At 40.4% G+C, this 129036-nt stretch overlaps 2 protein-coding genes, 2 long non-coding RNA genes, 1 other non-coding gene and 6 pseudogenes across 7 annotated transcripts in view; 7 read left to right on the forward strand and 4 right to left on the reverse strand.

Annotated features, from left to right (window-relative positions):
* The window catches only part of LOC118719781, a 12549-nt gene extending 1779 nt beyond the window's left edge, over positions 1 to 10770 (forward strand). The window contains exons 2-3 of the long non-coding RNA XR_004988271.2: positions 5722 to 5726; positions 10758 to 10770. This is a non-coding gene — a long non-coding RNA (uncharacterized LOC118719781). The remainder of the gene's footprint in view (positions 1 to 5721; positions 5727 to 10757) is intronic.
* A 4125-nt stretch (positions 10771 to 14895) lies between these two features.
* LOC118719768 lies at positions 14896 to 57882 on the reverse strand (annotated as a pseudogene).
* LOC118720001 lies at positions 20040 to 21020 on the reverse strand (annotated as a pseudogene).
* LOC123652439 lies at positions 38432 to 41595 on the forward strand (annotated as a pseudogene).
* A 382-nt stretch (positions 57883 to 58264) lies between the features above and the next one.
* Positions 58265 to 58371, forward strand: LOC118720300. The gene has a single exon (XR_004988395.1). It is a non-coding gene; the product is annotated as a U6 spliceosomal RNA (small nuclear RNA).
* A 3414-nt stretch (positions 58372 to 61785) lies between these two features.
* Positions 61786 to 63989, forward strand: LOC118720230 (DNA (cytosine-5)-methyltransferase 3A-like). Its single transcript, XM_045582445.1, is given in 2 exon segments — positions 61786 to 61861; positions 62582 to 63989. Coding segments are annotated over 2 exon segments (1107 nt in total). The 3' UTR covers positions 63613 to 63989.
* Positions 63990 to 65136: 1147 nt separating this feature from the next.
* On the reverse strand, positions 65137 to 66845 carry LOC118720231 (annotated as a pseudogene).
* A 51-nt stretch (positions 66846 to 66896) lies between these two features.
* Positions 66897 to 68048, forward strand: LOC118720005 (annotated as a pseudogene).
* Positions 68049 to 75798: 7750 nt separating this feature from the next.
* LOC118720232 lies at positions 75799 to 86033 on the forward strand (annotated as a pseudogene).
* Positions 86034 to 89038: 3005 nt separating this feature from the next.
* Positions 89039 to 89478, reverse strand: LOC118719763 (60S ribosomal protein L35-like). Its single transcript, XM_036439509.2, has one exon. It carries the CDS (start codon positions 89439 to 89441, stop codon positions 89118 to 89120), a length of 324 nt encoding a protein of 107 aa, XP_036295402.1. The 5' UTR covers positions 89442 to 89478; the 3' UTR covers positions 89039 to 89117.
* An 11494-nt stretch (positions 89479 to 100972) lies between these two features.
* On the forward strand, positions 100973 to 122820 carry LOC118719765. 3 transcript variants are annotated; one of them, XR_006741791.1, is made up of 7 exons: positions 100973 to 101087; positions 101414 to 103206; positions 103382 to 108791; positions 110210 to 110298; positions 116249 to 116457; positions 116924 to 117037; positions 117989 to 122820. It is a non-coding gene; the product is annotated as an uncharacterized LOC118719765 (long non-coding RNA). The 3 variants fall into 3 exon arrangements; XR_006741792.1 differs by having other exon boundaries at positions 101414 to 102107; positions 102194 to 108791; XR_006741790.1 differs by having other exon boundaries at positions 101414 to 108791.
* The last annotated feature ends 6216 nt before the right edge of the window (positions 122821 to 129036 follow it).

A 129036-nucleotide genomic window follows, 5' to 3' on the forward strand; every position in this document is an offset into this window, starting at 1 on the left:
GCCAGTAATGTCATAACTCCGCCCACCAGTTGGGAGGAGAGAGAACCTTATAGTAACCACCCTTCTTTAATCAGTGTCTCCACCACGAGGAATTCAGAAACTGTCCACAGGATACACTGAGGCCCTGGGGACTCTGGAGGGGGCCTGGCTCCTCACAGCCCCGAGACAAATGGCCACACTTCCCATCAGCCACGGCGGTGGCCTCCCGGAAGGGCCTGGCTGGAATGGCGGGAACTTCCTGCTGCTCTGGCTGTGGCTTCCGGGTGTGTGTGAGGTGGGGGGGGGGGGGGGGCGAGGAACTAGCCTTCAGGAGTAGGCCCCTCGGAGTCTCAGTTGCAAACCGAAACCCCGGGCACCCCGTCCCCCAGCTCCCTCCCCGCCGCACTACCCGCGGGCTGGGCTGCCCGCTCCAGCCCCAAAGCTTCCCCTTCTACTGTCTCCTCAGGCGCCCGCCCGCGGGGACTGGCTGGGCCGCAGGGACAGGCCTTTCGGAGGCTGCTCGCGGCTCGGAGAACTTGTAGCCGCTAGATGGCAGCAAGACTCCATCGATGCCCGTCTTCCTTCTTTCCCTCCGCCCTCCGCGCTCAGAAAAAAACCGGCCCTCAAAATCAAAATGCAAATTATCCGCCTGCTGAGGCAAGTCTGTTAGGAGTCAGCATAGCTCCCACTTATATGGAACTTTCTTGTGTTGTTCATCACAGGAAAATCAAGATGCCAAGTGTATGAGTGTTCAGAACTCAGAAAGCATAGGTAAGAAGTTAAATATCACCCCCACTTCACTACCCAGACAGAAATAACCCTAAGTATATTTATGTATGGCTTTGTATAACAGGTAGCATTTTTATGTAGTATTTTCACAAGCAACATTTGAAAGTTTCACGTTGCATGGCCATCTTGGGTCAGTGGTTGAGCATGGACTTAAGAAGCCGGAAGTCAGAGTTCCATTGCCAGTAAGGGCACAACCCAGGGTTTCTTGCTCAATCCCCAGTGGGAGGCCGGCAGGAGGCAGCCTATTAATAATTCTCTCCAATCATTGTGATATCTCTCTCTCTCTCTCTCTCTCTCTCTCTCTCTCTCTCTCTCTCTCATATAAATAGTAAGAAAGAGTTTCATCTTATTCTGCATTTAAAGAAGAAAGAGTTTCATCTTATTTTGCATTATCAAGATCATCCTGCACAGAATACATGGATGAAAGCAGGAGTCCTGTGGAGAGTCACCTCACAGTGTGATCTGACCCTAAATTCCTAACTGGGCAGGTCACTCTCCAGGCATATACTTTATGGAGTGAAAGGTTTATTTTTGCGTGATGCAAGCCCTGTCCATTGTTTCTGTGCCTCTCTAGGTTAACACACCTTGGAAGTAAGCCATAACCACCACCCTTAAGAGAGTATATCATCTTATTAACTACCTTGTAATGCAATTCCCGCCTTGCTTTCTCCCACTTCCATGTAGTCTTCCCTAAATTTCTTTCTTATTCTCAAATGCATCATGAAAGAAGCTGCAAAACTGTTATTCTTCAGAGTATTTGAATACTTGTTCCCAGGCATGTGTCCGCATTTTGGCTCATATAAACTCTTCATAAAATTTTTCATCGTGTTTGAACTAGACTTATTTAGAGTCCATATATTTCTCTAAATCCATTTATTACATCGACAGGATGTACCATATTCTTGACAAGAGTAGTATTTGAATTATTCTAAGAGTTATTCTAGCCAAGGTCTGTACCTGATTGGTTTTGATTTTTTCAAAGATTTCTTTATTCATTGAGGGTTAATTGACATAAACTATCTCATTTATTTCAGGTGTACAATGTCATGATTTGATATTAGCATACATTGTGAAATGATCACCACAATAAATCCAGTTAACTTTGTGGGGGAGAAAGGAACTTTCCTCTATACTCCGTGTTCAATAATCAAATAGACAGAAGAAAATAAATGCTTCAGTCCTGATTAAAATGACATAATTTACCAAATTGCTAAGTCACGTGTAGTTTAAGAGAAATGAGTTTCCTTTCATCTGAAAAACAAAAGATTTTTTTGAAAACTCAAACAAAATTTTTGTAAAAATTGTAACCATTTTTACCAATTCATTGCATCCTGTGCAATTAGACTTGTTCTGCTCGAATCCAGGTTTTGTCCTTTTTAGTTCTCTCTATCTTGCCTGATAATTGATGGTGATGGGATGAGTGATAATCTCAAGAAATCTGCATTGCTGTCCTTCAAAGCTCACATGATTTCCTCAGTGAAGTGGATGTCTAGATTACTAAAGATTGTGAAAGGTATACCCCAAGTGGAAAACAATTTCTTAGCCACGGTGAGGGCATCCACTTCATGACAGGGGAAAGCTTTAACTCATGCAGACAACACACATAGGAGGAGAACACATTGATAACTCAAGCTAGGCAGTGCTTGAATGATGTCCAGATTAAATGTACTATGGTGGATGAAGAAATGCAAAAGCAAAAAAATTTACAAAAGAAAGTGAGGGAACCTGGAAGTGACAACCTTGGCTTTCCCATAAGCCCAATTATTCATGTCATTTACAGCCATTGTTTACCCTGTTAAATGTCTCTGATTCAGAACAGACTGTTGCCATGTTGCATGTCCACCAGAATGGCAAAAGTCGGGAAGGCGGAGTCACTTTTACAAAACCAGGATGATTTTATCCTCGCATGCCACAACATGATAGACAGGTTCATTTGGTTTAGTGTGTCCCTCAATTTTGTTGAAAGGCTTCTGATGTTAAGACATCTCAGATTTCCAGCAATTTCACATAATTTCTGGAATACTTATATACAAATAGAAAATAAAGAAGGCTCAGTTTTTTTTCTTATTTGTAGATCATCCACTTAACCAGAGCGATAATAAAAGATTTCAAAGACAAATACAGTTTAGATAATTGGCAGAAACATTTAGTTTTTAGTATTGACAAGATCTGGTGGGGTTATTTTTGTTTTGTTTTGTTATATTGTTTTTACGTAATGGAGGATCTGATTAAAACAGCATGAAACAGAGTCTTTTTTTGATTGTTTGTTTGTTTGTGTAGGCAGAAAACCCTTGCTAATCATCAGCAGCAAACTAATCATTCTTTATAGCAGAGAGAGAGAAAAAATCTAATTGTGGGACAGTTTACTTTTGATATTTAAACGCTTTCACTCAAATGAATTGATTTTATTCTTCCTCAGTTTGACCACATATAGGATTCCCTTTTCAAAACTTCCTACCTTCCTTACTACAATCAGATTTCTGTCCTGTTTTATCTCCTTCCCATTCTGAAACGACCAGCCTCACTTAAGGACAAAATTAATTTCATTTCCCTCAAAAATACATCTCCATATCTCATACTACTTTGGTTGTTGTTGTTCTTAATCAAAACATATTCTACTTTTATTGTATGCACAGTTGTTTTTCCTATTACTTTTCATTTCTTGTCTTAATTACAGCTATTAAAGTTCTTTACGTTTAAAAGATTAAATTTCTAGTGAAAACAAAGAAAAAGCAGTAGTGAACTATCCTTCATACCGGTACTCATTCATTCTTCCTTTCTTTCAAATTTATTGGGCTGGCATTGGTTAATAACATTACACAAGTTTCCAGGGAACAATTCTATTACCACATCATCTCTATATTGGGTTGTGCACTCACCACCTCAAAATCTAGTCTCTCTCTGACACCATATACTTTTCCATTTTAATTCCCCTCCTCCCTTTCTCTCTGGTAACCACCCTTCTTTAGTCTGTGTCTCCACCACGAGGACTTAAGAAACTGTCTACGGGAGATACACTGAGGCCCTGGGGACTCTGGAGGGGGCCTGGCGCCTCACAGCCCCGAGACAAATGGCCACACTTCCCATCAGCCACGGCGGTGGCCTTCCGGAAGGGCCTGGCTGGAATGGCAGGAACTTCCTGCTGCTCTGCCTGTGGCTTCCGGGTGTGTGTGTGGGGGGGGGGGGAACTAGCCTTCAGGAGGAGGCCCCTCGGAGTCTCAGTTGCAAACCGAAACCCCGGGCACCCCGTCCCCCGACTCCCTCCGAGCCGCACTACCCGCGGGCTGGGCTGCCCGCTCCAGCCCCAAAGCTTCCCTTTCCACTGTCTCCTCAGGCGCCCGCCCGCGGGGACCGGCTGGGCCGCAGGGACAGGCCTCTCGGAGGCTGCTCGCGGCTCGGAGAACTTGTGGCCGCTGGATGGCAGCAACACTCCGTCCATGCCTGTCTTCCTTCTCTCCCTCCGCCCTCCGCGCTCAGAAAAAAAAGCGGCCCTCAGAATCAAAATGCAAATTATCCGCCTGCTGAGGCAAGTCTGTTAGGAACCGACATAGCTCCCACTCTTTTCCTTACATTTATTACGTCTTTGATTAGCAGCCTGGTCCTATACTTTTTGACAGACAACTTTTCCCCTCTCTATTGTTCGTTTGTTTGTTTTTCGAGAGACAGTGGGGCCAAGTCGGGGGGTGGGGGGGCCTTATTTTAATTTTCTTGTTTTGTTCATCAAACGAATGTCTAGCTGACTTATTTTTATTTTTTCCAAGACCATTTAGTCATTGAGGTATACTTGAAATAAACTCTCATTAATTTCAGGTGTACAACATCATGATTAAATAATTGCATACATTGCTAAATGACCACCACAATGACTCTAGTTAAGGGTGTGTGAGGACAAAGAAACTTTCCTCTACACTCAAGGTTCCAATCATCAAAATGACAAGAGACAGATCAGCAAGAGAACATAACCAAATTTAATACACACACGTGTGTGGGAACCCCGCGTACACGTAAGGTCATAGACCCCACATGCACAAGAGGTTCAGAGATGGATAGAGGGATCCAGGCACATAAGACGTTCCAAATTAGAGACGATGGGGTCATGCACCTTTGGGGTCTTGAAGGGGACATTGCAGTATGGTAATAAGAGTAGATGTTTAGTAAAGAAGAGATTGCCCTGCCATATAGGTGGGTCAAAAAGACATTGTGGCTGATGGTGTCTTCTTATGAGCCAGGCCCCTTATTCAAGCTCTTCTAGGTAGTGAAAGGAAGGAACAGAAGACCCTCTGGAGCCTGAGGCCAAAGTTTCCTTTAGCTCAAAATAATCCATATACCAGAGACATATCCTGGGTGACTTGTCTTGAGCCTCTACAGTTCCATCCTCTAAAATTTCACACTCCAGAAGCTGGACTGATAGACCATCCTATCATCAATTCGGTCTCAGTCCTGAGAAAAGTTCTTTAGTTCAGTTAAAGTTGTGTCTCATCTTGGGAGGCGGTGATACCCACCTCTGATGTAAACAATCAGGTATGTAGTGAGAGGCATCTCTATGGAACAAGAGAAAAACAAATGCTAATGATCAGAGCACAACTATAATCCCAGTTTCTGAGTTCTGAAAGTAGGCACTTGACAGTTTCTAGAAGTGCACCTTCACTTTGAGTGAAAGCATGCAGAGAGTCTGATAGATTCTCCTGGCCTGCCCCTTGAATGACTCTGGTGCTAGTGAGCTTTCTGCAAAGGGTGTGGTGATTGTCCATAGATGACTAATGTCTTACATCAACTTGCCACTCTTCATTTGAAAAGTTTATCTTCATTGTTGAAAGTATTACAGATGCCCTCTTTTTTCCCCTTTGAACACTTCTAGACCCCAACCCCCCCCCCCCAACCGCCTCTCCCCCTCCCCGATACCTCTATGCCCAGGAGGCCTTCATGACACTATTGGCTGTGTCCCTGTGTTAGCTCTGGTTTATATATGTATGCATACAAGTTCTTTGGGTAATCTTTTCCCACCCAACTTGTCCCACTTTAGCTTGCCTGGCCTTTGTGAAAAGGGCAGTTTCAGTTCTCAATGACTTCAAGACAAGGATGGAAAACTAAAAAAAACAAAAACTTAGTTTTTTCAGCCAGATATTTAAAAACAAAACAAAACAAAAATCTAGAAAACTTTGAAATCCAGTCGTGTGTATTGGTAGAAATCTTAAAACAACAAACATACAAACTCAAAAGACAATGAAGTGCATTAGAATTAAATATCTACAATGGTATATTATAGTTTGTACTGAAAGAATTTTTCTCTTGAAAATCACCCTCATTTTTCTCTCTATCAAAGATAACTAAATTAGGGCTAATTTACTAGGAAAATAGGTCTAATTTCAATAAACTTGGTGTAGTCATTTGTATAAAGCCAGCAATAATCGTGACTAACCACACAGGCTCTTTGAAATCAGGAAGTTTGTCACCAGGAATCTTCAGACTGCACCTGACAAGGCCTCCAGAGGCCTGAAAAGCAAAGGCAAAGACTGCCAGCCAACATTGTCCTCAATACCTATAGGTTTGGGTGGATTCCTCTCTGCCTGAGGGCCTGCAACTGCCAAGTATTGGCATTCTTTTCCCACATACATGGTAAAGTCGCTCATGTAAAGAGAGAAAGCCAGGTGAGTAAGCTACCTGGTCAATATTTGTGAGACTTGCTATTGGCTTCCACACATCACTCTTTAAGCCTTAAAGTCGGCTGGTTGTCATCTGAGTCTCTGCATGTCTCTGCATGACATTCCAGTCAAAGCCTTGCTTATAAAACCAGTTTCCAATTCTGTCCTGTTATAAGGAGACCTTATATCACATTCATATCAAACTTACACAAACAAACTTATTGCCATGGAGATAATAGTCACTGAGAGGTTCCAAGTTCTGGAGGAATCAGGTAGAGAGAAGAAAATAAATGTTTCAGTCCTGCTTACAATGTCATAATTTACCAAATTGCTAAGTCATGGGTAGTTTAAGAGAAACAAGTTTACTCTCATCTGAAAAAAAAAATTTAAAACCAGAAAGAAAAAGTCATAAAATTGTAACCATTTTGCCCTAGCTGGTTTGGCTCTGCCGATAGAGCACCGGCCTGTGGACTGAATGGGTCCAGGGTTCAATTTAGGTCAAGAGCACATGCCCAGGTTTCTGGCTCAATCCCCAGGGGGGAACATGCAGAAGGCAGCAAATCAATGATTCTCTCTCATCATTAATTCTCTCTCCCTCCTTATTCCTCTCTGAAATCAATTAAAAAATTTTTTTTTTAATGGCAGCCATTTTCCCCAGTTTATTCTGTCCTGTGCAATTAGACTTGTTCTGCTTGAGTCCAGGTGTTTTTTCCCCTTAGTTCTCTTGACCTTGCCTGATATTTGAAGGTGACTGGGTTGGCGATGATTCCAAGAAGTTTGCAGGACTGTCCATCAAGGCTCACATGACTTGCTTAGTTTGATATAAGTGTCTGGATCACTAGACATTGTGGAAGGTAAACTCCAAGTGGAAGACAATTTCTTTGCCACAGTGAGGGCATGAGACTCTTGTGCCACAATCTGATAACTACAGCTTCATTCATTTTAGTGTGTTCCTCAGTTTTGGTGATAGATTCCTAATGTCAATACATCTTAGGTTTCTAGCAGTTTTACATAATTTCTGGAACACTTATAACATATACAAATACAACATAAAGATTGCTCAATGTTATCTCTATTTTAAAATATTGTTTCATTGATTTTTAGAGAGAGAGGAAGGGAGAGAGAGATAAAGACATTGATCATCCAAAACCAGTTTGGCTCAGTGGATAGAGCGTCGGCCTGCGGACTAAAAGGTCCCAGGTTCGATTCCAGGCAAGGGCATGTACCTTGGTTGCGGGCACATCCCCACTGGGGGGTGTGCAGGAGGCAGCTGATCGATGATTCTCTCTCATCTATGTTTCTAACTATCTACCCCTCTCTTTCTCTCTGTAAAAAAAAATCAATAAAAAATTATTTAAAAAAAAATCAGAGCTGAGCCAGCAGAGAAAAAAATAACACTCAGCAATGTTTAAAAAAAAAAAAAAAAAAAAGACATTGATCAGAGGGAAACATAAATCAGTCAGCTACCTCCTGCATGTCCCCTATTGGAGATGAACCCACAACCCTGGCATACACCCTGATGTGGAAATCAACCAGTGACCTCTTGGTTCATGGAATAAGACTCAACCAGTAAGTTATACTGTCCTAGCTGTTATTTCTTGTTTGTCAATGCTTCCCACATAATTTCAACCACCAAAATGAGCTTAACAACTTTAACATTTATCTTACGTAGAGAGAGAAAACAAAACTTTTTAGGTGTTCCAGGAATCCCTCTGGAGTATCCCAAACTTAATCTGAGGTCAAGACTCTATTTATAATTTAAATTTTGGAGAGTCTGTCAAACTTACTAAACTGAACAGTGCATCATTATGAAGCAATACTTAATTGTGCACTTAACCAGAGTGACAATAAAAGCTTTCAAAGACAAATACAGAAGTTTACGTAATTGTTAGCAACTCTAATTTCTTGATATTGAGGAAATTCGGTGGGTTTATTGGTGTTTTTTCAGCAATGGAGGATCTGATTAAGACAACATGAAACACACAAACTTATTGTGATAAAACAGTCTTTTATTTCGAGGCAGAAACCTTCTCACAGCAGTAGTGGCAGACCAATTGCTCTTTACAGCAGAGGGAGAACTTAATCTAATTTTAAACTTTTTTCTTTATTGATTGAGGTATTATATATGTGTCCTTATCACCCCATTGCACCCCCCACCACCCTCACTCATGTCCTCACCCCTGTTGCCTATGTCCATTGGTACATAGTCTAATTTTGCCTCGGTTTACTTTTTATATTTAAACATCCTGCAGGCCCGGAGCGGATGGGCCCGGAGCAGCCGGGCCCAGAGCAGCCGGGTTGGGTGCAGCCAGGCCCGGAGCAGCAGCAGCCAGGCCGGGAGCTGTAGCAGCTAGACCGGGAGAGACAGTGGCCAGACCCGGAGCAGCTGGTTGTGGAACGGACCAGAGCAACAGAGGCCAGGCCTGGAGCAGCCAGGCCTGAAACAGCTCACTCCTTGCCTGCCTCCGCCCCAAGGCTGCCTCTCAGACATGGTTGGAAACTTTTGGGGGAACTTGAGAGTCTGCTGAATCAAGTGATGAAGGCTTAGATCTGGATGTGTTGAGTTAGTATAGCACTGGGGTGTTGATCTGTGAGTGCCTTGTGTGGGGTTTGGATGAGGTTGGTTGATCTATTTGGAAATGTCTTTTGTGTGAAGTGTATCCTTGGGCATGTGGAGGTATTATTGATTTGAGAAAATGCTAAGTAACTGATTTACTATCTGAAAGATTTAAAGTTCTGAAGGTTTAAGGTCTCTTGCCAAAAAGAGGTTTTAAAGCTAACACCTTAATTTTAATGGAGAAAGGGGAAGACAAGCCCTTCCTACCCAGAACAGGTAATCCAATTCCAACCAGCAGCTATCTTTAAACAATGTGTCCATTTACACTTGAATGGCTACGCCTTTTGATAGCCTAAGGGCAAGTTTACATGTAAACAAGTTTGCTTCTCAATTTCCAGGGCAAAAAAAAACAAGGTTTAAAATTATTAGATTTTAAAATTTGTTCTTAGAAGTGTAAAAGTTTATTAATTAAAAAACAACAACAACAACAAAAAAGGAGATTGAAAAACCTGATGAACAATAATAGCTGTTCATTGTAGTAGAGTCGGGGATATGGGAGGGGAGTGGACTGACTGTTCTGGGGAAAGGGATTGGTGGAGGGAGGAAGAGATTGAACATAAACTGTGCACCTATGGATGAGGACAATGAGGGGTGGGGAGGGGGTGGAGGGTGGGGTGAGAACCTGGTAGAGGGGGGAAGAAAAGAAGAACCTTCGTAATAATATGAACAATAAAGATTGATTTTTAAAAAATAATAAAAAAATAAACTAGAGGCCTGGTGCACAAAATCGTGTACTGAGGCAGAGGGGTCCCTCAGCAAGGCCCATGCCCTCTCACAGTCCACCCCTGATGGATCTCAATGGATCGATCCATGGATCACCCCAAAGAGATAGGCCCCACCCACCTAACTGGGGTTCCTGGATGGTTCACCCCACAGAGGGAGGCCCAACACACCAGCCTCAGTACCAGGCAGGGTAGCCTGGGCCTCCCTCTTTGGGGCAATTGATGATGCCCCCACAGAGGGAGACCCCGCCCATCTGCCACAGCCTTTGGTCCATGGCCTGGGTCTCTCTCTGCAGGGTAATCATGGGGCCATGGCTGGGTCCCTGACCAATCGCATTTCATCCACCTGGGCTGGCCTGGTGCCAGTGGGTGTCATAGCCTCCTCTAGAAGGTCCTCCAGAAGGACATCCGGAAGGACGTCCCTAAGGTCCTTCTGCTGTGCATTCTAATTAGCATATTATCCTTTTATTATTAGATTCTCTCCCTCCAATGAATTGCTTTTACTTTTCCTCAGCTTGACCACATATAAAATTTCCTTTCTCAAGATCTCCTTTTCACTCACCTTCTACAACCTTCCTGTCTACATTCAGATTTCTGTCCAATTTTTTCTCCTTCCCATTCTGAAACAACCAGCGTGGCTTTAGGACAAAATTAGTTTCCTTTCCCTCAAAAATCTGCAATTCTCATACCACATTTCTTGTTATTGTTGTTGTTCTTCTTCTTAGTTTCCTTTCCCTCAAAAATCTGCGATTCTAATACCACATTTGTTGTTGTTCTTTTTCTTCGCCAAAACATATTCTGCTTTTCTTGTATGCCCAGTTGTTTTTCCTATTGCTTTTCATTTCTGTGGCTTTAATTGCATATATTAAAGTTCTTCAACTTTAAGTCCTTAATTTCCAGTGAAAACAAAGAAATTAACTGTCTGTTACACCAGTACTCATTCATTCTTCCTTTCTTTCGAATTTATTGGGCTGGCATTGGTTAATAACATTACACAAGTTTCCAGAGAACAATTCTATTATCACATCATCTCTATATTGGGTTGTGCATCCACCACCCCAAAATCTAGTCTACCTCTGACATCATATATTTGACCCTTTTCATTCCCCTCCTCCCTTTCTCTCTGGTAACCATCCTTCTTTAGTCTGTGTCTCCACCACGAGGACTTAAGAAACTGTCCACAGGATACACTGAGGCCCTGGGGACTCTAAAGGGGACCTGGCGCCTCATAGCCCCGAGACAAATGGCCACACTTCCCATCAGCCACTGCGGTGGCCTTCCGGAAGGGCCTGGCTGGAATGGCGGGAACTTCCTGCTGCTCTGGCTGTGGCTTCCGGGTGTGAGGGTGTGTGTTGGGGGGGGGGGGGAGAAAGACTGGCCTTCGGGAGGAGGCCCCTCGGAGTCTCAGTTGCAAACCGAAACCCAAGGCACCCCGTCCCCCAACTCCCACCCCGCCGCACTACCCGCGGGCTGGGCTGCCAGCTCCAGACCCAAAGCTTCCCCTTCCCACTGTCCTCAGGCGCCCCCCCCCCCCGCGGGGACTGGCTGGGCCGCAGGGACAGGCCTCTCGGAGGCTGCTCGCGGCTCGGAGAACTTGTGGCCGCTGGATGGCAGCAACACTCCGTCCATGCCTGTCTTCCTTCTCTCCCTCCGCCCTCCGCCCTCAGAAAAAAAGCGGCCTTCAGAATCAAAATGCAAATTATCCGTCTGCTGAGGCAAGTCTGTTAGGAACCAGCATAGCTCCTACTCTTTTCCTTACATTTATTATGTCTTTGATTAGTAGCCTGGTCCTATACTTTTTGGCAGACAACTTTTCCCCTCTCTATAGTTCGTTTGTTTTTCGAGAGACAGTGGGGCCAAGTCGGGGGGTGGGGGGGCCTTATTTTAATTTTCTTGTTTTGTTCATCAAACGAATGTCTAGCTGACTTATTTTTATTTTTTCCAAGACCATTTAGTCATTGAGGTATACTTGAAATAAACTCTCATTAATTTCAGGTGTACAACATCATGATTAAATAATTGCATACATTGCTAAATGACCACCACAATGACTCTAGTTAAGGGTGTGTGAGGACAAAGAAACTTTCCTCTACACTCAAGGTTCCAATCATCAAAATGACAAGAGACAGATCAGCAAGAGAACATAACCAAATTTAATACACACACGGGTGTGGGAACCCCGCGTACACGTAAGGTCATAGACCCCACATGCACAAGAGGTTCAGAGATGGGTAGAGGGATCCAGGCACATAAGACGTCCCAAGTTAGGGATGATGGGGTCATGCACCTTTGGGGTCTTGAAGGGGACATTGCAGTATGGTAATAAGAGTAGATGTTTAGTAAAGAAGAGATTGCCCTGCCATATAGGTGGGTCAAAAAGACATTGTGGCTGATGGTGTCTTCTTATGAGCCAGGCCCCTTATTCAAGCTCTTCTAGGTAGTGAAAGGAAGGAACAGAAGACCCTCTGGAGCCTGAGGCCAAAATTTCCTTTAGCTCAAAACAATCCATATACCAGAAACACATCTTGGGTGACTTGTTTTGAGCCTCTACAGTTCCATCCTCTAAAACTTCACACTCCAGAAGCTGGACTGATAGACCATCCTATCATCAATTCGGTCTCAGTCCTGAGAAAAGTTCTTTAGTTCAGTTAAAGTTGTGTCTCATCTTGGGAGGCGGTGATACCCACCTCTGATGTAAACAATCAGGTATGTAGTGAGAGGCATCTCTATGGAACAAGAGAAAAACAAATGCTAATGATCAGAGCACAACTATAATCCCAGTTTCTGAGTTCTGAAAGTAGGCACTTGACAGTTTCTAGAAGTGCACCTTCACTTTGAGTGAAAGCATGCAGAGAGTCTGATAGATTCTCCTGGCCTGCCCCTTGAATGACTCTGGTGCTAGTGAGCTTTCTGCAAAGGGTGTGGTGATTGTCCATAGATGACTAATGTCTTACATCAACTTGCCACTCTTCATTTGAAAAGTTTATCTTCATTGTTGAAAGTATTACAGATGCCCTCTTTTTTCCCCTTTGAACACTTCTAGACCCCAACCCCCCCCCCCAACCGCCTCTCCCCCTCCCCCGATACCTCTATGCCCAGGAGGCCTTCATGACACTATTGGCTGTGTCCCTGTGTTAGCTCTGGTTTATATATGTATGCATACAAGTTCTTTGGGTAATCTTTTCCCACCCAACTTGTCCCACTTTAGCTTGCCTGGCCTTTGTGAAAAGGGCAGTTTCAGTTCTCAATGACTTCAAGACAAGGATGGAAAACTAAAAAAAACAAAAACTTAGTTTTTTCAGCCAGATATTTAAAAACAAAACAAAACAAAAATCTAGAAAACTTTGAAATCCAGTCGTGTGTATTGGTAGAAATCTTAAAACAACAAACATACAAACTCAAAGGACAATGAAGAGCATTAGAATTAAATACCTACAATGGTATGTTATAGTTTGTACTGAAAGAATTTTTCTCTTGAAAATCACCCTCATTTTTCTCTCTATCAAAGATAGCTAAATTAGGGCTAATTTACTAGGAAAATAGGTCTAATTTCAATAAACTTGGTGTAGTCATTTGTATAAAGCCAGCAATAATCGTGACTAACCACACAGGCTCTTTGAAATCAGGAAGTTTGTCACCAGGAATCTTCAGACTGCACCTGACAAGGCCTCCAGAGGCCTGAAAAGCAAAGGCAAAGACTGCCAGCCAACATTGTCCTCAATACCTATAGGTTTGGGTGGATTCCTCTCTGCCTGAGGGCCTGCAACTGCCAAGTATTGGCATTCTTTTCCCACATACATGGTAAAGTCGCTCATGTAAAGAGAGAAAGCCAGGTGAGTAAGCTACCTGGTCAATATTTGTGAGACTTGCTATTGGCTTCCACACATCACTCTTCAAGCCTTAAAGTCGGCTGGTTGTCATCTGAGTCTCTGCATGTCTCTGCATGACATTCCAGTCAAAGCCTTGCTTATAAAACCAGTTTCCAATTCTGTCCTGTTATAAGGAGACCTTATATCACATTCATATCAAACTTACACAAACAAACTTATTGCCATGGAGATAATAGTCACTGAGAGGTTCCAAATTCTGGAGGAATCAGGTAGAGAGAAGAAAATAAATGTTTCAGTCCTGCTTACAATGTCATAATTTACCAAATTGCTAAGTCATGGGTAGTTTAAGAGAAACAAGTTTACTCTCATCTGGAAAAAAATTTTTTTTTTAAACCAGAAAGAAAGAGTCATAAAATTGTAACCATTTTGCCCTAGCTGGTTTGGCTCTGCCGATAGAGCACCGGCCTGTGGACTGAAGGTCCAGGGATCAATTTAGGTCAAGAGCACATGCCCAGGTTGCTGGCTCAATCCCCAGGGGGGAGCATGTGGGAGGCAGCCAATCAATGATTCTCTTTCACCATTAATTTTCTCTCTCTCTCTCTTTCTCTCTCTCTCCCTCCTTTCAGTCTTCATTCCTCTCTGAAATCAATAAAAAAAGAATTTTTTTTAAATGGCAGTCATTTTTCCAGTTTATTCTGTCCTGTGCAATTAGACTTGTTCTGCTTGAGTCCAGGTGTTTTTCCCCTCAGTTCTCTTGACCTTGCCTGATATTGTGTCAATTGGTACCTAATCCAATTTTGCCTCAGTTTACTTTTTATATTTAAACTAGAGGCTTGGTGCACAAAATTGTGCACTGATGCCAAGGGGTTCCTTAGCACGGTCTGTGCCCTCTCACAGTCTGCCCCTGGATGGATCTCCATGGATCATCCATGGATCACCCCAAAGAGGGAGGCCCCGCCCATCCACCACAGCCGCTGGTCTGTGGTCTGGGCCACCATCTTGCGGTCAATGGTGGAGCATCTTCCTTGCCCCCTCCAACTGATGGAACACCCCGCCAGCCATTGGCCTGGGCCTCCCTCTGCAGGGCAATCATGGGGCGATGGCTGGGCCCCTGACCAATCGCATTGCACCCACCTCGGCTGGCCTGATGCCAGTGGGTGTCATAATGTGGTCCTCTGGAAGGTCGTCCAGAAGGACATCTGAAGGACGTTTAAGATCGTTCTGCTGTGCATTCTAATTAGCCTATTACTTTTTTTTTTTAGACTAGCTGTACCCCGCCACGGGTTACTCTTGTCTCAGTCTGGTTAAATGGAAAAGAAAGGAAAGAGAAAGCTCATGTTTCTAATATGTTTAATTTCACAATGCTTTTGGGTATACAATATTTTTTGTTGTTCCATTGTCTGTGCAGATATAGAGGTTTTCTGGTTTGCTGACTCTAGAACACACAACATATAATTGTACATGTGAGCAGCAATCCGTGTATAGATCTAAACCGCACAATTCTATCAGTTGGAATCATGGGAATGTGACGAATGAAGACATCTTCACCTTTGAAAGGTCCTGTCAAGGTTGTTGCTTCTAAGACATTACTCATTTTTTTTTACTGCAAGTTGCGTGCAATTGCAAAGCTTTGGCTGGTTGATATTTCGCAACATAATAATTGGCAATTTTAAATTGCAGTATGTGCGGTGGCATCCCTGGCAGGTCGAGTGAATTAAAAAATTCTGTTGCAAAAATTTTTTTTTTTTAAATTCTGTTGCATAATTAACAGCTTCATCTGCTTCCATAACAGTGTCGACGGACTTGTATGTGACTGCCTCGCTTTGAATGTTAGACTGAATAATATTGTTAAGTTCGAAAACATCTTTGTTCGTGGCCGCAAGAATAGCTCATTCACTCAGCCAATCGTGATCCTTATAATTGGTTTGAATATTGGGAAATACTTTTCAACCAATTCTTCTTTTGACATCACTAAATTGCAGAAGTTATGAGGCAATGAAATTCGTCCTGAGGTCAGATCAACCGGCACCTTTCCGTTCCCAATTTCCAGTAATTGATGTGAGAATATCTCAGCTGATCGAATCGTTTTGCAGCTGGACACGCATATTTGTAGTTAATTTTAACGTCTTTACGTGTCGCCACAAAGTAGAATATTTCAAGCAAGCATTTATTTTGTCCGCTGGTGTCAATCGAGGAATTACAGGTAATGTTTGCCTGAAATCTTCTGTAAGCAATATCAATGCGTTCTCGAATGGTCGGATGTTTCCACGGAAATCTTGCAATAATCGATCAAGAGCCTCGAGTGATTTTTTTGTGCACCATGGTGCATTCAGCCCAAACAATAAGTTTGCATTTCTGCAATACTTTTGCCTTGCTGGATGCTTTGGAAATGTTGCACGTGGGAGTGTCAATGAATTGCATGTTCAATGGCAATTTCAAAGCGGAATGCGCAGTTCTTCCATCTGGTAGCAATGTCGCAGCTATTCTGAAGGACACAAGAGCTAAGGCTATGTCATTTTGAGATTGAATTGCTGCCAGAATCATCTAATTAGGAACGTTTTATCAGTTCTTTCTGGTGCATCTAAGAAGAAGATTTCTCCAAACCCGTTATTGACAGTTTGCATTATTTGATCGTAAATGCCTTTTTGCTCAAGCGTTAGCTTAGGAATATTTGATTGCACATACAACAAAAGATCATCCGTGTTGTACTTTTGTTCACGACGCAATTCTACATCGAACAAAGCAGCAGCAGATCGATTCGGTGATGGCATTCCCAATTGATTGAGAACTTTGTTCGTGAAGCACAAATCTTCAATCATTATCAGCATTGAAATGGAATCATAAAATTGGGAATTTGGAAATCATAAATGGATTGTAAATCGGAAACATTGAAATGGAATCGTAAAATATTGAATATAGTGTGTGTTGCTTTTATGTCCAACAGATGGTGCTGTTTTCAAAAAAAGCATGTTTTTACTTGTCACAGGTGTGACATCTATATAATAGTAGGTATAAGGTATATAGAAACACGCGCATATTCGAATGTAATGTTGTGTCAAAATTTATTTATTTATTTATTTATTTATTTATTTTTTTTTTTTTCCCCCTGCAAAAAGCTTTATTGTTTCATTTGGTCCGATGCAGGGGACAGGGCTCCAGGATGGATAAGAGAATGGCTAGTAGTTTCGGGAATAGGCTCAGGCAAAAACCAGAGACACCAGGGAGATGCAGGGGGTTGGGGGGGCCGGGGGCCACCGAAAGGTTTCTGGGCACCAAAGGCTCCTAATCGTGTTTGAGGGTGAGTCTTTCAAAGAGATACTCGCCCAGCCCAGCCTGGGGGCTGGCTAGCCTGAGGATATTAGTTAAGTGGTTGCCCATCTTCTTGATCCGTCTCACCTCGTCATCCAGGAAGTGGTTCTCCAGGAAGTCGCAGACATGAGGGTCTGCGCGGGAAGAAGCCAGAGCATGCAGCTCCAAAAAGGCCTGGTTCAGGCTCTTCTCCAAGGCCAGGGTGGATTCCATGGCGTCCTGAGTTTTGGACCAGTCATCCTGGGCAGGTTTCTGCACGTCCTGGTAGAGAACGCGGCTGCCTCGCTGGTTTTGCAACTTTAATGCTCCATGCCCTCGTGCTTCTTCTCCACCAAGTCGAGGAAGAAGTGGCCCACACCCTCCAGAGCCTCATCGTCACGGTCGAAATAGTAGCCCAGACTGAGGTAGGAGGCCCGCAGGTGCAGGTTGACCAGGCGGTTGACTGAAGCCTCCACCTCGGTGGAATAATTCTGATGAATTTGGGGGCTCATGGTCCTTTAACAATGAGGTGTTAAGGTAGAAAAAAACCACACGAATAAAACTGGTGTGTCAGCTGGTCCCAGAGGTGGTGCTGAAGGTGGTGACTGGATGAGACGCAGGAGAGTGGCCAGAGGCTGGAAGAACAGGCGTCCCTGGGTCTGTTCTGTCCAAACACTGTTGAAGCAAGAGACAGATCCGAGACCTCCTAGTGTGCTGCTGCCTGTGTCAAAATTTCAAAGCAATCGGTGAAGAACTTTCGGAGATTTAAAATTTTGAACAAACGAACATTTACATTTTTATTTATATAGATTAGTGGGATTAGGTAGTTTAGGGTAATGGCTATGGGGAGAGAAGATGCTAGATAAAGTGGGAATGAGCCAGATGGGCAGGATGTGAGCAAGATAAGTGGAATGAACTGCTCTTCCCCCTGAACCTAAAAGGGGGAACTAAAAGCCAGGAGATGAGAGCATAAGGAGATTGGGCTGGTGTTTCTTTGAAAGAGCCAGTGGAAGACAAGTATAGGAAGCTTAAACTCCTAGAGCAGTGAGCTTCTGCAACAACCCTTTTTGGGACCACTCTCACATGCCTAGAGCTCTACTTTCACTACAATAAACTTCACTTGTCAACCTCTCTAGAAAATGAACCCAAGAGCTCACACTTGTGTCTCATTATATGGTTACTTTAGGTCTCTGAGTTTATAAGGCCTGCCATTCAGGCCTCCCTGACCTTGTGGGGTTTAGCATAAGGCTCCAATTTGCCCACAACACTATGTCAACATAAGCATTCAAACCTATGAAGAATTTTGTGAGTTTATTTGAGCCAAACTGTGGACCTTTGCTTGGAAGCAAAATATAAAGGAATTGAGATTATGATCAAGGAAGATGGCAGTTTTATACATTACAATTCATTGGAGACAGTTTAGGGACCTGGGGGGAGTAAAGCAAGAAAATCCCTGGGATTGGGTAAAAAGTATTATAAAATGATAGACATTTACATCTCTTATATAGGCGAGTACAGGATAGTTAACAGTCAACAATTAACAGGATAAAAATAACAATGAGAAGATCTGTAGTCTCTGCTCTGCTGCACTAATTGTGCCCTGAGGGGTCTGGAGAAACAGAAGTTACCTTGACATTCCAAAGGTATAAGGAAAAGACAATAGACAGGTTTAGTTCAGATAAATATAGACTTTTGTCCAGAAAGATTCTAGCCCAGGACATGACTACCTGCCATAAACTGCTTTTAGTTAAAAAGTTTTAATTTCAGATCATCCTTTGTGGTTATTTTAGGTCTATGAATTTGCAAAGCTTCCATGCAGGCCTTCCCTGAGCTTGGCAGGTTAACATGTGGCCCCTTTTCATTTACAACTATTTGCATGCTGTATACAAGTCATTTGTAGGGTAACATTTGTAGACTTAAAGCTTTACCACAACCACCCCTGGGAACGCTATTTCTTTCAAGAAAATCTGCACATTTGGCCCACATTGAACCAACTGCTGATCAACATGCATTACTTAGTGCCTGTTACCAGGGAGAGGAGGAGCCCTTGGTTCTTGTCTTCTTGAGGTAAAGATTTCAATCAAGAAAAAGTATAGGAAAGCAAACAAGAGTTTATTGACTGCAGCAAAAATATACGTAGGAGTGTGAAACAAGGAAGGCCTATAGAAGAAGCAATAGCAGAGCGTAGGCTGGGCTGCTTTGGAAGTTAGAGGATAGGGGATCTTGGAGACAGGTTTAGGGGGTGAGTTGAATGAGCTTCTACTGCTACTGCCCATTACTCCCCTCGGCAATTACAACAATCTTCAAATTTTCATGGGATCCCTTAGAGGTCAGGGAATACATGCTGGGGTTGGGAGTGGGGTGAAGAGAGAAGGAAAGGAATGGCATGGGCGTGCTCCTTGGAGGGAGAGCACACTGAGACCTTTAGTTTCAGGGGTTTTAAAGGTGGGGAGTTTTTGGTTGTTGTTGGATTTTATTTTTTTTGGAGGGGAGAGGGGAGGGGGTTGGGGACAGATTATTATAATATTATTCAGCTTTATGCAGATGTACCAAATGGAGATTTATTCTTTTTTTTTTTAAAGACATATTTATTCAGGTCATGATGAGACTATTACATTTAGCAATCAACAGCATGGGTGCAAAAAAAAAAAAAAAAAAAAAAAAAAAAAAAAAAAAAACTACATTAAAGCCCTTGGTTGAAATGCTTTACACTTTCCACAGAACAGAAACTAAAATAGCCAAGACTGGTTAGAGTGTCGGCTTGGGGACTGAAGGGTCTGAGGACTGAAAGGTCCCGGGTTCAATTCCGGTCAAGGGCATGTACCTTGGTTGTGGGCATATCCCCAGTAGGGGGTGTGCAAGAGGCAGCTGATTGATGACTCTCTCTCATCGATGTTTCTAACTCTCTCTCTCTCTCCCTTCCTCTCTGTACAAAATCAATAAAAATACTTAATAAAAAAAATTTAAAAAAAAAGAAACTAAAATAACCTGTCATACAATTAGTCACAAATACAGTCCTCAAGGTTTTTTTGGCCATTCACATGCGTATTGTCTAACACATGTCTTCTTTGTGGCAGCTAGGCCCTGCCACCACTGTGCTTGGCTGAGTTCACAAATCTGTTGTAACCTGTAGCTTCCCTGTCACTTGTCTGGCTCTCCTCCCCTGCTAAGCTTTGTTTCCTGGCAATAATTAAAACCTGCTGCCACTGCCATAGCTACTGCTGCTGCTGGAACCACCATAGCCACCTTGGTTTCGTGGTTTTGCAAAGTATTGCCCTCCACCATCATAAGGGCCAGAGCTTCTGCCTCCAAAGTTTCCTCCTTTCATAGGCCCAAAATTTGAAGATTGATTGTTGTAATTGCCAAAATCATTGTAGCTTCCACCACCTCCAAAATTGCTTCCATCATTACCAAATTCATTATAGTCATCCCCACTGTCACCATATGCACCTCCACCACAGCTGCCACCAAAGCCACCTCGACCACTGAAGTTTCCTCCGCGACCAAAGTTGTCATTTCCACCAAAACCATCTCCACCACCACCTCCGAAGTTTCCAGAACCACTCCGACCTCTTTTGCTGGACGAATCACTAGCTTATATAGGGCTTTCCTTATTTCACAGTAGTGGCCACTCACAGCACGGTATTTCTGAATGACAATCTTGTCCACAGAGTCATGGTCATCAAAGGTTACAAAAGCAAAGCCCCTCTTTTTGCCACTGCCTCGGTCAGTCATGACTTCAATCACTTCTATTTTCCCATACTGTTCAAAATAATCTCTGAGGTGATGGTCTTCAGTGTCTTCTTTAATACCACCGACAAAAATCTTTTTCAGTTAGGTGGGCAACAGGTCTTTAGAATCTTCTCTTGAGACAGCCCTCTTTGGTTCCACAACTCTCCCGTCCACCTTGTGTGGCCTTGCGTTCATGGTGCATCCACCTCCTCCACAGTGGCATAGGTGACAAACCCAAAGCCTCTGGAGCGCTTGGTGTTTGGATCTGTCATCACCACACAGTCCGTGGGCGTCCCCATTGCTCAAAATGGCTCCTCAGACTCTCATCTGTTGTTTCAAAGCTCAAACCTCCAATAAAGAGTTTCCACAGCTGCTCCGGCTCTTTGGGAGACTCAGACTTAGACATGATGAACAACAGGGGAAATTCCAATGATGCTTACTCCACGGCGTTCACCAGCAGAAAGCAAGATTTATTCTCTTAATGTGTCTGTCCTAGGGTGTGATTGGCAAATGATACTTAACTAGATTTGTTATCTACCTCCCAGAGTCCAGTGATTTAAGCTATTTATATCTGATTGCTGAGGAGAATTGCAAACCATTTACCCTTTAGTGTCTTTGGTGTAGAGAAGATAGGATTTGTTAGGCCTATAAGGCAATACAATCCTTATGGGCCATTTGTAAGCTTCCTTCCACAGAACAAGAGACCAGAAAAAAGCTTGCTGGACACCAGGACTTAGACCACACAAGGAGTGAAAACTGACCTGAAGGTATCTGGTTGCACATCTGCATTCCAAGGAGCACACCAGCTCAGCCCCCAAACCCACTGACAAGTTTCCTGCCAGTGACTGCTTATAAAGATGAAACTACAGCTGCTGGGGGCTGCCGTCAAAACCCAATATCCCCTTGGCTCCATGCTGTGCAGCCCTTCCCTTTGGATATTCCGTTCCCTACCCCCTTTCCTTAAATAGATTCAATTTTACTTCAATCACAGCCCGAGTTAGCTATTTAGCCTACCTGCGTGCACCGTCCACCATGCTCACCTTTCAAGATTTACTAGGTGACTGCAAACTGCTCTTTAACTATCTGTCTTAGTTTCCCTGTTCCACTTATCCTAGAATTTTCCTAGCTTCTCACTATTCTGTAACAGTGCCTACTGTGTTCCCAATCCTATACAAGAGAAACCTTCATTGAGAAAGAAAAATGTAAAGCATGGTCCCCTCCTTTTGATGACAACATGCTTTAAGTACAGGAGCAAGACTATAGTATTCTTATTTTCCTAATCAGAGGTTGGGATTTGCGGTCTGAGAAGAACATGTGCTCCTATGGAGACATTTGAACAACATTGAAATCTGTACCGTAATTTTTAAAAAATCAGGTTTTGATTATAATAGGAAATACAGACACATGAAGAAAGAGCATATACTACAGTCATGAGCTGCACAAAACTTCACTCTCAAGGATGGACTGCGTATCCAATCATGGTCCCATGAGATTATAATAATGGAGTTGAAAAATTCCTATCATCTAGTTATATCGTAGTGCAACACATTACACAAATACCATTGTGTTACAATTACGTACAGTAACATGTTGTACAGCTTTGTAGCCTAGGAGCTGTAAGAGAATGGAATGTGTCACCCCAAAATATCTGTTTGAAATAAGAATTATTTTAGGCTTGTTAATTTTAAGAAACAGCAGACTTGGGAGAAGCTCTAAAAATTAAGTAGAAGTTACCCTTTGTAAGAGATGTTTACATTTGTAAAAAAAATAGCTATCCATTTGTAAAGCCGTCTTCCTCCTTGCCTTAAGAAGAGCTTGATGACCTAATCTCCAGAAACTCTTATCAATGCAGAAGACAAGGGACTTAAATCTGCGTAACTACCCTGTTTCCCCGAAAATAAGACAGTCTTATATTAATTTTTGCTCCCAAAGATGCCCTAGGTCTTATTTTCAGGGGACGTCTTATTTTTCCATGAAGAAGAATACGGTACACATTTATTGTTAAATGAAAATAAAGGAAATTTATTGCCTGTATACAGTACGGCAGTACGGTAGTTGTCAACACAAAACAGACAACCTGTGAATCCTACAGTATCAATAATTTACTCATTTATTCAATGACGATCATGTCATCATCTTCTGGAACATCATCATAACAATCCAACTCCTGAATTTCCTGGTGAATTTCTTGTGATTCCATTTTTTTCAGAATCAGTGGACCAAATCTCTCATGCTTAGCAATAGCACTGTCTTTAAATGAATACTTCTTGTCAAGGTAACCTGTTCGCAGTGCATTTGCAATGCAACTGTCAGTAATTTTCTCCCATGAATTCTTCACCCAAGTCACAACTTCTTGCAGTTTAGGTTTCACAAAGTTTCCACGCTGATTTCTCTCCATTCTATTTTCAATGTAGTCATTAATTTTCATGTGCAAATTGTTTTTGAATGGCTTGTTTATTGCAATAACAAGAGTCTGGAGATTGGCCGTCATTCCTGCGGGAATCATTATCTAATCTATTTTTCTTTTGTGAAGAAATGTATTCATGTCTTTACCGCAGTGAGTGCTGTCTGCATCCCAGACTAGCAGACCTCTTTGGCTCCCTTGCATAACAAGCAGCAGCATTAAATCGACCCACTTCCTTATAACTGCTTGTGTGGCCCAGGCTTTTTCAGTTTCAAGAATAAAAATGCCCAAAACATGTTCAATCTTTTCCTTCTTGCCCTTAAAAATGATTAAAGGTGGGATTTTAGTGCCATCCAGATGAATGGCCAAAATACAGGAAACACGTGTACTTTTGTAAGCAGTGGAAGGAATGTACACTAAGGAGGCACCCCGCTGTTCAATTGTTGTTTGAGATGATTGGCCCATAAACACTGCAGTTCCATCCATAGCAATCATGTTGGAAAGATTGTATTTAGAGAAGTCAGCATCATCAATAAAGGACTTGAATGCAAGTGCTCGCTTAATAACTTGAGTATCTTCCAACCTAAACAATGTTGTAGATCTTCTTAAAGACAGTTCACTTCACTGAAGGAAATTATCCAGCCAGTGTTGTGATGCTTTGAAGTCTTAGGGGGCTATGCCAAACTGTGGTGCCATTGCAAGGGCAAATTCTTGAATCTGAGCCCTATTCACAACCAAAGCCTTTGCTCTCCTGTCAACAACCCATTCACAGATCAGGTCTTCCAGCTAGGAAAATAGTGGTTGCCGACCTGATCCACACTTGAGCTTTTTTGCATTTTCCTTGTCCACTTGTTCAATGAGGTTACCATACTCTGCTCGCCATTTTCAAACCAGTCGGATACTCAACATCTTCTCTTTGCAGAAAGCAGTAAGATTTTGGCCCCAAGAGTCTTCCACGATTCCTTTCTTGTACTCCACGGAGTAGCTTTTTCTTTTTGGGCTCATTTCTAGGGGTAAAAAAAAGGAATTGGGGTATCAAGGTGGGGGGAGGGGGATCACTTAAAATGACACAGGGGGGATCAGAGGGGGGAATCAAAATGGCACAGGAGAATCAGAGGGGGGATTACCATTTTAGTAACCCCTTTTGATCCTCCTGTGTCATTTTAAGTGATCCCCTTCCCCCCACCCCTGTGCCACTGAACACCTTCACCAGACATCCCCCCTATCTCTTTATCAGATATTTACCCCCTGGGTCCTGCCTCGGGACTGTCACTGGGCTTGCTGGGGCCTGGATCTGGGCTGGAGCAGGGTCTGCCACTGACTGAGAACCTTCAGTCATCATGAGGGTGGCCGCGAGCATCAGGTAGTGTCACCAGAGACAGACCAGCACTCACCACCTTCGCCTCATCCCGTCAGCTCTAATCCTCTTGTTCTACACGCATCTGCAAAAGTCTCCTCCTCTCTCCCTCCCGTCGCTCACTGCTCACTCCAACCTCCACTCTGCCTCCACACAGCAGTGACTTCAGGACTCAGCATAACGTCACTGGTTGCTAGATGCCAGTCGGGGCGGCCCTAGTGACCAGTTTATGGTAAATTAATTTTCATTCTGAGACAGAGCCTGGGGGGGGGGCTTATTTTCGGGAGGGATGCCTTATATTTCACTCAGAAGGAAACCTGTAAGTAGGTCTTATTTTCGGAGGATGTTTTATTTTCGGGGAAACACGATACCTTAACCTTGTTTACTATAATTTCCCATAACTGACTACTTGATACCCTTCCCCCCAACTTCTTTTTAGCTGGAAATAGTTTTTATGGTGATAGTATTTAATGTCATTTCTTAGTGTTACTCAGTTTTCTTGGGCCTCTCTCATTATACTGGAGATATACATGTTATTAAATATTTGTTCTCTAAATCTGTCCTTTAGTGCTAAGAGTCAAGAACAGAGAGAGAGAGGAAAAGTTATTTTCCTCCCTTAGTGTCTATGTGTGTAGTAGGCTATATACCATCTAGATTTGTGTAAATGCGCTCTATGATGTTCACAACAACAACATTGCCTAAAGATGCACTTCTCAGAATAGATCCATATTAAGAGGCACATATGCAACTGTTCATTAGTATCTAAGGAGTGGGACAGACAGAGTGCTACACCAGGTATAACTGAACAGAAAAAGAGTTTGTCTGCCAAACACCGAACTCTGAGAGCTGAAGCAGAGGAATTGGTCACTTTATGGCAGGACACCACACAAGCAGTACCGGGAAGCTGTCACTTAAAAGCCCAAACTCTCCAATGGCTTTAATGGCAAAAACCTTGAGTAATCATAAGCAAGGGAATCAGGGTCCTGGGCTGTGTCGATTGGGCACTTATTGTGTAAGCTTCTGCAACTTTATCAGATTTATTGAGTTCTTGGCAATATACATACTCTCAGGGTCTTTGTGACTGTGGCCATTCCTGCTTACAGAATTCTGCAAGACATCTTGGGATTGTGAGTCAGTGATGTTATCTTTTTTAAAAAAAATTTTTCATTGATTTTTTACAGAGAGGAAGAGGGAGAGAGAGTTTAGAGACATTGAGGAGATGAGAGGGAAACATCAATCAGCTGCCTCCTGCACACCCCCTACTGGGGATATGCCTGCAATCAAGGTACATGCCCTTGACCGGAATTGAACCTGGAACCCTTGAGTCTGCAGGCCTACGCTCTATCCACTGAGCCAAACTGGTTAGGGCTAGTAATGTTATCTTAAACCCAGGAACAAAGCTAGACATTTTGTGCTTTATAGGCTACATTCTTCTATTATCTTAAGCAAAGTATGCTTTATATACTTCCCTGAAACTTGCTTTACAGGCAATTTTCCAGGCCTCAGGACATGACTATATTTGAATACAATTATGAGTCTCCAGAGAGCTAATGTAATAATTTTAACTAAAAGCTAAATTCTATTATAGTATACCTATTCTGTTATGATTTGTCTCTTAGTAACAAATTAATTTATAGAAAAATTATTTTTTTGAAAAATACTTGAGATATTAAAAATATTAAAATGCACAGGGAATGACCACTCTGGGCAAGCCCTAGATGCACCATATAGATAAGACCATAGCTGAATGCTACCCTTTTTATTGTTGACTGTTAATTAGCCTGTACTCACCTATATAAGAGATGTAAATGTCTATCATTTAACTTTTTATTCAATCCCAGAGAATTCCCCCATTTTGCTTTTCTGCACCTCCCTAATTTGTCACCATTGAATTTCACATTGTGATGTATAAAATAAGGTAAAAACCTTCCATCTTCTGGAGCGTTATTTCAATCTATTGAGATATTGTATCCCAGCAATTGTCAGCTGTTTGACTTAAATAAACTCCACAAATTCCTCACAGGTTTCAATTTTTTATTTTATTTTATTGATAATGATGATGATGATGATGAGAGAGAGAGACTTGTACCATGTATTTATGCATTCAGTGGTTGCTTCTTGAATGTGCCCTGACCAGGAATTGAAACTATAACCTTGGTGTATGGGAGGATGTTCTAAACAACTGAGCTACCTGGCCAAGGACTGAATTGTTTTTATGTTGACCCTTCTATGAAACCGACAGCTATTTAGTCAGTGGCTTAAGATTCCAGGTTCTATAAAGAGAGAGCCAGGAGAATTTTCTACATAAAATAGTGAATTTATTCATGATAAGGTAAATAAAAGTGAAACTGGACAACCAATAGATCTGGGCTGCCTGTCACTATTGAGCCAATTAAGCAGAGACATGGTTGAATTATATATGAGCATTTGTTCCAATAATGCCAGCAGTATGGGAGGGCAGCAGGTCATCCACAAAAAATCTGCTCTGTCCTCCCTTTCCTCATAAGCCAGCTGCATATATGGAGTACAAAGACAAAGATTACATGGGGAAGTAAGCAAAATGAATAGGAATGGTGTAATGGTTACAGATTACAAGGGATGCAGGCTGGGGTTTTGCAAAGTGCTGGGGTTTTGCAAAGGGCTGAGAGTTTGCAAAAGGCTGGAGCCTTTGGTTTCCACAAGGTTGTTCATCTTTCCATGATAATGGAAAGCAGCTCCCAGATGAGATTGGGCTGCATTTCTAGGTGAGCTCCCAGGTCCCTTGTAAAACTCCCAGCCAGGTTAAAATGTACCTTCTTTTATCAGAACAAAATAATCATGATTAACAGAATATGATTACTATTTCTTATAATTATAGTGAATCCCCAATATTCTATTCCTGCCACTAACAAAAGTTTCACATGAAGAACTTGCGAAGATGTATAGGTTGGTTCTACTACAGTGTACACATTATAAAATAATATTGGTATATTATTTTATACTAAAATTTTAGAACTAGAAAAATCACTACTAAGCTTCTCATTTGACAGCAGAGAAACTGAAGCCCATGTTACCTGAGATCTCACAGTTAGTAAATGGAAAAATAAGTAGAATCCTGGCTTTAAAAAAAAAAATACACAGTCCAGCTGTTTTCTTTATTATACTGTTACCGATTGGGGTTCCCAGCTGGGGCCTTGGTACTTCTTGTTTTTTTTTTTTTTTTTTTTTTTTTAATATATTTTATTGATTTTCCACAGAGAGGAAAGGAGAGAGACAGAGAGCCAGAAACGTCGATGAGAGAGAAACATCGACCAGCTGCCTCCCGCACACCCCCCACCGGGGACGTGCCCGCAACCAATGTACATGCCCCTGACCGGAATCGAACCTGGGACCCCTCAGTCCGCAGACCGACGCTCTACCACTGAGCCAAACCAGTCCTGGCTGGTACTTCTTGTTGATGCAGAAAGGATTTTAAGGTAAATGAAAAATGAAAGTAAAGCCAAGAGGGATCTATTAAAGATACACTCCAAGTGAGGAGCAGGTCAGTCCAGGGAGATAATGGCCTCAAACTCCTGGGTTATATGTTTTAAATGAGGAATTTTCTTGGTGGAGACTTTCATTTGCATTCAGGGATGATTGAAAGAAAAAATGTTATATGACAATATTTCTTTTGCACATGCCCTTCCCCATAATGCATACAGAAAAACCTAAGGGATGGTGGTCAAAATCAAAATGCAAATTCTATTATAATTAGTCCAGGGCCCTAGTAAGGTTACGTTGAGGTCATGTCGTTTTCCTCTGAGCTTGCTCCAAGAACTAGTTGATTCCAAACTTGCCTTCTGGTCTGAAGGCAATGCTGGTCTGACCCCTGTCAGAACCCCATGTTAGGCCCAATCCCAGACACTTTTGCCTAAAAATCAACTGAATAAAAAATCTGATGATTGCCGAGGCCGGTTTGGCTCAGTGGTAGAGCGTCGGCCTGCGGACTGGAGGGTCCCAGGTTCGATTCCGGTCAAGGGCATGTACCTTGGTTGCAGGCACATCCCCGGTAGGGGGTGTGCAGGAGGCAGCTGGTCGATGTTTCTCTCTCATCAACGTTTCTAGCTTTCTATCTCTCTCCCTTTCTCTCTGTAAAAAAATCAATAAAAAAAAAATCTGATGAACAGAATAAACTGGTGAATATAATAGAATCAGGGGCATAGAAAGGGAGTGGACTGACAATTCTCGGTGGGTGGGTGGGTGGGTGGGGGGTAAAGGGGTGTGCGGGTGAGGGAAGAGACGGGACAAAAATCGTACACCTATGGATGAGGACAATGGGGGGTGTTAAGGGCAGAGGGTGGGGTGGTAACTGGGCAGAGGGGAGCTATAGGAAGGGGAAATAGGAACAATTGTAATAATTTTAACAATAAATATTTATTTAAAAGAAGATGACTAAAAGCCAAGGATGAGAGAGATAAAAGCCAAGCAAAAAGACAAGATTTTATTTTATTTTTTAACTGTATGAGAACTTTGTTGAGTAAACTACAGATGTAGAAAAAGTAATTCAAGAAGAAGTGGGCTTAGCAAACAAGTTCAAGATGTTAAGGAAGGGCCCTTGGAACTTGGGACTGAGGCAGCTAATGGAAAAGTGTCTAGGGAAGTGTAAAGGGAAGGACAACAGAAAGGCATGTGAGTGCTCTCTGGAGGGAGAGTGCCAAGATAAAGTTTTTATAACATATTATAGTTGATTACTCATTAAGCCCTTAAAGAGTACCAGATTGATGTAAGAGATATGAAAAATGGGGCTCAGGGTATACATAAGTTTTCCTTCAAATATAATTTTTTAATTTTATTATTATTTTAAAAATATATTTTGTTGATTTTTTACCAAGAGGAAGGGAGAGGGATGGAAAGTTAGCAACATTGATGAGAGAGAAACATTGATTAGCTGTCTTCTGCACACCTCCTACTGGGCATGTGCCTGCAACCAAGGTTCATGCCCTTGACCAGAATCGAACCTGGGACCTTTCAGTCCACAGGCCAATGCTCTATCCACTGAGCCATACGGGTTTCGGCCAAGTGTGATTTTTTAAAATTCAAGTTATTGGGATGACATTGGTTAATAAGATATTTCAAATGTCTATTTCTATGATACATGATCTTTATATTGCATTGTGTGCCCACCAGCCAAAGTCAAGTTATCTTCCATTACCATATATTTCACCCCCTTTATCCTTTAATACTTCCCCATCCCATTTCCCTCTGATAACCACAGTATTGCTGTCCATATTTAAAAGTTTCAGTTTTATATACCACATATGAATGTTATCTGATGGTTCTTAGTTTTTTTCTGACTGCTTTATTTTGCTTAGCATGATATTCTCAAGGTCCATTCATGTTGCAAATGGTAGTATTTTTAGGAGCAGAAGTAGAATATTGGGACTAGCTACAAATATAAGAAATATAAATCATGCTCTGTTAACTGTGACTGTTCTGTTCTGATTAGAAAAAGCATATTCTAACCTGGCTGAGAGTTGTATGTCTTGGTGATAGGGGAAACTTAGGATCAGATAGATAGAGAACCTGAATTAATATGAAAATAATTGTATTATTTTGAAATCCTAGAATATATATACTTCTGTGAACAGAGGATTAAGTTTCTTATATGGGAATAGAAGGTTAAATCATTCTTTTTTAAGTTTCATTTCTCAGGTTGGTGCACTTGCATACTCCCTTTGATCCCAAGCAAAGTGATTGAGGAGGTGATTCAACTGTTGACAATATACAATGTACCCAGCAAGCAAACAGAACCATTAAACATGGTCAGGCCAATCCCACCAAGAGTCAAGGCATCATCTAATCTCCAGATAACCAAGAACAATGGCTGAATTCTGAATTCTGAGGACCTCCAGGGCTCTGCTCCCAGCCTCACCCTGGACCATTGCCCTATATAATCCTGTCTCCAGCACCTTGCTATAAGACAGGTTTTGGAGACTTGTTAGATCCCTGTCTTCTTGGTTGGCTGGCCTTCTCGATAAATGCCTTATATGATTCAACCCTGTCTTCATTATTGGATATTGTGACAAGCAGCCTGAGCCCACCCTAGTGGTTTCCCAGTAACATTGGGACATGGTTGTTAACACTGAAATGGAGTCCATCCTCCTTTTCTAAGAACTGCCTACATTATGGAAAGATATACAACCTCCTGGCCAAACAATCTAATCCTGGAAACGCCCACCTTTTGCAAACCCCATCCCCTATTGCCTGTAATCTGGTCTTGGAGGTGCCCCATAGTACCTGCTCTCTGTGCCCCCAACCCCGGTCCGCATTGCCTATAACCTGTCACCATTATACCTTGCCTAATTTCTCATGTTTGTAATTCCTACTCTCCCACCTAATCTTTGCCTCCTACCCAATATAAGCAGCTGGCTTATGGGGAAGGGCGGAGCAGAATTTTATGGGTGATCTGTTGATCTCCCATTCTGCTGGCATTATTGGAATAAACACTCATATAGGATTCAACCCTGTCTCTGCTTAATTGGCTCAAGTAGTGACAGGCAGCACAGACCGCTTGGTTGTCTGGTTATACTATTTCATCTTTTCTTATGGCTAAGTAGTAATTCATTATGTATATGAACCACATCTTGAAGAAAAAAAAAAGATTCATTTATTTGTTTGGTTTTGTTTTGTTAATCCTCACCCAAGGATATTTTTCAATTGATATTTAGAGATAGTGGAAGGGAGGAGAGACAGAGAGCTGATTAGAGACACATTGGTTGTTTCTTACACGCACCCTGGCCAGGGCCAGGGATTGACCTTGCAACTGAAGTAGGTGCCCTTGACTGAAATTGAACCCCAGACCCTTCAGTCCTCAGGCTAACATTCTATTCACTGAGCCTAACCAGCTAGGTCATTCACATCTTCTTTAACCAATCCTCAGTGCAAGAACATTTGGTTGTTTCCATGTCGTGGCCACCTTGTATAATGCTGCAATGAACATAAGGAAATAAATGTTTTCATATATTTGAGGTAGATACCCAAAAGAAGGGTTTCTGGGTCATATTGCAACTCTATACTTATAATTTTTTGAGGAACCTGAAGATTGCTTTCCATAGTGGCTGTACCAGTTACAATCCCAGTTATGTAGGAGGGTTCCTTTCTTCAAAACCTCTCCAACACTTATTACTTCTCTTGTTGATAATAGCTATTCTTACAGGCGTGAGGTGGTATCTCATTGTAGTTTTTTTGTTTGTTTTTATCAATCCTCACCCAAATGTTTTTTCCATCAAATTTTTAGACAGAATGGGAGGGGGAGAGACAGGTAGAGAGAAACATCGATGAGACACATTGACTGGTGGATCAAGCCTGCAACTGAGGTACATGCACGTGACTGGTATTAAACCTTTAGTCAGAAGGCTGAAGCTCAAACCACTGAGCAAAATGGTTTGAGCTCATTATAGTTTTTATTTGCATTTCGAGAATAGTGAAGTTGAGCATCATTTAATATATTGGTTGGCTATTTGTATGTCTTCTTGGGAGAAGTGTCTGTTCAGGTCCTCTGCTCATGTTTTAATTGGATTTTTTGTTTGGTGTTGAGCTGTATGAGTTCTTTATATATTTTGGATATTAACCCCTGTCAAAGCTGTTCAACCATTTGGTTGGTTGCAATTTTTCCTTTGTTTGCAGTTTCTTTTGCTGTGAATAGCTTTTTAGTTTGATAGAGTCCCACTCATCTATTTTTGCCTTTACTTCCCTTGTCTTTAGGATCAATCTTCTCTAAGACCAGGTTCATAAGTTTGGTACCCATATTTTCTTCTACGTAATTTATTGTTTCAGGTCTTATATTTAGGTCTTTAATCTATTTTGAGTTAATTTTTCCATATGGGAACAATTTAATCTAGTTTCATTCTTTTACAAGTGGCTCTCCAATGCATTCAATACCACTTATTTTTAATTTTTGTTACTTACTCCCCAGGTGAGGATATTTTTTCATTGATTTTTTTTTTTTAAGGGAGTTTGAAAGGGAGGGAATGAGGGTGATAGAGAAACGTCAATGTGAGAGAGACATACATCAATTGGTTGTCTTGTGTAATAGTCACAACTGATGCCAAGGATCAAACATGCAACCCAGATATGTGCCTTCATCAGAAATCAAAACCATGACCCTATAGTGTGTTGACATTCTAACCACTGAGAAACACCAGTGAGGACATAGCACCATTTTTTGAAAAGGCTTTTTTCCCCTTTGGCTCCTATGTAAAAAATTATTTGACCATATTGCTGTGGGTTTATTAATGGGCTCTCAATTCTGTTCCATTGGTCTTTGGGTCTGTTTTGCTGCCAATGCCATGCTGGTTTTTTTGTTTGTTTGTTTTTAATTGATTATGGTATCACACAAATGTCCTCATCCCCCCATTCCAACCTCAAACCCCTCCCCATGTATGCCCCACGGCCCTGTTGTCCGTGACTACTGGTTAGGCTTATATGCATGTATACAAGTACTTTGGTTGCTCTTTCCCCCTTCTTCCCACCATCCCCTATCATCCCTTTGAGGTTTGACAGTCTGATCGATGCTTCCCTGTCTCTGGGTCTGTTTTTGTTCATCAGTTTATGTTGCTCATTATTTCCCCTAGACGTGTGAGATCATGTGCTACAAGATATACACTTGTAAGAACCGAGAATGAGACCAGCCATAATAGTTATGCTGAGAGGCAAAGGAATCAGTCTGTAGTGAGTTTCTTTCTGGGACAACAGTTGTTTTGAGCCCCAATTTCTATGTCAAACAATTCCTTATGTGTAGATGTCAGCAATGATATTTCAGTTCTAGATGATAGACAAATGGTGGAGATGCAGGTCCGACCGTCTCTGGTTTGGTCCTGGGCATCCTTCAGTGATGCACAGCTGCTGATTGCTAGTATGGCAAGGCGTCTTCAGTGTCTTCCTTCTCTGGACTGTTTCTTTGCTGTCTTCATGGATGGAGCAGTCCTTTCAATCCCTCTCTGTTGCAGGAATCCACATGGTCCTGGAGTTGTTTTCTGAAAATATACAAACATATTCTCGACCAAAAGGTAATAAAGGAATATTTTTTATAAATTTTACTTGGGATAGCTTTTCATTTTTTGCCCAAATGATTTTCCTCTGACTTGTTTGGACACCATCTGTGTTTTTCATGGGTGTCTTGCTGTTAATATTACAACTGAAAATTATCTAAAGTACAAAGTTTCTAGATGTAATTTACTTATAGAATCTTTTTCCTTACATGATATTCTACTATCACCCCCCCCCTTTTTATTTAAATATTAGGAGGCTTTTGGAAATTTTATAATGTAGTCTTGATAGTTTTTACATTTTAATTTTTTGCTCTAAAATATGACTGCTTTAGGTTCATTATGTTACACAATTTTACCATGAGATGAATTGCCAGTCAAAATTTTTGTTAATACTTTAGGAGCAGCTTTTTGTACATTAAAATCAATTTTTCTAGGATATTCACTTATTTCAATTAGCCAATTTAAATTACTCTGAAAACTTGACTACTATTCTACTGTCAAACTCAACACTCTACCAACATTCTAATTTTACCTTGTATATATTAGTGGTAAGGATTATTTGCCTTCTTGAGTAGGCCCTGAGCATTCCTGGAACTAGGCTAGATTTAGATATCAAAAACCCGCTTCCACTCACCCTGGGTACAAGACATCTCAAACAAGTCTTATTGCAGTGAGAGGACAGCTGCTGTTGGCCAATTCTCTGTTACCTGGGTCTCAATTTGACCTGTGCATGGGAAGCAAAGCAGCCATGGGGGCAGGAGACCTCCCTCAGAAGGGATGAAGGTTCAGGCCGCTGCATAGTTTTGGGGGGGCGGTTAAGGGCCTGTGCCCCACCTTTGTTGACCCCCAAGTTCTCTCCTGATGGCCCCTCTGCAACTGTACCTGTCTTAGATTGTTCCTTCCCTGGGAATCTTACCCGTCTCTGGCTAACCAGCCATCTTCTGGTGCCAAGCAGGGTGATGTGAGGTTCATTTCTGTGTGCCCCCATGGCCTCCACGCTCAGCATCTGCCTTGGGATCCCCTTGCCTTCTGGGGAGGCCGTGACACTGATCTCATTTCTTTCTTTCTTTCTTTTTTTTTTTTTTCTTTTTTTTTAACATATTTTATTGATTTTTCTTACAGAGAGGAAAGGAGAGAGATGGAGAGCTAGAAACATTGATGACAGAGAAACATCGACCAGCTGCCTCTTGCACACTCCCTACCGGGGATGTGCCCGCAACCAAAGTACATGCCCTTGACTGGAATCGAACCTGGGACCTTTCAGTCCGCAGACCGATGCTCTACCGCTAGGCCAAACTGGTTTCGACTGATCTCATTTCTTGGGGAACCCAGGTTTCTTCTCCAATGATGGCCCAGCTCACCCCACTGCGAAACATATCCATGGTACCAGCCACCATGATGCTTTAATCTGGGTATGAACTGAAAACTCAGGCAACAGCTGTGGGCAACTGGACTATGAGTGGAGGGTCCCTTTTGGCCAAAAGGGTCAGAGTGGCCAATGTAGCCTGTTCAGGTGCCTTTCCAGGGGGCCCTCTACACCTTGGAAGGGATGAAATTCTTTCATGTCATTTTTAAATTACTGCCAGGCCTTCAAAGAACTGGTTTGTAAGTTTGTTTGGGATAATTGTACATTATGCTGTTGTAATTCTAAAATATCAAGAGATGTGTTACCTTTGTCTCCAAGCATCAGAGATGATTTTTTTATTGATTCCCAAGGGTGAGATGTATTATTATATGTCATGGGGGTAACTCAAATCTGGAGAAAATTATGACAATGTAGAATAGTATCATGTAAGGATATTCTTTGCTCTAGGCCATGGCACTTCCACTTTAAATTGGTTGTGAATTTCTTTAGTTACATTTTCTGCACCACTCCCAGGAGCAAGTAATGATAATGCCTTCCTTTGGTGTCCACACAAGCCAGAAACCTTTCTTTAATTTTATACACAAAGGAGCAGTGGTTTGATTTTGCATTATAAAGAAGGGAAGCTGGGTGGTGACCCCTGTGTATACTTCTTTGCCCCACCCATGGTCCTCTGGATAACCAAGGTGTTTGGTATCATTGGTGACTACATTAGGCGGGGGTATCAGCCCATGTAAGGGTTCCCACCAATGAAGGTTTAGGGTCATTAAGTCCAAAATACTTCCCCATTAGCCCCAGGTAATATTACCATACAGCTGATGACTGCTAGCATGGCAGGAAAGATGTTCTCAGGTGTTCTTGGGGTTCCGGTTACCTCACCCTTCCTTTTTTAAAATTTATTATTATTATTATTATATTATTATTATTATTTTACATGTGTCCTTATACCCCTCTTACCCCCTACCCTCCATTCATTCCCCACCCCTCCCTGTTATATGTCCATTGATTAGGCTCATATGTATGCACTTGAATCCTGGTCACCCCTAACTGCCCTTCCCTGCAGGCCTGGTCTTGCTTGCTTTGTGGTGGCATCCATTTCTATTGGGATTTACTTATCTTCTATAATTGAAACTTTGTAGCCTTAAGCAGAGCCCTGGGCCAGCCAGGGTGTGTGGAAAACTTGGCTTCCTCCATTGCTGGGGAAATCCAAGCCTCTCTCCTGGTTGCTCAGTGTCTGTTGACATCTTGCATGGGGTTATTTTGCATACCCACTCCTGATTGGATGGTGGGCGTGGCTTGTGGGTGTAGTGGAGTGATGGTTAATTTGCATATTACTCTTTTGTTTGATAGGATACTCTCCCACCAAAGCAGATTAGGAACCCTTCATTATTTTTTTTTCTGTTTTTTTTTTTAATTAAGGTATTATATATGTACATTGCCCTCCCTCACCCCACTCCCATACATGCCCTCACCCCCCAGTGTTTTGCATCCATTGGTTATGCTTATATGCATGCATACAAGTCCTTTGGTTGATCTATTATCTCCCCCACCCCTTTTTGTCATTTTGTTGCCCAAATACTATCTCTATATGCTATAAATGGTAATTAATTATCCTAAACACCCCAATGTAAAAATGTAGGAGTCTCCCCATTTTACTCTTTACCCAATTTCAGAGATTTCTCTGATTTGCTTTCTCCCAAATCTACTACCACTTGATTTCAGTTAACCCTCCTTATGCCTACTGCATTGATAGTAATGTATAAACTACACTGAAGAACTGCCATTCTCTGGAGCATTTTCTCAATCTGTTGAGATTTGCTTCCTGTCAACAGTCATTAGTTTAGCTCAAATAAACTCATAAAAAATTCTCTACAGGACTGGACATTTCGTATGTGGATACTGCATGCAGTAATACATTGTGAACAATTTTTGTAATCCCATTTGCTTTTACTCTGTTCCCTTCAATAAATTCTTCTAATCAGGACTTTGCATATCTAACCTTTACATATGTAAAGGACTTCTCACACTTTCACAGCTTTCTCTCTTTTCTCATTAACTCTTAATAAAGAACGTATGGGCATATATCCATAATTAATGAATACAGACAATGGTGTTGTGAAGGCCTAGGTGGGCTGGGGCTGGGAGGAGGGAGGTTGGGGGTGGGGGGAGATTGGAGGACATCTGTAATACTGTAACAATAAAAATAATTTTAAAATCTGGGACTATTATCTCCACTTTAAAAGTAAGATAATCAGCCCTGAAAGGGAAAGTGATTTACCAAGGTCATGCACCAGAACCATGACATTCCTACTAATGTTGACCTCACCTTATAGTAACCTGATCTGAATTTCCAGACTCAATCATTGCCCCCTTTTCTATTCTGAAGCTCTGTTTTTGACAGGGCAGAAATGTCCTGATTTATCTTTACAATGGCTATTAGAATGTTTGAGGTGGAAGGAACCTTAGAGAGCCTTTAGTCCCACTATCTCACTCCATTAATAGGAAAAATAAAGCTTAGATTGGTGAAACAACTATCCCACAGTCAAAAAGTTAGACTAATTTTCAAACAGGCTTTGAACTGGCCAGTCATGTGCTTTGCTCTCCCTTACATTTCCATTTACCTAGCATCCTTACAATCAAATCCCTCAGACTTATTTTAATCTTTTTGGTCTCTAAAACTGACACAACAGAAATTCAGATTACATAGGGGTAAGGCTCATGTAAATGTTGGCTTGTCATTTTTTCTAGCCTGGGTCAATGTATAACAGAAACTAGAGAATCTGGAAGAAAAAAATAAAACTGGGAAATTTCTGTGCATTTTGCATAGTGTTTACACATTTGTAACATGATGTGTCAATTGGTACTTATTACTTTATTTTCTATTTTTATTTTTTAAAAAACAACAACAACAATTCGTTATTGTGGAAAGTATTACATACTAGTATGCCCCCCCCCATTGGTCCCCTCCAGCCCACCCTTACCTTATGCCCCAGGCCCTTACCACCCCATTGTCTATACCCATGGTCATGCATATATGCATACAAGGTCCTTGGTTGGTTACCTCCCACCTGTTAGAAATGCTCTTAACCAATGTCCCAGGGATAAAACAGATGCTCAAAAAATGTATCGACAAAGCACTTTACTTCTGCAGAAGGATGCAATACACCAGCAACTTGGCTGGCAAGCACAAAGAATGGGAAGTCCATTCTCCTTTTTATCCCTGAAGAGTTACTGCACCATACCCTGATTAGCTTAAGGGTGTGATTTCACAATCTGGCCCAAAAGTCTGACCTGAGGAGGGCAGGGCAACATGGGTGGGAGCTATTTCAAATGCCTGTAGGGAAGTGGTGTAAAATTATGTTTTATCTCCTACTGGTAGGTCTGTGGTTTTAACTACCTGTTAAACAACTGCCTTCCTGGAAATGGGAAGAGCTATATGCCTTTGTCTTTTCCAGGAAGGGAGGCCTGGGTAAATTTGAGTATAAAGTTAAGGGTTACATAAAAAAGGAAATGGAGCTAATATCTAAACTATAGCTTTGATAGAAAAGACTTCCTAATTCTTACAATTTTCCCCTTTTATGATACAATTCTGTTATTTTCTTCAAGTTAAATGAATTGTCTTTGACTTTCAAGTTCTCCAGTATCTATGAGAAGGAAATTGTTCTGCTGGTATGCCGCTGGGATTTGTCTGGTTAATGCAGTCTTAATTAACCTTTGGATAAGGCCTCTCATACATGGAATAATGCAACATCAAACTACTGTCATAACTCCTGTTAACATAAAACCATTGAAATCTGTGTTGTATTGTACCCCGAATCTCACAAAGGACACCTCAAGAAGTCAAATTGTGGAGTCTTTTATTAAAGGTCAGCGGCATACTAGGGACAAAAGTGCTCCAGATATTGAAGCCCCTAGAAGCTTGCCACATCTGGCTTATATTGGCAGTATATCACAAAGGTATGATTACGTCTTTGGATTTGGAATGAGGAACCTGGTTTGCACAAAGCAGTTATAGAAGCGAAATTGAGCAAGTTAGTTATCTATAGTTTTGGGTCTCCAGATCACTGAATCAATAGAAACACATTATCTGGGCCACCAAGGCAATTTAGAATAATTGTGCTGTCCAAATCCCGGGATCACTGAGTCAACCGATACTCATTATCTGTAGCTACTGAGATAATTTAGGGTAATTGAGCTGTCCTGGTTCCAAGAAGAATGTGCTTCAATAACCAGTGAGATCATAATCAAGGGATATTCAAACCACTATCACTGGAGTATTCCATCGACTGGGATAGCATACGTAAATTCAAAAAATCAAAATAACTTTTCTACAGTTTTAGCAAGCAAATAATTACAGAAGCCAAGCAGCAGGGTTAAAATATTAAAAAGCAATTCAAAAAATAATAAAAAGTTGCTACCATGCTTCATTCTCCACTGGTTTTATGTATATGAGTCAAATCATGGATTCATCTTCATTAGTTAGGACAGTGGTTCGCAAACCATGGCTAGCGTGCCACATGCGACTCTTTGGCCCCTTGAGTGTGGCTCTTCCACAAAATATCACGTGCAAGCATGCATATACAGTGTGAATGAAACTTCATGGCCCATGTTCAGAAGTCAGTTTTCTGCCTGGGTGAGTCTATTTTGAAGAAGTGGCGTTAGAAGAATCAGGAGTGTTGGTCTATGGGGCAAGGGGAGATGCAGTGCACGTGGGCCGTGGGACACGCAGCACAGGGAAGCCGAGCGAGATTCATGAATGAGTTGAGTGAGCCAGTCAGTCAGCAGTCTCATTGTGCAGTTGTTAGTGCTAGTTGCTTCCACAAATCATGCGTGGGTAATAAAAGTACCTACTCGAAGCATAAAGTTACCTGTATTTTTCCAACCAGCTGCAAAACCTAAAGGTATTTTTGTCATCAATTTAAGAATTGTAATTATTTTGTGTTGGTGGCTTTATTATTATAAAATGAAACTTTTTTTAGGTGCCCTGTTTGACATTGCTACGAAGAAGAAGCAAAGAAAAACGGAAGGCAAAAACCATGAATTTAAAGTTGAATGGACCGAAACTTTTGCATTTATTCAAAACTTAAATGGCCTTCCGACCTCTTATTTGTCAGGAAAAATTGGTGCATAACAAGAAATCAAATTTGGAGGGAGACTTTACAACTAAACATGGGTCATTTAGTACTAAATATCCTCGGTGATGCAAGGAAGAAAGCAGTTGAGGAACTTCAGAAGAGTCAAGAAAAATCAAGTTCTGTATTTAATTACTGGATGCAATCTTCCAACAATGTTAATATTGCAAGTTTTGTGGTTAGTCAAGAGATTGCTAAGAGATGAAAACCATGTACAGTGAATACATAAAAAGTTGTTTTATAAATGCATCTGAAGAGCTATTTTGGGATTTTAAGAACAAAGCAGATATTCTAAAAAAAATTAAAGAGTTACCATTGTCTACTAAAACAGTACAATTTATAACAGTCAAAATGTTTTCGAATATAACTGACCATCAAGTCAAAGATCTTAAATTGGTTTCAGCTTTATCAATAGCAGTTTATGAGTCTTGTGACATAAATGATACAGTGCAAGTTTCACTTTTTGTACGATTTATTTCATCTACAGGACCTAAAGAAGAACTTTTAGGATTATTGCCAAAGGTCAAACACGTGGAGAGGATATAGCAAATGCTGTGATTGAGTGCATTGAAAAACATCATATTCCACTCGATAAAATTGTTTCAATTTCAACAGACAAGGCGAATAGGATGACCGGCGTAAGAAACAGGTTTGTTGCTATTTTGAAAGAAAAAATTAATCACTAGATACTTACCATTGCATCATTCATCAAGAAGTGCTTTGTGCACAGATATTTCTAGAAGGAATTTGCAAAGTTATGGAATTGGTGATTAACATTATCAACTCCATTATAGCTAAAGCTCTTAATCATCGCCAATTTAAAGAATTTTTAGTTGAAATGGAGAGTATGCAGATCTTCTGCTGCATAACAAGGTACGCTGGTTATCAAGAGGAAACGTTTTGAAATGTTTCGCTTCCTTATTAACAGGAATTAAAGAATTTCTCCTTGAGAAGGGGTTCACTACCCAGAACTAATGAATTGTCAGTGGATCCAAAAATTTTATTTCATGGTAGATGTTATGTCTCATCTAAATTAGCTTAATTGTAAACTACAGGGGAAAGGAAACACCATTTTTCGATGTTAGAAGAAGTTATTTCATTCGAAAACAAATTATCTCTTTTTGCTCAAGATTTTGAAAGAGAAACTTTGATTCACATTCCAAGCCTGTTGAAACACCTTCAAGAAAATAATTCTGATATTGACATTTGCTATTTCAAAACAACACTTTTAAATATGAGGGAAGCTTTTCTCAACAGGTTTCAGGAATTCAGAAATAGCAAAGTGACATTAGCCTTTGTTAAAACTCTTAATGCTTCTGTAACAGAATTAAATTTTTCTTACTTTAATATTGACATTGGCAACTTTGAAATCCAATTGCTGTATATAAAAAACAAAGAATTGTGGAGTTCAAAATTTGAATGTCTTTGTGCTGATATAGAAATATTGGAGAAAAACAAATGTGAACTTAGTAAACAGCACAGTGGTCTGCTTTGAAAGACCTGGAGAAGGAAGATATGTTGATTTTAACACCTGGAATAGTATTCCTGACTCATAATCAACTGAAAAAAAAACTAGCCTTTGCTGTTCTTTCCTTATTCAGGTCTACATATTCATGCGAACAATCATTCTCAAGCATGAACCTTATCAAGAGTAAATTGAGAAGTCGTCTTATTGATGAGAACCTGGAATAGTGCTTAAAATTAAAAACAACAACATACATGCCTAAACCAGTTTGGCTCGGTGGACAGAGCGTCAGTCTGCAGACTTAAAGGTCCCGGGTTCGATTCCGGTCAAGAGCATAAACCTTGGTTGTGGGCACATCCCAAGTAGGGTGCATGCAAGAGGCAGCTGATTGATGACTCTCTCTCATCGATGTTTCTAACAATCTCTCTCTCTTCCTCTCTTAAAAAATCAATAAAAATATATTTAAAAAAATTAAAAACAACAACATACAGACATGACTTACCCAAACTTTCCAGGAGATTCAAGGCCATTATTCACATTAGTGTTTGTCAATCATTGTCATGATTTAATTTTAAGGATATTGTAAGGTAAATTGTAAGGAATTTAATTTTATCAATAAATTATATCATTATTAAGTATTATATCAAGTTTTATTCAACGTACCTACAGTTTAACTAAGACTTAAAACTTTAAGTAAAGTTTATTAAGTTAAATTTTAGGGAATGCTGTGGAGTGAAAGAAAATGTAGTGTCGAGAATTAAGAAAGGTATGTTGAGAGGGTTTGAACATAAAGAGAGGATGAAGGAAAGGAGATAGAGAAAACAAATATATAAATGAGTGTGGATGGAAGAGTTGGAAGGGGTCGACCTCAGCGAAAGTACCTCAATGAGATTGAGGACGTTTTTAGCAAAGGCCAGCTTAGGAGTACCTTAATTAAGTTAATAACAATGTACCTACCTATATAGTTTAAGTCTAAAAAATTTGGCTCTCAAAAGAAATTTCAATCATTGTACTGTTGATATTTGGCTCTGTTGACTAATTAGTTTGCCGACCACTGCTCCAGAGCATTATCTCAATCTGTTGAGGTTCTACTTCCTGGCATTTGTAGAAAGTTTCGAACAAATAAACTCACAAAAATTCTTTACAGGTTTGAATGTTTTTATGTTATCATGACCTTGGTTTTTTTTTTTTTTTTTTTTTTTTTCTTAGTAGAAAAGATTTTAAGGTCAATGAAAATAAAAGTAAAGTGAAATGGGTTTATGTAAGAAATATTCCAAATGACCACCAATACGATTGTCAGCTGATAGAAACTATGCAGGCCAGTCAGGAGTGGCAAGAAATATTCAAGAAATATTCAAAGTGATGAATGGCAAGAACCTACAACCAAGATTACTCTACCCAGCAAAACTATCATTCAGAATTGAAGGGCAGATAAAGAGCTTCACAGATAAGAAAAAGCTAAAGGAGTTCATCACCACCAAACCAGTATTATATGAAATGCTAAAGGACATTCTTTAAGAAGAGGAAGAAAAAGGTAAAGATAAAAATTATGAACAACAAAGTGACAACAAATACATATCTATCAACAAATGAAGAAAAAATCTGATGAACAAGCTGAAACCGGTTTTGCTCAGTGGATAGAGCGTCGGCCTACAGACTGAAAGGTCCCGGGTTCGATTCCGGTCAAGGGCATGTACCTTGGTTGCGGGCACATCCCCAGTCAGGGTTGGGCAAGAGGCAACTGGTCGATGTTCCTCTCTCATTGACGTTTCTAACTCTCTATCCTCTCAATTCCTCTCTGTGTAAAATCAATAAAAAATATATTTTAAAAAAATCTGACAAACAGAATAAACTGGTGAACATAATAGAATCAGGGGCATAGAAAGGGCATGAACTGGGGGAAGGGGTTATGGGAGATGTGGGAAGAGATTGGACAAAAATCTTTTTATGTTAATAGTATTATAGACATCTCCCATTTCATCCCCCTACCCCTCTTTCCTCTCTCCTCCCAGCCCCTCCCCACTCCCAGATCTTCACTACTCCATTGCCCATGTCCATTGGCTATATATATAAGTATTGTATATAAGTTCTTTAGTTTAGCTCTTCTTGTTCTCCACCCCCTTCCGCACATTGAGATATGTCAGTCTGTTCCACGACTTCCTGCTTCAGATCTTATTTTCTTGGTCAATTCATTTTGTTCATTTGATTATTTTTTATTTGTATACAAGGAATCTTTTACATACATACTTTTAAAATAAATAAAACAAACAAACAAAAAAAGGAGGAGCAGGCCAGATAAGAGGGAGAGAAAGAGAGAGAGCCAAAATGACTGGGCTACATACATTCCAGTTGAGAGACAAAGGCTGGGCTGCTTTAGCAGCGGGCTGGGGAGAAGGAGAGGAAGAATGGCCCCCATCTCTTGAGTTTAAAAGAGGGATTTTCTGGGTGGAGCCTTTCATTTGCATTCAGGGATGGTTGACAGAACTATATTTTTTTCTGGGCATCCCCTTAACCATAATGTATACAGGAAAACCTAAGGGGACCAGGAGAGACCTCAGGTGGAGGGGGTATTAAAACCAAAATGTAAATTTTATTATTATTAGTCCAGGCCTTTATAAGGTCACATTGGCATTGAAGTCATTTCATTTTCCTCTGAGACTGTACAAAGAACCGCCGAGAGTGAGAGCCAGCTGGCTAGGAACCTTCCTACTGGCAATCTGCTAGGCCACCCATAGAGAGTTGGTCTTAAGGCAATGTTGTTTAGGAACCCAGGGTAGGCCTGACACCTAATGTCTAACTTCCTACCTGATATATACATATATATATATATATATATATATATATATATATATATATTAATATATTTTATTGATTTTTTACAGAGAGGAAGGGAGAGAGATAGAGAGCTAGAAACGTCGATGAAGAGAAACATTGACCAGTCGCCTCCTGCACACCTCCCACCGGGTATGTGCCCGCAACCAATGTACATGCCCTTGACTGAAATCGAACCTGGGATCTTTCAGTCCGCAGACCGACGCTCTACCACTGAGCTAAACCAGTTTCAGCTATATATATTTAGATTTCAGAGAAGAAGAGAGAGGGAGAGATAGAAACATCAATGATGAGCTGCCTCATACACACCCCCTACTGGGATTCGAGTGGGCAACCCCAGCATGTGCCCTTGACCAGAATCAAACCCAGGACCCTTCAGTCCAAAGCCGACGTTCTACCCACTGAGCAAAACCAGCTAGGGCCCTAACTAATAGCTTGACAAAGTAGGGTTTATCCCAGAAAAGTAGTCCTGTTTCAGAATTTAAAAACCAATCTATGTAGTTCAATATATTGATTTTTAAAAGTAAAACCATATAATTAGCTCAATAAACACAAAAATTTAAAGCACATTCAAGACTTTAAACTTTCAAAAAGGTAAGAATAAAAAGAAACTCATTTAACCTAACAAAGAAAATCTACAAAACAAAAACCTGTAGCTACAATAATGCCTAAGAGCAAAACCTTAACACCACTTCTATTCAACATTATAGGTGTCTTAGGCAGTAAATGGAGGGGGGGGGGGGGAAGGGAAGTAAATGAGATTGGAAAGGAAGAAGTAAAATTGTTCTTACTTGCTGATGACAGTGAGAAGGAATATAGGGGACAACTTGGGGGTTGTGGGGGGTCTAGCAATCTGAATCTGTGCCAGTGACCGGTGTCCTAGTGCACATTCTTGTTAATTAAGTCACTGCCCCTTCTTTAGACAATAGTCTGTTTTCCTGGGTGCTCCCAGTTTGCAGGGGCCACGGGCAGGAAATTTGGCGGTTTGGCCATTGGGGGGGGGGGGGGGAAGTGTCGCCGGCACCACCCAGACCAGGCATTTAGATACACTCTAACTTGCCCATTCTAACAGACTCAGGAGGAGCTGTGAATGCCCACCACAAAAGCCTGAAGTAAGGAAACAAAGAATTTAGAAATATATATAGGGGGTGATCTCACTATTGGTTGTTGATACTTTGGATCTTCAAATCCCCTGAACTAGCAGTGCTGCTTTAAATAAAGGATTTTTCCTGAATCTCCGAGTACTCATGGTGTATTTTCCGGTCACCTGGTAAATTTTGTAACAATAGGATCCTATATGCAGAAAATCCTAAGTAATCCCTAACAAAACTACAACTAACAAAGAAGTTTACATGGATTAAAACCCCCAAATCATTTGTATTTCTACAACTACCAATAAGCTATCCAAAAATGAAATTCAGAATATTCTATTCTGAGTAGCATCAATAAGAATAAAACATGTAAATATAAATTTATCGAAAGAAGAGACAAATAAACAAAACGACACAGACTTAAAGTTTTACCGAAAAACCCAAGTTCAGCTGCTCACTGATCAAAAACCAATACTGAGAGACAAGTGCTTGGTAGGAAAAAAAAGTTGCTTCATTCAGAAGGCCAGCAGACTGGAAAGAAAGCAGACTAATATCCAAAGACAATCTCCATAGTTCCAGAGCAAGCAGAAGAGTTTTTAAAGGGAAAAAGGGTGGGGAAATAGCAGGAGCTTTGTGCTGGGCTGCATGCAGTCTGTATGCAGTTAATCATTTTCTTGATTACTAGGAGACTTCCTGGTCACAGCTTCTTTAAAGAAACACTTTCCTTCCATAAAAGAAGTTCTCATAAATTCTGTTTAACATCGAAGTTACCCCTCCTGTTTAACAAGAAGTTACCCCACCTTCTGAAGGAGATATAAGCAACTTAATGACTACATTTCTAAGAACAAAAGCTGAGCAGGAGGGTCTTTAGCATGTGAACAAAGGCCTAATTAAGAATTAAATTATTTAATTCTAGCTGCCAAAAATACTAGGGATGTTAAAATCACAAGGGTCTCATTACAAATGGTGCAGAGAACAAATTGATTGATGGTTGCCAGTTGGAAAGGGGCTTGGGGAACTGGGTGAAAGGTGAAGTAATTAATTAGTACAAATTGGTAGTTACAAAATAGTTACCTTTGTGGACAAAGAAGGGCCCATATACTAAAGCTGACAAGCTCAGGGGAGGCCAGCATGGCAGACTCTACAAACTCAGAGACCAAATGTTACCACATAGAATGGTCCGAACAAAAAAATTCCTAACTAAAAGTGGGTCATGATGGGTAGTCATGTCCTAAGCCTGCAACTTCCTTATCAATCTTTACAGTGAGACTGCCTATTGTGTTTTTGCAAATAAGAAAATATACCTTTGAAACATCAGAGTAATCTCTCTCCTTTTTCCTTCAGAGCATGCTCTCTGCACCAGAGCACAAGACCACCAGACTATGAGACCCCATCACTGTTATCTTGCTCCCCCATACCATCCCTGTGCTGTAAATATTAACTATCCTGTATCCAATAGTGTAAAAGAAGTATGTGTCTCTCCATTTCACTTTTTATCCAATTCCAGAGACTTCTCCACTTTGCTTTCTCTCACCCCATTAATCTATCGGGTCTAGTAATAATTAATGTCGTTTTTAAACATTCGTTTAAAATCTTGCTTGGCGTTGACTTGTATTGACATAACCTTCAAACACGTGGTATCTATAGAACGTGTGAAGTGCAATTAACAAGTTTTGCTTGAAAAAGTTTGTGTTTGGTTTGGTTTTTGTTGCAAAACTGGGGCTAAGAAGATGGCGGATGAAGAGCATATTCGGCACTGCATGCTTTTTTTTTTTTTTTTTTTTTTTTTACATATTTTATTGATTTTTCCCCCCTCCCTCCCACACATCCCCTCTTTCCCCAGAGCTTTATGTCCATTGGTTGTACTTATATGCATGTATATAAGTCCTTCCCCCAGAGAGACACCCCACAAAATTGCAGCCAACACTGCTAAGATCCCATGACACAAAATGTGGCCCACAGCCTAGCCCAGCTTTAGGTTCCGAGTAATGACATCATGTAATAACATCTGGCTTCCTCTCCCTAATGACTAACCTTCTTGCAGTTTTGTCAGCTCAGGAACACAGGTAGAAACATTTCACCCTGGAACAAAATGTCTGTGAAGCATTTTCTTGTGCCCCATCTCATTTGATCCTCACAGAAGTCCTGGAGTAGGCAGATAAGAGACTCAGTGGAATCCTATTTTCTTTTCATTAGCCAGAAAATGGAGATTTAAAAATCTTAGAAACTTGACCCAAATGAAAAGAAATAAGAAATGGTGGACCTTGAAAATGACTTCAGGTTTTCTCATTGCACAGAATATAGTCAAACACTGCAGTTAAATATTTTACAATTTGTTCTCCCTGTGTGATCTACAATAATAATCTGTTTCATGTTGGTATTTACTACTGTGTTATTATTACCTGAAAGAGAAGTTGGGGTGCTTCACTGGGTTGGAAAATGTTTAGCTAAATCAGAAAACAGGTCGAATTAAGAAGTTTATCCTGTATCTATAAAAGGTTAAGTTGAATCACACATGCGTGATACATGTAAAGCTCTTGCTATTGCAAATTGTACGCATAAGTTTCGATCTGTCATTGTCAATAGTGAATTTGGTTGACACTTCTATTATAGAGAAAGGGCAAATAGTGATATGAAAATATTTCTTCTAATAAATTTCCTTTCAATGTGCATGGATTCGTGCACCAGGCCACTAGTATAAAATAATCTTGAATGTCAGCTTTAATTGAAAAGTAAAAAATAAAAAAATAAAACTCACACAAACTACAAGATAAAAATTACAAAGCATTGCTTAGAAAAACTGAAGGAGATGCATGAAATATCCATGTTCATGGATTGGAAGATGCAATATTATTACATAAACAACTCTCACAAATCTGTTCTACAAAGTCAATGCAATCTTTATCAAAATCCCAGCAGGATTTTTCTTTTTAATAGAAAATGGCAAACTGATCCTAAATTTAAGGGATGCAGAATAACCTAAACAATTTTTAAAAACGATAAAACAGTAGGTGTTTCATTATCAAATTTTAAAACTTTCTTTAATGCTATAGCAATCAAGACAGTATCATCTGAGCATTGGTTTACTGGAATGAATGCCACAGAAAGTCATATAAAAACAGGTAGAAAGGTTAAATTAAAATTTATAATAAAATGCTGAAGGCCAAGTGTGGGCAACCATGAGAATGAGAAGCCCCTCTGAGTTTCAGAAATGGAGGTCAGGTTGCACTCACTCAAGGTAGCCTTTACCAACAGGTAACCAACCACCAGAAAGATCACAGAAAAAGATTCTCTCGGTGTTCTCTGGGGAAGGAGAATAGCAACTATGATTGAAATTTGTATAAAGGTAATCCTCCCAATGCTTACCAGAATTTAAAGTATAATCCCTTGCTCTTAACTATACATAACTTGAATGACTTGGATATTTCAGCCTTTAGGCCAAGAGATGGTCTAGGACCAGATTTAGAAGTAGATGTCACAGGAGAAGATACCCTAGGAAAGTGTGCCCTGAGACTGGTAGCCCAACCCATGGACATTGACTCTGCCACCACTATGCAAATAAATAAGGAAATGAATGCCTAGGTCAGTGGTCGGCAAACTCATTAGTCAGAGTCAAATATCAACAGTACAAAGATTGAAATTTCTTTTGAGAGCCAAGTTTTTTAATATATATTTTATTGATTTTCCAAAGAGAGGAAGGGAGAGGGATAGAGAGCTAGAAACGTCGATGAGAGAGAAGCATCGACCAGCTGCCTCCTGCACACCCCCTATCAGGGATATGCCCGCAACCAATGTACATGCCCTTGACCGGAATCGAACCTGGGACCTTTCAGTCCGCAGACCGACGCTCTATCCACTGAGCCAAACTGGTTTCGGCAAGAGAGCCACGTTTTTTAAACTTAAACTTCTTCTAATGCCACTTCTTCAAAATAGACTCTCCCAGGCTGTGGTATTTTGTGGAAGAGCCACACTCAAGGGGCCAAAGAGCTGTATGTGGCTCACAAGTAGCAGTTTGCTGACCACGGGCCTAGACAAAAGAAAGATGTGCTTTTATTAAAAAAAAATATCCACTTCAGTAAATACTATATTAGATATAGCATGTCTGAATTTTATCAAAAACCCATCACTATCCAGCCTTCCCGCTGTAATTTGACAGTCTGTTCAGTGCTTTACTGCTATGTATCTATCATTTTGTTCATCAGGTTATAATATCCTTTATTTTCCATAAATGAGTGAGATCATGCGGTATTTTTTTTTCATTTCCTGGCTTATTTCACTTAAGATAATGCTTAATATTTATCTTTCTCCAGCTAAATTATTTCACTTAGCACAATGCTCTCGAGGCCCATCATACTGTTGCAAATGGTAGGAGTTCCTTCTTTTTTACAACAAAATAGTATTCCATTGTGTAGATGTACCAGAGTTTTTTAACCCACTCATCTGCTAATGGGCACTTAGGCTGTTTCAAAATCTTAGCTATAGTGAATTGTGCTGCAATGAACATAGGGGTGTATATAACCTTTGTGATAGGTGTTTCTAGTTTCTTGGAATATATTCCTGGAAGTGGGTCAAATGGGAGTTCTATTGTTAGTTTTTTTTTAGGAAACTCCATACTGTTCTCTGCAGTGGCTGCACCAGTCTACACTCCCACCAGCCATGCACGAGGGTTCCTTTTTCTCCGAATCCTTGCCAGAACTTGTCATTTGTTGATTTGGTGATGATTACCATTCTGACAGGTGTGAGATGGTACTGCATTGTCATTTTGATTTGCATCTCTCAGACAATTAGTGACTCAGCATGTTTTCATACGTCTTTTGGCCTTTCTTCTGTCTTCTTTCGAAAAGATTCTATTTAGGTCCGTTGTCCATTTAAAAAAAATAATAATTTCTTTATTGATTAAGGTATCACATATTTGTCCTCAACCCCCCCATTCCAATTCCCCCCCACACTCATGCCCCTACCCCTCTATTGTCCTTGACCACTGGTTAGGCTCATATGTGTGCACATAAGTCCTTTGGTTGATCTCTCCCTTTTATCCCCACCTCCCTTTGAGGTCCAACAGTCTGACCCATGGCTCTTTATCTCTGGGTCTGTTCTTATTCATCAGTCTATATTGTTCACCATTGTCCCTAGATGAGTGAGATCATGTCCTACTGGAAATATAAGAATCAAAAATGAGACAAGCAATAATCCTTATGCTGAAAGGCATATGAATCAGTCTATAGTGAGCTTCTTTCTGGGCCACCAGTTCTTTTGAGACCCAATTTCAATGTCAAACAGTTCCTTATGTGTACATGTCAGCAATGATATTTCAGTTCTAGATGGTGGGCAAATGGTGGTAATGCAGGTCCAACCCTTTCTGGTTTGGTCCTGGGCAACATGCAGTGATACAAAGCTGCTGACTGCTATTATGGTAAGGTGTCATCAGCGAATTCCATCTCTGGACTGCTTCTCTTCTGTCTTCATGGTTGGAGTAGTCCTGCCAATTCTTCTCTGTTGCCAGAATCCACATGGCCTTGGAGTTGTTTTCGGAAAATATACAAACATATTCTCCACCAAAAGTTAATAAAGGAATTTTCTATAAATTTTACTTGGAATCCTTTTTCATTTTTTGCCCAAATGATTTTCCTCTGGCTTGTTTGGACACCGTGTGTGTTTTTCATGGGTGTCTTGCTGATAGCATTACAATTAATTTTCTAAAATGCAAATTTTCTAGATGTAATTTACTTTCAGGATATTTTTCCTTACATCATCTTCTTCTACTTTCTCCCTTTTTTGATTTAAATATTAGGAGGCTTTTGAAATTTTTATAATGTAGTCTTGATAGCTTTTAAATTTTAATTTTTTGCACTATAATATGACTGCTTTAGGTTCATTTCCTGTTGTGAGATTTTATCCTGAGATGAGCTACCAATAAAAATTTTAGTTAACACCTTAGGAACAGCTTTTTGCCAAGTGCAATTAATTTTTCTAGAATATTCGCTTATTTCAATTAGCCAATTTAAATTAGCCTGAAAACTTGTCTACTATTTTACTATCAAATTTATTACTCTAAAACAATCTTATTTTACTGTGTCTGTGGCCCATTTTTTTATTGGATCATTTAACTTCCTTTTATTGAGTTGTATAAGTTCACTGTAGATGTTAGAGATTAAACCTTTATCAGTGATAACATTTGTAAGTGTGTTCTCCCATTCAGTGGGCTTTCTTGTTGTTTTGTTGATGGTTTCTTTTGCTGTGCAAAGGCTTTTTATTTTGATGTAGTCCCATTTGTTTATTTTCTCTTTAGTTTCCATTACCCTAGGAGCGATATCAGTGAAGAAATTGCTTCGGCATATGTCTGAGATTTCTCTGCCTGTGGATTCCTCTAGTACTTTTATGGTTTCCCATCTTATGATTAAGTCCTTTATCCATTTTGAGTTTATTTTTGTGTATGGTGTAAGTTGGTGATCTACTTCCTTTTTTTTTTTTTTTTTTTTTTTTAATGTATCTGTCCAATATTCCCATCACCATTTATTAAAGAGACTGTCTTGGCTCCATTGTATGTTCATGCCTCCTTTGTCAAATATTAATTAAGCATAGTGGTTTGGTCAATATCTGGATTCTCTATTCTATTCCATTGGTCTAGAATACCAATACCTTGTGCTAGTACTAGGCTGTTTTGAGAACAGTAGCTTTGTAATACAGCTTGAAATCTGGTATTGAGATCCCACCTACTTTGTTGTTCTTTCTCAGGATTGCTGTGGCTATTCGGTTTTTTTTTTTTTTTTTTTTTTTTTTCCCAGATGAATTTTTGGAGAGTTCTTTCTAGGTCTCTAAAATACACTGTTATTAATGGGGAGTGTAATGAATCTATACATTGCTTTGGATAGTATGGATATTTAAATGATGTTGATTCTACCAATCCATGAACATGGTATGTTCTACCATCTGTTTGCATCTTCCTCTATCTCCTCTTTCAATGTCCTGTAGTTTTCTGCATATAGGTTTTTATTACCTCCTTAGTTAAGTTTATTCCTAGGTATCTTAATTTTTTTTTGGTGTGATGATAAATGGAATTGCTATTTTAGTCTCTCTTTCTCTAAGTTCACTATTGGTGTATAGAAATGCCATAGATTTCTTGGTGTTAATTTTGTATCCTGCTACATTGCCAAATCCATTTATTAATTCTACAATATCCATACAATACTATACAATATCATGTCATCTGCAAAAAAAGGACAGCTTTACTTCTTCTTTTCCAATTTGGATGCTTTTTATTTCTTCTTGTCTAATTCCAATGGCTAATACTTCCAGTACTATGTCAAACAGGAGTGGTGAGAGTGGGCATCCCTGTTTTGTTCCTGTTCTTAGGAAAAATGGTTTTAGTTTTTGCCCATTGAGTAAGATATTGGATGTACGTTTTTTTTATATATGGCTTTCATTATGTTGAGGTATGATCCTTCTATTCCCACCTTGCTGAGAGTTTTTATTTAAAAAAGGGTGTTGGATTTTGTCAAATGCTTTTTCTGCAGCAATTGATATGACTATGTGATTGTTATCTCTCAATTTGTTTATGTGATGTATCAGGTTTATTGATTTGGGCACATTGTACAATCTTTACATGCCGGGATAAATCCTACTTGGTCATGGTGTATGATCTTTCTGATGTACTGCTGAAAACTTAAAATTCTTCTAACGTCACTCCTTCAAAATAGACTCAATCAGGCCGTGGTACTTTGTGGAAGAGCCACACTCAACAGGCCAAGGAGCCTCATGTGGCTCATGAGCTGCAGTTTGCCGACCATGGACCTAAAGCATTTTAGTTGACTCATTTACTATATTAGAAAGTAACACAAAAATAGTTATTAATGAAAAAGTAATGTGATTGTTAATTTAATAATTAATGATTGGTCAATTGAAATAATTATAAAATTTAATATTCATTTTTTAGTATTACATATAACAGTTTTCTGAAAAATGACCATTTTCAAAATCAAATAATCTCAGTGATGAGTGACATTGTTTTACATATAATTTATATATTTTTTGCAAATCTCTTTAATGTCTGGTTTAATAACTGAGATCATATATCTGCTTCTGCATTCAAACCATTATGAAATGTTTCTTTGGTTTGAAATGTATGAATTCTTTTTTTTTTTTAAATATATATATTTTATTGATTTTACACAGAGAGGAATTGAGAGGGATAGAGAGTTAGAAACATCGATGAGAGAGAAACATCGACCAGCTGCCTCCTGCACACCCCCTACTGGGGATGTGCCCGCAACCAAACACATGCCCCTGACCGGAATCGAACCCGGGACCTTTCAGTCCGCAGGCCAATGCTCTATCCACTGAGCCAAACCGGTCTCGGCGAAATGTATAAATTCTTACCTAAAAGATATGCAACTGAAAAATAGAGAAGTATATTAATATTCCTTCAGATAATTATGGATTTTCTTCATTGATATTATACCAAAACTCGACAAGTGGTAATCTCTCAGAGATTAGTTGAAATGTAGGAATCTGAAAACATAAACCCTGTTTATTAAAATCCATTGGTATGTCTTGCACATTTAATGGATATTTGACTCATGCATGATTTTGGAATATGCTCTTTTGGAAAATATCAGTTCATTGAGTAAAGCAGATCTTCAAAATGTTGGCATATTTAAATAATATTTTAAAAATCACATTATTAAAATCTCTTTCCACGCCTTCAGAGAAGTCTTATGTATTAGGAAGCTATGAAGCTTGCACCGGTGGATACTTTACATAAGTTCTAAATTTTGTATGAAATTGCACATTTTAAATGGGCAACAAATACCATCAGTTGTTTTGTTTGACTGGAAAAGCTCACTTCACTCATTTAGAAAGAAATGTATGCCTAAAACCCAAATATGAAAAACTGTAGTTGGTCTATCTGTCATTTAAGGATATACACAGAAACAAATGAAGTGGCACTATTTCCCATGAACACCCATGGGAAGTCATGTCTGATCTTAACTTCTACAGAGACCCTGAAGAGATTGAAAAGAGCAGACTGCTGTTGAAAAGGCTTGTGACCAAAGAGGAATTTCAGGGTGAATGGACTGCTCCAGCTTCAGAGTTCACTGTTGCTCAGCCTGAGATCACCCACTGGTCTGAAGGCGCAGGTGTGTTCTGTGCCTTTTCAGCAGTTTCCTACTAAGGGCTGGAGCCCTCAATCTGCCACTGAAGACTGGTCTGCAGCCCCCACTACTCAGGCCACTGAATGGGTAGGGACAACCACTAAGTGGCCTTAAGCTGTTCTTCCACAAACTCTTAACAGAATGGAAATAAGGTTGACGAAAAAGAAACTGTCTCTAAAAGTGGAACAAAAGAAATGCATAGGAAAAAAAGTCACTGTTTAAAACAATGTATACATCTAGGGATGATAGAAGAGAGATGAAACCAGGGATGGGTGCACAGAGAACTTCAACTATAATGGTAATGTTTTATATTTGATGTTTGGTTGGTGTCTGTATATTCCGTAAGTATTTCATAACACATACAGAAAGCCGCCTCAGAGACAAAGAAAAGAAAGCTAATTTTACAATCATCACCTCCACTACCACAACCAAAAGCACAAGATCACACTAGATGGATTATTATTCAATTTACTTTTCTCACATAACAATCCATTATAGTAGGGGTGTCGAACTCAATCAGAGAAGGGGCCAAAATCTAAAATCCAGCCTAAATCGCGGGCCGAATGGTTTACTGAACAGTCATAAACTGTCATTGTGATGGAAACGCAGCGGAGTGCAGTGATGACAGCGCGGTGCGGGCCACATTGCAAGGCCTGGCGGGACGGATTTGGCCCGCGGGCCTTGTGTTTGACACATGTGCATTATAGCATTAGCCAGCTCAAAAGTATAAAGAGGTAAATGTTTTCACAGTAGTAAAATATGTCATAATAAAGATGTCCGACAATTTATTAAAACATTCTCCTACTGCAGCCACTGTGGAAAACAGTATGGAGTTTCCTCAAAAAATGAAAAATAGAACTTCCATTTGACCCAGTAATTCCACTTCTAGGAATATATCCCAAGAAAGTAGAAACACCAATCAGAAAGAATATATACATCCCTGTGTTCATAGCAGCACAATTTACAATAGCTAAGATTTGGCAACAGCCTAAGTGCCCATCAGCAGATGAGTGGATTAAAAAACTGCGGTATCTACACAATGGAATACTACCCTGCTGTAAAAAAGAAAGAACTCTTACCATTTGCAACAGCATAGATGGACCTGGAGAGCATTATGCTAAGCAAAATAAGCCAGCCAGAGAAAGATAAATATCACATGATTTCATTCATTTCTGGAATATAATGAACATAAAGTGATGAACAAAAATAGATCCAGAGACACAGAAGCATCAAACAGACCATTAAACCTAAGAGGGAAGGCATGGAAGATTGGAGGGGATAAAGAGCTCAACCAAAGAACTTGTATGCATCCATAAAAGCATAACCAATGGCCACAGACAGTAGGGGAGAGTGAGGGCATGTGCTGGGGGGTGGGAGCAGTTAAGGAGAGGTCAATGAGGGAAAAAGAAAATATATGTAATACTTTAAACTAGTGGTCGCCAACTTTTCATACCTCACACACCACCAGTGGTCTGAGGACAACCAGTTGGCGACCACTGCTTTAACAATAAAGAATTTAAATTTAAAAAAAGAAAAACATTCTCCTACTAATACATGGGTTGCTTCCAGTTACTTGTTCACAAAAATAAAGCTGCAAAGGCATCCTGTTCATATTCTAATATATAGAATATTATATTAGAATATGGCCCAGTGGCTGAGCAGCGACCTATGAACCAGGAGGTTACAGTTCAATTCCCAGTTGGGACACATGCCCGGGTTTCAGGCTCGATCATCAATGTGTGGCATGCAGGAGATAGCCTACAGATGATTCTCTCTTATCACTGATGTTTCTATCTTTCTCTCCCTCTCAATAATAAATAATTATCTATTATTATTTTTATAATTTTATAATAATAATTGACTGGTAATTCTATCCCCATAGGATAGATTCTATTTTTTCCTTTTCTTTTAAAATTCTTATTTATTGATTTGAGGAAGGGAGGCATAAGGAGAGACACATCCATATGCTGATACACTTATTTCTGCATTCATTGATTGCTTCTTGTATGTGTCCTGACTGGAGATCAAATCCAAAACCATGGCGTATCTTGGCATATCAAAGCAATATTCTAATCCACTGAATACCCAGCCAGAGCCGAGTAGGACAGATTATTAAAAGGCAGACTATTTGGTCCCGGTTTTTTATTTCCCTAAACATTGCCTGTTAGAGGCACCTCTCATTGACACAAGAGAGGGGTTCCTGGACAGCCCACTGAGTCAGTGGGAAAGGGCTGTCCCCAACCTCAAACCTTGTCTTCTCATATAAATGAATTTATATGAGACTTAATTGTGTTGTGTAAAGCCAATTTATCAAAGCAATTAAAGTATACTTCTTTATTAAAGAAGCAAACCATGCAAACCCATACATCTGGCTTACGAAGTGCAGACCAACTCTTTAACAGTGCCAGATTACTTTTTTCAAAAGGTTGTAGGCAAGTCATACTCTCTCCAGCAACAAAAGTGAGATATGGGCACTTCTTAACTGGAATTTATTTTAATCACATAAGCATTTAACATCAGATTAGATGTTATTTTTTACTGTCTTCTCCAGACAATAAACATGTTATATGTAACATAAATTTATTTTCACCAAGAAATCTGAACACAAGAAACTAAGTAATCAACAATCCACAAAATAATATAGCAATTCCCTGCCAAATATTACCTTTACACACACACACACACACACACACACACACACACACACACACCCCTACCTGAGATGCTTCCAGAACAAATGTTAAGTATTAATATGCTTAAAAGTCCTCATCTAGAGTATCTATAAAGGGCATTAGATAAAATTTAATCTAGCACATAATGTTACAAACTGATTAGTTTATCAAAACTATAACTGCACACAATAAAGAACACAAAGTAAGAAATAAGACGGGTAGGCTCAACAGGTTAGGTTATTCCTGAAAGCGCTCTGCGAAGATGGAATCTTTCATTTGGGGGCAGCAAGGTATCAACAAAAACCATCTAAACAAGGAAAGACGAGAGGAAAACATCCCAAAATCCATCCTAAGAGCCAGTGTCCGCAACCACCTAGCCTCGTTAGTGCTGGTATGGTGATTAAGGAGAGAGAAATTATTGTCTGATATTCTGAAGAAGGCTAGCAAGAAAAATGAGATATAGGCCGGCTCCTATCCCCTATTCAGATAGGCCACACGATCCGGAAGTGTGTAGCCTTACTAACGATTGCTTTTCTACCTATTTGAGGTTCGGCACTCACCACAACACAAAAACTGTCCAGTTTCAGCACTTTCCTTAGTAAATTTGTCCTTTGGCCGCCGTTCCACACCTGGTTCGGAGCGGACGCCGCCATTTTAGGTCTTAGAAAAGCCGTTAAGTGAAACAATCACAAAAGCCTGTGGTGGGCGTTACAGCTAAATACGCCCCGCCCGCAACCGCAGTGCACTACCAAAAAGGCTCCGCCGGCAACGCGACCTAGAAGCCCTGCTGCCCCTCCCCCAGTTTTCCTGGCTGCTTGCACTTCCTCTCGCAGCCTTTATCTCCATCGAAATTCTTTCGTACTTCCTTATTTTCTTTCGTTTCATTTCTTTTTTTCTTTTTCCAACCCCAATATATTTTTACCTTCTCCCTGACTCCTTTCTTCTTTCCACATTTCTAGATATCTCTTGTTCTCAACTTTCATTTACCTCCAAGGGTGCGACATTTTATAATAAATTTGTATTTCTGTTATTTTACCAAGGTATTTCAATGTTATAAGGTAAGCTGAGGACTGATTTTTCTCTGTTTTATAGATGATAAAAGTCTACTTCTGAAACTAAGGTCCAGAGAGATGAAGCAATTTCCCCAAAACACTGCAACAGCTAGCAATGGAGTAAACAAAAATCTAATATGCTCACTTTGACAGCACGTATACTAAAATTGGAATAATACAGAGAAGATTAGTGTGGCCCCTATGCAAGGATAACATGCAAATTTGTGAAGCATTCCATACTTTTTTTTTTGAGAAATAAGAAGTAAAAAAAAACAAGAACCTAATTATTTTCACTTCAGTCTACTTCAACCAACTAATTGAAAAGATGGGAAAACTGAAGAGAGAAATATGGAAGGTTTGAACCTAACATATTGTAAGTCAATGACAAAAATTTAATCAAAACAAGCTGCTTCGTTGTTTGATTCTGCAATAGAGATTTTGTAAAGGTATTAGAATGCTGTTCTCCAGCATAAAATCCCTTCCTGTTCTTTTACACTCAGTTCACTTCCTTACTTTTCTAAGAACCATCTATATTTATCAAAACATTTATCTTTTTTGGTCTCTTTCCATAAGGGAAATACACTGTCTAGATGCTAGCCCGAAAACATAGAAGAAGAAGAAGAAGAAGAAGAAGAAGAAGAAGAAGAAGAAGAAGAAGAAGAAGAACCACCTTGATTAGTGTGGTACCTGTGCATGGAAGGGTTGCTGATTCAATTAGGGATCAGGGCATATAGCCAGGTTTTGGGATCTGTGCAGGAGGCAATCTCTCTTTCTCTCTCTCTCTCTCCCTCTCTAGAAAAACAATAAAAACATATATTTTTAAAAAGGCTGAAATTTGTGAAGTATTATGGATAAATGGTATAAAAAATTAGTGGGGGGGGGGATTCCAAGATGGCTGCTGACGAGAAGACAGACTGCAAGATAGTATGTGAGTGAGAAAGCAAAGGGAGAGTGTGTGGTCACACAGGGAGTATTTGTTGGTGAGTTGAGGGACAGCTATACTCCAGGAGACTGTGGGGGACTGTCGGCTACGGCTCCCCTGATTGGGCAGCCCCCGCTGCTGCTGGGTCACCTCCCAGAGTGACCCAATCAGATGCAGAGACCACGCCATCTTGAAGGCAAAAGTGGATCTTATTGGACACCTGAGAAGCCTGTAGAATCTACAACTATGGCACCCACTGGACAGCTATGAACCAGAGCAGCGTTTTTCAACCGCTGTTCCGCGGCACACTAGTGTGCCGCGAGATGTTGCCTGGTGTGCCGTAGGTGCAGACAAGACAAGAATTTTATAATTTTTCACTATTTTGTTTACTTAATATTTCATAATAAAGTAATTATAAAATACTTTCTTTGTGTTTATTTGATTCCTATTCAAGAGAATTACTTTATATATAGTCAATATAGGCACAGAGTTAAATTTTTTAACATTTTCTAATGGTGGTGTGCCTCGTGATTTTTTTCATGAAACAAGTGTGCCTTTGCCCAAAAAAGGTTGAAAAACACTGAACCAGAGAACACCAGTCCCCAAGTGCCACAAGCACACGAATTCAGAGGAGCTCTATATTCCCTCAAAAAAAAGAGAGAAAGAACTACATAACCAGACATGATGAGAAAAGAAATCATGGGGAGACAAAGAAACAGCCCACATATTAAAGAAATGCAGGCATCACTAGATAAGGAAGTAAACAAAATAGAGGCAAGCAACCTGTCAAAGAAAGAATTCAGAGAAATGAACATAAGGAGGATGAAAAGAATGGAAGACAAATTCAACAATATGTGTAAAAAAAACAAGAGGAAATTAAGAACCAAGAAGAAATGAAAAATGACATCGCTACTGTAAAGAACTCAACATGTGTTCAGTCAGGGACACTGGCAAGCCAAGTATCATGATTCCCTGTGTCTGCCAGTGATACCCTGGGTTTCACATATTGGGAGTTTATGAATTATTTTCAATGCTCAATACAGTTTGCAATAAGCCATCTGCCTCATTTTAAAATCTTACTTATTATTCTTTATATGTTGAAATTATAATTGAATCTAAAGGTATACAAATTTTATATTATTCTCTATGTCATTTAAAAGGATTATTACTTACCAAGAAGTTGTTGTCTTGGAATGTTAAATTTTATAGAAAAGCAAAGTTGTTTTGTTTTTTTTTTATCAAGTCTATAACCATGCCACTTTAAAATTTTTGTCATTTGTGGACAGCTTTATTCTGATGTATTTGTAGGTATACTATATGTCTAGAAAAATCCATGAAAAGGACTCGGACTTATTTTAAATTGCAGTCTTCTAAGCAGGTCATGCTTTTTAACTGGATGAAGATTTATAGAACTTCAAGGAATAACTGAATTCAAAAACTACTGGCAAATAATCAAGATAAACAAAAACAACTATGAGACTAAATGAATTGAGGATAATTATTCTTATGATTCTATTTAAAATATTGTTGACTTTTAAGTCTTTTGTTTCCTGAATATAGGGAAAAGTAAAGAGCAGACATTCTGCATTGTAGGTACTAACAAATTGGTAACAGATTCATTTCACAGTGCGCTCTCAGCAGTTGAAGATTTCAAAGATCATGGCTTACAATCAGGAGATTTGGTGTATTGGAAAAGACACCAAATAAAAGACTCTCTCCAACCTCGTTGGAGGGGACCTTACCAGATATCACTAACTAATCCATGTGCAGCTGATCTTAAAGGAATTAGCTCATAGATTCACATTTCTCATTTAAAAAAAAAAAAAAGCACCTGAATGTGAACTGACTGTGAATGGATGTCTATTCCCATCTCTGACACCATCTCCATCTGCAGCGGAGATCACAGACTTTTCAAGGACGAGAAGTCGCTGACAATGGTGGCAGACATCTATCCCAAGACGTCAACAAGACCCGTATGCCCACAAACTGATATTGCTTGTTTTATATCATCTGATTGATATTGAATGAATGTACATAAAATGATTTGCATATTATTATGATCCTTATGGTTCCCTAGTGCAAACAATATCTACCTCCCCAGATCGCTTCCTTTATTAGATATGAAAAATTTGAGGGCTCCTTGTGGAGAATCAATGAATTTCATGTAACCCACTTATGTCTTCTCTTTTGATTGTTGTTGCAGAATTTACCAGACAACCGGAAAATACACAATGAGTACTCAGAGATTCAGGAAAAACCCTTTATTTAAAGCAGCGCTGCTGGCTCAGGAGAATCAAAGATCCAAAGCCAGAACAGCTAATACAATGAGATCACCCCTTATATATCCCTAAGTTTCTTTGTTTCCTAACTACTGTTATGGGGTCACCCGCAAGAGACGACCACCAGAGACAGATAAAAATTTGAGCCTTTAATAAACTGGCCAGTGAGTGTAATTGCAGCACTCTACCGCGGTAAAGGCCTAACTGCAGTGCAGACCACAGGTGTTACAGCAAATTTATACTCAGAAACCACAAGAGAGAGTTAGGACATTTACAATGACAACACAAAGCTTACAAAAGTTATTTCAGCCATTTCCAAGGAACTCGGGGCACAGGTGCAACGCCTAGGCATGCTAGGCCGGAGCTTAAACCTCTAACTCCCTCTAAACTCCAACCAACCCATTGTTCAGTGATCTACTCTAACTGCCTCTGTCCTAACACATCCTGCCTCCAGGCAATGGAGGAGCTGTACAATGTTTGCAGCCCAGAACACTACTGGGCTTTTGTGCTGAGCTTCCACAGCCCCTCCCTAAGTCAGTTGGAATGGGGAAGTTAGATTGTATCTAAATGCCTGGCCTGGGCCGTACCAGCAACTGCCTCCCCTAGGGCCAACCTACCAAATTCCATGTCCGTGGCCCCTGAAAACTGGGAGCACTCAGGAAAACAGAATATTGCCTAAGGAAGGGGCAATGACTTAATTAGATATATTGTAGGCCCATAGACAGCAAACAGCGGCTCGTGAGCCACATGCAACTCTTTGGCCCCTTGAGCGTGGCTCTTCCACAAAATACCACGGCCTGGGCGAGTCTATTTTGAAGAAGTGGTGTTAGAAGAAGTTTTTAAGTTTAAAAAATTTGTCTTTCAAAAGAAATTTCAATTGTTGTACTGTTGATATTTGGCTCTGTTGACTAAAGAGTTTGCTGACCACTGCTGTAAGCTAACAAAAATTTGCACTAGGACACCGGTCACTGATGTGACTGGTTGCCCCCTATATTCTTCCTCATTGTAATGTATAAAATAAGGTGAAACACTGCCATTCTCTGGAACATAATCTCAATTCCCTTTAGATTTTGTTTCCCAGCAATGGTCCACAGTTTGGCTCAAATACACTTACAAAAATTCTTCACAAGTTTGAATATTTCTTACATTGACAATGGGAACACTTTTTTTTTTTTTTGCCTCAGGCTCTATTATGGATCAGCACAACAATATTTAAAATATTTGTTCATCATGGATTTTTCTGTTAATTTTCTTTTCTTTCTTTCTTTCTTTTTTTTCTTTTCTTTCTTTTTTTTTTTTTTTTTCTTATTTGGAACATTTATTTCAGGAAATACATTTCCAACACTTTGTTGTTTATACAAAAAGAGACGGATTCTCAGGAGGATCCCAGCAAAAGGCCACTGCAGAATGCATCCCAATAAAAGGGAGACTTTTGAGACTCTGGGCTGGAGGAGGAAAGCGGAGCCATCTGAGTGGGGTTACAGGGCTTCTGGTGTTGAAGGACCTAGGCATTCAGGTGGACCGCTACATCGCCTCAGAGGTGTGCAAGGACTCCATCATGGTAGGCGTGGTGTGGCATCAGGAGAAGATCATGTACGTTGGGGACTTCCACAGAGTCACACAGAAGCATATCCAGGAGAGGGGCCCAATGGACCTGGTGACTGGGGGCAGTCCGTGCAATGACTTCTCCATTGTCAACCCTGCCTACAAGGGACTCTACGAGGGCACTAGCCAGATCTTCTTTGAGTTCTACTGCTTCCTGCATGACGCGCAGCCCAAAGGAGATGAGTGCCCCTTCTTCTGGCTCTTTGAGAATGTGGTGGCCATGGGTGTTAGTGACAAGAGGGACATCTCACGATTTCTCAAATCTAACACTGTGATGATTGATGCCAAAGAAGTGTCAGCTGCACACAGGGCCCACTACTTCTGGGGGAACCTTCCCGGTATGAACAGGCCGTTGGTATCCACTGTGAATGATAAGCTGGAGCTGCAGGAGTGTCTGGAGCATGGCAGAATAGCCAAGTTCAGCAAAGTGAGGACCATTACCACGAGGTCGAACTCCCTAAAGCAGGGCAAAGGCCAGCATTTCCCTGTCTTCATGAATGATAAAGAGGACATCTTATGGTGCAGTGAAATGGAAAGGGTGTTTGGTTTCCCTGTCCACTATACGGGCATCTTTAACATGAGCTGCTTGGCAAGGCATTGACTGCTGGGCTGGTCGTGGAGTGTGCTGGTCATCCAGAACCTCTTCACTCTGCTGAAGGAATATTTTGCTTGTATGTAAGGGACATGAGGGCAAACTGAGGTAGTGACACAAAGTTAAACAAACAAAAAAACACAACAAAAAAACCCTCAACAAAACACAAAGAACATGAGGATGAAGAGAAATATCAGCACCCAGAAGAGAAAAGGTACAGTAATTTAAAACAAAAATCAGAGGTGGAAACACCGGAGGGCTTGGCCTGGTGAATAGGATTGGCCATCATCTCCTGATTTTTTAATGTTAATCTTTAGTTCTATTTAAAAACAATATCAAGTTTCTCCCTCTCCCTACCCCCGCCCCCTTTTTGTTTTCAACTCTTTTCAGAGAGGTTTTCTGTTTGGTTTTTGTTTCTTGCTGTGACTGAAACAAGAGGGTTTATTGCAGCAAAAATTAATAACAAAACAAAACAAAACAAATAATAACAAAACATAGTAACAATACCTTGCAGAGAGGAAATATAAGAAAGAAGGAAAAAGGAAATTCTATGGAAGTCTATATATTGGTATTGGATTTTTTAAAACTATATATCTTTTTGTTGTTGTCTCTAGCCTGATCAGATAGGAGCACAAGCAGGGGATGGGAAGTAGAGACATACTCAGAAGGCCAAAACCCCTCCAAGCCACTGAGCTGTCCTGCCAGCACCATTCCTGGTTATGCAGAGCAGAACCCAACAAGCAGCAGGGAGACGAGGACACCAGAAGACCCTTTTATACAGTATTTCAGGAGCCTACCACACAGGAAACCTTGAAGAAAACCAGTTTCTAGAAGCCGCTGTTATCTCTCGTTTAGAATATATGAGCTCTCTCCATAAAAGGTACTATTTTTTAAAAAAGTATATTTTATTGATTTTTTTACAGAGAGGAAGGGAGAGAGATAGGAAGTTAGAAACATCGATGAGAGAGAAACATCGACCAGCCGCTTCTTGCACATCCCCCATTGGGGATGTGCCCACAACCGAGGCACATGCCCTTGACCGGAATCGAACCTGGGACACTTTAGTTCGTAGGCCGATGCTCTATCCACTGAGCCAAACCAGTTTCAGCTATAAAAGGTACTGTTAACTATTGTACAACCTGTCTTCATAATGGTGCTTTCAAACAGCGAGATGAGTAAAAACATCAGCTTCCATGTTGCCTTATGTGCAAAGGGTTTTAATCAAGGATAAAGAGAGGGAGAAGGCCAATCACCATCAAGGTGGCTTTTCCCCTTGGTGTGCCACAGGGTGAAGGACAATTTGGGAACCGTGCTTCCCTGTTTCTCCCTGCCACAAAGCAGTGAGATGAGGTGATCAGGACCTTGGACTGCTGAAAGCGGGATTCATCCAAGATCATGCAATAACCTTTTGATTTTTTTTTTTTAAATGAGACTCTCTCAGCAAGATGGCAGGATAAAGGGTCTTCATTCCAAGTTTCTCACATTAGCCAATTTGAGGGCTCCTTGTGGTAGAATCAGAACTAATCCAGAGTGTGGGAAAGTGACAGTTTAAAACCCCAACCAGAGCATATGAAAAAACATACAAAACATAAAATAAAAAATAAAAAATCCCAGCCACAGTGGGGGACAGAGGTACCACAGTGTGACAAGGACACACTTCCCTCTCCAACCTGTCTCCATTCCCATCTGAGGGGACAGCAGGAGTGTGGGCTCAAGTGGGCGGCTGGATAAAGGCATTCACTTCCTGCTCCAGGATGGGCTCGCAGGTGGGTGGGTGGGCAGCAGCCGATGGGCTTGCCACGTCTAAGCAATTGGCAACTTGTGTCTCATGGAATTAACTAGTCTCCCCGTGGGGGGTACAGGGGTTAGCGGGGCTCTCTGAGTTATGTGGTCTGAGTTATGGCCCACACCATGTAAGGGGGTGGAGACAGGAAGGGGCTCCAGGTCCCCCAGGGGGCTCCATTCCTCCTGGACATACCCCGGGCATGCTCCTGGGGCTGAAACAGTGGGGGTAGGGGGGTGGGGAGACCAAGAACAAGTGCAGGAAGCCCGTGGTCCAGCCTCCCTGGACCTCAGGGACAGCCAGAATGCTTGCCTCCACCCCCGGCACCCCATGGGTGGGCCAGTAACAATCATACTCAGGGGGCGCTAGTTGTCTGTCCTGGCATCGTTGTGAGGGGTGGAGAGCGATGCCAAATGGAGGGAAGGATATAAAATGAATGGGGCGGGGGGAGGGGGAGCTGTGTCTAGGTTCGGCGGGTGTATATCCTGTGCCCTCCATTCCTGGCCCAGTTGGTCATGCTGCTCTTGTGCAGGTGCTTCACGCAGTAGGCCTCAAAGTGGATGCTGCTGGTGGTGTCCTTGATGTTCTGCATGTGTGTTCTGATGAGGAGGTCCCTCGGGTAAGCAAACTCACAGTGCATGATGTTCTCAACTTCTATGGTGCCCCATTTGGTTTTCCTGCTGAGGATTCTCTTCCTGTTCACTTGGTATTTGTGGTCACTGCCCACCACAGGAACGGGAAGATCTCAGGAATTCTCGTTCACCAACCCGTCCTCCATGTCCTTGTCAAACTTCTTCTGGGGGTACACATAGATACCATTGGACAGCAGGTCGGTGGTGATATGCTGTTTGAAGTAGGCCCTCTCCTCCAGGGTCAGCATGTTGGCCTTGGCGATGACAGGAACTATGTTGACTACTTTGCTCAGGTGCTTCATGAACTTCGATGTCCAGGGGCCTAAGGGAGTGGCTGGTGGTTGGGATGAAGTACAGGCAGCAGTGCACAAGTGTGTCGGGGATGCGCTTCTTCTGGTTGATGTTCACCTCCTCCTGTAGGTACTTCTTGAAATGGTTGCTGATGAACTTCATGATGGGCTGCCAGCAGTTCTCATTGTTGATGTGGTCCCCAAAGCCTGGCGTGTCAATGACCATCAGCTTCATCCTGACGCCCTTCTCCTCGATATCCTGCGTGATAGATAGACTTGATCTCGATGGTCTTGGGGATTCGCTCCTCTGAGCTGGGCGGCTGCACTGACTTCCGACTGATTTTGAATTTGAAGAGAGTGCTGATCAAGGTGGACTGCCCCAAGCCGTTCTGCCCAACTGTTGTAGTGTAACTCCCATCTTACAAAGGACCCCTCAAAAAAAGTCAAATTATGGAGTCATTTATTAAAAGCCGACAGCATACGAGGGAGTAAAAGCGCACCGGACCTCGCAGCCCTGAACAGCTTGCCACTTCTGGCTTATATTGGCAGAAAATCACAAAAGTATCGATTACATCTTTGGGTGTGGAATGAGAAACCTGTTTCGCAAAAAAGCATTTTTACAGAAGCAGAATTTGAGCAACTTAGGGCCCCCTCCACGCCCGGAACATGGCGTTCCCTGGCCGGGCTCTGCTGCGCTTGGCCGCTGAGCAGCTACTGCGAGGAGTCGAGTCGGGGCGCTGTTCCGGCCGCAACTGGAAGGGTGCACCCCCGGCCCGGAGCGCGGCTTCAGTCTCTCTCACAACCAGGGCACGGTCATCGTGGAGCGCTGGTGGAAGGTGCTGCTTGACGAGAAGGGTCAGAAGCCGGGCCTGCACTGGCATCTACCGGCTGGTGGAGGACACGAAGTACCGGCCCAAAGAGAACCTGGAGCTCAACCTCACGCAGTTGGCAGAGGAGCTTGGAGTCCGGGGTGACTTGGTTTCAATGAGGAAATCTGTGGGCCTTAACAAGCTTCTTTCTCAAGGACTGGCTGTATATGCATTCCCTGAAAACAGGAAGTTGTTTGAAGAGGAGAAATTGCTAAGAAAAGAGGGAAAACTAGAAAAGATTCAGACCAAGGCTGGTGAGGCGACAGTGAAATTTCTGAAAAATTGTCACCTGGAAGTGGGGATGAAGAACATTGTCAAATGGGAGCTAAACCCTGAAATAGTTGCCAGCCGTTTTCTAAAAAATCTTGGTGTTGTGGTAGCCCAGCTTGCATTAAAGTTACCAGAAGGGCCCATCACACGATGGGGTGAGTATTGGTGTGAGGTGACGGTAAATGGGCTGGACACTATCAGGGTACCTATGTCTGTGGTGAACTTTGAGAAGCCCAAGACAAAAAGATACAAGTACTAGTTGGCCCAGCAAGCTGCCAAGGAAACGGCCCCCACCAGCTAGCTCCCATATGATCTGAATCTACTCTCCCTCAAAAGTGATGAAGCAGAATCTGAGGCACAGTGGAGCAAAGATGAGCCAGCTCTGACCAAATATGGAATTTGAGACCATATGGGGACATTGGACTAACCTACATATATATGTTGAATTCTACATATTTGTCATCTCCATCTTTGACTATTATCACCTCTCACCTTATTGGGGTAGTCCTGCTCAAGAAATACCAAGTTGTAGATATGATAAGGTAAATATTCATAGATCAAAAACAGTCAAGATCTTATTTCCTCTTCTTTCATTGGAATAAATGGAAGAGCTAGCCATTGTCTTTAGTGCTTGCCTATCCTCATCATCCAAATTAAACATTTATGTCTCAAAAAGAAAGAGGTTGTGTTCTTTTTAGGTGTTTACTGAGCTTGAGTAGTCAGGACAGGACATCCACATGGTATGTCCTCTTGAGCCACTGGACATACCTGCTAAAAAGGAAGAAAATACATTTGCAGACCACACCTCACAGTTGCTGTAGGCAAATTACTCAACAAACTGTTACGTCTTTAGTCTTAAATTTTACTCTCACCAGGTTTGACTCAATGGGTAGAACGTCAGTCTGTGGACTGAAGGTTTCCAGGTTCCATTCTGGTCAAGGGCACATGCTTGGGTTGTAGGCTCAATCCCCAAGGAGGTAGCCAATCAATGGTTCTCTCATCATTGATGTTTCTATCTCTCCCTCTCCCTTCCTCTCTGAAATCAATATATTTTTTAAAAAAAAAACAACTTTCATTTTGGCTCAACGGCTAGAGCATTGGACTGTGTGTGCGGGAGGCAACCTATTGATGTGTCTCTCTCACATCAGTGTTTCTTTCCCCCTCTTCCCTCTCTCCTCCCCTTCTCCCTCTCTCTCTCTCCCTTTTTGCCTTCCTCACTCCCACTTTTTCTAAAAATCAATAGAAAAGAAATCCTCCGGTGAGGATTAAGAAAACACACACAAAAATTTACTCCTATTAGGTATTTTGATAAAATCATCAATATGAGTAAGCACAATGGATTCTACTTTTCTAAGGCAATCTGAATTAAAGCCTAAGTGTAAATGGTAAAAATAAAGATGGGATGAAAGAAGTTTAAAAAAAAAATTTGAGCAACTTAGTTATCTACGAATCACTAAATCAACAGAAACACATTATATGGGACCACCTGGACAATTTAGAATAATTGTGCTGTCCAGATTCTGGGATCACTGAGTCAACAGGAATGCACTATCTGTAGCTACTGAGGCAATTTAGGATAATTGATCTGTCCTGGATCCCAGAAGAATGTGCTTCAGTGACCAGTGACATCACAATCAATGGGATATTCAAACCATCACCAATGGAGTATTGAGATAGCATACATAAGTTCAGAAAATCAAAATAACATTTCAATGAGTACAGAACCCAAAACAGCAAGGCTAAAATATTAAACAGCAATTGTTTACCCAAGTATGGTTTCTACCATACTTTACTACCACCATGGATGTTAAACTCAAAGCCCTGCTTCTGCTCCAGGATGGAGTCAATGCCCACATAGCCAAAGTCCACAGGGGGCCTTCTCATTCTGTGGCGCAGATGCTGGCTTGAGCCTGGAGTTTCTGGGGGGTGTCAACCATGTCGTCAACACAGCTGGGATCTGCCTTGGTAGCCTGAATTTTCTTCTTCCTGGTGCCTCAGAACCAGATTCCAGTTCAGCTAGGCCCCTCAAGGTAGGCGGTGAGTCAGCCTCTTTCTCCCTCCCTCCTTGCAGGCCCTGTGCGGAGTGGGACCCCTGACAGGAAGGCCTAGGGGGTCCCAGAGGAGGGAGCTGGACCTGGATGCTGGGAAGGACTATGTGTTAATTTTCTAAAATTGCATTTTACAATTTCATACCCATTAGAAGGGCTGTAATGAAAAAGACATAAAAGCATTAGCAAGAATGTGGAGAAATTGAAACCCTCTTATATTGGTGGATTTTACAGGATAAACCTCTTTATCTTGTAAAATGAGGAATAGTTTGTCAGGCTCTCAAAAAGCTAAATCTAGGTAAAAAAGCTAAATATGATCTAACAGTTCCACTCCTAAGTATATGCTCATGGGAATTGAAAACATGTCCATACAAAAACTTGTTCATAACAGCATTATTTATAATAGCCAAAATGTGGAAATTACTCAATCAACTGATGAATGAATAAACAAAATGTAGTATATCCTTACAATGAATGAACCTAGAAAACATTACACTAAATTAAAAAAACACAATAAAAAAGACCACATATAGTATAATTTCCCTTACATGAAATGTCTAGAATAGACAAACAAAGAGAGACAGAAAATAGATTTGTTGCTTAGAACTGGGATGAGAGGGATTGACTACTAATGGATACAATGTTTCTTTATGCTGTGATGAAAATATTCTAAAAATAGATTTGGTGATGGTCTCACAATTCTGTAAATAGCTGAAAACCATTGTATTGTGCACTTTATTTTATTTTTTTATATTTTTTTAATTAAATTATTATCTGTGTACATATTTTAACATTGCCCCCTCCCCCCAGTACATACCCTCCCTCCCCAGAGTTTTGTGTCCATTGGTTGTACTTATGTATTGTGCACTTTAAATAAGTGAGCTTTATGACATGTAGGTTATAACTCAATAAAGCTGTAAAATAAGTAATTACATTAAAATATTACTTATCTTGATTACTGGTTTTTTATGCTCTCTTAAAGTTTGTAACCAGGGTAAATGCCATACTTGACCCTAATCCTGGTTCTGGAATCAGTGACTTCTAAAAGCTTCTTGCATAAAATCAGGTATTGCCCACAGGCTATTGATTACTGAAATGCTAATCATTAAAGATTATCTCTTAGGTTTTCATTCCTATTAGAATGTTAATTCCCCAAGAGGAAGGCGAGCAGAGAATAGCCCAGTAAGTATTGTTCACCATTGGTATCTTGTAAATGAAGTTATTTGTTCTTTTCCCCAGAGCATTTTTTTAGGGGAAAGTTTGAGACCTTAAGGCTCTGAGAGCCGGCCCTAAGGATGAGAAAAGTTCAGATAAAAAAGATCGAATACCACAAAAACAAACTCTATGTCAGGCTCTGCACAAGGTGCAGGGTTATAGCAGTGAAAAAGGCAGACATGCTCCATGACTTCAATGACTTTACAATGTGGTATTTGAGATATGCTAAAGACCTGGTTTTGCATTGAAGACATGAAATAGTGCACAGAGGAGGGAAAGTATTGGGTATGCACAGTGGTTAAGTTTACAAAGCACCTTTTCACCAATATCTCATTGAGTCTTCACAACAACCCATTGAGTTTTGAAAATGGTTTTAAGTTAAATGATAGTCAGCAGTAGAATCCAGGTTTCATCATCTTTTCACTACATACTGCAACTTGTCATACACAGGGACCTGTCTATTCTCCTTGGCTGGAGCTTGAAGAGTTATAACCGGATGAGCTACATGAAAGGTTGTGGATGAAAGGGGCCACATGCTAACCTGATAAGCTCAGGGAAGGCCTGCAAGGCAGTCTTGCAAACTCAGAGAACTAAAGTAACCACAAAGGACGGTCTGAAATTAAACTTTAACTAAACCCAGTTATGGTGGGTAGTGATATCCTAGGCTGTTATCTTCCCTGACAAGGTTAACATTTACCTTAACTGAGCCTATCTGTCTTTTTGCATCTATGATAACGTATCCTTGAAATGTCTGGGTAACTTGTAACTTCCCTTTTCCGGACCACTTGGGGTCCTTCATTGTTATTGTTATTATGTTAATTGTTGACTCTTGACTATCCTGTACCCACTGAAGTATGTGTCTATCATTTTATTTTTTTATCAAATCCCAGGGGTTTTCCCCCGCTTTGCTTTCACCCACTATTCTAATCTATCACAATTGAATTTTATGTAACCCACTTACATCCCCTCCTTTGATTGCAATATATAAAAATAGATGAAAACCTGCCATTCTCTGGAGCATTATTTCAATCCATTGAGGTTCTGCTTCCTGGCATTTGTTGACAGTTTGGCTCAAATAAACTCACAAAAAATTATTTACAGGTTTCAATATTTTTACATTAGTTAACAAGGTGAGCATGGTGGATTAACATGGTGGTGCGCAGGTAGGCTAAATGGCCATCTCACAGGGTGATTTAAGAAAATTGAATTTAAGAAAAGAGGATGTGGGGTGGGATATCCAAAGGAAAGGGCTGCACAGCATCGAGCCAAGGGGACATTGGGTTGATGATGGCAGCCCCCAGGAGCTATAGTTTCATCCTTATAAGCAGTCATAGGCAGGAAACTTGTTAGTGGGTTTGGGAGCTGAGCTGATTAGCTTGGAATGCAGATGGAATGCAGGCATGCAACCAGGTGCCTTCCGGTCAGTTTCCATTCCTTGTGTGGTCTGACTCCTGTTGTTCAGTGAGTATTTCCTGGTCTTTTGTTCTCCTATGGCAAGAAACTTCCAAATAGCTGTTAAGGATTATATTGCCTTACAGTCCTAACATTTTCCTCCTCTTTCCATTTGTTAATAATTATTCTTTTTAATTTTTTTCTCATTTTTTAAAATTAAGGTATTATATGTGTACATATCTTACAATAATTATTCTTAATGGAATCAGGGTGAAGGTCTATCTTCTGTCAGTCCTCCTATGGATAAGGTGATTTTGTCACAGATATATGAATAAAAAATTACACCACATATCAGAAACCAATCAGACAGCAGCTTAGTATATCCATTATAATCGAGTGTGAAATTATCAAAACATATTGCAATTATTAGCGATGAAAGACAATAACTAGAATACCTGGTAAAAGTCAGACATTCACCACAGGGAGCTACTTCAGCAACCTTTAGAGAAAATCTTCCTGCATCCTTTACCAAGAAAGTAGGTCCCAAAGCATAAAGGGCCCTGCATATGGCTTTCTTCCCAAAATGGATAGAATTATTTGGAGTATAATTCTAAATATTAGCAATAGGTGTCCCAACTCCTACTAGGCAAGATGTAAAGATCTGTTCTACATAGGTTCCTCCTTGAGGTGTTTTTTGGGTTTGGTCATCCATTCCTTCTCTTCTTACCCTCTTACTCTGGTGTGATGGCTTTAGGGCTTTACCCCTGCCAGCTTCAGAGCAGTTGGAGTGGTGAGAAGCATGTCCCAGGATCCTATCCTGTTGATTGTCCATGTTTTGAGTAGACCTATATCTCCTACTAAGAAGGAATGTAGAAAAAAAAATCCCTAGCACATATCAAATCATTTATTACAGCCAGTGTTTCATTAAGATGCAGGGTAGAGTTTGGATGTGATACCCAAGGCTAAAGAAACCTGTTGAATGACTTGGGAGGTAAAAGCTGGTCCTGAGGCAGCCACAGTGTTACTTGTCTAGTTTTACTGCTTTTCTGGACCTGGAGGAAAAGGCCAGGGGGTCTAAACTGCTAGAGCAGTGATATGCCAGGGGAGGAAAAATTACCCTGGGGGTGAGGTTCTTGTTTTCCCAGTTTTGCCCCTTGCTAGCCATCTGGGGGTTTCTGTCTGGTGAGTTTCTCTACCTGGCCCATCGTCTTTGCTCTGGGGGTGTAACATTCTGGGGATCTGTTTAACATTCCTCCTCCCCCATCAAGAATTTTTGGCACTGAATTCTTTCAGAGAAAAAAAGGGCATCAGATCTATTTTATAGGTGTTTCCTGCTGAAAGGGGGCAAAGTGTTTTCCTTCAGAGCCAAAAATCCTTACTCTCTGTCAGAGGGATAATGAAGATTGGGCTTAAAAGCAGGTTTTGATGGTGCCTGGTGGTGGTATTTCCTGAGTAAAAGTAGGCCTTTTAACCTGGTGGAGACAAACTCTGTTATAAATTTTAATATTATTGGATCAAAAGCTAGAACAAGAATTATGACAATGGTCTGGTGGAAGGAAAGAAGACACTAGTTTGGAGGGTTGTTGCCAGATATTTAAGAAAACTATTAAAAAAATCAGGATTTAGTTTAGTTTAGTTCATGGGTGAAAAATAAAACTTTGAAGATAATGAACGGAATTAGAGTCTAATATCCTCAACTGAGTATATGGAATCTATTAAAAACATATCCGTCCCCCAAGATCACCCTTATTTTTGTTAAAGAGCCAAATTATGACCAATTTATTTACTGTATTATGTTTAGATCAATATGGCCTGATTTTTTGCATGAATATAATAAGAATAGCAATTGATTAAATAGTCTTTTAAAAACCAGCTTTGCTGGAATCTCATGTTGAACCTTAATTAGCCCCTCAGGGCAAAGCAGCTGAGCCACTTACCTGCCATCAGATTTGCCTCCAAGACTTAGGTGAATTCCTTAAGTTCTTGGTCTCCAATGATATCTTGAGGTTCCTTCCTTGCCATCTCTCAGGAAAGCAAACTTTGTTCTTTACTTGGAAAGACTGCCATGAACCATGTGATTAAGCAAGGTACCATGACATTTCTTGCAAGAAGCTTTTGATTGACTTCAATCAGTTTTGAGAATGCTTTCTAGTGATGCTCAGAGTCCAGGGACATCCTTTTTAGATATGACATTCCAATCAAAGTCTTGATTAATAAATACACAATTGGAAACTGGTCTTATTAATTTATGCAAAGAAATATTTTGCTATGAGAATTTCCAGATTCTAGGAATAAAGTAGAGAGAAAAATATAAAAGGTTTCATATTGCTTGGGAAGGTATAATTTACCAAATTGTTTTAGGGAAATAAAAACAAGCTTTCATATATCTGGAAGACAGAAAGGTTTCCATATAACTTATCTTTTATTTGTCCTGATTATTTGCTAGTACTTTATGTTTTCAGTCCTTTAGAGTTCTACAAATTTTTTACTTTAAAGAGATGACCTGCTTAGTCCTAGCAAGTTTAGCTCAATGGATGGAACGTTGGTCTGTAAACTGAAAGGTCCCTGGTTTGATTCTGGTCAAAGGCACATGCCTGGAATATTGGTTCGATCCCCAGTGGGGAACTTGCAAGGAGGCAGCCAATTCATGATTTTCTCTTATCATGCATGCTGCTCTCTCTCCCTCTTTCTTCCTCTCTGAAATCAATAAAAATGTATTTTTTTAAAAAAAGAGATGATCTGCTTAGAAAACTGTAATTTAAAGTAAGTCAGAGTCCTTGTTATGAATTTTTTCAAAGACTTAAAATATTGTATTTGCAAATGCACAAAGAGGAAAACAATGATGAACTTAAATGGTTATAGTTTTGTTCCCTGCTCAATAAGTTTTATTTTCCCCTCCCCCAAAAAAGGCAGGCCAGAGGTGAGTCATTGGGCGGTGTCCAGATTGAATTGCCCATGCTATGACTGCAATAAGGGTATTTGCAGGAGGGAGAGTCTCCTAGGAAGAGAGAATCCAATGGGATGACTAGATTACTAGCCTGGTTGGGCTCCCTTTCCTTGTGCTGAGGCTTATTCTAGGAGGCACCCCTCAGTGACTAGAGAAGACCCAGTTTGGGACTCAGTGTCCTCTCAGTGGCTAGGGATAAAGAGGGGCGTCCCCACTATTTATACCCTAGTAAACTGCTGATCCGATCCAGCGCTGGACTTCCTTGTGCCTTGTGCCTAATGTGATACAACCAGTCTGCAAATGAGCTATCTGCCCCCTGAAACACAGGAATTGACAATGTCCCCAAAAGAAAATCCTCAAGGTTATTTTGGGCTAGGGTTTGAGCTAGTGTGTGTTTTTTCATAGTGTGCCTGCATTGCTTGGATGTTTGCTTGCGACCACAGGCTGCCTAGAACCCTCTTGCCCATTTGAAACCTATAATAGTTTATTCTGTAACAGGACTCCTCTAGCTGCAGCCTCCCTAGAGAATTTTAAATGGATGACCTATGCCCACAAGTGGTGGCTCCATGGGGAGCTGAGAGTCTCAGTCCCTAGTGCCCTCTTCCCAAAAATGAAGTGACTCACCCATGAGTGGAAATCAGGTTAGACGATCTGGCACTCCTGCCATCACTTGGGAGTCCTAAAGGCCTTAGTTGGTGTTGGACCCCAAGATTAAAAGTCTCTTGGAGTTAGAGGTAGGGCTGTGAGGGGAAGGGAAAAAAGGGGACTTTCCTTCTGGATATCCCTGTATGGGCTACCAAAATGAAAGGTGAACATGGTGGATTAGCATGGCGATGCGCAGGTAGGCTAAATAGCCATCTCACAGGGTAATTTAAGAAAATTGAGTTTATTTTAAGGAAGATGATGTGGGATGGGATATCCAAAGGAAAGGGCTGTACAGCACTGAGCCAAGGGGACATTGGGTTGATGATGGCAGCCCCAGGAGCTGTAGTTTCATCCTTATAAGCAGTCATTGGCAGAAAACTTGTTAGTGGATTGGGGCTGAGCTGATTAGCTTGGAATGCAGATGGAATGCAGGCATGCAATCAGGTGCCTTGAGGCCAGTTTTCATTCATTGAATGGTCTAAGTCCTGGTGTCCAGTGAGTTTGTCCTGGTCTAATGTTCTCCTGTGGTAGAAAGCTTGCAAATCGCCATTAAGGATTATATTGCCCTATAGTCCTAACACTACATTTTTTATCCTTTATCTCATCCTTCAAAATCTGCTCTCCTGAATATTTCTAAAAGTGAAATAAATAGCCGAAACTGGTTTGGCTCAGTGGATAGAGTGTCGGCTTGGGGATTGAAAGGTCTGGGGTTCAATTCCGGTCAAGGGCATGTACCTTGGTTGTGGGCACATGCCCAGTGGGGGCTGTGCAGGAGGCAGCTGGTCGATGTTTCTCTCTCATTAACATTTCTAACTCTCTATCCCTCTCAATTCCTCTCTGGGTAAAATCAATAATATATATATATTTTTTAAAAAGTGAAATAAATACTTAAAAAGAATGATGGAGGCATGAGTGAGGAGGTCATTAGCCAAATGTTAACTACATATTCTATGGAGATATACTAGAGTTTTTCATGAGTTCTTTGCTAGCCTCTTGCTTTAGCCAAGTAGGACAATAAATGGCATTATTGATCACTTCTAATTTAAAAGCCTCAGTCTATTTAAATGTGAACTGAAGCTCTCTGTTACTGGGAAATTTCAGGGAAATCCAAAATATGTTTCTAATTTATTTGCATTTATTTTATAAAAATGTTTAGAAAGAGCCTCTTTAATAAAAATTTTAAGTTATCTTTTGCTTTCTGTATCAAGAATGGCTATTTGTTTTTGCAATACCTCAGTGATTTTCTTTGTATCAAATATGATATACAATCTGAATTAGTTTTGAAAGCTTTGATTGAAGAGTGAAAAGCAAAATTCTAAATTTATAAAAACCTTACTGAAATATCAAGTTTCTTTTTTAGATCACCTTCACACTTTGAATTTAGACTTTAAGCATATCTTCGAATCTGAAGTTTTAAAACTCAAACCCAAGTTAACTCTCCTCAACTTTATACTCTTCTATATAAAACAAACAAATGAACAAATGAGAATTGCTTTCCTTGGTATCCACACAAAAATATATTTGCTCTGGCGATGAGTGTGTGATCTTGCACCTCAACCTGGCCGGGTACAATGGAGCTCATCAAATTTTGCTTTCCATATTCTAAGCCGCTTCATTGGGTATGGGGTTTTCTAGCTTCTAACTTATTACGTAATGTTTTAAAAACAATTATATTTGTTTCTAAAATTAAAAGAAAAGTTAGGCGGAAAAAATATATATATTTGGCTTCTTTTGTGGTATAGAGGATTTGGCCTAGATTAAAAAGAACATCCTAACTTGGTCTTAGACTGGAGAATCTCTGGGTAGAATAGTTTAAGGATGGTCCTAATATTCTAAGACTATAAATGCCTGGATTCTAAAATAGCTGAAGTTTTAGAGATTAACTGATTTAAACTAATGGGTAGGGCTAAGGAAGCAGAGAGACAATAAAGACTATAAGAAAGTTTCTAAGCATTTATAACAGTAGCTTCCTGGTATAGCTGCCCAGATGGTCATGCTTGTAATACCTAACCTTCCATCTGTTTCTTTCCTATTATTAATATTAATAACTAGTTAATTACAATGTAACAATCACAGCTTTGGGTATTAGAAAGAAGGTTCTATTGTTCATGGGATGGAAAGGAAGAAAGGAAGGTAGTTATCTTCTATTTCTTGAGCAGAAAACCAGTCCACCAGCAAAATATTCAAATAAGTTTGTTTTTTGTAGCCTCTTGGTTATAGAACCCCTCTCTCCAGACTCTTGATTGCCAAAACCCTCATGCTTATCCTAAGAGATCACATATCTACTAGTTTCTATTGTTATATAACAAAATAACACAAACTTAGTGGCTTAAAATAACAGCAATTTGTTAGCTCACAGTTCCCATGGGCCAGGAGTCTGGTACAGGTTAGGTTGGATCCTCTGCTCAGGTCTTACAAGGTTAAAATGAAAGCACTGCCCAGAACTGCAGTTCTCATTGGAGCTTCAGGGTCTTCTAGGCTCACTCAGGTTGTTGACAAAATTAAATGCCTTACATATGTAGGACTGAGGTCCCCATTTTCTTGAAAGCTGTCAACCACTCTCAGCTCCAAGAGACTGCTCATGTTCCTTTCCACTTCTCCATTTTTAAACCAACAACAAAAAAACTTCTCTCCATCAATCCCACTAGTACTTCAAACCTCTGATCACAGGTTTGGCCATTAGTTGAAGAAAACTTTCTATTTTTAAAGAGTTCATTGATTAGATGAGGTCCATCCAGATAATCTCTCTATTTTATGGTCAAGTATTTTTAGGAACTTAATTTTATCTGTGCAATCCACATTTCAGTAGCTAGACTGAATAATGGAAGAAGGTATATGTACAACAGAGATCCAGGAATGTTAGAGGCCATCTTGGAATTCTGCCCACCATATTACTATACCCTGCTAGGCTTCACAGAATGGTCTGCCCTCTTTACCAGAACCCAAACTACCAGCCCCAGAAATCCTAATAATCATGTATCATAGGGAAAAGTAAGGTGATTATTAGCCTGTAGGCAATTGGCCTTCATTTTGCACATCAACACTAGTAAGTCAAGGTCTGATAGCTTTTCCAGCTTTCCTAGAGGTGATTGTATACATAGAAAAGAGGTGCTAATTAATCTAAATGTGTTCCCATATAGTTTATTTTCAGGCAGTATGACAAATTAATGAGAATAATTTAGAAAAGATTATTTGGGGGCAGCCCTGGCCAGGGAGCTCAGTTGGTTAGAGTGTTTTTCCAATATGCTACAGCTGTGGGTTTAATCCCCAGTCAGGTCACATACAAGAAGCAACCAATGGCCGAAACCGGTTTGGCTCAGTGGTAGAGCGTCGGTCTGCAGACTGAAAGGTCCCAGGTTTGATTCCGGTCAAGAGCATGTACATTGGTTGCAGGCACATCCCCGATAGGAGGTGTGCAAGAGGCAGCTGGTCGATGTTTCTCTCTCATCGACGTTTCTAGCTCTCTATCTCTCTCCCTTCCTCTCTGTAAAAAATCAATAAAACATATTAAAAAAAAGAAGAAGCAACCAATGAATGCGTAAATAAGTGGAACAATAAATCTATCTCCGTTCAATCAATAAATAGCAGACCAGCCAGTGTGACTCAGTGGTTGAACATCAACCTATGAACTAGGTGGTCATGGTTTGATTTCTAGTCAGGGCACATGCCGCAGTTGCAGGCTTAGTGCTCAGTGTGGAGCATGCAGGAGGCACTCATCAATGATTCTCTCTCATCATTGATGTTTCTCTCTCTCTTTTCCTCTCCCTTCTTCTCTGAAATCAATAAAAATATATTTTAAAAATAACAAATTAAAAGAAAATATTATTTGGGGATAATGGACCACCATGTGGTCAGGCAAGACTTATTTGAGGGGCTTAATTCTACCCTCTACATGTCTCCTAAGTTGTTCCTATTTATCATAGTTATGCTCCTTCCTCCCACAGATTTTCTGCAAATTCATTTTATTTTTCTTCTTAATGGTTCAACTGCCAGTAGCATCAGGGACCTTGGAAAAGAGGGTGGAGAGTTAAAGGAGAGGAAGGCAGAGATGACAGTAGATGCTTTCATACAAATATTATTTTTGAATCAAGCATTAAGCATTTGTAAATAAAAAATATAATTTCAGAGATTCGTCAACCTAAAAATAAAAGGGCCTTTCAAAGTGAGAGGCAACAGACATTTCTTGGGATTAGTAAGTATAGCTATTCTGATGCATTGATTCAGGCAGAAGCCCAGTTAAGAGTAAAAGGCAATGGGTGTTTATGAGAAAGGGAAGGGGAATAACATCAATAAAAGGAAGGCATTTCTATTGGTGTAAATAACAAAACATAATGATATTATTTCTAAACAATGTTTTTAATTTTATTCCAGTAGTCATAATAGCTACTTTCTTTTTTTTTTTTAATATATTTTATTGATTTTGTACAGAGAGGAAGGGAGAGAGATAGAGAGTTAGAAACATCGATGAGAGAGAGTCATCGATCAGCTGCCTCTTGCACACCCCCTAATGGGGATATGCCCGCAACCAAGGTACATGCCCTTGACCAGAATTGAACCCGGGACCTTTCAGTCCCCAAGCCGACGCTCTATCCATTGAGCCAAACCGGTTTTGGCATAATAGCTACTTTCTTATTGTCCTTGCAAAACATTCTTTTGTAAGGCACAGGGTGCTTAGGCTAAGTCCAAAGGTTACTTTGCCCTGTTTTAGCATCCCAAAGTTTTTGTTTTTTTAAAGATTATATTTGTCTGTGGATATTTTACATGAGAGGGAACAGAAAACAACCACCTGGAACTTCTTTCCATGAAATCTTTATGCCTACCCATCCATGATCTTTCCTGGGAACAGACATGCTATAGGAAGTCTTTTGGTTAGGGGGTTCTTCTTTGGAAATGTCCTGGATTTTCTCTACTTGCCTCTCCCTGGATTAGTCACTTTTAAAACCTTTTTCACTTCTGTAAGTCTCTGTTTTTCAGTAAGGGTAAAATGTGTTTAGTCTATATAGCTTTAAAGACAGTTTAAAACATTTCTGAAAGGTTAACGTCAGTAGTGCATGGGCGGGCTAAATAATCATCTCTGACAATAAAGAAAAATTGAATTTATTTAAAGAAAAGGGGCAAGGTGTTGAGTTTATACAAAGGGAAGGGCTACCCAGCAGTGAACCAAAGGGTATTGGTTCCATGAAGGCAGCAAAAATATACTTAGGACAGTGAAAAAAAAGAAGGGGGCATAGAAAAAACAAAACAAAACAAAAAAACCAGAAAAGTCTAAGCTGGGCTGCTTTGGCTCACCAAGTCAGAGAAATTGGGGACTTGGAGACAGGCTCAGGGTGTTAGCCTGGGAGAAGCTGCCACTGCCCTTTGCCCTCTTGGTTGCACGTTTCATGGAGTCCCTTAGAGGTTGAGGGATATGTACCTGTTGAGGAAGGAGACTGGAAAGGAATAGCACCAACCATGGGCGTGCTCCCTGGAGGGAAAGCGTGCTGCATTCCAAAGTTTTGACAAGTAAGATCATACAGGGCAATTCCTGTGGAAGGGCAGCTTCAACTTTATTTCAAAGTGGCTCTGTTGCCCTGACTGGTTTGGCTCAGTGGACAAAAAGTCAGGCCGTGGACTGAAAGGTTCCAGGTTCGATTCTGATTGAGGGCATGTACCTTGGTTGAAGGCTCGATCCCCAGTAGGGGGTGTGCAGGAGGAAGCTGATTGATGTTTCTCTTTCATTGATGTTTCTAACTCTCTATCCTTCTCCCTTCCTCTCTGTAAAAAGTCAATACAAATGTATTTTTAAAAATAAAGTGGCTCTATTTACAGCTTGCAGGAACATTCTTTAATCTACAAGAGACTTCGTATAACAGTTCACTAATGCTCAAGTCAGAAGATCTGTCATCACTTTTAGATAGGGCCTTGAGAGAAGAACTTGAATATCTCAAGGACACTTGTCATTCCCTGAAAAGACCTTGATTGCATACAAAAACAAGGAAACGTTCTCCATTTCTGTCTCTCCATCTGTCTGTCTGTCTATCAAGTTCAACTCATGTTTTCAGTTGTTTTTCACTTACACTGAATTTTCAAGTGGCTAGTGGGACCTTTTCTGTTTCACATAGCTAATTTAACATATGGCCACAAGCAAAATAAGGAATTCAGTTTGTAAACCTGCTGCCAACTCCTCCTTCATATTTCATTTATACTTTTAGCACTCTGGAGTTATAAAAATGAAGGATACCAGTCTTGCTTTAAAGTAGCTTAGAGTCCAGTAGGAGCTGGAAAATATAGAAACGACAGTGAAATTGAGGCTGTAAATACCAAACAGCTGCCATTGCTTTCTGAATAAAGTCCAAGCTCTTTGGCCTAGAAGTCAAACCATCCTTGTACTTACTACTCTTACTTATCTCTTACTACTCTTTCTCTACTTCACCTAAAACTAGTTAATATCCCATCTTACCCATTCTGTGTATCTATACTTTTGCCTGGACTCTGCTTGCACCCCTTTTCTTCATGACTTTAAATTTTACCCATCATTCAAGAACTTAGTCCTGAAATCTTATTACACAGCAATCTTTCCCTTTTTCTGAACTATACTGTTGACTATCAGTACCACCCATTTTACCCTTGGAATATAACTGCTTTATATGGAACCTGCTTTTTTATTGTTATTCCTCACCCAAGGATGTTTTTCCATTGATTTTCTCTTTTTAGAGAGAGTGGAAGGGAGGAGGAGAGGCAGAGTGGGAGAAACATTGAAGTGAGAGAGACACATGTCCTGGGGATCAAGACTGCAACAAATGTACGTACCCTTGACCAAAACTGAACTTGGACCCTTTATTTTTTTTTCTCATAAAACTATTTTTTAAAATTTCTTTATTGATTAAGCTATTATATATGTGTCCTCATCCCCCAATTACAGCCCCCCCCCACTTATGCCTTCATCCCCCCATTTGTGTGAACCTGGGACCACTTAGTCTGTGGATCTATGCTCTATCCTTTGAGCAAAATCGGCTAGGGCTGAAACCTGCTTTTTATTCTTTTCTTTCCATCTAGATCAAAAGGAACTTAAAAATCTAATTTAAAAAATATGTTTTTTTTATTTCAGAGGGAAAGAGAGAGAGAGAGAGAGAGAGAGAGAGAGATAGAAACATCAATGAGTCATCAATTGGCTGCCTCCTGCACACCCCACACTGGGGATTGGGCCAGCAACCTGATATGTGCCCTGACTGGGAATTGAACCAGCTACTTCCTAGATTGTCATTCAACAGCTGAACCACATTGGTCGGTCCTCTAGGTAGCTATAATATTTTAGATAGAAGAACCACAACAGGGTCAAATTTTCCTCTTACTTAGACAAATTTCTTTTTTTTTAAAATTAATTTATTTTTTAAAAAATATATTTTATTGATTTTGTACAGAGAAGAAGGGAGAGAGATAGTTAGAAACATTGATGAGAGTCATCGATCAGCTGCCTCTTGCACACCCCCTACTGGGGATATGCCCGCCCGCAACCATGGTACATGCCTTTGACCGGAATCGAACCCGGGACCTTTCAGTCCCCAAGCCGACACTCTATCCACTGAGCCAAACCCGTTTTGGCTAGACAAATTTCTATAGTAAATCTGGCTAAGCTGTCCTTAGGACGTTATACCACTGACTGGAGACCATGTCTTCCCACTTTTGTTTCTTTACCCTCTGTCCCCCATCCCCACCCCCACCAGCCCTAAGCAGTAATTAGTATTCTTTCTGTTTCTGTGGATTTTCCCATTCTGAATTTAAATTTTTTTTAAAATTATATTTATTTTTAAATTTATTTATTGTCTAAAGTTTTACATATGTCTCCTTTTCCCCCCAATTGGCTCCCTCCCCCAGCCATTCCCACCCCAGGCAAGCCCCCACCGCCCCCGTGTCTGTGTCCATTGATAATGCATGCATACAAGTCTTTTGGTTGTTCCCTACCCCCACCCCTCTCCACTACCATTTGTCTCTGGATCTATTCTTGTTCATCAAATTATGTCTCTGAACCTCCACTTCTATCCCTGTGGAAAGGCAAAGCCCAAATCTTTAAAATGCTTATTTATAGAAGGACAATAATTTTAATAGAAATTTAAAACTTTTTCTGCTATCATAGTAACTCGCAGAAATGGGTCCAACCTGATACCTGGCATAAAAGAGAGAGGACAGGATCTCAGGGCCTTCCCCCTTCCCTTCTATTCCTCCTGTCTTTATGTAACTCTAAGAAAATCTTAGCTTTCTGAGTATAGACACAGTCTTGCTTACAGCTTTAATTTCCAAATCATAGCCTAGCACAGTGCCCTGAAAACATATATTCATACTAAAATGAAAGGTTAAATACAGACACCTAGAAGTTACAAAGAAATGGTGTCCAGTATTGGGAACAGGACAGAGTGGATGTTTTGGCTACCCAATCAACCACAAACAATTATTGAATACCTCATCCAAGACTCTGTGGTTCCTGCTTTAAAGGATATAAAGATGAGTAATACATGATTCTTGCCCAGCCAGTGCAGCTCAGTGGATGAGCATCAACCTATAAACCAGGAAGTCACAGTTTGATTCTTGATCAGGGCACATCCTGGGTTTCGGGCTCCATTTCCAGTAAGGGTTTTGCAGGAGGCAGCCAATAAATGATTCTCTATCTTCCTTCATTTCTGAAATCATTAAAAAAAAATCATAGACTCAATGCAAAGACAAGGCATACTCAGAAATGAAATACTTTCAGAAGAATATCAGCTTAGTGTAGAAGAGAGTCTAGGACTGGATGTCAGGAGGAGGGTTGGGAACCTGTTGGATACTCACTTATGTGTGACCTTGAACAAATACCTCTCTGAATGTTTCCTCCTCCTTGCTTCCCCCTAAACAGTCATTTAGATAAGTGAGATGATTTACATATGGAAAAAAATGCAAAATGCCAAACTAAAGTACCACATAATTAGTTTGTTATTGTGTTAAACTCTGTGATTCAGGTTATAGGTGTGTCCTTTGATTGCCACCATTACCACAACAAGAAACTCAGGAAGGAAATAAGGCAGTTCCCCTCCCACCTTTATTCACCAACTTTTAAAAACCATTTTTATTGAGGTAGGTATGATTAAAACAAACAAACAGGCCAGAGCGAGTGGAGTGCTCGGGAGTTCCGGGCGGCTGCGGCTGCGGCTGCGGCTGCGGCTGCCGCTGCGGCTGCGAGGAGGAAGGCGGCGGTGGTCCCTGCGGCGCCCGGCCCCCCTCCCCGGACTGGCGAACGGCCCGGCCCGGGCCCGGCCCGAGCCCAGCGGCGGCCCGGCCACCCATCGCGCCCCCGCTCCCGGGCTCCTCCGCCGCTGAGCCAGGGCCCCGCCGCTGGTACCCAGCTCACAGAAGGCGCTGTTGCTCGAGCTCAAGGGGCTACAGGAGGAGCTGGTGGAAAGCTTCCGGGTGACCCTGATGGAAGAGGGCGACCTATACAACTGGTAGGTGGCTATTTGCGCGCGCCCCCCTTCCCCCAATACCTACTACGAGAGCGGCTACTTTAAGGCACGCCTCAAGTTTTCCATCCACTACCCTTACACCCCACCAGCCTTTCGGTTCCTGACCAAGATGTGGCACCCCAACATCTATGAGACAGGGGACGTGTGCATCTCCATTCTCCACCCCTCAGTCGATGACCCCCACAGCGGTGAGCTGCCCTCGGAGCGGTGGAACTCCACCCAAAATGTCAGGACCATCCTCCTGAGCGTCATCTCCCTCTTCAACGAACCTAACATCTTTTCCCCGGCTAACGTGGACAACTCTGTGAAGTATAGGAAGTGGAAAGAGAGCAAAGGCAAAGACCGGGAGTACACAGACATGGTCCGCAGGTCTTGGAGACCAAGGTAGACGCGGAGCGGGATGGTGTAAAGGTGCCCACCACACTGGCTGAGTACTGCGTGAAGACCAAGGCCCCGGCGCCCGACGAGGGCTCGGACCTCTTCTACGATGACTATTACGAGGATGCCGAGGCCGAAGCGGACAGCTGCTTTGGGGATGATGTGGATGACTCTGGCAACGAGGAATCCTGACACCATGTCCCACGCAGAATAAACGAACAGATTTTACCTCACCAGGCCCAGACTCTGTGGGCTCTTGGCACCTCCTGACGCCGAGACTACCTTAGGGAGGTAGCTCTGCTCTTGCCTTGTCTCCTTGGTCTCGCTTTCCTTTCCCCATGTTTGTTCTGGGTTTGCCTCTGCTTCATAGAGGACGGGCCCCATTAGTGCTGGGCACCTGGTGGGCCTCGGGGCAAAGGTGGCCTAAGGGGCCCGGACTCCAGCCCTGTCTACTGCCCCACTGGCTGGAGCCAGAGACTTGGGGTTCCCAGCTCATGAGTGGACAGATTTACTTGTCATCACTTCTTCTCTCGGCTTTGGTTTGTTTGGAATCTAAATGAAACAACTTTGAGGGGAAAAAAAGAAAGCTGTATGAGTTTGGAGATAAATGTACACCCATGAAGCCATCAGCACAATCAATGCAATAAATATAGCTATCACCTCCAAACCTTTCCTCCCATCCTCTTATTTATTTTTGTGTGTGTGTGTGACAAGAACATCTAACATAAAATCTATCCTCTTAGCAAATACAGTACAGTATTTTAAACTATGGGCACTATGTTTCACAATAGATATCTGGGACTTACTCATATTGCATAACTGAAACTTTGTACCCTTTGACAAAGACCTCCCCATTTCTCCTTTTCTCAGCCCCTGCCAACCACCATTCTACTCTCTATGAGTTTGACTATTTTAAGTTTTTCAGGTAAGTGGTATTATGTAGTAATCTTTCCGTGCCTGGCTTCTTTCTTTTTCTTTTAAAATATATTTTTATTGATTTCAGAGATAAAGGGAAAGGCAGAGAGATAGAAACATCAATGATGAGAGACAATCATTGATTGGCTGCCTCCTGCACGCCCCACACTGGGGATCGAATTCACAACCTGGGCATGTGCCTTGACTGGAATGGAATCGTGACCTCCTTGTCTATAGATCGGCTCTCAAACAATGAGCCACGCTGGCCAGGCAGGCTTCTACAGGTTCATGAGAGTGTAGTATTTAATACACAAATCAGTCTCTGTCTTCTCCATTCTCTTTCCTCTATTCTCTCAAGCCTCTCTTTCTCTCCTTTCTCTCTCTCTCTCTCTCTCTCTCTACACACACACACACACACACACACACACACTCACACACAGATGAGATTAATTTTTACTGAAAGTTAAGGGTAGTCCTTTCTAAAAAAATATTTTAAAATTGATTTTTAGAGAGGGGGGAAAAGAGAGGAAGAGAGATAAGCATGGATGTGAGAGTGAAATATTGATCAGCTGCCTTCTGCATGCCCCTTATGGGGAATTGAGCCTGCAACCTGGGCATGTACCCTGACCGGGAATCAAATCAGCAACCTTTCGGTGCATGGGACAACGTGCAACCAACTGAGCCATATTGGCGATGGTAAGAATAGTCTTTAAACATTGTGAAAGGCAGTCACAGAATGATGCCTTGAGATACATGAATGGGGATTCCAATGTCTTCTCCCTACCATTTCCCATTTGGAGATAAAGATACTGAATTTGGTCTAGCGTTCAAATAACCATAGTTGGCCAATCAAATATCTCCTAGGGGCCAGAGGAGTAATTGAATTAAGCAGCAGACAAAAATAGCCTAGTAAGAACTATGTCAACTAGAGAATGCATGTTCCATATGACATTTTTGTTTACAAATTGAGGCAACATTAAACCTGAATGCTATACCTCTAAAGATTATCCACTTACTCAAAGGTAACCCTAAAAAGGCACTTAGTTTCCTCATTTGTCTCTTTCTTTGCTAATTGGCACCCACCCAGCCTAATTCCTTTCCAACTCTGCAAGTTTTCTACTTTAAAAAAGTGGAGCCTGGCAGGAGTAGTGAGAACCATATTGGATAGGAAAACTAGAAACCAAGAATTTACCACAACTTTGACCCTGACTTCTCACATGCCTATTCCTCAATATCCTGCCCAACAACAGACAGTAAGTCTTTGAGCCTCAGTTTCCTTAACTGTAAAAAAAACTCTATTTCCTAAATACCCTTTAACTGAGACATTCTGTAGTTAAACATGGGGTGAGGAAGATGGGGCATTGATGGTTCCATTTCTTCTTCTTCTTCTTCTTAGTGATTGATTACTACTAACAACTTTAGTGATTACTAGATGTTCCCAGATGGCCTCATCATGCTTGGTAATTAGTATTGGCTGTCACCTGGGTCTCTCTTTCCACATGTTATTTTATCTTCAAGGAAACTAGACTGGGCTTCTTCACAAATAATAGTTCATTTCTTGTTACCCATGTCAGATTTCCCTCCTGTCTCTGATCCTGGGAACAGCCCAACTTAACTTTGACGTGACTCAGTCTTCGAGAAGTCAGCTTTCCATTGATAAAAATTTATTCCTTGCAACTTTGCCATCAATTAGAGAAGAGGGTTTCTCTTTTAGGAGGAAACCATTAAATACATTCTTGATCCCCTGATGCTGTAAGCAGTGGAGAGGGATTGGATACAGAAGATGAAAGCAAAAAAGACACTTGACAAAAGAAGTGGCAGTGGCAGCAACAAAATCTCTGAGAGATCTTTGGATCTTGGCCCCTTTTGTTTGGAATCCATGTGATGCATATCCACCTCAGCTATGTCCTAGTTTTCTACCAGCTTTTAATTGATGCTTATTCCAGAATATCACATCCTGGACTATCCACTTAGCAGGAACATTAAGATTGTGATCCTGGGAGGAAGGCAGGTAGGAATTGCCTTGTGAATATGTGTTTGTGGTTGGGAGATAGAGAGCAATGGAATTCCAGGGTCACCCTTCACCATACAATGAGAAGTCTAGCTGGTGGGAGATGAGGGGGAAATTGTAAGAGGGAAGGCAAAAAAATTTCACTAAGAAGGATGCCATCAATTGGGTTGAAAGGATTGGTGTGGTCCCAGAACTAGCGGATAGTCTATCTGTTCAGGAAACACAATTACATGAGGGTTTGGGGCTACACATGAAACTCTGTGTATTGTCCTATTAAAAGGGTGCCTGCATTCCCAGCCATCTCTCCCTGGTAGACAGCAATCCTGTTGCTTTTCATAGCAATATGTTATGTGTGTATCCTTCTCAGTTCTGGTGCTCTACGCTGGGAAGCCCTGCTTGGGGTTTAGACCCCAGAGTTCTCAGTAGCAATCCCCCACAGCTGAGCTATCTCTCCAGAACTTCAGCTGTTGTCTGTGAGGGCCTGGCCAGCTCTTTTGCATATCTGCCCCTCCTACCAGTCTCTATACAGTTTCTACTTTCCATCCTCAGTTATCAGGGTTCTCTCCAGCGAGTCTTCAGTTGATTATTCAAGGTGGGATTTCTGTATTTTATTTTATTTTTTATTTATTTTTATTTTTATTTTTTCAACAGCCAGATTGTGCTTTATTGACGCTGATGCTCAGGCCTTGATCGCGTACTTCCGGAAGGGGTACAGCCGCTCCTTCCGCTACTGCTTCTTGGTCTTGAGGTTCTCCTCGTGCTTGTTGAGCCGGCGGCGCATGGCGCGGGTTTTCTTGGGCCGCAGGTCCAGGGGCTTGTACTTCTTGCCCTTGTAGAATTTCCTGAGGTTCTCTTTCTGAGTCTGGTTGATGACGGTAAGAACACAGGCGATAGACTTGCAAACAACTCGGATCTTAGAAAGCTTGGAAGCTGCGCCGCCTGTCACTTTGGCTACGCACAGCTGGGACAGCTCCACTTTCAAGTCATCCAGCTGTTTGAGCAGCTCCTCCTTCTTCTTTCCGCGAAGGTCCAGAGCCTTAATTTTGGCCATGACTAAACACCCCTGCACCGCCGCCGCCTGCTCGGAGAGTGGATTTCTGTATTTTAGTTGTAATTCCAGTTTGGTCCTAGGAGCCTGTCAGTGTAGCTTCCACTCACTCCACTGCCATTTTGAAACCCCTCTTATATCCCCCCCCCCTTTTTTAAAAAATATATATTTTATTGATTTTGTACAGAGAGGAAGAGAGAGGGATAATTAGAAACATGGATGGGAGAGAAACATCGATCAGCTGCCTCTTGCACACCCCCAACTGGGGATGTGCCTGCAACCAAGGTACATGGCCCTTGACCAGAATTGAACCCGGGACCCTTCAGTCCACAGGCTGACGCTCTATCCACTGAGCCAAACCAGTTTCGGCTCTTATATCCCTTTTAATGTGCTGCTGGATGTGGTTTGCTAGATTTTGTTGAGAATCTTTGCATCTATGCACATATGGAATATTACTCTGTAGCTTTCTTTTTATTTGTAATATATTTGTCTGGCTTTGGTGTCATAGAATGAGTTAGGAGATGTTTCCTACTCTTGTTTTTTGAAAGAGCTTGAAAACTATTGGTGTTAATTATTTTTTAAACTTTTGGTAGATTTCACTGGTGAAACCATCTGGTCCTGAATTTTTCTTTGTTAAGAGGTTTTATGCTACTGATTTAATCTCCTTATTTGGTATAGGTTTGTTCAGGTTTTCTGTTTCTTCTTGAGCCAGATTTGGTAGTTTGTATGTGTCTTGGAATTGTCTAATTCATCGAGAACAGTGGTTGGCAAACTGAGGCTCGAGAGCCACATGTGGCCCTTTGGCCCCTTGAGTGTGGTTCTTCCACAAAATACCACGTGCGTGTGTGCACATATAGTGCGATTGAAACTTCATAGCCCATGTGCAGAAGTCAGTTTTCGGCTCTCAAAAGAAATTTGAATTGTTGTACTGTAGATATTTGGCTCTGTTGACTAATGAGTTTGCCAATCACTGATCTAGAATATCTAAATTTTTAGCCTTCAGTTGATCATAATAGTACTGTGTCTGTTTTGTTGTAGTAATGTCTGTATATTTTTAATATTGCAAAACATCTGTAATTGTCCCCTCTGGCACCAGTAAACCACAGTAAGAGTACAGGCTGCCATCCACACAGCACCAGTTCATCTAGGAAATGGGGCATGGTAAGCAAAAATTCCACAATGCTCTCTTACTGTATTTTAGCAGTCTTTCTTCATTAAGCACTCCTCTGCTTTCTGTAGTTGTTTTATTATTAGATTCTAGAGGTCTGAAAAAGGTAATCCAGACCATTTTTTTTTTCCAGCTTAATGGTTGCTTCAGTGGATGATCAATCCTTGGAGTTCCCTCTTCCTTCATTCTCAGTGATGTCACCTGCCCCAAACATTACATTTTGATTTTAAAAATTTTCAATCCTGTAGCAAGAATAAAAGATAGTCCAGTGAAGACCCACCACAAATATTCTACAGTTAACATGCTATTATACTTATTTTTAATCATATAACCATTTATCTATCAATCCATTAACTCATATTATACTTTTATGCATTTCAAAGTAAATTGCAGACTTCCATATATATATATATATATATATATATATATATATATATATATATATATATAATGAATAGAATTCTATATTCCTTTATAAGATTTTAAACTTTTGTAACCGGACAACCTAAGGCCATGGTCGGCAAACTGTGGCTCACATGCAGCTCTTTGGCCCCTTGAGGGTGGCTCTTCCACAAAATATCAAGGTTTGAGCGAGTCTGTTTTGAAGAAGTAGCGTTAGAAGCAGTTTCAGTTTAAAAAATTTGGCTCTCAAAAGGAATTTTAATCATACTGTTGATATTTGGCTCTGTTGACTAATGACTTTGCTGACCACTGACCTAGGGATCCGACTGCCTATCACCACTTGAGCCAATTAAGCAAAGACAGGATTGAATGATATATGAGTATTTATTCCAATAGTGCTGGGCAGTATGGGAAAGCAGAAAATCATCCATAAAATTCTGATCTGTCCTTCCCCATAAGCCAACTGCTTATATTGGGTAGGAGGCAAAGGATTACGTGGGAGAGTAAGAATTACAGACATGGGAAACGAGGCAAGGTATAATGGTGACAGGTTATAGGTAATGTGGACTGAGGGTGGGGGTGGGCACCTCTGGGACCAGATTACAGGCAATAGAGACCTGGAGTTGCAAAAGGCAGGCACCTCTGATACTAGATTGTTTCAACCACAGGTTGTAAATTTTTCCATAATATTAGACAGTTCTCAGGAAAGGAGAATGGCCTACATTCTGATGTTAGCTCCCTTGTCCCAAGACTTACAACTCTCACCCAGGCTAGAATGTGCTCTGTCAGAAGGCCAATGAGGCCTGGACATGGAAGGAGGTGGCAATGGTCTCTAGAGGTGGTATTCCCTAATTATTCCCTAATTGTAAGTAGGGCTTGTAACCTGTTGGAGACAAACTGTATTATAAATTTTCTTATTATTGGGGTAAAAGCTAGAGATAAATTCAGGATCTAGTTCAATTCATAGGTAAAAAATAAAACTTTGAGTCTAATATTCACAATTGTGTGTGATAGAGTCTAATGAAACACAATATCCCCCCTAAAACCACCCTAATTTTTATTAAGGAGCCAAATTAAGACCAATTTATTTACTGTATTAGGTTTAGTTTCAATTTGGCCTGATCATTTGCATGAACACAATAAGAATAGCAATTGATCATATAGGCCTTAAAAAAAAAAAAAGCCTGCTTTGCTGGTATTTCATAATTAAGCTTTAATTCATCCCTCAGGGCAAAGCAGCTGAGCCACCTAGCTGCCATCAGGTTTGCCTGCAATACCTGAGGTCCCCAAAGATGTCTTGAGTTTCCTACCTTGCCATCTTTCAGGAAAGCAACATTCATTCCTTACCTGGAAAGACTGCAGTGAACCACGTTACCAAGCAAGGTACCAGGCTATTTCTAGAAGGCCCTTACATTGGCTTCAAAGTTAGTTTTCATTACTTAAAGCTTTCTGGTGACACCCAGACTCTGGGCATGTCTATCTCAGACATGACATTCCAGTAAAAGTCTTGGTTAATAGAAACACAATTGGAAGTTGGTCTTGTTAAATTCATTCAAGGAAACATATTGCCATGACTCATTCTTTATCACCATATTATCCCCACAAAATCTACCATGGGCTTGCATACCGTCAATGATTGGTATCTGACCAGTTTTGGAAAGAGTCTGTTCCATCTTTGGACAACTTAAGAGTATTCAAGTACCCTTATTTATACAGATATTTATATAGAATTACACAAAATAAGGCTCTTTCTCTTACGGCAGACTGTCCTTATGTTTGCAAGAGCCTGTCTACAAGTATTCTCTTTTCTATAGTACGTCTTTGTTATTTTAACTGCTTTTCACTGATAACGCGACCCTCCCATTAGCTTGCTTAATTTGATTTTAAATGTTTTATCAAAGCCCTCTTCAAATGGCACTCATCAAAACAAAGGTCAAACTTCCACTGGGGTAGGGAGTGTTCAGGGGTGTTAAAATTAGAGGAGGTTGAGTACTTTTCCTTCTTTCTTTCTTCTGATACTGAACTGGTATAAATGAGGCATTTTCCCCTTCAACTCAGACTCTAATTGGGCTTCTTTCCAGAAGATATTGGTCCCTTCCCTGCAGGCTGGCTGTTTGTTTGATAGTTTCATGCTGCCATCTGGTGGTTAAGTTAGGTAATTTCTGCATTTTTTTTTTTTGTTGTTGTTGAGAGGAAGCATAGTTTAACAAATTTATAAGCCTGTAAATAAAATAAAAGAGAACTTGAATTCTTCCTCCCATATAGTTCCTGCTATATGTCATGCATTTGGGTTAAGTAAAGCCTGGAGGTGGTAAATATCAGGAGAGCAGGGATGATCCGAGCTATGATGCAGGGTCCTAGGCAAATATTTTTTGGAGTTCCTTTTTATTTAAGTAATCTTATTAAAATATATTCTAAAATTCATGGGCTCATGTAATGTATAGTAATTTAGCATTAAGGGGCACAGAAGATGTGCTTACATATTTGTTTATTCAGTAGTTCATGTGAAAATTCTTCATAATGTTCTTTTTCCAAAAACCATTTTTTTTGTTGTTGAATCCTACATAATATAAAATGTAGCAACACTGTTGCTATTTCCAATGCAACTACTCTTTGGAATCTGTTTGTACCTAAACACTAGAGCTTTCTTGACTCTGTAGTTCTTTTAGCCTAGGTATCTGCAGTAGATCTTGATAGCCTAGAGCAGTGTTTCCCAAACTTTTGACATATGTGTACCCCTTCTATAATTTTCATAATGCTGAGTACCCCTCGTACTCATGAAAACGTAGAATTAGGCGCAGCTCAGCATGGTGCAGTGCATATCCCCACCAAACTCCGGTGCAACGCGTACCTCCACCAAACTCTTCCCATACCCCTGGGGGTATGCGTACCACACTTTGGGAAACACTGGCCTAGAGCGTGTGTCTGATGTGAGCAAGAGTCACCCAAAATCATTACGATAAAACGATTTCGGCAGCTTAATCTCACAGAATCTCGCGAAAAGAAATTAATGTGACAACCAATGGAAGTAGTCTGCCAGGTCAGACCACTCTCCCGGAACCAGGGCCTGGACGCTGAGCCCCAGGGAAACTAGTTTATTTCTCGTCTTTTCACCTTTTAGGATGTTTTTATGGAACAAAATATTTTAGTTTAAAGTCAATTTTTTTTTTTTTTGGGTGGTTGATGCCTTTTGAGTGGTACGAAAAATTACCATAAGCCAAGGTCTAAAAAATATGGGTTATTTTCACAACTGTAGAAAATTGTTTTCTACAGAGCTGTATTTGACAGACATAGTTACTTTAACAGTTGATAGCTTGTGTTAAAGACACAATAAGCTGAAATAGGTTAAATTCTATAACGGAGTCAGATTCCTAGTGATACCATTATTTCATGGCCTATAGTGAAGGAGTTAAGATTTGTTAGGTGGCCTGATAGTATTGCTGCTGGTGGTAGTTGGTTTGCTTTTTAGGTCCTCCTGGTTAGTCTAGGCCGAGATTCCAGGTGTTAAGGGAATACTACTTGTTTGTAATCCTTTTCTTTCCTGATGACTGAGTGATATCAAAGTTGTTGTAGCTACTACCTTTTATAGGTATCATTCAAATATACCATGATTATTACAGTAAATTTAAACTCTGTACAAGATCTGACACACAAGGTAGTCTCATCAACAGTGTTATTTCACTAAAGTGCAACCAAAGTGATCTGAGTCCAAGAATATCTACCCTGGGATCTTAGTGCTATACTAGATTTTTAAACCAAATAGAAGTCAACATCGCTCAATCTCAATTTACCAATTTTTACAATGAACGAAGCCCCTTCCCCCGATTCATTTCACTAGGACTTTGAAAACTTAAATTAGGGTGAAATCTTATAGCAGTCATTATTTGTAGACTTTTTCCCATATAGTTCATTTTGGGGTGTTTTGGAAGGCTCCTGTGGAAAATTATTTTTCCTACTATTAAATTATCTTTGTGTTAAGCATTGTCTTCTCCAGGGTACCACTTTTGTAACAAAATATTCCTCATTTGGAATAGTCAGATTACTTTTTTGTGTGTGAACTAAGAGCACGTAGAAGATGGAATGTACCTTTTAAGGATGAAAATTTGCATATTTTATCTGGAGATTGAAGGGTATGCTTTTCTGATAGTGTTACTTTTCAGTTGACAATAGTAGGGCTTTCTAGGAGTTATGAGATACAAGTTACAAATATTGAAATAGTTCTCCATGATTATTTAGGGGCCAATAATTTCTTTTTTTCCTTCTTCTCTGTTGCTCACCAACTGATTTATAAGATAATTGAAGAGAAAGTCCCTTGGAGGTTCTAACCTTGGAGACCCTTCCTACCTTCTTTGGTTCAAAAGTTTGATCCGGGAGTTATATACATTTGGATACTTTATTAACATATCAAAACTCTTCCTGTCCTTCCTCCTTTTCAAAACCAAACTAAACTAAAATGTTTTCTTTTGTTATGGATATTTTTTTATGGAGAATTTCTTTATGGAGAATTTTAGCATCAGAAATCTAATTTACATAAGGTTCTCTATTTATAGATGATAACCCATGGCGACCCATTGAAGTTATGGTTCCTGGACTAGAAATGGAGTCTAGTATTCTTTCATATATGTTGATATTTTATTGAAATCTCCTTTTCCTAACTTTTAAGCCAGCTAAACCACAAATATGTCCAATTTTCAATGTTTTAAGCCACACCTCTTCCACTCCCTCTGCACCCAGTCTCCACCCCCTGGCTTTTTAAAGCCCTGCAATTTGCTGCTGCCGCCATATTTCTTCTTTTCCTGAGCTGTAATGGAGTCTTGCTAATAGAAGACGTCTTCAGCCATGTGGTTCTTTCTGGAACATTTTCCAGCTCTCAACCACTCTTTATGGCGCATTTCTTTTAAAAAATTCACCAAAATTCTATAAAATATTTGGAAAATTCTATACTTTCTTCCAGTATTTTATTGACACCTCCCTATTTTTTTAGGTATTTGGCATATTTTATGACATTTTTCATTTAAGAGAAATTTTTGTTTGCAACATTTTTTTTCTCGAGTCCTCGTTTTTGTGATTTAGTTCTTTATTTATTCCACTTTTCTATATTTTCCCCATCAGGACTGCGGATACCTGGTTTTATTTATTTACTTTAATAAATGTGCCCATCGGGGCCGCGGATACCTGCTTTTAATTTTTTTCCCCTCCTTCGCCCATCGGGGCCTCGGATACCGGCTATGTCCTCCTTTTCCCCAAACCATTGGCCCATCGGGGCCTAGGATACCTGCTTTAAAAAAAAATTATTTGTTATGATTGCCCATCGGGGCTTCGGATACCTGCTATAATTTTTTTTTCTTGCCCATCGGGGCTGCGGATACCTGCTTAGATTTTTTTTTTTTAGTCGCTCGAAATGTTTTCTGTGGTTTGTTATGCTATCTGCAATGTCTACAAATTCTTGCTGCTAATCTTTGGTGTTGTGTGAGTCTATATCTCTGGCTGGGAGATGACTGCAGTTAGGCTAAGGGGTTGGTTAGGTTAGGGAGGAAAATAATGGCGACTCTAAGTTCGCTGCGGAGCTCAGCGGATGGTAATTGGTTGCGACTGTTCTAAATTAGAGAGGCTAGAGGCCTGCGGTGCTTATTGTGAATGGCCTGATTTGCATGCATTGTGTTCTCCTGGAGGTATAATAGAAGAATAGGATAGTCTGCGCCGCATTACCCGGGGCTACTTGGAAATGAGTTCGAGACGGCTTACAGGGAGGGGCCAAAATGGCGCCGTGGCATTGCTCAGCATGGCGGGCGGTCTGCTTTGTTAGTGTCGAAAATGGCGGGTCCAGTTTTGTGGAAGGCCACATCACGGTAGTGTCTTTGGGTAGTGTCTTTGTTCGGATGCACGGCGCGGCGGTGGAAATATTCTGTTACATGGCGTAAGATGGCGGCGCCAGGACCCGGCGTGGTGTCAAAAATGGCGGAATATGGCGGTTGCCGCGAGCGTTGCCGGATGAGTCATGGCGGCCTTTGTCTTTGCAGCAGGCATTTCCGGGCAGGTTTTGCCGCAGGGACATATAAGGAAGGTCTTGGCTCGTGGTTAAGGACCGTCCTGGCATTTGCGCGGGCTTTGCTTGCGGTGTGCCTGCCGCCTTGTTAAACATGGCGCGCGCTTCCGGTTTGCTGCAAAAAAGTGAAAGGCGGGATGATCGTCGTCGCCCGACCCACCGGATCAGACCCGGTGGAACAAGTGGGCACAGCCAATTAATGGAGAATGGAATTAGACCACTACCGTGGCTCCTGGCTGTCCAATTTTTCCGGAGGCAGAAGCTGAGGGGCCACTTACGTAACATCTGCTCCCGGCTGTGGTGCTCAAGGTCGTTCCAAGGACGTCTGGCCGGTCCGGCTCCGTCCCCTCCAGCGCTGCCTCTGGGCTCTGCCACCATGTGCGCCAGGCCAGGGCTCCATGCCTACCACGTGTAAAACATGGCGCTGAGTCCAACATGGCGGCGAGTCGTGGCAAGGACCAAAATGGATCTTTGGCCAACAGGTGGCAGAAGAGGAATCCCTCCATTCTTCAAGAGGAACACCTACCCTGTGGCTAATGCTGGGGTTGGATTTTGAATTCTACTTATTTCTTGGATGTCAGCTATAAATAGTTCAATTACGTAGTTTGCTAGGGTGATAATTAAGCCTCGAGTGACTATTATGGCATTGTTTGTAGGCTTCAATTAGAATTAATAAGCTCATTTTGGCGGCCCTTAAAGTTTATTTCTTTTTTTTATAAAAATGACATACTTAATTTTTTGTATATAAGATATCCAAATAATTTATAAATTTTATAAATATATAAAAGTCAAATAACATTTTCCACTAATCTCTTTTACTTTGAGATTGACTTAATAAACTACTTCACTTTGGATTTTTCAAGTCTTCTAGCACATAAAAAGTTAATTAAAAAGTTAATTTTATGACAGAATAAAAAAAATATTTAAAGGTCCATTCCACTTCAGGCCTTGCTTCGTTCCCATCTTTAATGCTGCACTAAATTGACTGTCTAACCTATCAGACAGATAACTTGAATTGCTGTGGACTTGTTTCCTCTATTCAAACTTACCTTGGGGTATTAAATGCCCATATAACCAATATTGTGGTTCTCTGCCTCTACAGTCCCCAGTTCCTCCTCCCCTGCTCTCACAACCCCTACATTTAGCCCCAGCCCTTACCTCCTACCCCCAGCCTTGCCTAAGCCCTGGCCCCAGCCCCAGCCCCGGCCCCGGCCCCGGCCCCGGCCCCAGCCCCAGCCCCAGCCCCAGCCCCAGCCCCAGCCCCAGCCCGTCCTACCCCAGTTATTTCCTTCAGCCCTGCTCCCTAAATCACATACTGTGCTGACCACTTAAAGTCTTTGCACAGAGTGAAATTCTAATTATCCATAATCCCGCCCATCATATTATATCCCAGTCAAAAACACATTTGCATTAATCGTGGATGCAGAAAAATCCAAGTCTTTTAGTCCTGTGCAAAAAAAAGAAAGAAAAGAAAAGGAATCTTACCCCATCACACTGTCTAGAAGTGACTGTTGTTCAAGAATTCAGCTCTGAGACAATTTTCACATACGTATCTGGAGTACTTTTCATTTAAAAGGTCCAAGGCATCCCATTTGGTAGGTATAACGTGGTCCCATTACTCAAGGATTCTTCTTTTTAGTTGATATCATCCATATTTGTATTTGTAATCCTGCGCAAAATTACAATCTCCAATAACTCCCTTTTTTAACTTGTATCCCTTACTGCATTACCGCAGAGGATTCTTCCGACAGTTAATGTGCTTATATGCCACTTCGGTTTTTATCTCACTTTGGAACCCAGGGATCCTCAGTTTGCATTAAAACAGATCCTTTGGGGCAGTTAATGTGCTTAACTGCTCTACTATCTTTATGCTACTATAGCTTTCACCCACCCTTATTTTGCAGTACAATACAAGAGGTTACATGCGGCAGTTGATGGTATTTAAATGATGGCACTACTGTCCTTATGTTACTATAGAACCCATCTAATCTCACTTTGCATTAAAGCAGCCCTGGGGCAGTAAATGTGCTTAAATTCTACTAGTGTCATCTTTATGTCACTGTAGAACCAATCTGTCCTCATTTTGCATTAAAACATAGGGTCAATGGGGCAGTTAATGTACTTAAATGCAACTACAGTGCTTATGCCACTCTAAAACCCATATATCTTTGCATTAAAACAGGGTCCTTGGGGCAGTTAATGTATTTAAATGCCACTCCTGTCCTTGTGTTAAAGTGGACCTCATATATCCTCACCTTGCATTTAAACAGTCTTAGACACAGTTGATGTGTTTAAATGCCTCTGTTGTGCTTATGTCACTATAGGACCCATGAACTTTGATTTTTGACTTAAAACCCAGTGCTTGGGGTAGTTAATGTGCTTAAATGCCCCTATTGCCATTATGTTAATGTGGAACCTACCCATCCTCATTTTGCATTAAAATAAGGGGTCCTTGGGGCAGTTAATGTGCATAAATGGCAATACTGTTCTTTGTCACTCTGGAACCCATACTTACTTTGAGTATGATTTAAAAAGGAGTGCTTGGGGCAGTTAATGTTAATGTGGAACCCACCCATTCTTATTTTGCATAAAAATATGGGGACCTTGGGGCAGTTAATGTGCATAAATGCCATTTCTGTCCTTATGTTAAGGTGGAACTGAACACATACTCACTTCCCATTAAAACAGTCCTAGAGGGAGTTAAAGTTCTCAAATGCTACTCCTGTGCTTAGGTTAGTGAGGAACCCAACTATCCTCACTTTGCATTAAAACAGAGGATCCTTGGTGCAATTGATGTACTTAAATGCAACTACCTTGCTTATGTTACTCTAGAACTCCTACTCCTCACTTTGCATTAAAACAGGGTCCTTGGGGCAGTTAATGTGCTTAAATGCCACTGCTCCCTCTGTTAAGGTGACATTGACACATCCTCACTTCGCATTTAAACAGTCCTAGAGGCAGTTGATGTATTTAAATGCCTCTATTGTGCTTATGTCACTATAGGACCCATGCATCCTCACTTTGCATCAAAACAGGGAGTCCTTGGTGGCAGTTAATGTGCTTAAATGCTAATACTGTTCTTATGTCACTCTGGAATCCATAATTACTTTGATTTTGATTTAAAAACGAGTGTTTGGGGCAGTTAACGTGCTTGAATGCCCCTATTGCCATGATGTTAATGTGGAACCCACCCATCCTCATTTTGCATAAAAATAGGGGGACTTTGGGGCAGTTAATGTGCATAAATGCCATTTTTGTCCTTACGTTAAGGTGGAACTGAACACATACTTCCCATTAAAACAGTCCTAGAGGGAGTTAATGTTCTCCAATGCTACTCCTGTGCTTAGGTTATTAGTGAGGAACCCAACTATCCTCACTTTGCATTAAAACAGAGGATCCTTGGTGCACTTGATGTACTTAAATGCAACTACCGAGCTTATATCACAATAGAGCCATTACACACTCTGATTTTGATGGCAGTTAATGTGCTTAAATGCCACTGCTGTTATTATCTTGCTTTGCAACCCACCCTTCCGCAATTTGAATTAAAACTGGGTGCTCAGTGCAGTTGATGTGCTATTGTGCTTATGTCACTCTAGAACCCATGTATCCTCACTTTTCATTAAAACAGGGTCCTTAGGGCAGTGAATGTGTTTATATGCCGCCACTGCTTTTTAGTGTGGAACCTGCTCATCCTCACTTTGCATTAAAACAAGGGGTGCTTGGGCAGTTAATGTGCGTAAATGCCACTACTGTCCTTGAACCCATACTCACTTTGATTTTTATTTAAAACAGGTGTTTGGTAGTTAATGTGCTTAAATGCCAGTACTGTGCTTATATCATTATAGAATCTATCTATCCTCACTTTGCATTAAAGTAGAGGGTCTTCAAGCCACTGCTGTCTTTATGTTAAGGTGGAATCCACCTATCCTCACTGTATTAAAACAGTCCTGGGGGCAGTTAATGTGTTTAATGTCACACCTGTCCTTAGGTCAATATGGAACCCACTCATCCACACTTTGCATTAAAACAGGTGGCAGTTAATATGCTTAAAAATGCCACAAGTGTCCCTATGTCACTATAGAACCCAGACTCACTTTGATTTGATTTAAAAGAGTCCTTGGGGCACATAATGTGCTTCAGTGCCACTACTCCCCTTAAGTTAAGGTGGAACCCACCCATCCTAATAGCATTGGGACAGTTAATGTGTTCAAGTTATGCCATTACTGCTTTTTAGTGTGGAACTCAAGGCATCCGCCCTTTGCATTAAAATACTCCCTGGGGCAGGAAATGTGCTGAAATACCATTATTGTCCTTATCTTACTTTGCAACCCACCCATTCTCACTTGGCCTTAAGAGGGTCCTTGGGGCAGTTGATGTGCTTAAAAGTAACTGCTGTCCTTATGTTAAGGTAGAACTCACATGTCCTCATTTTGCATTTAAACAGTCCTAGAGGCAGGTGTTGTACTTAAATGCCACTAGTGTACCCTATGCCACTATAGAACCCATATTCACTTTGTGATTTAAAACAAGAGTCCTTGGGGCAGTTAATGTGCATCAATGCCACTAAAGACCCCATATCACTCTAGAACCCATCTATCCTCACTTTGCCTTAAAACAGGGGGTCCTTGGAGCAGTTAATGTGCTTAAATGCCAGTACTGTTCTTAAGTCACTATAAAACCCAAAATTACTTTGTTTTTGATTTAAAACAGAGTGCTTGGGGCAATTAATGTGTTTAAATGCATCTATTGCCATTATGTTAATGCGAAACCCACCCATCCTTTGCATTAAAACAATTTCTGGGGCAGGAAATGTGCTTAAAATGCCTCTACTGCCCTTACCTTACTCTGCAACCCGCCCATCCTCACTTGGCCTTAAAAGAGGGTACTTGGTGCAGTTAATGCTTCAATGCAGCTACTTTGCTTATGTCACTCTAGAACCCAAATATACTCATTTTGCATTAAAACGGGGTCCTTGGGGCAGTTAATGTGCTTAAATGCCACTAGTGCCTCTTAGTGTGGAACCCACTCATTCTCACTTTGCACTAAAACAGTCCTGGGGCGGTTAATGTGCTTAAATGCCACTACTGTCCTTATCTTATTTTGCAACCCACCCAACCTCATTTTGAATTGAAACAGGGGTCCTTGGAGCAGTTAATGTGCATAAAGGCCACTAGTGTCACTATGGAACCTATATTTGTTTTGATTTTGATTTAAAACAGAGACCTTGGGGCACTTAATGTGCTTCAATGGCACTAACATCCCTATGTCACTATAGAACCCACCCAACCTCACTTTGCATTAAAACGGGGTCCTTGGGGCAGTTAATGTGCATAAATGCCAGTACTGTTCTTATGTCACTATAGAACCCAGACTCACTTTGATTTTGATTTAAAACAGAGTCTTGGGGGCACTTAATTTGCCTCAATGCCACTACTGCTCTTAAGTTAAGGTGGAATCCACCCATCCTAAAATTGCATTAAAGCAGAGGGTCTTCAGGCCAGTTAATGTGTTCAAGTTATGCCATTACTACTTTTTAGTGTGGAACCCACCCATCGTACTTTGCATTAAAACACTCCCTGGGGCAGGAAATGTGCCTACGTGCCACTACTGTCCTTATCTTACTTTGCAACCCACCCATCCTCACTTTGAATTAAAACAGAGGGTTACTTGCGTAGTTAATGCGCTTAAGTGCAACCACTGTGCTATGTCACTGTAGGACCCATATATCCTCACTTTGCATTGAAACAGGGGGTCCTTGGACCAGTTAATGTCATAAATTGTACTGCTGTCCTTATGTTACTATACAACCTATTATCATATTGATTTTGATTTAAAACCGAGTCCTTTGGGCAGTTAATGTGCCTGAGTGCCACTACTGTTCTTATGTCATTATAGAACTCATACTCATTTTGATTTTGATTTAAAAGAGTTCTTGGGGCAGTTAATATACTTAAATGCCACTACTGTCCTTATCTTACTTTGCAACCCGCCCATCCTCACTTGGCCTTAAAAGAGGGTACTTGGTGCAGTTAATGCTTCAATGTAGCCACTGTGCTTATGTCACTCTAGAACCCAAATATACTCATTTTGCATTAAAACGGGGTCCTTGGGGCAGTTAATGTGCTTAAATGCCACTAGTGCCTCTTAGTGTGGAACCCACTCATTCTCTACACTAAAACAGTCCTGGGGCAGTTAATGTGCATAAATGCCACTAGTGTCCCTATGTCATTATGGAACTCATATTTGCTTTGATTTTGATTTAAAACAGAGACCTTGAGGCAGTTAATATGCTTCAATGCCACTAATGTTCCCATGTCACTATAGAACCCACCCATTCTCACTTTGCATTAAAACGTGGTTCTTGGGGCAGTTAATGTGCTTCAATGGCACTAACGTCCCCATGTCACTATAGAACCCATACTCAACTTTGAGTTTGAATAAAAACAGAGTGCTTGTGACACTTAATGTTAAGGTGGAACCCACTCATCCTAACTGCAGTAAAGCAGAGGGTCTTTGGGGCAGTTGGGTGCTTAAATGCCACTATAGAACCCATCTGTCTTCACTTCGTATTAAAACTGAAGGACCTTGTGACTGTTACTCTGGTCACTTGTTTCCTTCCATCCCTCTGCATTGCCTGGGAGCAGATATGTTATTGAAATGTGCTTATTTGCATGGTGTGGCACCTTCTTTTTGTCTCTTTCTATTTCCCCCCACTCCCTTTGCAGTATAGCAGAGGATACTTGGGCCTGTTAATGGGCTTAATTATAGAATCCCATGCACTCCCAGGCAGTTTACATTTACTAGACATATATTTGGTTCTGTGAAATTGCCTAATTGCAGCAGTGGTCCCTTTTGTCTATGTTCCCATCTACCTCCTAGCCCTTTTAAAATGCCTGGATGGGCATTTGGCACTGTCAGTGTGCTCAATTGAAGTTGTGGTCCATTCTGTAATTCCAGGATCACATCCTGCCTTTTCCCTTTTCGTTACCTAGGAGCGTTTTTTGGAACTGTTAAAAGTAGTCACTTGGAGCTACAGTTCCTTCTGTTAGTCTAAGATCCCATCCCCCCTCTTCCCCATCTCACTTGGCATTACAACAGCGGATATTTGGGACTGTTAATGTGCTTAAAAGCAGCTATAGTCCCTTTCTGGAGTCTGGGATCCATCCAGGCCCTTGAATATCTTTTGCATTACCATAGAAAGTACTTGGGCCTGCAATTGTGGTCCCTTTTGTTAGTTTAGAAACATAATGACTTTTCACTTTCTTAACATCATCTGGAAGTCATTGTAGAGATAAAGTTCTAATTGTAACTGTAGCCCCTTTTGTCAATCTAATCCCTTTTCTCCTACCTCATATGCATTACAACATAGGGTTCTTGGAACTGTGAAGGTGTGTCACATCTATTAAATTTTACAAAAGAGGATCTGAACACTGAAACTCCTCCTTTTGCACCATTTATGAGGAATATTGCTTTTATCCTCTCTCCTCTGCAGTAGATACAGGCCTCACTCATTTTCCTTACATTTAGTAGTGGATGCCCTTTACTAAGGACTTTTGTACTAATATAGTTAAAAGTGAGTCATAAGTAGTTGACCACAATTATATCTTTTATGAAAGATCCATGTACCCTCTTCAGTTTACAATAAGGTGTATTAATTAACTTGTTACTATTTTTTTTTTCTGGGATTGTTTATGTGCAGAATTCCAGTATTTATGGTCACTCCCTTTAAACTAATATCCCACTGTTTCTATATTATAACAGGGGATGCTAGAGACTGAAAGTTATTCTCTTGAGACTTTTAATGTCCATGTTCTTTCCCGATAAGCTAATATCCTGATTTCTTAGTATTGTAGCTGGGGTACTAGCTACCTAAAGTCTTCTCGATAATAAAAGTGGAAAATTGTAGTTGTGTCTCATCCTCACCATATTTCCTTTGCACCAGGGAAGCTGACCAATTATGGCTGCTTCTCTTGTACAGTTTAAATGTGCATAATTACAGTAATCCATGCTCCCTTATAGGATCCCATTTCCTTGCCCCAAGATTCACTCTCCTGGACTGTTAATGTGCATAATTACATTTGCTCCTGTACCTGTACACCAGGTCAGGCATCTCCCCCATCATATTTATATTCTAGCAGGAGGTGCCTACTACTAAAAGACCTCACTGATGCAGTTAATGTACACAACTTTTATCTTGTACACACTCTCAGTAGTCCATAATTGTGCATTTTCAATCTCTTGCACTTGTGGAAGCAGAGGTTACTGACCTAAAAGCCCTCTCTTAGGGGACTGTGGATATGTTTAATTAGTTGTCCATAATCCTTCGAATTAACTTGGGTTCTGACTCTTCATACCCTCTTTGCGTGGAGTAATGTCCACTTAAGCCCCTTTCTTGAAATATTAATGTGTATAATAATTATTTTAAAATCCTTTCTCTTTTTACTACCTTTGAAGTACCACTGGCATTCTGACTCTGAAGGGCCCACTTCTTAGCCTATTAATGTGATTGTGGTTGTCTGGGTTCCTCTGTACTACACAACACCTCCTTTCCCTATTCCCTTTCAGCATTGAGTGCCCTCTCCACAAGGCTGTTAACACCTGGACAGTCAAGGTGTGAAATTATAGTTGATTACAGCCTTACACTTGGGACATTAATGTGTATAATTGCACATGGCTCATCCCATTTTAATAAGATCATATATCCTCTCAGATCCCTATTACAGTATAGCAAGGATACTGATCACATGAAAAGGTCTCTTTTCATGGCTTATTGTACATAATTGCATTTACACTAGATAAGGACACCCCTCTTCTTATTCCCTTAGCCTTTTAGCAAGGAGTGCCCACTACTTTAAGATTTTTTATATTGGTACAAGGTACAAGGTTTTAATTAGCTACATCATATCCTTTGGACATTAATGTACATAATTTCAACTTGGTTCATCCTACCCTATTGCCCTCTGTTGGCAGTATACCATAGTTGCTGAACCCTAAGTCCCCTTTTCTTGGCCTGTTAATGTGTATAATTCTATTTGTCTGGGTTCTTGTTCACTAGACAAGGACAATGAAACACCACATACCCCAAACTCCCTCTGCCTTCTAGTAGGTAGTACCGACTATCAAGACCTTTACATTTGGACAGTTAATGTGCAGAATTGCTGTTTTCCATAGCCCTATCACTTCCAGGACTGTATTGTATCTCCTTTGCACTACTGCAGGGGATACTGTTTTTTCTCCAAGGCCCCTTCTAGTGGATTGGTACTATACATATTGAAATTATCTGTTGTCTTCATCAGTAGACACCCCGTGGCGCCCCCCTCCCCCCTTCCCTTTGCAGTACAGCAGAGTGCTGATCAATCAAAGCCCTCATTTGGACTGTTAATATCTGCAGTTACATTTTCTCCTGTTCTCCGCACTAGATAAGCACACCACCTACTTCCTTAACATTTTCATCAGACAGTGCCCACTACTCAAAAGATTTGTTCACTTGAAAGTTTCATGTGCACCAATGTAAGTTTGAAAGTAAGTCTTATATCAGACTGGCTGTACCCTCCTTGCTTTAGAGCAAGGAGATGCTATTCAATGGGTCCCTCTCCCCTTTATACTTTAATGTACATAACTGCAATTGTCTTTGCTTCTGTAGGAGTAGGATTGCATCTCCTCATTCCCCCTTTGTATTAGGGGCATATTAACTATGAATGAGTTCTTCTATTGAGATTATTAATGTGCATAATTAATTGTATTTGTCCGTGGGCCTATGCAGTAGGAAAGGTGCTGTGCTCTATGCCCTTACCACTGCCTTTGAATTACTGCTGAAGAACGCCATGACCTCAGCTCTTCTGATTAGATGGGATTCCATACTTTCTTTGTATACATCATGTATGCCCTCTTCTGTTAGAATAGGATGCCATTCTATTATACCCCCTTTACATTACTGCAGCGGCTGCTGACCACACAAAACCTCTGCAAATAGACACAATGGCAAATTAGCAATGGTTTTGTCCTCCCTGATCTTATTAGGCAAGTACTCCCAGCCCCAATTTCTCATGGCATTATAAAGTATAAACATTTCAGTATGCCCTTCAAATAACAACCCATATTCCCACTCCTTTTGCAATGCTCCAGGGCATACATTTTCCAAGTAGTCCTGGTCCTACCCTTATCTCCCCTCTCCTTACCTCATGCTTGTCCTTGGACCCTTCCGTGGACCATTCATAATCACAATTTCAAGGTCGCCATGTTCCAGCCGTCAGATAGCATTGTGGTCTCTCATCCTTCCTGCCCCAGCCCTGCTTTACCCCGCCCTTTTGCATTGCTGGTGGGGAATGTTGATTGGGCAAGGCCCTTTCACTTGGATTTAAATGTTAACAATCCCAGATGTCATTGGTTTATCCAGTTTATATTGCTGTGGTGCTTCAGTTGCACTTTACATAGCCCTGCCCCTCTGACATGGACCCCTCCATTTCTCTTTTTGCATTGCTTTTAAGTAATGATGACTACCCTAAGGCCCTTCTGTGTTTTTACTTAACACAGTACTGATTGTCCCATTTTTCAACCCATCAACTCAAGACCTCCCTACCACTTTGATGTTGTATTTGTGCAGTGTTGATTACCAAAAGCAGGCCTGAACTAGGTGGATGGACCTTCACTCATTTTCTTGTATTTGTTAATAATCCGAATTCCAATTGTCCTATTCTTGGGACAGGAGTTATCTCTGCCCACCTGTGTTACTGCTTTACTGGGCAAAGTGGTCAAGGCAAGGCAAGCCCAAGGAGCTGGATTGCCACCCTTTACATTCTGGATTTTCAATATATACTATATAAGTCTCAGTTGGGAGTTGTCTCACCAGGAAGGAACGTTAGCACTATCTGCATTTTTCCTTCCAAAGCAGGTTGCCTGGCTGATAATTTCTCCTCTTTGTATATTGCTATTCTACAGAGTCAATTGCCAGGATACAACCAAAAGTTATGGCTAATTTTTATTTAAAAAGACAACTGAATTCCAAGGTGGAATTGATAAACTGGGCATTAAAATTTTGAAGTTAAAACCCCATTTATACCATGTACCTGATGACCAGTGTCTCTCATTTTACTAAGGGTGGTGGGTCTGTGGATAGACCACTGTGACTCTTGTTATTCCAAAGGAGTTCTAGAATGGAACTCAAGACCAACATCTTTGAGCTCTACCACCATTCTAAAACCATGCTGTTTGGGTTTTACCACCATTCACTTTTAGAAAAACTACCTAAATTTCCTAACCCTTAAATTTCTTCATCTGGAATACCAACCAGCCCCTACTTATTTCAAGAAGATAACTGTAAAAGGATGAAATTAGACAACATATACTGAGGTGCTTTTAAAAACCACAGATCACCTTATTTGATTAATCTATTACATACTGAGGACTTAAAAATGATGGAACCTGTTTCCCTGTTTTATATAAAAAGAATAGTAAGCTAGCCATTCTTCTGTATATAAACTTGTTTGACAGTGACCTGCCTGGTAAAAACGATTAGCTTAGCCTCTAGTGTACAGGTTTTGATGGCAGAGAAGTATTTAATAAGGAACTTCTGAAGCAAATAACTAGTCATTACAATAGCAGTTCTTTGTAATCACTGCAAAAGAATACTATTCCTCTGAGAAGGATGTCAAAAGGTCAGCCCAGGTCAGAGTGCAGTTTGTACTTCTAGCTCCTTGGACAGCTGTAAGAAGAGTCTCTGGCTCTTTAGAATTCTGTAAGTACTATTTTGTAGTTACTAAGTAATCTTTTCCCTGTTCTGTTTTCTCTTAGATGCTACTCAGAGGTTTCCTGTTAAGTTTCTTTTCCAATTCTCACCTCATCTGCAAATATAATCTCACCATATGAGTTAACCAACAGAATTATAAGAATTAATATTGTGTACCTGGTCCTATGCTAGGTTATGCTTAAGTGAGGGTTAGAAATGATATAGTCCTATATATAATCTCATGCCCTAGATGGCTGTATTGTTGAGCTAATATAAACACACTTGAAATAATTTTAGGAAATGATAATCAAGTGCTGTCTTGTATGAATTATGTTAAACTTTTATAAAGGGAACCCACCAGGGTTTGAAGTTGACAGGGTAAATTTAAAGGAGTTGAGTTTATTTTTGTCTCTTTGGTTCAGAATATGATTAATATTGCACCCATCTGGGTAGTCCAATTGATTTATTTAGTGCCATTTGGATTTTACTTCCTTTGTAGGCATGGAAATTGATTAAAGAGATAAGGCCTAGTCATTGTGTTTAGCTACATGCCATATTGTTGGTTGTTAAATCTCATAGGTTTGAGCTTTTCAAGGTTCTGGGATTGAGGATATAAATCTGATATATTGTCTTTTTGCATCTTTTTATTCTATCTCTGTCCCTGGACAGATGAGAGCTGATGCCTTTTTAGTTTGAGATTTATGGAACCTGTTTGGCAAGAGGGCAACAGAGAAGCATAATTTTTATTAAAAAAACATGATCTTGCCTACTTTATGATCAAGTGAATATACCTTCTTCCCCTTTGCCTTTTTTCAATAGGTAGCTTGGTAAGCAAAAAAGCTTAGCCTCCCTGATGTAAAACAAACATAAAAGTGCAGCTGAAAAATATTAACATCAACTTTGAAACATTTTTTGTTAAGATCAATATATCCTAGCAAGAGCAAGCAGAATCATAATGTGCTAGGCTTCTCTTACTGCCCATTTTAATTCATATCCATATTTCCTCACAGCTAAATGTCTAAAGACATTATTTGTCTGATTGACTGGGAATAATATATAAATATTCCTGAGCCTTTTTGAAAGCATGGTATGTGCCATTATTTCTCAAACTGAAGTTCCACAGGAACAAAATTCTTTGAGATCATAAAGAACATGTGTTTTGAGGAACACTGACTTAAGAAAGTTATTTGAAATGTAAACATGTTTCCCTAGTTCAATATATCTTGTGAAAGATATATATATAAAATGTTTTATATTATTTATGTAGCTGGGTATCCATGAGGATATGTCCACAAAACTCCAGGGTTATTATCACCCCAATATGAGAAACACTGGTCTATACTTATGAGATCTTTCATTGCTACTAATCAAATGATCATTTGGTGTTAATATATAACTATAACTATTTATTGGAATTTGTTTTAAAGGGATGAATTCTGAGCCAGTTCTGAAGCACTACTTAGGAATGATGGTCAGTTGTAGGTGGATTGAAGCCTGCACTAGAAAACATCTAAAGGTAAATTTTGAAGTTGTCTTTCAATTCATTGCTTGAAATAAAATCTCTAGTAGCTGTACAAACAGGTACCCTGGCTCTATCCAGTTTGGCTCAGTGGATAAAACATTAGCCCTTGGGCTGAGAGGGAGGGTCTCAGGTTTGATTCTGCTCAAAGGCATGTACCTTGGCTCCAGGCTTAATCCCTGGCCTCGGGTCAGGGGCATGAGGGAGGCAACCAATCTTATGTGTCTCCCACATTGATGTTTCTCTTTTTCTGTCCCTCCTTCTCCCTGAAAAATATCCTTGAGTGAGGATTAACAAAAAAAGAGATACTCTGGAAATGTGGGCATCTTCAAAATTGAGAAAAATTGTGTTAACAGAGATTGTTGAGTTATTGGGACAGGTACTGGAATAATAACAATACCAAAGGCATGTTTTATGTCAAGGAATTTGCTCTCATGGAGGATGCAGAAATGAACAAATCATTATAATGTTGGGCAATTTGGTGAGTACCATAATTTGGGAAATTCTGTGGGACAGAGGAAGAAGATTGGGTGGAAATACTGAGTTAAGTGATTGTGCCCTTAGGGTGTACGTTGGTCAGTAGTCTCAGGGGAAAGTAGGCCTGTGAGCTGAAGCCTTACAGGCTCCACCCTTAATTACTCCTTCAAGTGCATTTTAATGAAGAGCATGCTCTCTTAGATGGAGTGGATTGCTGTTTTACATGAGTTTGGGGCCAGAAGAAGTGAGATGTTGGCAAAAGTATGAAAAGGTTGCGAACTGGGAATAAGAACAGCTAGTCTTTGGTTCTGGCTCTAACCTTGGATCAAATCACCATCCATGTCAACCATCATCTCTAGGGACTACTGATAAATTAAGACAGGGACTTGAGTTGAATACCTGAAAAGACATTTTGTCATTTGGAAAATTTTCAAAGGGTTAAAAAAGCACTTAAAATATTTTTGGCATTCCTCTAAATAGTTATTCTGATTTCTTTTCTGACTTTCCTCCTTATAGAACCTTAATATATAGGATTGGGGGAAGATTCTTGACTCTATGTTTTGCATCTTTTTCCATATCCCCCTTTAGCTTTTCCACCTATTGTTCTGTAACTAATTTCTCTAACTAGTTCAGACCTGCCATGATTAAACATAATTTCTTTTTTAGAGTAACTGGGCCCTGGTTATCCAATGTATGTCTAGGTGGGAGTTTGTGACTTGAAGCAAATAATTTTTTAAAATATATTTTTATTGATTTTAGAGAGGAAGAGAGAGGAAGGGAAAGAGAGATAGGAACATCAATTATGAGAGAGAATAATTGATTGGCTGCCTTCTGCATGGCCCCCACCAGGGATCGAGCCCACAACCCGAAGGGGGAATTGAACCGTGACCTCCTGGTTCATAGGTTGATGCTTAAACACTGAGCCACAATGGCCAGGCTAAGATACTGTTATTTATGAAACCATTCTGCAAAAAAATTTACTAGCTTAAAGAGAATAGAACTATTGTCTGAATTGAGCTGTTTCCCCAAATCTTATACTCTTGGATGTCAAGGAGTACTGACATGTATTGTTACACAGAGCTGATGCCTTCCTCTGCCTCACCTCTTCAAACTGAATTTGAAGAAAATGATTTTTCCCACTACTGTATTTTTTTTTTTACTACAAAGGGGTAGCACTTAACACTGTTTTCTTTTAAAATCCAACTCAAGTTTGATCTCAACTATTTGAGACTTAACTCTCCTGCTGAATTAACAAATTAAACTTTAGTGCCCATGCATACTTATATATCATTGTACTGTTGCCATTGAGTTAGCTATATTTTTGTTGGTTTTACTTGATTGCTCTTCTTTGACCTCTAAATTAGAGCACTGAGACACTGGGATGTTAGCTTCCTCGTGCATCCTGTACAAATAATTTCAATAAAGAACTCTTTACTGTTTTCATGCCTACATTGAAAATGAGCTTTTGATTTGTTCATGTTAGGATGAAAAATTGAAGGAAATTTAAATTTGACCAGTGCCAGATTTCTTAGATGATATATTTTGTTTGACTAGTTTGTCCAGAAATATTAAAGGCTAGACAGCAAACCCAAGTAATACCCTCATTACATAACCTATGTAATCAAAATGCCTATGCAGATACTTTCAAAATAGGGATATGGCTGGGAGGTCAGTGTACATTACTGAGTTTCATAAAATATCTAGGTTACTTTATCCACAGCTTTTAAAACTTTTGGCATACTGTTTTTTTATGCTGTTTGTTAGTATGATTGTTATTGTGGAGTGTTGGTGTGCAATTATTCTGTGGTCTATATATCATTAAAGTTTTCTAGCCTTGAGGAAAACCAAGATGGCAGCATAGGTAAACACCTAAATAGCTGCCTCACACAACAATATCAAAACTACAACTAAAATACAAAACGGACATCATCCAGAACCACCGGAAAGCTGGCTGAATGGAAATTCTATCAATACAACTAGAAGAAAAGATGTGTAGGAAGCTCTTATAGCCCTGAGAATCTGTGCCCAGATCCCAGAGTGAAAATACCTTTGAGTAGAGAGAAGACCTGGGTTTAATTATCACTCCACCACCCACTAGTTATATAACACTGTATAACATTTACTGGTCTCCCAATTTCTTTATACAGAGAATGAAAATACTGAATTACATCAGTTGGGGAGGGGGGAGAGGGGAGAAGGGTAGAGGAGGGGATGAGCACAACTATAATTCTTCCTAACTGTGACAATTCTATGATTTGTCTAGTGTTGGAGAATTTGAACCAGCTCTTGCTGACTTTTGGTTTTCATGTCTAAAGTACCTTGACATTTTGTTGGGCTATGGGATGTGGATCAAGAGTCTAAAAATTCTTGCCAATGAATATTGAACCATAATGAATTGTATTATTCTGATGCAAAATGTAATTACTTTCTTTGGCCTTAGATTCCCTTTAAGGGAAAGGAAATGATCCTTGTATATGTCATTACTATAATTATATAAGAACACTGCAGGGCTTTGATGCTAAAGCAGCCATACTCAGTAAATATGGTCTATGGTAGCTCAGAAGATCTAGGGAGACCAGAAAAGTTGTTTCCTTTTAGGTATCTTAACTAGACATTATAGATGGATTTGAGTGTGAATCCATTTAAAAGTTTTTTTGAGGAAAATTGTTTTCACATGAGTGTCTTTAACCATTATTGATGGGGTTTCAGGAGGAGCACAGTAAATATGTATAATATATGACTGGACACCCACTATGCAAAATACTTTCAAGATTGCAAACCTGGCATATACCTACCCTGGTGAGCTCCTATCCTATAGTAAAGACAGCTAACTAAATATTAAAAATAGTCAAGGCAATTGTACCTCGAGGCAGTAGTAGCAATTTCTCTGTTACATTACATCTTGAAGTATTTACAGCTAGAGCATGACCTTTAAGCCCCAAATTTAGTCACCCTTAAGGTGAGTATTGTTTTGACCCATATTTTCATTTAGTCTTTTTTTTTACACTTGTTTAACCTTCAGTGATACTGCCAGTGCTTGCCATTAACAGGACCTTAGGGAGACTGTACAGGCTAGACATGAGAGACAGGACCCATCTATATCTAATGATTCAGGTTCATGTTTCCTAGTTTTTTTTTATGTGTTGAGACTTTTCAACCATTTTAGTATCCTATCCTACTGAACCCTGGTTGTGTTTTTTCCCCCTAAGGACATTCTGGGTATGTGAGACATGAGGCCTACAAAAAACTCTAAAGAGCTCCATATTCATTATATCTTTCCTTTTGAGAATCTGGACAAGCTCCAATTAATTTAAGGATGGCTTGCAGACTATCTGAAGAAAGAGATAATTTGGGGAGTTTGTTGTGGTTATCCTGTCTTTGACTATAAGGACTTTAACTTCCTGCAAGAGCTCCTTTTTGAAACAGAATAGAAGCTAGTTTCAAATCCTACACCCCCACACACATTTTGAATTTACAGAATGAATTTGAGTCTATCCTTCAGAAGTAGGCTCAAGTGAGGTCTATAACAGCAAGCATACTTGGTCCCCATTTTAGAAATAAAGAATAGAGATGCAAAAGAATAAATTGCTTCCTTTGAAATCTCATAGCCACTTAGGAGAGAGAGAACAAACCTTTGCCTTCTGATGAACAGGCCTCAAAAATTATTTCTACTTTCCTTTGGCAGACTGGTTCAAAGTGCTAAGGATTTGTTAATAAGTAGTACCAATGTGATCTGTCATAGCCTTATTTTGGCAGACCTATTTTCATTGTCCTTATCATTCCCTTATTATTTTTATAAATTGAGGGTTTGTTACTTGAAATTGCTAAAAGGTAGAATAAGAGACTCAAGGGCCTGTGTTAAGCTATTTACCAGATTCCTAGCCTTCTGCACCTTGTTTTTCCTTTTGTGTAGATTTCCTTAGCTGTCATAATAACTGAGTGTGTGTGTGTGTGTGTGTGTGTGTGTGTGTGTGTGTGTGTGTATACTAGTAGATATATATTGATTTCGGAAAGGAGAGGGAGAAATAGGACATCAATGATGAGAATCATTTGATTGGTGGCCTCATGCATGCCCCCTACTGGGGATTGAGCCCACAACTTGGGCATATATTCTGATCAGGAATCTAACCATGATCTCTTGGTTGATAGGTTGATGCTCAACCACAGAGCCAAATCAGCACAACTGAGATTTTATATCACTGTAATGATTATTGGTTTCTCTGAATATTCTGGGACTCTGGTCATGTTCCTTCTATGTAAGCGGTTCAAGAAATGTCCCACGTAGATTGACTAGAAAACAGTTGTTTCCATTGGCAGTGTCTCCAGCATCTAACTAACATGAATTAAAAGAGGAATCCTGTGTGAACAGCATGGCTCAATGGTTGAGTGTCGAGATTTATATTGATTTCAGAGAGGTGGGGAAAAAGAGAGAGAGAGAGAGAGAGAGAGAGAGAGAGAGAGAGAGAGAGAGAGAGAGAGAAACATCAATGATGAAAGAAAATCATTGATCGGTTGCCTCCTGCACACCCCCTACTGGGGATTGAGCCCACAACTGGCATGTGCCCTTGACTGGAATCGAACCTGGGACCCTTCATTTTGCAGGCTGATGCTCTATCCACTGAGCCATACTGGCTAGGGATAAAAATATATTTTAAAAGAGAAGAATCCTACAAAACTAGGTGAGAGAGACACTTTGTGGTAAATTGTTCAGTTATTAAAAGAGTGCTTTATAAAAGAAGCCTGAGACAATATGAAGAAGAGTTCTTATAGAACTCAGGATCAAACAATATTGGAGCTTTTCTAAGTAGCTTGATAACTCTTTTGGTTGGGAAAGCTTTATCTGTTTCTTCTATTTTCAACACTTTGATTTTTAAAAAAATATATTTTATTGATTTTTTACAGAGAGGAACGGAGAGAGATAGAGAGTTAGAAACATCGATGAGAGAGTAACATAAATCATTTGCCTCCTGCACACCACCTACTGGGAATGTGCTTGCAACCAAGGTAAATGCCCTTGACTGGAATCGAACCTGGGAACTTTCAGTCCGCAGGCCAAAGCTCTATCCGCTGAGCCAAACCAGTTTCGGCAACCCCTTGATGTTTTGACCCTTGACTTTTTTATGGTGAAAACACTAGAACATTAATAATCCACAATATAGAAGACTGCTCACTAGTAGAGACTGGAGAATAAAGTACAGTATGAGAATTTTGGTAATAATTCACCTCTAAATTTCTCTTTGTGATGAGGTTAAATTCAAGGGAAAAGCTGGAATGAGTAGTAAAAGCATTTGCTTTTCTCTAGTCTGGTAGTTAGAATATAGGCTTCTCCACAGTTCTTAATTTCCTCCCCTCAATCCACATGGAAAAAAAGGTTAGACATTACTTAATCTAATTATTAATTGCTCTTTGAGACAGACTTTCCTAGCATACTGCATTTCAGTAATTTATTTTTCTTTTATCTCTTCTCCAGATCTTCCTCAGAAGAACAGGCTTGTTGCTTTACAGTGTCAGTGACCTATTCCCTTTGACGATCCCTAGGTGGAGATGGGGCATGAGGATCCTCCAGGGGAATAGCTCACTACCACTGGGCAACAACCCTAGGCCAGGAGGTTTTACCAAGAATCTTTCCTGGGCCCAGATAGGAAGGTGAAGTCTCAAGACATCCTCCACACATCAGAGGTGGGTAAGCTGTTCAAGCACAATTAAGATACTGTCTTTAATTTTTCATTATCCATTGCATTTAGATTTCCACTGAAATTATTTTGATCATTATGAACTGTGTCTGCTTTGTTAAAAACAGCTTCCTAACTCACCTGGGAAGCAACTGTGTGAGTGATGGGTGAAAATGGTCTTGGGCAGAGGCTGATTAGGTGGCTGCAGGTTGGGAGATGGTCCAAGTGTAGTAAGCCCTGACTATAAAGGACAAGATATTTTCCTGTTTATGCCATAGTTGCCAATTCTGTGAGGAAATTGTATTAGTTTTACCTCTAAGGATCTAAACTCTGTAGAGATAGTTTCTATAACTCATAATTTGAATCTTCCCATAACTCTAGTGAGTACTCAGTTAATACTTCTTTATGGCATACATACAGTTTCCTTTGTTGTTTTTCCCCTTTTTTGTAACTCCTGATTATTCCCTTTATAGTATCTACCAAATTGTTCATCCTTCTGAAAAACAATCCAGAGAACAAGAAATCTGAACACACCAAAGGAAGATCAACATGCCTGGCACTCTAGCATTTTAGAATAGCAGAATAAAGTAAGTTGGTGTAATTATGTGGGGGCCTCTTTGGAGCTAATAGCTGTTTGTCAGATGTTTTTCTGCAATGGGCTATGGTGGTTTTTGTGCAGGAGGGGCCTGAATGTGAGATGGGAGGATGACCAGTAACAAACAAAGGCATACCTCGGAGATATTACAATTTGGTTTCAGACAACCAAATACAGCAATAAAATGAGTTGTAAGCTTTTTGCTGGTAGAGGATGTTGTAAAAAAAAAAAAAATGCAACATCTGTGAAGCACTATAAAGCCAAGTGCAATAAAATGAGGTAAGTTATGCTTGTATTGCCAACTGGGTTCAACGAAGCAACTTAATGATTGATTAATCTATACCAGTGTGTTAAGAGTAGTCTCACTTTATCTGTTCTTTATTTTTTACTGCATAAATACTTTGCCACTCTTAGAGGCCTAAATATATAGAAATTTAAAACAACGTTTTTGTTTTGTTGCTGAAAGGGTGGCTCTTTTTCTTATATCCTCTTGTGAGAGAATATATCTGCAGTAGTGTTAGAGGAAAAGTCAGTGTTATAATTGTGATGGGTGGGAAAATCAAGTTAGTTTTCTAAAGGGGTGGTGAAAGATGAAGAAAGAAAAATAAGAGCATTGTCTAGGACCTCTCTAATGGCCCTTAATAATAATATTCGCTCACCTGTGGTATCTCATTTGGCTCTTGGAATTTCTTATAAGCAGTTGTAGTAGAATATTAAAGAGGCACATTCTGTGTTTAAATCCTCTGCTACTCATGTTGTTGTTACTATAATTGTTGATAGTGATATAAGTAGTATTTGTACTAATCATAAGTTATTGTAGTTATTAATGTTCTTTTTGGTTTTCTTTTGTTCTCTTTGTGATGTTTCTCATGGCTGTTGTGCCCTTCACTATATTTTGTCTCTTCTACTTCTAATGCCTTGCCTTATCTCTTTCACTCATAAGTGTGTATTTCCTTGCTTATCTATTTCTTCCTTGAATGTCTTTGGTCTTTGTTCTCTCAAGTGTCTTACTCAATTCTATAATCATCTTGCTTATTTCTTCTGTGTATCTTTGTCTCGTTTTCCTTTTTGTTCTTAAAAGTTGTTTGTGCCTTGTCTTAAATGTCTCTCATTTTTTCATTTTGTTATTGTCTTTATTCTCCTAGCTCTTTTCTTTCACTGTTCTTCCCATTGTCTCTGAGTCATGCTGAATGCTTTTTGCTCATTTCTTGTCTTATCCACCTCTTTCCCCCCTTGATTGTTCATCATTCTCTCCTATTTTGTGAACTCTTGATTGTTTGTCATTCTCTCCTATTTTGTTAGTTTGACATTACCTCTTTCTGGTTCTGGCCTCCTTTCTGCTGTTTCTACTCTTCATCTTGGATTTCTCTCTTCTGTATGTCTTTTCTGCCTCTCTTGGGCCATGTTTGTTTCCTGCTCTATGTGTTTCTTTGTTCTTTGTGTCTTTCCATTTCACCTTTCTTCTCTCTGTTCTCTTGCTTTTTCCATCAACCCACCTTTGGGTATTTCAGCCTCTTCATGAGCCTGTGTATCCTGCAATCCTCTCTCCGTGCATATTTTTTGTATATGTCTCTGTGTGTGGACCCATGTGTGTATGTTTGTGGCAAAGGGGCTTCGTAACCCCTTCCCAATAGGTGCAGAGTGTCTGCAGCTGTTCCTTATGCCAGGCTGTCCTGTGAGATAATTCAAAACTAGTAGAAGGCCCAAGGATCCAAAGACCTAAGATGTGCAGAAGGTGGAAGGCTCATAATGGATATAATTCCCAACACAGAAGACAGAATTGAGACCTGTGGACTAAAGTATAAAGCCTGTGTCCCAAGATAGATGGAAACCTCAGCCTCGAGAGCATTAGAAGCCTTAGATCCATTATGTACATAAAGAAGGTGGCCCTTGTCAAACTGAGTTGGATGGAAGTTCTCATGTCTTGAGTTAGACAAAAGACTGAAGACCCAAGATAAAAGAACAAAGCCTGTGAGTGGGGATACATGGAAAGCCTGAGACTTGAGTCACAAGACCCAAGATAAAAAAAAAACTTAGCTTGAACACAGAAGACTCAAGGATAGGAGGTATCACACCCTCATAAAGACCCAGGAGTCAAGCCTCTCTATGTGGTCTTGAAGACTCAAAAGAGACAGATATCTTAAGACTATGGGACCCTAAACCTCAGCTCTATTCTGCTATCCTCCCTACACTTGGACATTTTCAGTTCTTCCTTTCCAGTTTTTATACCTCCATTTATGCCCACTAATTTTGTGATATCCTTTTTGATGTTGTATTACCTTAAAGAGATATCTTGAGATTGGCAATATTATGCCTGGACCATTGTAAGGTTGTTTTTATTATAGTTTTGAGTCATTTATTAAGTTTGAGGTATTTTTTTAAACTTCTTTCTTTCTTTCTTTTTTTCATCTCCACTCTGTTTGAGAGACATATTAGTGAATTGTATTTCAGTCCTCCCTTTTCCTCAGAAGCTCTAGTCTGATGAGAAGAGGAAAATGTTAGGCCATGTAGAGAAAATGTGAAGAGATGCTCTAGGCCAATATGAATATTTAGATAGAAAATACACAGATGTGCTGGCCTGCTGAGAAGTACCAGCCAGTAACATCTGATTTCTTTGAGCTTAGATGAACAAGATTCCTGGATTTTGGGATTCCTAGTGATGGTTAGTAAAAAGAAGAGTAGTTCTGGAACAGAGTGATACTCCAAGGAGACAGCCTGAACTCCCTGCTCATAGTAGTGGCCTAATAATTTGATAGACTGAACCAACCCTGCCCTAAGCTTTAATATCAACCTCTGGGCTTAAAGGTGACAGAATTTGGAAGCAGTTAGGTTTAAATTTTCCTTGATTTTCTCCCCCTTATCATGAGGAAAAAGAATTTAAATAATTGAGATATATATGAAAATAAGGTGTTTTTATTAATAGTGTATTGCCAGCTATGTACATTGAAGGATTTTGTACATCAGGGATCATCACACTCTTTCTGTAAAGGGTGAAATGGTAAATATTTTAGTCTTTGCAGGCCTATGGTCTCTACATTCGCTTCTTCTCCCCACCCCTAATCCTTTAAAAAGGAAAAGTATTCTTATCTCATTAGCCAAGTGAATTTGTTCTGTGGGCCATAGTTACCACTGATGTAAATGCTGAATAATATTAATTTCCTTGTGTGAGTCTGTCCCTGTTATAGGCACTAAGGACTCAATGATTATTTATCATCACATCCAGGTGACCTAAATAAAAATATGTGAATATGCTTTTAAACTATGAAAGTGTTTAAAGACTTATAAGTTTCAAAGCTGGTAAATATTGATTATATATCAACAGTATGTAATACTATGCAGATATTAGAAATTAAGTTATTGACCAATGAAAGTTTCATATATTTATAGTTATCGTGTTTCTGCTGCTTTGATGATTTTGAGTAAATACAGTATTTTTAAGTAGCAGAAAAGAAAACACATAGAAACTGCTTTTAAACTGTAAAATATACAGCAAACACAAGGGATTAAGCTATTTTGATGACTTACAATGGGCCATATAACATGCTAGACACTATGGATAACAGAAAAAAACAATATAGAAGTAAAATTTTCAGATAAGAAATACATTTTAAAGTGGTTTGTAAACTAAAGCACTAAATATCAATGGGCTAAATGTTATGAATGAATGAATTAATATTAACTGCCTTTTATATGCCAACTATTTTGGGTTCTGTGAAATCTAAGGTAATACTCCCCAAGTAATAAGAGGGAGGTTTTTATTATAAGGAAATTAAATAATGCTTATTTTAACCAATCAGATAAGACTTTACTGATAATATCAGGTTATATTACCTGATAACAGGAAAATGTAATGAATGACATTGAGCTTTCTAAACTATAAAGTGCTGTATAAATATGACATTAGGCATTTTCTCTGTGAATAAAACTTTTCGTGAGATAAACATTGTCTATAAAATTCACCCACTATGAAAGAGGTAGTATAAATAGTTATATAAACTTGAGGTTTTGAATAGTTGTTAAATGAAAGAATATCAGTTGCCTACTACGTGAACTCACTGTTACAGGCACTAAAGAGATACACATTTATAATTTTATTGTGCCTACAGTTTAGAATAAGGCAATACATGTTAGTATTTTGTGAACTCTAAAGCACCATATAAATGTCACTGTTGATTTTTCTCACTTGGTGCAAAATACAATAAAAATTTGAAGTATTAACTATTGAATACTCTGAATATAATATGTAAAAGATTAAGTTTATGATGAATGCAAGACTGGATAATAATTGTCTACTATGTTCCAGTCTTTTTGCTAAGCATCGAGGACCGAAAACATCTTTATTCTGTCCTTAATAGCTGAACATAATATATGAAATCAATTTATAAATCTTGAACTGCCATATATATATAAGCAATATCTGTTGTATGAATATTGATTATTCTCATCCCCAGAGATAACAACTAGTGATGCAAAAATTTATCACCCTTATTATTGAACCAGTAACAGAGATCTATGTGTAAATTTAGAAATCCTAGTGTTCTATATGGATATAAAGAATAAACTGTTGGCTTAATGAATGATGAATGATTATTTTTTATGAGGCTTAAAACTACACATGCCCTAATATATAAATATGATTTCATCCTTATGGGATGCTAATAGAAGGAAATAATGTAATAGGTATTAGCTCCAGACGAAAACGTGCTTAACTACTGCTAGGCTTATTTAATGATAAAAACATCAGGAAAATAGAACTGTGCAAAGCAGTATGCTAAATGCTGAGCTACATGGAAAAATACAATTCAGACCAGAAAGCTACTTGTTCCCTTGTCTAACTGAAGAGATGGATTTTTTTTTTTTTTTAAAGCAAGGTGTTATTGTTCTCCATCAGTTTTTTAAATGCTGAATGCTAAAGATGGAGGTGAATGAGATCCATCTTGGCCTGTCTTAAAGACATTTAAGAAGTAAAAATAAATGGCTCAGCAGTGCTTTTAGATTTCATTTGATAAGCATAGTATATTTTATGTGCAATAAATTATTCTAGGTCCTGAGCATAAGAGCAGTGAAATGGGCCTAGTCTAAAGGTCTTTAGATTGAACACAGATCATAGCTGCAGATCTGAAAACATCTTTTGATTTTTTAGTAAATATTTAAGTGCCTGTTTTCTGGGAAGTACTATGCTCATTTAATGAGGTAGGTATAGCTCAGAAATCCCATTGACTTGCCTTGGAGATTAAAAAACAAAAGAAGGCAAAAAAAAAGTCATGGTCCTTTTAATTTAATATGATATTTCCCCTAGTTCTGGATAGTCTCAACTTCACATGCTCAGTGACCTAAATCAAAGACTGTTAAAAAGGCTCAGGATTTCTCCTTTAATTCATTAAGTTTCTGCTTCTATTATAGTTTAAGACAAGAAACTAAGATGAAAAAACTGGTTTTAAAAATATTTGCTCATTGGCCTAGCTTAGAGTCAGGAAGCCAGTTGAGCAATAAACATGATTTTTTCTGTAAACATTTATTCACTTTGAATAAAGTGCCATCCTTACCTGTGAGGAGAGTTAAGAGATTCCAAAGACTAAAATGCACTTTCATTTCACTAGCTTATGGTTGAAACACCAAGAACAAATTTTATTACTGAAGGTCTTTCATTGAGTAGCTGTGATATTAAGACACTGAGAAGGAATGATTAAATAGGTCACCTTCTCTTTGACATGCTTTGTAGAGTGGGAATGAGAGACCTTATTTATTTTATTCATGCAAACATTGAAGAAGATGATACTAAAAGAAATAGATCTGGTACAAAAGGCATTTTATCTTGGAGATGCAATAAAAAAAACAAGGCATGGGATAAAACAAATAAGTATCTATTTTAAGGCATTGTGCTAATTTCTAGACAGAAAACAAAGTTCTTGTCTAAAAGACACTTGTTTTTAGAAAATATTAAAAAAAATAAAAGACACTTGTTTTTAACTAGCTTGGAGACTAGAATATAAAAGGTTACTTTGCATTCGCTTTTTTTCATTTATTCATTCATTCTACAGGTATATTTGAGTGCCTATTTTATATAAAGTAATTTGTTAGATTCTCACTTGGCCCAAGAGATGAAAAATGTATGCTTTTTCAGAAAAATTAAAGAAAAGAAAAAAACAACTTTGCTTTTGGGTTATTTTCTTGTTAAGGGTTGATTTAAGACCCTGAGTAACATTGTGTGGTTTAATTCTTTCTCCAGATTTCTTCTATTACTCTGGCCACTACAATAAGCAGGGTTTTCCACTGAAATAGCTCCTTAAGTTCCAGAAACCCTCTTTAGACATTTCATTTTTCCTAGTTCATGAAAAACGATTGGCTACTCTTGGATAGAAGGAGGGATGACAACTAATTCCCAAACCCCGTGTCCATGGTACCAGCCTTGGAGAACCATTCATATTCAAGCCACAATTGGTTTTGAAACATTTAACCGTTTTATCTATTTTCAGTTCTTTATCCTTTACATTCTGTCTAAATGGATCTGAGGAACAATCCTCATATAGTACATATCAAGAATGGAGATGGAGACATGATTTCTCTTTAACAACAGATTTTGACTTAACCTTTAAAAATCGCCTCTCAGTATCAAAACCTGGTCATGGAAGGACTTATGTATGGTGGAATATGGTCAGTGAATGAAAGTGGCTTAACAATTTACCATGCTTAAATTTTAAGAGTAATAAAAATGAGAAATAATTGGCAAAAATTGGAAGAAAAAATAACAAACAAAAAATTAAAAACTCAAACCTTAAAGTCCAGGCCCCACAGGGGTTTGACCTTTTCTATTTTTAAATCACTCACAGAGGGTGGGATAGGAGGAAGAGTGAAAGAAAAGGTCAAACTTGTTTCTAAGGGCAGCCTGCCTATTTTTGGATTGGTCTTTAAGTTTTTGAGAAACACTCTTGGCTGAATGATATTATCAACTAAATCTTGGGTTAGATAATGTGATTTATCAATTTGACCTCCATCATAAAGTAGTGTTAAATCTAAAAGCAAAGTTCATTGTAAAGGAAGAGAACTTTATAGTTTACTGTAATTTACAATACTTTAAAACAATATATACTTGAGTTTACATGGCAAGCCATCAATAACATGCATAAATGGAGAAGAAAATAAATGTGGAGGTAGCACATTTGAGGATTTGGGATGATATTTCTGATTTTTGCTTTGTACAGTTTAATTTTGCCATCAGGTACATCTGTAATGTTTGGCTTTTCATATGTGGTATCAAATGGACTAAGTTATTTACCGATAACTGAGACAAATTGGGGTATTTTTTTCTAATGTAAAATAAAAGCTAATATTTTGAAAACATTTTGGTGTGACAACTTCTGCATCGTCTCTTCACATGTTATTCCCCCCCCCTCCCCCTTTACTAATTTGGGTGATTAATAAATTATTTGTGGTCTTATAACCAGACAAACAGTGGGTCCATGCTGCCTGTCTACTCAAGCCACTAAAGCAGAGACAGGGTTGGGTCATATATGAGTGTTTATTCCCAAACTGCTGGCACCAGCAGTATCAGAGCAGCAGGTCAGCCACAAATCCGCTCTGCAGCTCACCGTAAGTCGGCAGCTTATATAGGAAAAGCACAAAGGAAAAGTAGGCAAAAGGACTAGGGTTCTTCAAAGGGCTTAGTGGTGTGCAAGGGCTGGGGTTACATAGGAAAATAGCCAAAGGGAGTGCCAGATGGGCAGTTAACAGGTAAGCAGGTTTACAAAGGCCTGCAGGTATGGAGAAAGAGCTGGGGATTTTCAAAGGGCTTGCACTCTGGTTTCTGTAACAAATCTTTGTTAATCTTTCCATAATAGGCAGCACCAAATGGAGGTGGGGTGGAGTGGGGGAGGGGGAGGGAGGAGAAGTGTTGCAACTCCAGGTCAGTTCCAGCCAGGGTAGAAGTGCCTTTGCCATTTAAAAAAAATAGTTAACAGAGCATGATTAAGATTTCTTACAATACTAGCTGGTTCCCCACATTGTATTTCATTTCACCACTGCTGTTTATCTCAATCTATGAGATTAGTTTTCTATCAATTAAGACTTGTCAGAAAGATTAAAGTAGCATATTCCTTTAAGTTCCTCACAATTATGGTTATGCCACAACAACAAATAATATATTGCTACCTGATTCTCTAGAACTGGCTCACCTCTTAATTTATCCCTGGAAATGATATTCAGGGCTTTTATAATGCTATTAGAAACCTGGGGCACAAAATTCATGCACTGGGGTGGGTGTGGGTGGTGTCCCTCAGCCCAGCCTGCACTCCAATCTGGGACTACTCAGGGGATGTCCAACTGCTGGACATCCCTCTCACAATCTAGGACTGCTGACTCCTAACCGCTCACCAGCTTGATTCCCCCTGATATCTGCCTGCCAGTTTGATCACCCCCTAACCACTTCCCTGCCGGCTTGGCTTGATTGGCCCAAATGCCCTCCCCTGCCAGCCTGGTCACCCCAGTGGAAGCCATGCAGAGCAGCAGCCTTGAACTTCTCCCACCCCAGTGGGGCTGAGGAAATTCCAGCGGCAGGCACACCCTCGGGGACCCTGGCAGCAGGTGTGCAGAGCATCCGCCAGAGAACTGCAGGAATTGAGGGTAGCTGCATGTAGCAGCAAGCCCTGCCCCCACTTTGTGTGCCACCATGTTATGATGGCATTATGGTGTGAGGGTCAATTTGCATATCACCTCTTTATTATATAGGATTATCCAGCCAGGTCATGTCTATATGAAGAAAGCCTACCATTACCAGCATAACAAAATGGTTAAAACAATACATTCTGCAGGGCTCTACAGATGGAGATTGTTGTTGCAGTCCAGTGCCAAGGGGGTGAGAAGGTCTCTTTTGGTTTGGGCCCTATGATGTTTCTGAGTCATAAAGACAGTAATCCTAAGGAACAAGGCCCCTTGGTACTGTTGGCAGCAATATGAATAAACAGTACCCCACATATCAAAAACTAACCAGCCAACATCTTAATATGTCCATTACTATAAGGGAGGAAGAAATTATGAGCACAATTTATATTTTAGTTATTAGTTACTTAAAGATGATAGCTAGAATACCCAGAAAAGTCAGACATTCACTACAAGTTACAGCAGCAACTTTTAGAGAAAACATTCCTGCATCCTTTTCCCTGACAGTGGCTTTTAACATATAAACATCCTTATTCATGTCTTTCTTCTCTAAATGAATAGAATAATTCTATATATTAGCTATACATGTCCCAACGCCTACTAGGTCAAGGTCTGTCTTCCATAGGTTTCTCAATTGCCAGCTTCAAGGCAGTTGGGAGTGACAAGATGCATGTCTCAGAATCCTTTCCATTTCTCCTCTTGTTAGTCTATTGTCCTTACTCTGCTTATGTCTGTCCAACTGGCTACCACATCCCCTCAAGGATCTTGGCTCTGAATTCTTTCATGGGAAAGGAACAGAGTCTCTTTTGAAAATGCTTCCTGCTGAGGAGGGGCAATGGTTTCTCTCAGAGCCAAGAGGTCCTTGCTGTCTGAGGGACAATGAGGCCAGGGCACAGAAGGAGGTGGCAATGATGTCTGGAGGTGATATTTTCTAAGTGTGAATGTGGCTTGTAACCTGGTGGAAAGACTGTGTTATAACAGTATTACTGGGCAAAAGTTAGAACGGAAAGAATTACAATAAATGGTTTGGTGAAAGGAAACCCCCTCTTCCCTCCACATTTCAGTTCTAATAATTCCCGGTTGAAACACAATTCCTATTTCTAAACAACCATTGGGTGAGGGTGGAAGTAGGTCCACAAGGCAGGGCACAAATTAATTACAGAAATACAGACCTCTCTGAACAACCCCAACCTCTGGGCCCAGCCCTTGTGACTGGTCCCGCCTCCTCCTCACTGCTCATGGCCAAGCTAACCTCAAGGACTGTGGGCAATTGTGTAATCCCAACGCACTTCCCACCCCCTCCGCCTTCCTCCCATTACCAGGAGGCACTGTGTGTCTCTCTCCCAATGCTCAGTCTGTGGGATGGAAACCATTGCAGGTGTACAGTGAAGACCCTGGCAGACACCCCAGGATCCTGGCGACCAAGGCCAACATCAACAGGGATCCATGGAAAAATCGTGTTGGTACCTCGTGACCTGACTCTGTGCAATGAGCATGCTCCACACTAGAGGTGCTCTTCCCTAAACCCCAGTCTATTATGAGGAAAACATCAGAGAACCCAAAAGGCATCCTTCAAAACACAGGACCAGCATTGTGCAGCCAGACACTGCCCAGGGTGGCCCTGAGAGGGAGCGGCTGATAAGCTTGGAAAAGACAGACAAGAGAATGAAAGCTGGCTCTCGGTGGCATGCTGCCTCCTGAGAGACAGCATCCAAGCCCTCAAGCCGAGTCTTAATTTGGCAGCAGATGCCACGAGGCAAAGTAAGGGCTTGGTCAAGATGTTTACAGCATTCTCGAGGGTTTCAATCCTACTCCATTACAGGCACCTGATCAAACTTGGTTCACCTTCAGCCTATATAGCTCAGGCACTTGGGGCCACGTGTTCAGGTTCAAGCTTACAACTCTAGCTGTTGGATAAAACTGTGCTGGGAGGCTCTGCCTTCCAAGCTGGGGCATGTACATGGCCAAGAGAGCACTGGGTCCTCTCATGAGTCCCAGTCTTGAACCTGTCCAAATGCTGTAGTCCCTCTCCACACAGCACCCTCCAAGCTCATCAAGGTCATTAAAAACAAAGACGACTGGGAGACAGATGGGGCTAAAAGCACTGTGGGGTTCTGGGTAGATCCTCCAACAGGAAAAGGCTATTAGTGAAAAACTAGGGAAACACAAATCTATAGTCCAGTTCAAGCAGGGCACCAGCGTTCACGTGTTAGCTGTGTCGGCGCCGGGGTTATGGAAGCTGTGAACAAAAGGAGAGCCTAGCTATGCAGACCTGTGCTCAGGAACCCGGTACTCACTATGCAATTGTGGGGTAAATCTAGAATTGTTAAAAAAAAAAAATTATTAAAAAAAAAGGAAAAAAAGAAACACAATTCCTTCCCCACCCCTTAAAATCACCCTCATTTTCATTAAAGTGCCGACTTGATTACTGTATTAAGTCTAGTTTCAATCTGGTGTAATAACTTGCATGAATACAATAAGAATAACAGTTGATTGCACAGGCTTTTAAATATATACTAGAGGCTAGAGGCCCGGTGCATGAAATTTGTGCACAGGGTGTGTGTGTGTGTGTGTGTGTGTGTGTGTGTCCCCCAGCCCAGACTGCACTCTCTCCAATCTGGGACCCTCAAGGGATGTCTGCTGCGTTAGGTCCAATCCCACTGGGATTGGGCCTAATTGGGTAGTCGGAAATCCCTCTCACAATTTAGGATGCTGGCTGATTGCCCCTAACTGCTTCTTCCTGCCAGCCTGGTCACCCCTAACTGCCCTCCCATGCTGGCCTGGTCACCCTAACTGCTCTCCCCTGCTGGCCTGGTCACCCCTAACTCCCCTGCAGGCCTGGTTGCCCCCAACTGCCCTCCCCTGCTAGCCCAGTCACCCCTATCTGCTCTCCCTTGCCAGTCTGGTTGCCCCTAACTGCCCACCCCTGCCACCCTGGGTCCCCCACAACAGTCCTCCCCTTAAGGCCTTGTCACCCCTAACTGTCCTTCCCTGCAGGCCTGGTTTCCTTCAACTGCCCTCCCCTATAGGCCTGGTCCCCTGCAACTGCCTGGTTCTCCCCCAACTCTCCTCCCCTGCAGGCCTGTTAGCCACCAACTGCCCTCCCCTACTGGCCCAGTCACCCCTAACTGCCTGGTTGCCCCTAACTGCCTGCCCCTGCCAGCCTGGGTCCCCCCCAACAGTCCTCCCTTGAAGGCCTTGTCACTCCCAACTACCCTCCCCTGCAGGCCTGGTCTCTCACAACTGCCCTCCCCTGCTGGCTTGGTTACCCACAACTACCCTCCCCTGCTGGCCATCTTGTGGTGGCCATCTTGTGTGTTGTAGTGATGGTCAATT

Source organism: Pipistrellus kuhlii, unplaced genomic scaffold, assembly GCF_014108245.1.
Source record: "Pipistrellus kuhlii isolate mPipKuh1 unplaced genomic scaffold, mPipKuh1.p scaffold_m20_p_16, whole genome shotgun sequence".
NCBI classification, from domain to species: Eukaryota; Metazoa; Chordata; class Mammalia; order Chiroptera; family Vespertilionidae; genus Pipistrellus; species Pipistrellus kuhlii.

Excerpts from the sequence above, each read along its gene's own strand:
- LOC118719763 (XM_036439509.2), bottom strand. The coding sequence starts at position 89,441 with ATGGCCAAAATTAAGGCTCTGGACCTTCGCGGAAAGAAGAAGGAGGAG.